This window comes from Tiliqua scincoides, chromosome 14 (assembly GCF_035046505.1).
Source record: "Tiliqua scincoides isolate rTilSci1 chromosome 14, rTilSci1.hap2, whole genome shotgun sequence".
NCBI classification, from domain to species: Eukaryota; Metazoa; Chordata; class Lepidosauria; order Squamata; family Scincidae; genus Tiliqua; species Tiliqua scincoides.
This window is the reverse complement of record NC_089834.1, coordinates 13,754,130-13,877,039: the sequence shown is the minus strand read 5'-3', so window position 1 is coordinate 13,877,039 and position 122,910 is coordinate 13,754,130. Positions and strand designations below refer to the sequence as shown.

At 44.2% G+C, this 122,910-nt stretch overlaps 6 protein-coding genes across 9 annotated transcripts; 2 read left to right on the top strand and 4 right to left on the bottom strand.

Annotated features, from left to right (window-relative positions):
* Positions 1 to 7,767: 7,767 nt before the first annotated feature.
* Positions 7,768 to 21,718, bottom strand: ZCCHC8 (zinc finger CCHC-type containing 8). Of its 2 annotated transcripts, XM_066609830.1 has the most exons (14): positions 21,400 to 21,718; positions 19,841 to 19,883; positions 18,442 to 18,516; positions 17,210 to 17,315; positions 16,324 to 16,401; positions 15,859 to 15,962; positions 15,298 to 15,363; positions 13,761 to 13,821; positions 12,698 to 12,840; positions 12,060 to 12,202; positions 10,665 to 10,789; positions 10,001 to 10,084; positions 9,001 to 9,115; positions 7,768 to 8,744 (listed from the first exon to the last, which is right to left on the bottom strand). In XM_066609830.1, the coding sequence occupies exons 1-14, from the start codon at positions 21,587 to 21,589 to the stop codon at positions 7,927 to 7,929; spliced, it is 2,151 nt and encodes a 716-aa protein (XP_066465927.1). In that variant the 5' UTR covers positions 21,590 to 21,718; the 3' UTR covers positions 7,768 to 7,926. The 2 variants fall into 2 exon arrangements, with proteins under 2 accessions (XP_066465927.1, XP_066465926.1); XM_066609829.1 differs by lacking the exons at positions 15,298 to 15,363; positions 15,859 to 15,962; positions 17,210 to 17,315; ... (1 more) ...; positions 19,841 to 19,883; positions 21,400 to 21,718 and having other exon boundaries at positions 16,324 to 16,405.
* A 1,916-nt stretch (positions 21,719 to 23,634) lies between these two features.
* On the bottom strand, positions 23,635 to 36,038 carry RSRC2 (arginine and serine rich coiled-coil 2). Of its 2 annotated transcripts, none has more exons than XM_066609926.1 (10): positions 35,871 to 36,038; positions 34,267 to 34,423; positions 32,705 to 32,748; positions 30,046 to 30,239; positions 29,376 to 29,519; positions 29,093 to 29,215; positions 27,683 to 27,762; positions 27,132 to 27,364; positions 25,870 to 25,959; positions 23,635 to 25,153 (listed from the first exon to the last, which is right to left on the bottom strand). In XM_066609926.1, the coding sequence occupies exons 1-10, from the start codon at positions 35,874 to 35,876 to the stop codon at positions 24,974 to 24,976; spliced, it is 1,251 nt and encodes a 416-aa protein (XP_066466023.1). In that variant the 5' UTR covers positions 35,877 to 36,038; the 3' UTR covers positions 23,635 to 24,973. The 2 variants fall into 2 exon arrangements, with proteins under 2 accessions (XP_066466023.1, XP_066466024.1); XM_066609927.1 differs by lacking the exon at positions 35,871 to 36,038 and adding an exon at positions 31,882 to 31,959 and having other exon boundaries at positions 30,046 to 30,261; positions 34,267 to 34,300.
* A 1,311-nt stretch (positions 36,039 to 37,349) lies between these two features.
* On the top strand, positions 37,350 to 81,588 carry KNTC1 (kinetochore associated 1). Its single transcript, XM_066609628.1, has 63 exons — positions 37,350 to 37,478; positions 38,124 to 38,244; positions 39,594 to 39,709; positions 40,059 to 40,131; positions 41,284 to 41,361; positions 42,506 to 42,540; positions 42,856 to 42,966; positions 43,664 to 43,757; positions 44,419 to 44,471; positions 44,872 to 44,984; positions 45,662 to 45,719; positions 45,848 to 45,946; positions 46,225 to 46,268; positions 46,368 to 46,433; positions 46,557 to 46,632; positions 47,067 to 47,192; positions 47,287 to 47,376; positions 48,025 to 48,090; positions 48,455 to 48,516; positions 49,379 to 49,490; positions 51,431 to 51,574; positions 52,060 to 52,116; positions 52,215 to 52,316; positions 52,615 to 52,725; positions 52,982 to 53,125; positions 53,207 to 53,305; positions 53,425 to 53,528; positions 53,707 to 53,812; positions 54,002 to 54,136; positions 54,593 to 54,715; positions 55,430 to 55,499; positions 55,605 to 55,672; positions 56,832 to 57,115; positions 57,429 to 57,601; positions 57,826 to 57,923; positions 58,528 to 58,669; positions 59,689 to 59,745; positions 60,171 to 60,339; positions 61,705 to 61,813; positions 62,045 to 62,173; positions 64,890 to 65,006; positions 65,799 to 65,908; positions 66,347 to 66,557; positions 66,717 to 66,806; positions 67,140 to 67,311; positions 67,412 to 67,470; positions 67,845 to 68,061; positions 68,318 to 68,388; positions 69,055 to 69,265; positions 70,644 to 70,753; positions 71,483 to 71,532; positions 72,360 to 72,438; positions 73,362 to 73,480; positions 74,559 to 74,694; positions 75,514 to 75,609; positions 76,609 to 76,665; positions 77,315 to 77,369; positions 77,950 to 78,013; positions 78,423 to 78,552; positions 79,233 to 79,322; positions 79,441 to 79,580; positions 80,999 to 81,089; positions 81,340 to 81,588. Exons 1-63 carry the CDS (start codon positions 37,350 to 37,352, stop codon positions 81,388 to 81,390), a joined length of 6,672 nt encoding a protein of 2,223 aa, XP_066465725.1. The 3' UTR covers positions 81,391 to 81,588.
* VPS29 (VPS29 retromer complex component) lies at positions 80,996 to 86,545 on the bottom strand. 2 transcript variants are annotated; one of them, XM_066609627.1, is made up of 5 exons: positions 86,477 to 86,545; positions 83,525 to 83,716; positions 83,037 to 83,272; positions 81,936 to 82,054; positions 80,996 to 81,184 (listed from the first exon to the last, which is right to left on the bottom strand). In XM_066609627.1, exons 1-4 carry the CDS (start codon positions 86,477 to 86,479, stop codon positions 81,937 to 81,939), a joined length of 549 nt encoding a protein of 182 aa, XP_066465724.1. In that variant the 5' UTR covers positions 86,480 to 86,545; the 3' UTR covers positions 80,996 to 81,184; position 81,936. The 2 variants fall into 2 exon arrangements, with proteins under 2 accessions (XP_066465724.1, XP_066465723.1); XM_066609626.1 differs by lacking the exon at positions 80,996 to 81,184 and having other exon boundaries at positions 81,650 to 82,054.
* Positions 86,546 to 86,894: 349 nt separating this feature from the next.
* Positions 86,895 to 97,266, top strand: RAD9B (RAD9 checkpoint clamp component B). Its single transcript, XM_066609980.1, has 11 exons — positions 86,895 to 86,928; positions 88,788 to 88,858; positions 89,676 to 89,825; positions 90,846 to 90,960; positions 92,194 to 92,293; positions 93,280 to 93,386; positions 93,628 to 93,734; positions 94,388 to 94,452; positions 94,987 to 95,109; positions 96,158 to 96,263; positions 97,138 to 97,266. The coding sequence occupies exons 1-11, from the start codon at positions 86,895 to 86,897 to the stop codon at positions 97,264 to 97,266; spliced, it is 1,107 nt and encodes a 368-aa protein (XP_066466077.1).
* Positions 97,267 to 98,964: 1,698 nt separating this feature from the next.
* PPTC7 (protein phosphatase targeting COQ7) lies at positions 98,965 to 118,554 on the bottom strand. The gene is made up of 6 exons (XM_066609551.1): positions 116,922 to 118,554; positions 107,253 to 107,432; positions 105,788 to 105,986; positions 103,947 to 104,070; positions 102,977 to 103,106; positions 98,965 to 102,256 (listed from the first exon to the last, which is right to left on the bottom strand). Exons 1-6 carry the CDS (start codon positions 117,121 to 117,123, stop codon positions 102,198 to 102,200), a joined length of 894 nt encoding a protein of 297 aa, XP_066465648.1. The 5' UTR covers positions 117,124 to 118,554; the 3' UTR covers positions 98,965 to 102,197.
* Positions 118,555 to 122,910: the final 4,356 nt, after the last annotated feature.

The window sequence follows — 122,910 nt, the reverse complement described above, 5'->3', positions numbered from 1 at the left end:
AAATTCACATGCCCCAAAAGGGTTTGGTTGTGGGGATAAGGAGGGGGTGACACAGACCCCTGACAAAGCACAGAGCAGCCCCCTCCCCATAGAGATACTAACCCCCCCATCATTATAAGCCCCTCATGCCAACTCCCCCCCCAGGAAGGCAGGGGGCCAGTGGGGAGACCCCCACCCACCTGTGAAGAGCCCCCTGCTCCTGCTGCAGCCCCCCCAGAGCTGGCACCCTCCGGGGGGCGCCTGCCCCGCAGCACACGGGCGGGGAAGGGGGCGCCCCCTCCCCACACAGGAGGCAGCCTCGCCCCTCAGCAGACCCCGCGGCCTGCTCGCCCCTCACCGTCTCCGCTCGGCAGCGCCGCCGCCTCCTCGCGCCTCCCTTCCCGGCTTCCAGGAGGCGGGCGGGGAGGCGAGGAAGGCGGAGACTGCGGCACGCCCAGCCCTGCCCGGCCCCCGACCCCCGCCCCACACGCGAGGGATGCACCAGGCCACCCTCGCCTAGGTGGGGCTTCGGCTCGCCCACCGGGCGTCTGTGGAACTCCCTGCCACAGGACAGGGTGGATGGGGGTGCTCTTGTCCCTCTCACACAGCACCAGAGCCAGGGGCAGCCCCTGAAACTGAGTGCCTGTGGAACTCCCTGCCACAGGATAGGGCGGATGGGGGTGCTCTTGTCCCTCTCACACAGCACCAGAGCCAGGGGCAGCCCCTGAAACCGAGTGCCTGTGGAACTCCCTGCCACAGGATAGGGCGGATGGGGGTGCTCTTGTCCCTCTCACACAGCACCAGAGCCAGGGGCAGCCCCTGAAACCGAGTGCCTGCGGAACTCCCTGCCACAGGATAGGGCGGATGGGGGTGCTCTTGTCCCTCTCACACAGCACCAGAGCCAGGGGCAGCCCCTGAAACTGAGTGCCGGTGGAACTCCCTGCCACAGGATAGGGTGGATGGAGGGGTGCTCTTGTCCCTCTCACACAGCACCAGAGCCAGCCCCTGAAACTGAGTGCCGGTGGAACTCCCTGCCACAGGATAGGGTGATGGATAGAGGGATGCTCTTTTTCCTCTCACACAGCACCCGAGTCAGGGACAGCCAGTAAAACCGAATGCCTGTGGAACTCCCTGCCACAGGATAGGGTGGATGGGGGTGCTCTTGTCCCTCTCACACAGCACCAGAGCCAGGGGCAGCCCCTGAAACTGAGTGCCTGTGGAACTCCCTGCCACAGGATAGGGTGATGGATAGAGGGATGCTCTTTTCCCTCTCACACAGCACCCGAGTCAGGGACAGCCAGTAAAACCGAATGCCTGTGGAACTCCCTGCCACAGGATAGGGTAGATAGGGAGTGCGCTTGTTCTTCTCACGCAGCACCAGAGCCAGGGGCAGCCCCTGAAACCGAGTGTCTGTGGAACTCCCTGCCACAGGATAGGGTGGATGGGGAGAGCTCTTGTCCCTCTCACACAGCACCAGAGCCAGGGAGCAGCCCCTGAAACTGAGTGCCTGTGGAACCCCCTGCCACAGGATAGGGTGATGGATAGAGTGAATAGAGGGATGCTCTTTTCCCTCTCGCACAGCACCTGAGTCTGGGGACAGCCACTAAAACGGAATGTCTGTGGGACTCCTTGCCACAGGATGTGGTGAATAAGGGGGTGCTCTGCAGCAGTGTTTCTCAAACTGTGGGTCCCGAGCCCATTTCAGGTGGGTCCCCATTCATTTCAATATCTTATTTGTAATGCATTAGACTTGATGCTACCATGGTGTGTGACTGCATTGGGGGAAATGTTACAGACCTGTACTTTTAAACAAGCTACTATATATATTATTTAGCAATGATAGTCAGTGGGACTTATTCCTGGGTAAGTACCAGTAGGATTGCAGCCTAGGATTGTTAAAAATTTTCCTGCTCAATGATGTTACTTCCGGTCATGACATCTCTTCCGGTGGGTCTTCACAGATTCTCATTCTAAACAGTGGGTCTCGGTGCTAAATGTACGAGAACCAGTGCTCTATAGCAGTGATTTTCTGTCTTTTTCATCTCATGGCACACTGACAAGGTACTAAAATTGTCAAGGCACACCATCAGTGTTTTGACAATTGACAAGGCACACCATGCTGTTGGTGGAGAGCTCACATCCCCATTGGCCCTACTAACAAATGACCCTCCCCTAAACTCTTGAGGCACACCAGTGTGCCACGGCACAGTGGTTGAAAATGGCTGCTCTATAGCATCCTATATCACAGGTCTGTAACATTTCCCCAAATGCAGTCACGTACCATGGTAGCATCTAGTCTAATGCATTAAAAATAAAATACACATTGAAATGAATAAGGACCCACCTGAAATGGGCTCACGACCCAGTTTGAGAAACACTGCACTATATATGCAATACTCTTAACACTGCTTAATGTGAAACAGAAGGTAACTCTGAACCTTAATATGTTCAAAGGGGCTTACTGGGACTGCAGTGTGCCCAGGTCTCCTTTTTCTCACAGCCAACAATAGACACACTTAAAAATAAAAAGGAATTTCAGGAGGGCTTTTCCTTTCTCTCATCCCTGTTGTTTTACCCATGCATTTCTTCTTTCCTCCTAGACACAGCTACTATTGAGCCTGCCCTACGAGATCAAGAGGATCTTATTTTCAGAGGTTGCAATATTTTGCTTTATACTTTTTAATATATTTCTCAATGTCTTCTTCAGTCACCTTCTTTCCAAAGCATGTCCTAGAAATTTTAGTCAGGATTTTCTTTTCTTTGATTTTTATCCCTTTCCCCCCTCAATTTTCTCTTTGTTTCCTCAGACACAACTAATCCTAACCTACCACCTCCAGATTTCAATAGGATTTCTCTCTTTTTAAACATTTCATTCATTCCTTCTTTTGTTTCCTCTGAGAATCCCATCCCCCCCAGTCTTAAGCCTGCCCAATTGCTTTCAATAGGGCTGTCTCTTGTCTTTTCATTCAGTCCTTTACTTTCTTCTTTGTTACCTCAAAATCAGCCCTAGCCTAAAGATATCCTGTTAATTTCAGTAGGGCTTCATTCCTGAATACTGTACATTATTCCTTTTTTTTTTTTTAATTCATTCATTTTCATTCAAGCAATGATGAGAAAAATGAAACACACTCAGTTTGGGCTGTTTCAGAGTACAAGGGCTGGAAATGCCACCACCTAACAATGGAAGGCCCTGATAAGGGGAGCAGCTCTTTATCTGTGGACAGCCATGTGGCCAAGGAATCCCCCCTGCCCACAAAACACACACCCCAACTTCCTCTCATTTGCCCACATCCTTTTAATACCAGTGGGCATTTCCACTAAACCCATGGCAACACAAGTGCTATTATACCACAAAACATCTTCCAGGTGCCACATGACGGTTTTGCTCCTCTTTGCAACTTTTGTTTGAAAAAGTAACCATCAGCAGCAAAAGAATATAGTGAGGAATCCTAGTTTAGGGACCCCTTTTTCTCCTGTCACCACTTTTGTTAATTATGTGCTTTTTGGACAAAGTAACACAAAAAAGAAAAAGGAGACAAATTCAGATCCAGCAAATACATGGATAAAGACATTGACCACTTGCTGCAATAAACTTGTCAGCATTTAAAAGTTCCACAAGCCTCCTTTGTTTTGGGTGTTGCAACAGACTAACAGTGCAGTCCTTGGGAAATCTACTTACAGGTCACATTGGGTTCCACAAGCTTTACATCCAGGTAAGTGTATATAGTTTTGCAGCTTTTCAAAACATCTACATAAGCAAGAACTTCCATACTCTAAATGAGGTTATTCTTGAAGAACTCCAGCCACACAAAGTAATGCAAGAGAAGTCTTTTCACATACTCTACTAGAGCCCTCTTGAATGACCCTTGGCCAATTACAATACAATCCTATTCATGTTTACTGAGAGAAGTAAATGCTATTGAGTTCAATGTGATTCTCTCCCAGGTCAATGCATAGGATTCCAGTCTTAGTTCCCTTCATAGAACTCCCTTTTTTTAGCAGGGGGAGAGTAACTGGCCCACCTCACCCCAGCACTGTCTGTTCTAGTGGCTGTCTGCTGGTATTCCTTGGCATCTTTTTAGATTGTGAGCCCTTTTGGGACAGGGAGCCATTTAGTTATTTGATTTTTCTCTGTAAACCGCTTTGTGAACGTTCAGTTGAAAAGCGGTATATAAATACTGTTAATTAATTAATTAATAGAATACAACTCATTGTGTAATTCTGGGCCAAATCCTATCCAATTTTGCAGTGCCAATGTAGCTGTGCCGATACTGCAGCCTGTGACAGGAGGAGTAGTCATGGAGACCTCCTCAAGGTAAGGGAACAAAATGTGCTGGAAAGTTGGATAGGACTGGGCCCTACCCCCGTAGTTCAAGACTGTTTCCGGGAAGTAAGATCCCCCTACTGTAAAATTCATGTCTACTAGTGCGTACATTTCCAATTTCTTGCTATGATATAATTGGTGTCAGACCAACTTGTTTATAGCATGCTTGGCATCCTCTATACAGAGAATAGCAATTTAACTCACTAGTAAGCAGTTAGATTAAACTGGGCTGGGCAATAACAGCCTTGCAATTAAGTATAGTAATGGTTAAGTAGGCAGGTTCAGTCCTGGAAGAGCTTGTAATGCTTCCAGGCAGTGTGTAAGAATTCTTCACTCCCATTATCTGACCTGTCACATGTTCAACATATTGTTATGGACCTTGCTGTTAACTCAAGCTCTTCCTTCTGCTTGGTGACCAACACTTAATGCTAATGAACGGGTAAATCGAGACCAACTAGGTATTATGGTTACATCTCCCAGGGAGGGTGGTGGCCGAGACCTGCTTGAAAGGGTGTGTTACAAAAGAACTAAGTCTGAAATCATGCGACTTGTTTTCAGGTACACCTGTTTATGTCTGGGTTGCCAGACTCCAGTGGGCAACTCCAGTGTGTTCCTCAGTCAGTTTTGAAATGGTTGTTATTGAAACAAGAAGTGTGTTACAGGCAGCTTGGAACATTGCCATCCTCCCAGAGCATCCCATTTTGCTACTGGTGAGGAGCTAGGAGTCTGTTTCATCAGGCTTGTGCATAAATGAATGGAAGAGATCAGCCTGACTTTGTCTTGTCAGAGACTTCCAGAACTGTCAATTCTACCCACTGCTAGAATGCCATCTTAAAAACTAGGAAGTACTAACTATCTTCACACACAGGCCACTCAAAACATATTAGGCAGGATGAATTTCACCCACTTTGCAATTTTTCTGGAGCTATCAATAACAGCGCTGGCGTTTTGTAAATGGCTTTTGCGATTCCAAACAAACCACATAACATTCAAATGAAACCGGGGAGGCTGAAGTCTGAATCTCTGGAGGTGCTTTAAAAAAACTCAAGCAAACGAAGCCCTTGGCTAAGGCACAGTAAGAAGCAGCAGCACTAAATAGAGCAGGAGGGGAGAAGCTTCAAAGTACTTCAAGAAATTCCTTATTTGCATTATTTATCGTGAGCTGCATTGAGCCTTTATAGGCAAAGTGGGATGTACATCTTCCAAATAAAAACACTGAATAATTTGCTGCTCTCCCAACGATTTACTGCTGTAAAATATTTTTTACTTCCTGAACAAGCACCGGCAGTCCATTCTCCCACAAAGGAAATCTGAGCTCCAGTTGCCTTTAAAAGCACATTGTGACTACAGTCCCAAAGCTCATCGCTCAAGGAAGCGATACACCAGCCTGCCAATATGCTGATCAAAGACTGGTGATTTTCAAGAAGACGTGGCAAGCATCTTTTAATGTGCCTCATTAAATATTGGTTACATCTGGCACTCTGGTGGGCTGGATTTCAGAACTGGGAGCTGAGCGACATTCAGCAACCCTCAGCAGATGTTCTTTTCACTCCTGGATTCAATGCCGTGCTTGTAAGTGCTGCTACACTGACAGCCCCAGATAGCCAAGCTCTTTATTCAGTGACATGCAGCACAGACGACTGCATCCCGATGCTGGCGGCAACAAGACCGCACCATGTTTTCAACCCTGAAGGCGACTTGAGAGTCGCAGGCTGTTGAGCGGGTGAATCAAACACACAGTACAATGGATTACTAGCAAGACTGCAAAAGCTGAAAAATATTTTAGTGAGGATATCACCACACACACAGCCCCTGTAAGCCACTGAGCTTGCAACCCACTTAGAGGTTGCTTGGGAGTAAGCCTCTACTAGAAGTACACCTGCTTAGGATCCAGCTTGAAATGCCTTGGCTTTGGACTTTAAAACCTTACTTGGCATCGGCCCAGGATGCGTCAGGGTTAGAAAGTAGATTGAGACTGACTGGTGTGTCACAGGATAGGTTGCAGTAGATCCACAAGGGATTTAGACTCCCAATACTTTTAACAATAGCAACTAGTACCTGAACTGAAGTTTGCCTGTTCTTAATGAAATAAATACTACTTTTGTAGTTTAACAGTGAAATCCCATGCAAGTCTGCTTGGAAGTGTGTCCACTGGGTTCAAAGGGGTTTACTCCCTATTAAAGTGTTCAAGATTACACCCAAGTTTTTAAAGAACTTGACGTCTATTTAGTTTCTATTATAGTTTCTAAGTGTGACACCATGTTGATGGAATGCTGCCCCCTGGGAGCTTCCCAGCCTGTAGCATTTTTTAAACTTGTAATTTTACTGGCTATTGTTAAACTACTGGGCTTAAGAGGTCCACCGTCTCCTGATCCTGATCCACCTTCTTCCCAACTCTCACGTAAAGGATTCTATTCCTTTCAAGTCCAAGGAAAAATCTGCCCTAATTTTTCTTACTTGGACCGATGCCTAGAAACCAAACAAGCAACTTGCTGAGAACATTTTCAGGTGGTGAATTTGCTCCTCACACAAACCAATCACAGCATGGACAGGTTTAGGCAAATCCTGAGCAGCTCCACCCATTTATGATCTTCTGCAGTGAAGACAATTAACCCTTCAGAGAGGTGAATTTTCCATAAGGCTTACCTCTATTGATTTTTATGTACCTGTGTTGCCTTGCCCCTCCAAATCCGCCAACCACAAATAACCAAGTAGAAGCTGCCTTGTACCAAATCACGGATCCATCCAGTATACCTATGGCCTCTTCTGTATGGAAGCAGTTCTCCCAGATAAAGGGCCCTTCTCAGCCCCACAACCCAACACCCTCTTTTAAACTTGAGCCGTCAGGCTTGAACCTGGGATGTATTGCACACAAACATGTTTTGCTGCCAAGCATCTATACCGCTTATTTGGAATGCTTGCACACAACATTTATGAAAAACAAAATCTTGTTTATTAAACCTCTGTACACAGGGCACTGACATATGTACAGCAAGTTCAAATATCCAATGATGTTACCAAAAAAAAAAAAAAGCAGGAAGTGCCACTAAAAAACCTGACCCACATAAATTATTATAAAACTCTTCAAAAAGCGTAGAGATCATCGCAAAGAACTCCCTGATTATTCCCCTTTGATTGCCAGGATTCTGTTTTAGTTTTTTTTTTATGGGGAGGATGGCAGGTGGGGAGAAACAAAGCATTTTTAAAAATTTAGAACCTTTTAAAAACCATGACGGTAAATGCATCTACAGGACAATCTGCTGAATGTGGAAAACACAGGCATCATGAACAGAGCACAGAAAAACCCCACTACTGCTGTCAAAACTCAAGTCAAAAGAGAGTGCAAAGATTCACCCCTATTTGGAGGAGACTGGAACATTATCTAGGTAGACTGACTCGCTCCTGTGAATGGAAAGGTTCATCTTCAGGCGCTAAAATAAAAATGGAAGCCCTGCACGCTGGACTTTTAAAAATAAAAATACACAATTTTAGGAAGAACAAAGCAGCAGCTCCATCAGGTATCTGCTGCTAATGGTGTTTTTATACAAGTACATACAAAGGAGCACCCCAAGTTATATGGGTATGTTTCTTTAGGGTACAACTGTCCCGTAGCAGCAGGGCAATTAAAAGGAAGGCTTCTTATTCTTCTGCTGGTTTCTGGGAGAGTTCTTTAACACACTCCTTATCCGGAGGTAAACCCCACTCGATTCAGCCATGTTCTCAAATTCAAAAGGCGTTATTCCTACAGCAAACTTGCTCATGTCAGGGACGGGGCTGGCATTTTTAGAAGACGCTTCGGCTCCAGTGACCACAGGAGAGCTGCCTTCCTCGTGGTTTGCCTCGCAAGTTAAGGCCGAGGGGCAGCTCCCGGCTATGTCTTCAGAATTTACATGACTGGGGTCTTCCTCTGTTAAGTCAACCAATTCATCAGCTGAACTCTGCATCTGCTCAGGCTCCTCTGCTTTGGGTACTTGCTCACCGTCATCTGAAGGACCTGCTTCTGATACATCCAACTTCTTGCAGTCTGCTTCTAGAAGAGGATCAGATTCCATTCTAGATGGTGACGACGCCACAGAATTCCCTGCCAAAGAAGTCCCTGCAGCAATATCAGAGTCACTGTTGGTACCATCTGCCTGCTCCAGGGCTGCCCAGATGAGGCGCTGCTGCTCCTCAAGCTCTTCTAAGGTCAAAGTATCTTCATCCATGCCAGGGTCCTCTGCTCTTGATGGAGCGGAATCACTGGAAGGAGTGAAAGGGGGAGTACTCTGGAGAAGTGGTGGTGGGGTACCGGTAGGAGGTCGAGGAGGGGTAAAGTTGGGTGTGCATGGAGGGGTGCCTCGTGGCAATGGCGGAGGAGTTGCATTCAGTGGAGATCCAGGAGGCAACGGAGGTTGAAACTGGAAGCCATCATAACCTGGAGAACCACGTGGAGCTTCCAAGTCTGAAATTGAGAAAAGACACTCTGAAATTCCCTATTTAATTCTTGTTTAGTTCTGATCCACTTCAAATAACATGAGCCTATTTGTGAAGGGCAATTTTTCAATGACTGGGGTTAAACTAGTGTCCAAATAAAATGGACTGGAATGTTTATAACCTGGTCACCCGGAAGAGGCAAGTATTTCAAAATGAGTTATGTGTTTAATGAGTTATGTATTTTATGAATTTTATTTGGGGATGTATAATCAGTACAGGTATACCAGAATCCATCTCCATATCAGTTGATGATACTTCAGCGCTATTTCCTTTCTGTCTTTTTGGATTATGAGAACTCTGGTGAGATGAAGCCCTTTTGCTGCTGGACTTTGGAGATGCCTAAGGAAGTATTGGAAAGAAACAAGAGAAAAGTATTCAGCACTGGTAGGTGGACTGTGCTCACATTTCTTGGGCAGGCGAGGTCCCTCAAAGGTATCCTGAGGGTTTCCAGCTTCCATTTTTAAACAAAGTGACTTCAGAGAAGTTTGCTAGAAAATTGACTACCTGAGGATTGAATAGTGAGAAAGTCAAGGAGCAAGGGAGATGTAATTGATCCAGAAATACAGCATTTTTTTTTACTAGATTGGGTCTTCAGAAGCACACTCTACTTCGCTGGCTCCTTCTTCAAGCCACTGGTTATAACCCACAAAGTCCTCAATGGCCTAGAATCAACACACCTAGGGAGTTCCTCCAAGCCTATATTCCCACATGGCTTTAAAATCAATGGTGTAACAGTCTCAAATTTACCACCTATACAGCAAGTCCAAGACCTCAAGGACATGCACAGAAGTGCTCTCAATGGTTCCCCTCTCAGCTCTGGAATTCTTTACCCTGGAGACTCTTTCTACAAAAGTTCTAGCCTGTGTATCTTGTAGTAACAGTACAAGTATTTTTTATTAAAACTGGATTCTGGTGGCCAGAGATATGGCTAGATTAATTAAACCCACAGTAACTGATGGCTTTGTAATTAACTTACTCATCAAGAGCCCTGGGAAAGGAGAAAACTATTCAGAAGAGTACAGGAAAAAATCAGACAGTATGAAGGATTTGGGAGAATGTACCCAACATGATTAACATTCACAATATCTAATATACGTCTCTCATATTTACATCTTTGACAATCAAAACTGAAGAATTGTAAGGGGGCGGAAGATGAAAAAATACTTTTGTAAACTGGAAACACGGATACACATAACCGTTACAAACACATTTAAATATATTCACCGAATGATAGGTGGAAAGATAATGAGCAAAGATATCCTTCTGCTGAGATGGTTGCAAGGGTATGGAACCAAACAATCTCCATTCCTGCAGCAAAAGAAATGCAGGGCTAATGTTAGGAAAAGGAGGTATCAATTAAGATGCAAGACTAGGGGAACTGTGTGGCTGTACCATACTGCAACAAGAAGACTACTATACCAGTAGATGTGTGCTGGTTTCAATCATCTACCAATAATCAGGAAGGAGCCTTGGGATTGCAAGCCGTCTCTCCTTCATGTGCAAGAGGAAGACTGAAAGCTTCCACTTTCAGTTTCAGACAGTAGTTTCACATTACATACAATCATGGGAAACTTTTTTTTTTTTCTAAATGTGGTTAGCTAATAAACCAGAATCAGGCAATGACTTCAGGTTCTGGTGTGTCTGACTTAATAATCAAAACTTAAAGTGGAATCTTTCAACTTATATAAAGGAGAAGGGAGTGGGAGAACCCTGCCACAGCTTGTTCATGATTTCTAAACTATGATTGTTCACAGTCATTAGGCTTAGATGCCTAATGCACAAAAGGACCGCATACGCAGCACTGAGCTTCTCAGAAGCACTGGGAGGGGGGAGGGTGCAGAGGGAGAAAAAAAAGCAGATCAAACAAATATATGACATTGGCACTTACGTCTGATACTCCAGATGGAGGGGACATATTAAAACCTGGATAGTTTATCAACTTGGAGACATCATAAGTGACACGCTGCGTCTGTTGGTGATATTCTTCCTCCTCCATTTCACCACCAGGAGAAGCTATAACAAAATCACCACAAATGTCACTGGTATCACTGGCACAAGAATATCTGGCAAACTCAACAGCCAGCTTCCCTTGCCTCTGACTGGATGCACAGATTATGCAGCCCTTTGATAAGAAACAAGACCATCCCATAAGACTACCTGATCAAGAAAGGAGAAGCCATGTCTTCATGCATGGCTTAAATACATAAAATAAAAACAACAACCTGTACAGTCAGCCATTTTCTACTGGGGTGGCACACAAAATATAACTAAACAATTATAACAGCAAACACCACAAGTCACAAATTAGAACAGCCTGAGAAAACTAAGACATCTTTGCCTGGCACAAGAAAGACATGGAAGTGGCACCATTCCAGAGCTTGGGTGTCACAATCAAAAAGGCCCCCTTGCTGGTCACCATCTGCTAACTTCAGAAGGTGAGGACACCTGGAGAAGAGGCCTGCAAACATTATCTTGGCATAGAGACAGATCAACATGGAAATAGGCAGGCCTTCCAAGATAGCACCACCTAACTACTGTATCTTTACAATAGTTAACCAGCCATTGCCAAAGGAACTCTCCAGGAACGAAATGCAGCAAGAGTCAAGAACTCCTATCAGCAAATAGGATTTATAAAAATCAACAGACAAGACCATAACAACAACAACAACAACAGAACAGAGTCAAGAAGTCTCACTGAGGCTGTGCTAGCACACACATTCATTGACACTAACAGGTTTCAGTGTGACTAAAGTTCAGAAAACTATGTTAATGGATTTATATAGAAGCTTTGGCTTATGCAGAAGCTTTGGCAACACAACCGATAATGACATCTGTAATACGACTAACAGCTTTGGTATTACAGAAAGTTGGCTATGCTGGAAAACCCTCAACAGGGAAGCCTCCCATAAGATGGACCAGAATGATAAGTAACACTATTGCAATAACTTTTGAGCTTCACTCTCCATCCAGAAATCACAAGGGAGGATTTTTTTCCAAAGTAAAGTGCAATGGACTAATCTCCTGCCTCGGCTATGAAAAAACAGCTGCAAGTATAGTAAACTAATCAGGGTCTTCCTTGTCACTCATTTTATTGATTTATTTTTTTTAAAAAAGCTTATATCCTATCTTTCCCATGGTAAAGCACATGCCTGAGATGGCTCACAAAGCTCCATAAAAAACAAATTATAATAAACAATAACCAAAATAATTAAAAAGAGTGGGGGTGGTCAGCTCCCCAGACCAGAGCAGGGACCAAACCAAACACCACACACAGCCATTTTACCTTTGCCATCATAGAGAGTGAGCCCAGATTTCTCCATTTCTGCCTCCTTGAGCCAACCAGGGGGGTAACCCAGCTGCCGCATGCGATAGATGAAGGGAGGAAGCGTCTTATCGTTTACACCAAGTGCATCTTGAAGCTCCTCACTATGGTAGCAAAGAAAGACAAAGTCTCAGGAGAAATGCCAAGGAGCAGAACGTCCTCCACTGTTTGGACAATTTGTCTGAACCGCCACGTTTTAAGAACACATACATACAAGCCTATGCACAGGTGGAAAACATGGCCACATTGAAATGAGATGGAGATTTGTGCTTGAGGGTTCTCACCCGTGCACAGCAAATTTTCAAGAAGATGGTGGATGTCAAATTGCATGTAGTAGGTACATCATCCTACCTAACCCAATTACGTTATCGTCTTGAACCACTTACTCAAAATCTTTCATGTGCTGAGAATGTAAATGTTTCCCACCATCAGGCTGGTCTTGGGAAATAACTATACACAGTAAGATTTTAAGCTACCTTGAAACAGAAACCCCTAATTAAGGCTCATGGAGAATAGTTTGCTCCATTTCATTAATGAACAAGCTCAGTTGCTCCTTAGCAATGAAAGACACAGTGTCTACCCAGTGGGAGAAAAGATACCTAATTATTCCTGGTTTGAATCTTCCAAACCGTTCTTCAACTTCATCTGCATGATACCGCTGCTGGAAGTTTTGGTTGCCTGCTTCACCACAAGCATCCAAAAACTGTTTCCTCTTTTCATTTATACGGGCAGAATTTCGTGGCTAAAATATAGTTGGGAGAAAAGTTAGGACAAAGCTAATTTCCACACTGCACACACAAATTCACTTCAGATTCATCTGTAGGGTTGCTCTAGAGCAGGGGTGTCCAAAGTTTTTGGCAGGAGGGCCACATCATCTCTCTGACACTGTGTCAGGGGCCGGGGAAATAAAGAATTAATTCTTTACATTTAAAATTTGAATAAGTTTACATAAATGAATATATTAAAGATGAACTTATATGAATGAATGAAGGTCTTGCAATAGCTCAATACCTATAAGAGGCCTTGCAAAAAGCAAGGCTGGCCTTTCCTTTGCTGCCGCTGCTGCATCACAGATGTGAAAGAGCAAGCAGTGGAGGGAGCTCTTATCCCACAGCTCACTCAAGAGGTCAAACAGTCGCCCTCACGCTGAGAGAAGTTGTGTTGAGCCAGTGTGGGCTTCAACAAATCTCTGGAGGGCCAGAGGCTCATTGGAGACTGAGGGCTCCCTGAGGGCCACATTGAGAGGCCTTGAGTGCCGCAAGTGGCCCCCGGGCTGGGGTTTGGGCACCCCTGCTCTAGAGGATCACCACGAAGCATGGCAGAGTGAGCATGCCACCCATGGCACCGTCATGTGCTGGAATCAAATCCACAGCCACGAGAAAGGCTGTCCCACCAGAGTGAATGAACATTGCCCCCTGGGCCCATAACACAGAGGGGAATATTTCCTTGCCGTGGTAGCTCCAGCTGTGATCTTCCTCCTCACCTGACAGCTAGTCTAGCTCAGCTAGACTACTTCAAGTACCCTTCTAGGAAGACAACATGGCCGCTTATTGCCTCTGTCTCCAAAGGGCCAGTATGCTTAAACAGCAAACTACTTTTTTTCCTTCTCCCTCACTGATCTGCAACGGAGATGATCACATGAGAAGGCTGAGGAATATTCACCTGTGGACAGTCTTTCATTTGGTGGTCTTCAGAGCCACAATTGAAACAGTGGGGTTTTGGCCTGCGTTGAAAAAGGAATACACTTTCAATATGACAAAAAATAATGTAATTGCATCATAAATCCTTTTAAGAACCCCATTCTGTATACTTAAAAGCCCAATTATCATGGTATTTGAGAAGTCTGTATTGTAACCATGATGCACCAGGATGACAGGTGCATCACTGTGTTGACAATTTGGATGCTATATACAGAAATGTTTATTTTGGACTAAACTTATGCTAACCAGTAAATGCCAATAATGAAACACCTGGATCTCAGTCTAAGTTCATACAATCTAAGCAACACCTCAACCATCATTTGCTGCAATGTTCAAATTTGAGAAATCACAGCTTGTGCAAACCAGAAGGTGAAGGTGGGAATCAGAGCATGCAAGGGGAGCGTGTAGTCAAACCATAATTTAGTTATTACGTTCGTCAAGCTTCATTAGAACCAATGCCTTTCCAGGAGGATTTCCTGCTACGGGTAGGGGGTTGGACTAGAAGACCTTGTAGGTTGCTTCCATGATTCTTATTTATCCAAAATATCTGGGAAATAACTACATATTACTCTGTGTCAGTGGTGTTCAAAGTCACGACTGCTGTGCACCTGGAATGCGGTCCCCATCTGGACCAGATCTGAACGTTCTGTCTGGGTGCCATGCAAAGTCCTCCTCGTTCAGAGGACAGCGGCACTCTGGGCAGTCGCATCCGCTGCCTGGCATCTCAGGAGGCCATGCAACAGGATGTCCAGGAAGACAAGAATGAGGAGCATGTCACGCAGCACCTGGGCAGAACCAAATGGGCCGCTCACCGGGCAGATGGATCCATCTAAACACTGGATCTGGCCCCAGGGCCAGGGTTTCAGCAGCCCCGCTGTATGTGAAGCCACATCTGTGCCCAAACAACCCATATTAGTTTTTTGGGGGGAGGGGAATTATCCTTATTTTTAAACAATCTAAAGTGTTAGTTCAATCCGATTTCCGCATCTCCCCACCCCGTTCCACCCCAAAGCACTCATCTAGTATACTTTCTTGGCAAGTTAATAATCCTTTCATTCCTGCTGTCATTTCTCTCTAACCCAAGTAAAATTGATTCCTAGGAGAGATACGAGAAGGAAAATGGAGCACTTTGAGCGGTTTGAAGAGCACTTTAGGTGCTCACTGTGCCCAAGGTCCTCCAAATGGTCCACTCGTTCCACCCCCATATCACAAAATGTATTGAGAACGCCCTTCGTTTTTAGCATGGAGGGACAGTCTACATGGCAGGGGCTGCTGCTTGGAAGACAGAGGTCCAAAGCCCACCTGTGCACGTAGAACAAGTTGCACCATTCTCTGGTCATGCTTTTTATTACCCAATTAAAAACACTAAAAGCATTTTTTTAAAGCTATGAATCTAAGGGGTGCTTTACTCCACCACCAGGCACAGCTATTACTAACCAACCACTAGGCATTTCAGGTTTTTAAGCGATAAATCTTTGTAGGTTTAGAGAAATACAAACCTTTTAGGCTTTACTTGTATCTCTTGTCCTTCTAGAGAAAGAATCTGCGTGAACACTTGCTGGTATCTTAAGAGTTCAATAAGGAATTGCCATTGTAGGAAGCAGAACAGAGTTTGTGTGTGTGCGCTCATTATTTCTGACTAGAGCCCAAAAGAGTTAGGACCGTTATTACAGGTATTTTCCCTATGCTTAATAAAGGTAAAGTCAGAATCACCAACAACAATGCAGCAGTGAAATTCTGCTTGAAAGAATGGTTGTCTTCTTTAAAATGTGCCATCTTTCTAGTACGGGTTATGGATGTATCTTACATTTCCTGCCTTATCCTCTTTCCAGAAATGCGACATTAAGACACATCAACATTTAAGAGCAGGAAATCGATCCAGGATAAGATTTTCTTCTTGACTCCAACAAAAGCACTATGTGCCCCATCACTTTAAGACACTAGGGCTTAGGTAGTTGTAGATTCAAAATGTGGAGGCAGAGTCAATCTGTTTTACTACTGGTTGCATTAAGTAGCGATGATAGCAGGAAAAAGGAATTACATTTAACTAAATAGGATACTTGGGTATTTCCCATCCGTCTGTCAGCTGAGGATTTTCATTTAATATAGGTTGCCCCAGTTTATCAAGACAAAAATTGGTAAAATAGAGAACACTTCCTACAACCTGGAGAAAGAGTCAAAAAGTGTCAGTATTTTATCAAAATGAAACATTACAATTCTCTCTTTTTTTAAAAAATGTACTTAAATATTTCACAAGTATCTATTCTGATATAATTAAGTACATTAAAAGAATGGCTCTTGCGTTTTAAGGATTCACAATTCAGACTTTAGATCCTGAATTTCAACGACTATGTCCAATCAATACAAGATACAGTCTTCCAAGAGTTACCTAGTGAACTACAATTATTCAAGGCAATGAGAATTACATGGCTAGTTACAAAACTTGTCAGCCATTTATGGATGATGCAGAAAAATCTAAAACTTACGACTCAAAAACATGCCACTGCAAAACAACTGTAACTTACACTGAACGCTTCTTTGATTTTTTTTGATGTATTGGAGCGTGTCACCTTGTAGTCCTCTTCCAACACAAAACTAGAAGGCTGATAAGAAAAAAGAAACCGTGGTTTGCAGAACTGAAGTCATCTTTAGCAAGCAGGAGTATAACTACACAGCACCAATCCTTCCTCTCCCTGTTCAGACCTCCCAAGAAGTCTTTGGTTTAATCCCTTACAAGTAGCCTTCCTAAAGATTTGGTGGTCAACAGCTCTGTTGACTTGAGTGGAGAAGCCGTTTGTACACAGGAACAGTGTGCACTTTGGCAACAGCTGTGGTGGACTATTCTCCACTCTCTCTGATGGACTGAGGGGGACCAGCTCGCTTGGTGAGATGCTGGAAATGGTCAAAAACTCTTTTTCTGAGGCCTCCCAGAACACTTCTCAGGATCTTGCAGACCACCTGTGCTTCACGGACCAAGGATTGGGAACCAGTGCCTTAGACAGTGCTGTCAACCAACCAGAGAGCCAGTTTCTCAGACTACTCCACTCTATTTGGTTTTAAGGAGACCTGTCAGATTTGAGAGATCTGTGTGAACCTGAGAGGAAGGCTTTCCCATGGTTGTGGCCTCTTTCTGTCTGGTACTTTCTAGCTTTGAATACTGTCAGCAAAGACTACCTTTTCCCAATCCAATTCCAGTTTACCAGTCAAAAAACAAAGTAGGGTGATGGGCAGTAAGTGCCAGGTGCAGCACTCGGTCTGCACTCTTGTCTCCCCCTTACACGTTTCCTGAATGAGAAAGACTAAAGCTCAGGCTACCAACAACAACCACCATACAAAACTGGAAGGGGGGGGGGGGCGGAATGAAAATTATGTTTAAATTAAATTAAATTAAATCCATCAATATGTAAATACCTGAGGCTTAACGTTGAAGCAGGTCTTGTCGAGATCAGCTGTCTGTTGCTCTTCATATCTTTCAGCTAAACTAGATATAAAATCCTCTATTTCTTGATGATATTGCCTACACAAGAGATAAGACTGTCCTGTTCATTTTTAAATTCCACATGAAGTGACAGAGCACCTCTCTCTCTCTCGCCCTAATACTGCTTTTGCAAATTGTTCACACTAAGGATTTCATTGTGTAAACTTCTCATGACCTTAAGGAAGAATTTGTAGATCCGACATCCCAAACAAAGGGGTGTGGATATTGTCCTATGCAATGTTTGGGTGGCATGACTGAAATTCAAAATTATGCTGTGCAGTGCGATTTCCTTTTTCTGACAGCCCCCCCCCCCAAAACCCTTAAGACAAAATGAAATCAAAGCCTAAATTTGAAAGGGAAGTTTGGAGTAAGCTTTTTTCAAAAATACCCCCGGAGCGAGCTTTCAACCTTTTAGGATCTGGGACACCAATGCGCAGCATGAGGCCTGCTTTTGATTTATTTTAATTTACATATGCTTATCTTTCCTTTACTCTCATCCAAGCAGTCCCTCCAATTCTCTTTTTTAAGAACAAACAAAGCTTGAGCAAAATCAAAACATGGAGGTGGCAAGGCCCATGGCAAGAGGGGGGACATGATTAAGACGTACAATATTATGCAGGGGATGGACAGAGTGGATAGGGAGATGCTCTTTACACTCTCACATAATACCAGAACCAGGGGACATCCACTAAAATTGAGTGTTGGGCGAGTTAGGACAGATAAAAGAAAATATTTCTTTACTCAGCGTGTGGTCGGTCTGTGGAACTCCTTGCCGCAGGATGTGGTGCTGGCGTCTAGCCTAGACGCCTTTAAAAGGGAATTGGACAAGTTTCTGGAGGAAAAATCCATTATGGGGTACAAGCCATGCGCAACCTTCTGATTTTAGAAATGGGTTATGTCAGAAGGCCAGATGCAAGAGAGGGCAGCAGGATGAGGTCTCTTGTTATCTGGAGTGCTCCCTGGGGCATTTGGTGGGCCACTGTGAGATACAGGAAGCTGGACTAGATGGGCCTATGGCCTGATCCAGTGGGGCTGTTCTTATGTTCTTATGTTAATGTACAGGCTTGTGAGCCTGGTGGTCCAAAGTTCTAGAACGTGCATCAGTCCCAAGAGTTCTGAAAAATGAAAACTTAGGGCAAAGGAAGAAAAAAAAATATACACTTACTTTGAAATGGTATTGTTCGTAAATAAAATCTGCAACAAAGGCCCATCAAGCTTAGAATCATCCACTTCAAGTCCGCTAAAAAAAGCACAAGACCAGGTTGATAGAAGGTTGCAACACCCCACAAATTGTCTTTGATGTTGTTGGGAAATACTGCACCTTCAAGTACATACTGTTAAAAACTGTTACCTTCAAGGTAACATTTTAACCAGAGCACTGACTCCTCTCTGATGGTCTTCAAAATCCTCCTCAAAAATCCCCTCTTCTATGAAACCTTTGGTACCACCTCCTTAGTCACCATTCCCCACTATAGTACTGTACATATATAAGCTTAAGTACTGTTGCTCCCACTGTGGAAGGGATTGTCACTCCCGAATCGGCCTTTTCAGCCACACTAGACGCTGTTCCAGAACCACCATTCAGAGTGTGATACCATAGTCTTTCGAGACTGAAGGTTACCAACTGGACTGTACATATAACTGTGTACAAAGACATAGTTTTCCCCAGTTTACTCCTGCCTACACTGTTTCCCTTGTGCCAAATGTTATACTGTACTTCACAAGGTAACATCTGCAAGAGGGATCTGAAGGCCTTAGGAATGGACCTCAACAAGTGGGAAACCCTGGCCTCTGAGCGGCCCGCTTGGAGGCAGGCTGTGCAGCATGGCCTTTCCCAGTTTGAAGAGACACTTGGCCAACAGTCTGAGGCTAAGAGGCAAAGAAGGAAGGCCCAGAGCCAGGGAGACAGACCAGGGACAGACTGCACTTGCTCCCGGTGTGGAAGGGATTGTCACTCCCGAATTGGCCTTTTCAGCCATACTAGACGCTGTTCCAGAACCACCTTTCAGAGCGCGATACCAGAGTCTTTCGAGACTGAAGGTTGCCAATATATAATACAAGGTAACTGACTCAAGGAGCTTACAATGTTACATTGGAAGCTCCTTGGGGCAGGTACCTTGTGAAGTGTCATGCATACTTACATAACTACGATTGCAATAATGTTTTACCCCTCCTCCCATTGTTGCTAACAATAGGCCTTCCTTCTCACAGTACAGCATGGTAAGAACAGCTTATAATACCAAAATTCTTCTCTTTCTGAATGCATCGTAAACATTAAAGCATAATATTAGTGAAAAAAATAACTCCTCCAATTACTTAGATATCATCTTCTTTAAATGACCACTTCACAAGCACAAGCAGCAGAACTGGGAAGGCTGCTGTCTGAATCCTGGGAGAGCTACTGTCAATCAGAGCAGACAGCACTCAGCAAGATGTACCCAGACTCTGGTGTTCAAAGAAACCAAACCTTATAGGACACACCCAAACTCGAGCTTAACCGAATTAGCTTCCAGGATCCCAGTAACAATCAACGCATCTCACACAACAGAGCTATTCGCACATACCTTGGTCGAGTTAAGATGTTCAGTTTTCTTCTAAGTTCATGATGTTTATCATGTGTTAAGGAACTTAAAGATCACACTATTGCTTCAGAATAACAAATCCAAAAGTATTAGTGCAACCCCTTCACTGCAGTAATAACTAGAATTGGTGCTCCAGATGTAAACAATCACATTGTCTGCCTCCCCCACCTTGCCACTTAACCCACCTTCATTTCCTGCCCCTTCCTCTTAGTTTCTAGGTGACAGACCCTTGGTGGTCTGCTATTCCATTCTTTACCATGAGTGCAGGTAGTATACTTTAAAAAAAAACAAACACATCTGGAAGATGCTACCTCTCCCACTTCCTTCAAATCTAGGAATGTGTACACTGAAATAACTGTACATTCTTCCCCTGTTTACTTTTCCTTCACACCTTCTGTTGAAACCAACAGCATTTGGGACAGGGGGCCAAATGCTGCCACCTTCTTATCTAGTGATGTACCCCCCCCCCCCGGGTCAGGTTAGAAAAGTTAGGAGGGGACAGAGTGGAGGAGAAAAGCATGGCAGGTTAGAGCAGTGTTTCTCAACCAGTAGCATTTGTACCACCAGTGGTACTTGGTGTCTGGTGTTACTCGTGGGACCCTGCCACCTGCCATTGAGACCAGAAATGCAATGCAATGCAACATGCAGCGGTAGGTGGCTTGGCTCAGTGGGCAGAACTCCAACATGCACTTTTGGCATGCTTGATAAAGCCCTCTGGTCCACCCTGAGCCTCTTACCTGGTTGCGTCTAGGAGACCAGGTGCAATGTGACAACCTGGAGGTAACTGGGGATGGCACTGCTGCCAGCTGTTTCCAGCGGCACTTCCAAGAAGCGAATGATGTGAAGTGGTAAAGCAGGGGACAAATGAGGGGAAACACTGAGTTAGAGCATCATTGCCAGTCACTTCTGGGGTGGGGTGGGAGACCAGATGTGACAAACACCAGTAAGAGGCTCAGGAGTGCGGAAAAGCATGCTTAGGAGCTCTGCCCACTGAGTCAAGCCTCCTACTGCTGTTTGTTGTGTTCTTGGTCTCTTGCAGCAGGTATTCCGCGAGTACCACCAGGCAAGTTCCACTGGCAGTACCCGTACCACTGGTTGAGAGCATCTTCCAAGCACGGAGGAGAGGAAAGCAGTGGGCTGCCTGCCCGCCACTCTCCTCTCCACCCTGTTCTTTTTTTCTCCCAATCCAGGGAGCAGGAGGAGGCCTGGTTGGGCAAAAGCGGTGCCCCCTGCCAATGCACTACCTGAGGCAGCCGCCTCAGTCAGCTTCAAGGGTGGGCCAGCCTTGCCCAGATTGGAAGCTCTTTGGGGCACAGACCTGCGCCTCCCTCAACAAGCCAGAGACACTGAGGCAGGAAGTGACACTGAGGGGGGACTCAGGCTACAGTCCTTACCCGGGAGTAAGCCCCACTGGCTATGGTGGGGCTTACTTCTGAGTAGACCCGCCTGGCGTGGGGTCTCACGGCTGCCCCATCCGGTTTCCCAGGAGTAACCCCACTAGCCCCAATGGGCTTGCTTCTGCTCGGCCTCAGGCAGGATATTCTCGGCCTGCAGCTGCCTGACGGTGTCCTCGCAGTCCCGCAGCCGCCCGCGCAGCTCCTCCGCCTCCTCCTCGGCGCCCTCCCCGTCGAGGCGGGCGCGGGGCGGCTGCGCGGCCGGGGCGGGCTCCAGCTCGTCGGCGTCCAGCTGCTCGAAGAGCTCGCGGTCCCCGAAGTCCACCTCAGCTGCCATCTTGTGAGGCCTCTGCGGGGAGGGCGCGCCAGGGCCGGCCCGGCCCGGCCGTCGGGGAGAGGGGAGCCGCCGCCGCCGCCGCCCGAAGGCCCCGACTCTGCCGAGGGAACGAAACGCGACAAGGTGGGGGGAGCGCTTCGCCCTAGGCCAACAAAGACTTCAGGACTACAACTCCCAGCATGCCACCACCAAGGCATGCTGGTTTGCCCATAGGGTTCAGCGAGCCTAGTGCGCTGGGGAGTGTAGTTCGACTGAGGGGCGGTGAAGCAGTGCATGCCGGGAGGGTGCTTTCTCGAGTAGTTCCGCCGACCTCCGAAATTCCGCTTGCATGCTGGGAGATGTAGTCCGATAAGTAAGCTGTCTGACCTGAAAACAGAGGCTTTGGGCAAAGTCTGGTTGGAACCCCCTCCTAGGGGTGTCTGTCTACTCAGAAGTAAGGCCCGTTATAGTGAGTGGGGCTTACTCCCCCTTTATTGCTTTACTCATTAGGAAAACAAACACCACCCCACAAGTCAAAATATACTTTAAGGTTCTAATCCTATGCAAACCTTCCTGAGTAAGCCCCCGTGAAGAGACTGGAGCTTACTTCTGAATAGAGCAGCACAGGACTGTGCTCTTGGCAAGATCAACTACAGTCCTAATAAAAGGCATTGGGCTCCACTGGCACCTCTGAGCAATGCCCTTCCTTATCCCATTTCTGCCCAGCCCACAGCCACACACATTTGATCCCTGTTGTGTATATGCAACATTGGGCAGAAATGGTTTCAGTTATTTTTGTAACATGAATCTCTCTTACAAGCTTAGGGAGACAACAGGTCAAGGCCACAGGGCTTCTTACCCTGTAAAAGTACCTACTTCTGTTTAGAATACAACAGCCTTTGTTACAACAGAATATATGTCATATACTTAATAAGACAAGGAAGACTTGCTTCCCTACTTCACTATACAAGTTTTAATCCAACAATTACATGTCTATTATATAATAGTGCAGCAATTTTCAACCTTTTTTCATCTCATGGCACACTGCCAAGGCACCAAAATCGTCATGGCACACCACCAGTTTGACAAGACACACTGCACTGATAGCAGGGGCTCACATCCCCTACTGGCCCTACTAACAAATTATCTTCCTCCAAACTCCTGTGGCACACCTGCAGACCATCCATTGCACACCAGTGTGCCATGGCACAGTGGTTGAAAATGGCTGCAATAGTGAAATTTGTGCAGACTCAATTTCTCTATACAAGGAAGAAACTACTGGAGGTATGTTTAAAGCCATTTCTGCCCATCATTGCATATACACAACAGGGATCAAATGTATACACTAGTGGGCTAGGCAGAAATAGTATAATGCCAACAGATTCCAGTTTATGCTAACCCCCCCACCCTAAGCTTAATAAGGTTAAACAATTCTCTAAAAGCAGAATTCTGTTTGTGAATCAAGAGGTCATTCAGTAACATGCTTTTTCAATTACTCTGAATGCCAGAAATACCAAATTTACTAAAACCGATACTATGGTAGGGGAGCAGAGTATGCTGCAGTACTTTAAACACCATGCTAGTTCAAGAGTTGAAAGACAATACATATTGAACTCTAAATTTCCTACCCTTTCATGGAAAACACTGCTAGGAGTTAAACAGCAGCTACAGCTGTTGAAAGTCATCACAATGAATACTGTTCCATAGACTAGGAGGAACATGACTCTCACAGCCAGAAGTTATTTAGGTGGAAGTAATTCTACAGAAGTCTATAGGCCTTGATTTCAGGTGAAACAGCAGTCTTAAATGCTACAGCTTTGCAATGGTACTGGCACTTTCAAATCTTTCCATCCCCAAGAGGAAAAAAATGAGCTTAATACACTATTGGAAATACCCAACTAAAAAGAAGTCAATCCAGCATCTAAACACAATACCTAGTTCTGAATATGAGAGAACGACCCAGGAGGATTTCTTTCCTCAGAGAGCTTATTATGCTTACTCTCTACTAACCTTAGCAAGTTTTTTTTCCCCCTCTACATTTTTCCCCCTAGAAGTAACTCACACACTTTTCACTTTGCTTGTTTTTTATTAATATTTTACAGCAATGTGTGTAGAAAGTTGTCAGTTCAGATCTTTCAACTCAAAATGCTTGTTCTCCTACTCCATTAAGCCCCACTGTGTTTTTTTAGATTGCATTTTGTCTTGGTCCTCACTTATTAATGAGGGATATTTGTTAACATAAAAATTGTTTTATAAAAGTCTTCAAATCAAAGTTTTAAAAAACAAGCCCTGGGGGGGGAGGGAGGAATGCCCCACACTCCAAGAATATCATCATCATCTCAACTTGCAAATTACACCTCAAAAGGCACACACCAGCAGGCACTCTGTGTGTTACAATGGGGATTGACTAACTGAAAGGCTTGTTTAAAAAAAGGACAAATTCAAAAGCATCAGTTTCTCTTTTCTTAAAAAAATTGATACTGCAACTGCTGAGCTACTGGGATGCTAAGGGATCAACATAAAATAATTCAAACACTAAATTTTACTTGAGGTGGCCTGATTTATCATCCAGTTTATACAACACCGATGATGGAAGTCATACAGGTACTACAACTGGTCTTCCATTGTATTAGAACAAGACAGTGTCCCTTTGTCTGAATTCTGGTGCAGGACAAGACAGGTCTCTATCAGCCACAACTCCATACAAAGGGCTAGTGGAGGAAATTTTGGACCCAAACTGAAGGGCATAAGAACTTAACAGAGTAAGCAAGTGAGTATTGGTAGGGTTAGCAAATACTGGCCAAGTATTTTACTCCTTCCAGTCCAAATACTAACAAATTCATGAGCATTTAATTTTACTGTTTGTTCTAGTGTTCTATGATGGTGAAAGCTTCCTCCTACTTAGTGCTGACAGCATAAAATTCTACAAGAACTAGGCTCTGAGCAATCCACCCAGTGAAGTTAACAGTACTATTTGAGAAAAACATTTTTATTAACCAGGTTTTTGCACTGCATTATGTACCCACTGGCCCATTCTGCTAGATAACACCTACACAATGTGTTTTATATTTCAAGAGTTGAAAATAACTGTACAAGGTTAAAGTACAAAAGTACACAAGACAGTGGACACAAAATATCCATGTATGAGTTCACCCTCAACTGTTCCGAAAAGCAGAACTAAAAACGCTGACTTCTGTAGCTCTGTCAAGTATAATGAAGTGAGTGTAACCTGATTACAACATGGAACACCAGTTATCTCTGATCTGATATTTACAAAAATTGTAATGTCAATAAATTAAAGTCAATGCAACACCCATGCAAGCCAGCAAGCTAGCTGTTGGTGAACAAGGACCCAATATTGAACAGGAAACTCTGACAAGTCCCAGGTTTTGCGATCATGTTCTTTCAAACAGCATCCATTCCTCTCATTGAAGATGTAAATCCCAATCCCATTCCTCTTTGCGTGTGCGTCTGCGACCTGGCCATTTCATACTGTGCATCTAGATTTCTGAATACTTCTTCCTGCTGCTTTAAAGTCTTATAACTTTCTTCATCCACTGAACTACCACCAGCTTCCTCCTCACTCTATAATCAAAAGGCAGACAGTAAAGAAAAAAGGATTAACAAATTTGTCCTCTGAACTGTTTATACGCTCAGATATCTTCACAAGTTAATACAGTATGCAAATGTTTGCAAAGACATCAGCTTCAGGAGCATACAGTTTAGATACAGTTGGTTAATTTCATGTAGAAGTCTTTGAGACCTTACTCCCTACACCTCTGTGACAGTCAGGGGTCATCAACCTAGGGTTCCATGGCTTCACTATACTACCCCGGCTCACTGTCCCAACTTCACAGAAGCTCAGGGGGACACATACCCAATTTAGTTTTCAGGTAACCCATGCCCTTAAGGGATCCAATCTCAGCTTAAGAGTGTGGGCTATGGTTCTTAATTTAGGTCAGTAGCTGCCAAACCACAGCTCATGGGCCAGATACGGCATTAAGGAAAAAGTAGCCCAGGTGCAGAGCTTTCACTGCCCATTGCCCCAGCAGGCTCTGCACCCCAATTTCCAGGCAGAGGCAGCTGCCCAGTGCAAGTTTCTGATGCAACTGGCTGGAAAGAAAGGAGGCTGTGGAACAGAAAGCTCCATGTCACACCCAGATGGCTCTTGATTAATGAACTAAGAATTAATGACATCTTAACCTGGTGATGATATCCATAGTCATTTCTTGAGCCCCTTCCACAGATTCACTTAAAAAGCAGTTCATGTATGAGATGGTCTACGTTGTAGAGTTACATACCTTAATACCCATTAGTTTCCTAAATTTGACATTTTGGTCCTTGTTTCCAAAGTTCAATTTCTCCCAGATTTCTGCAGACTGAGATTTATCCTATTAAAAAAACAAGGTTTTATTTATAAACACACACAGAGCTTCAACTGGTTTTGAGTTTATAGGCCATCTGATGCTATGGAGAAGTGAACATTTGAACATACAGCATGAGCACGTAGCAGGTAATAAGTCATACCCCTACATGCAGGTTACACCTGGACTATGTGCAAGTAGTATAATGTGGAAATAACCTTTGCCTCACATGTTCAGCAAGGCTGCTGGTGTTCTGGAGGATTTTTTGCGCTTTGGAATCTGGTTGCATGCCTGAAGCCTCACATTCAGTTTGGCAGGAAATTTGCAAGACTGGAAACTTTACAGAAGGGATGCAACTATTATCCATAGAAGAAATACCCCAGGGTTTGTACAGCATGGCCCTTTTAGTAACAATTCATCCAACTGGGCAATTTACAGGCACTGCAGATCCTCAAGAACATAAGAACAGCCCCATTGGATCAGGCCACAGGCCCATCTAGTCCAGCTTCCTGTACCTCACAGCGGCCCACCAAATGCCCCAGGGAGCACACCAGATAACAAGAGACCTCATCCTGGTGCCCTCCCTTGCATTTGGCATTCCAACATAGCCCATTTCTAAAATCAAGAGGTTGCACATGCACATCATGGCTTGTAACCTGTAATGGATTTTTCCTCCAGAAACTTGTCCAATCCCCCTTTAAAGGCATCCAGGCCAGGCACCATCACCACATCCTGTGGCAAGGAGTTCCACAGGCCAACCACACATTGAGTAAAGAAATATTTTCTTTTGTCTGTTCTAACTCTCCCAACACTCAGTTTTAGTGGATGTCCCCTGGTTTTGGTGTTATGTGAGAGCGTAAAGAGCATCTCTCTATCCACTCTGTCCACCCCCTGCATAATTTTGTATGTCTCAATCATGTCCCCCCTCAGGTGCCTCCTTTCTAGGCTGAAGAGGCCCAAATGCTGTAGCCTTTCCTCATAAGGCTGTTCCATACTAAGTGGAAACCTCTGCCACATTTCTGAGGAAGTGACTCTTTTTTTCCAAGAAAAGGGGAAAAAATAAATTTCTAGCCCTCACAGTTGCACAACTTAGTATGCCAATATAATGAACTTTTCCACTATCAAATAAATGTATCCCCGTATGTACTAGCTGTACATGGTGCGGCTTAGAGAGCAAAATTTGTGGCACTGAGAATTACCCCTTCTTTTTTGCCTTGCCACAGCATTTTCCGCTTCTTCTCCTGCTCAGCAAACTTCATGGGATTCACTGCTGCAGGATTGTAATAGCTTGGTACAGCTATCCCAGTCTCTGCCAAGGCCTTTGCTTGCAGGGCTGCCATTTGAGCTGCCATTGCTATCTGAGGAGTGACTTGTGTCCCAGAAGCCAAAAGAGCTGCAACGTTGATGACAGAACCACTTGTGGCAGCAGCAGCTGAAATTAGAAACAAACGTTGGAGAACATTTAAAAGTTTGTTCTTGTTCATCTTAGGCACGTGAAAGAGCTATAATCCCCGATATAAGTAATACAAACTAGAACAGTGGGCTGTTTCTGCTAGTTCTTCCCATCTGTCTGATAGCACAACTATTTTTAGAGACTGCCTATAAAAGTTTAATAGAAAGCCTTTATTGCTCTGCTTATTTCAAAACTGATGAGTAACATAGTAAAATAGATTTTGATTTTTTTCTTCTTTTAAGCTCCAAAGCTATGTTTCTACTATTGTATCCTAGTAGTTCATAAAAACAGAATTACCAGCAGCTATTTCCTGTTGCTTCTGTTTTTCAACCAGTTCTTTCTCTCTTTGCTCTTGAAGTTTTTTTGCTCTTTCCAATCTAGGAATAATAATGCAGAAGTATTTCAGATAATTTTCACTGTTGCCACATAGACTTTTACACAAAGAATGATCATGTAACCTGTGAAGAATTTGCATGCAACTAAACATATGAACAGTCTTGTTCCTAATTCTCATGATGGCAGTTTTGATAATGTCTTTATTGTTTACAAGAAAGCAAACAGAAGCCTTTGTTCATGATTAAGATCTCACTGCATGAAAGCACTTTTCCTTCCTGATCATTTCAAAAGTTGGAACAGATTTTATCCAAAGTAATTGAATGTTTCCCATGTTTGTGAAAGTGGCACCCTAACTATACACAAATGTGGCCTTATTCTTTACACACGTGCTTACCAGGAAGTAAGCCCCACCAAACACAGTGGGATTTACTTCTGAGTAAACACGGAATTGTGCGGTAATTTATGCAATTTAACTGCAGCTCAAAGTTTCTAAGGCAACTTTTGGAAATACAGCAAAGGTTAGCAATTTAACTTTCGGAAAGGTTAGCTCTCTGATGCAAAGACTGCTATTGCTGTGAGCTGAGGATACTTAATGTGAATATTCTAAGAAATCACAATACTGGATTGCTACCATATTTTGTATCATACTCAGGCGCCTACCTCTGTAAGAATCCCAACTGGCCCTCAGTCTATTATAAATCTTTGGTCTGCTTACAGCTGTAATAGTAAAGCCAAAGGTTCAGAAGATTCCTACAAAAGCTACATATGTTTTACACAGGCTAAAAGTAGCCATACAATCCAGCTTGTCCTCTTAGATAATAGCAGAAGGCCTTTCTACAAGTGCCGCCTAGGGAGGTACGTAGGGCAGCGGCTAGAAATAGGACCTTCTCATTAGTGGCACCAACGCTATGGAATTCCCTTCCCCTTGACTAAAGAATGGCTCCCTCTCTTGAGACTTTTCAGCGAGGCCTGAAGACCCTTCTGTTTAAACAAGCCTTCTGAGTTCTCGGCCTTTTTAACATCTTTTAATTTTTTACAGGCCTGATTCTTTAATGACTTGCTGCTCTATGCTCTTTTTACCTTTTTACTACTTTTTATCTGACTACTGTTTTTATGATATGTGTTAATATGCTTTTATCTGTTTTTAAATTATGTTTTTAATCTGTTTTAACCTGTTGTAAGCCACCTTGAGTCCCTTCAGGGAGAAAGGCGGGGTAAAAATAAAGTTGTTGTTATTATTATTATTATTATTATTATTTTAGTTGAAGAAATAATGCCCCCCCAAGGCTAGCATGCTGCGAGTTTCTGTGGTCATAAAAAATTAAGTTTACAGAAGCCAAGAAAAATTCAAGACAGATTAAAGTCTAGTACCTTCTCGCCAATGCTTCCTGTGCATCCATTGCTGTGTTTCGTCCCCTAAAGGGTGGTGGGCTAGGGCTTCGGCTGTGACTTCTGCTGAACCTCCTGGGTTTCTCAGGTCTCTTCTTTCTCTCTCTGCCAGTGAGAATATTGATGTTGTAGAAGTCACATGTCATTTACCACTTCATAACTGCTTAAGAATTCATTGTTCTCCAAAACCCCTTCTCACCTGAAGTACTTTCACCCACCCACCCTATGATTCTGACTTCTGTGTAAACAGGAAGCATTAGTATACCTGCTTCTACTCCGACTTCTGCTTTTGCTGCGGCTTCTATGCCTGTGTCTAGATCTTGATCTAGAACGTGATCTTACACGACGCTTTTTATCTCTGCTTCGAGATCGTGACTTTTTTCTCTCACGGCTTCTACTACGATGACGCCTGAAATCACATTCCAAAAACCTGGTAATATTTCCTAGCTTTAATATTCGCATCTATTAGCAGCAAAATACATAAGCTCTGTTGAAGTGATTAAAAAAACCATAACAAGGTTATGGGTTCATGTACAGTTAGCTTGTCTTCACCTAAAATTGATGGCTTGAGCATTATTAACTATTTTGGTTCTCTAAAAAACACAAAATTATTGGCATAATCTAAAGGTTTTGGCAAACTGCTACAGCATAGGAATTCTAATCAATGAAGAGAAAGTGCAAAGTTACTCAAAACCTGATGTGCTGAGCAATGATATTTACCAAAAAATTACACCAGCACATACCAGGCAGCACACTCCTAGGATCAAGGTATAGTTGGGCACAGCAATAAGTTCCCAAAATAGTAAGCTAAAGCACTGATGGCTTAAATGTAAATCTCTTGTAATGCATGCTGCTCAGTCAGCACTTCTACAAACATCTAGAACTATTTTCAATGTAAACAATTAAAGTTACTCGAGTACTGTGATGAGAGCTACCTTTCACGAGACCTTGATCTTGAGTGACTCCGCCCTCTGGACGATTTTTTCTCTTTGCGCTTATGCCTCTCCTCACCATTTTCTGAGGTGCTTACGCTGTCTCTTCCTTTTTCAGAAGAGGAGTGTTCTTTGTCATTATGATCTTCAGATTTGTGCTTCTTGGAAGACTTCTCTTTGGACCCATGTCTTCTTGCCTGTTTTAAGAAGAAGTTGGTTCTTTCAGGAAAATAGTGCAACAAAAAGAGTTAGTATGGGCATCAGCAGGTAAAGAATGATATGTTGTGATGCAACATTAGTAACCTTAGGAGTGCGGCCCAGTCAACTTCGATGGCGCTAACACCACTGTCTACCCAATGTTGCAGACGCACACCATCATTCCTATTCCCATCCCACACCCCTTTTATACAACATGGTAAAAGCATCTTGTGCTATGACCACTTTCACAACGTTCTACAGAACAGTGGGTTCACCTGATCAGTTACCCCACAAGGGTGGGGGAGAAGCAACCTTACTTCCTAGACCCATAAGGAAGATGAAGTAATCACTCATTTGTAAAGAGTGTATGCAAGACTTCTCTACAGTTTACACAGAAGAACTACTAGTCTCCTTACTGAGATTTGTATTTGCTATGTCTTTTGCTTGAAGCCTTGATAGAGGATATAAGTATGACTGACTCATGTTTTGCTCCTGCAGTAATGTCTGTATTTTTCTGAGACAGTTCTTACTACCCCAGGCTTGGTTAACCTAAATTTTGAATGGGGATGCTGCAGTTCTCCTCCTTTGTATATGTTTCTACTCTAAAGACCATCAAGGAGCTTAATTTAAAAAAAAGGCAAATCCACAAGAAAGATCAAGGGTAAATTGCAAGTGGTTCAAATATTTGTTTTCTTTCGAGATCAACATAAATGGCATACTACATCCAATCACAGCGTATTAACTGACCACTGTAGTTAGCTGGATATATCAAACGCGGATCACATTCTTACTTCAAGAACGCAATTCTATCCAACTTTACAGCACTGGTGCACCTGCAATGTAGCCCCAAGGTAAGGGAACATTCCCTTAGAAGTCTCTGTGACTGCCCCTCCACTGCAGGATAAAATGAACACCTCACTGTCATGGCTACGTCAGTGCTAGAAAGCTGGATAGGACTGGGGCCCAAGATGAACACCTGTTGAACTACTAAACTTGCTAGCAGACTGGATCAAGAAATTTCTACCATCAGACACATCCATTTGGGCTACTTTTCAGTTACTGGTACAACTCCTGGAAAGAGATTATCTAAACTGTGCTCTGAAATTAAGAGTATGAAGTTCTTCCTTATTACACACATAGCATGAGCCCATAAAGATGGAATGAATCCTATAGGAAGAGGGCATTTGTGCATTTGCTGTTGTGGGCGAGTCTGCATTTGTGTGTTGCCATACCCTCCTGCTCCACTCTTCCCTTTAAGCTTTGTAAATGACCACACTAGAAGAACTATAAAAGACCTGTATATTTTTCAAGAACTATTTAAAACACATTTCAAGAAGCTAAATTAAAATTGTTGGGCCAAACATCCATAGTAGCTGGAAACTAGTACCGTTTATTTCCCACCAAATTTAAAATGTGTATAGGCAAACCTCCTTTATATAACTTATACAGAAACCAGTCTTAAAAACATTTAAAAATTCATCTAGCAATATGATCAAGCATTGACAAAGTTTGGATGAAAGATTCTTAGTTAAGCAAAACAGAACAGTCTTAAACAAACACTTTGTATTAAAAACCACCATTATATCCCAAAAGTTTCTTTTTTTTTAAAGCGAAATATGAGTTTGAATGACTAATAGTTACCTTATCATGAAGTAGGCTTATAATTTTGCTATCTGAGTCTGGAGCGTCTTCAGTTCAGTCTCTTCGCGCATTAGCACGCTGAGTATGATTTATTATAGAAATGTTATCATGTGATCTAAACAATATAGTCAATTCACAAATACTCTCCTAATTTTCTCTTTTTTAAACAGAGCTTCCATTCGGAAGGGGGAAGAGAAGACCCTGGCCCCACCTTAGCAATTCTTATCTTTCTGGTCTAGGGCTATCCCAGCAGAACTTAGCTATCTTCCTGGCTACTGATGATGTTTGTCTCCAGAGAGGCGATGGCAGCAATAGGCTGACCTAGCAAGGATATCACTACTGCTGCCTCGTCTCGTGCCCTTCCCCTTGCCTTAAGACCATTTTCACTCCTACAGACCCTGCTGTATGTATAAGCACTATAAGAATATTTAAGTTACTAACTGCGCACAGCTAAGCTAGTGGGGAGTTGGAGTCAAACATTCTAAAATAAAATGGGCACCACGACTTTGCAAGTTCTGAGTACTGGTCATGTAGGAGAAGGAACAAGAATTCTGAATGGAAGCTCTGTGAGAATCAAATAAACCAATTCTATTTCTCAACAGAAATGTTTATTGTAGCTGCTGCCACAGCTAATCTGAATTTGTCAACTATTACCTTTGTTACGATGGCTTCAGTCATGTTTCTCACTCCAAGAACATTTTTTTGAATTTACAGTTTTTTGTACTTACCATTAAGACAATTACATATTAAAATTTATACATGCTATGGCATACTTTTAAATATGTCTCTTACAATTACCTAAGCACTACAAAGTATTAATTACCTCTTTGCTTCTGCTCCGGCTTCTGTATTTTTTCCCGTCATTATCTAAGGAAGGAAGGATTTATTAATCATCAAGGAAAGGTGCCTAGAACACTAGTCTTAACCTCTAAAGGCACCATCCTCAGTAACACCCAATAAGTGGTAGTGTCATTTATTTGTGTTATCTGTTTAAATTTATATAACAGTTTTATTTACACTTTCCACACCAATACCTCCTCCTTGCTCACACCCACATTCTTAACATAATACAGTTGCCATGGGGTATAGGTTCCTGTTGCCTCCAAGGATAACTGAAACTATCAATAGCATTGAACCCTACACTTACTGTGGTGACACAAGTCTTGAACACAACAGTAACAGAAAGTGGACAGCAGATGAAGCCTTCTGGAAAAGGAAAGTGACAGTGAAAATGCTATACTTGGAGCTGCTAGAGAAGGGGACAGCAAGAACGGTAATAGGAAGCCGAGTCTAGTATCTGTCTGCTTTCTGTTGTCCGCTTCCTATCAGCTTTCGTACTGTCACCTCCTCCAGTAGCTACAAGTCTAGCGTCCTTGCTGTCTGCTTCTGTTTCCAAAAAGCTTTCTCTGCTGTCCATTTACTGCTAAGAGTCATGAGCAAAGCCGATGGGAGGGGAATTTGAGAACTACGGATAAATGAAACTGTGGAAACCACGTCAGCAGATGGGGGATACTGTATCTAAAGTGGTACTTTTGATTCACGTATTTGTTGTGAGGACACCACTAGCTATGCTTTTGGAAAATGTGAGGACTTTTCCGCAATTTAGAGGCTTTCAAACACTTTAGAACAGGGGTGCCCAAACCCTGGTCCTGGGGCCACTTGTGGCCTTCGAGGCCTCTCAATGCAGCCCTCAGGGAGCCCCCAGTTTCCAATGAGCCTCTAGCCCTCCGGAGATTTGTTGGAGCCCACACTGGCCTGATGCAACTGTTCTCAGCATGAGGGCGACTGTTTGACCTCGTGCGTGAGCTGTGGGATGGGGGCTCCCTCCACTGCTTGTTGTTTCACGTCTGTGATGTAGTAGCGGCAGCAAAGGAAAGACCAGCCTTGCTTTGTGCAAGGCCTTTTATAGGCCTTGAGCTATTGCAAGACCTTCATTCATTCATATGTTCATCTTTAATATACTCATTTATGTAAACTTATGTAAACGTATTCAAATTTTAGATGTAAATTAATTCTTTCCCCACCCCCACCCCCGCCCCTGACACAGTGTCAGAGAGACGATGTGGCCCTTCTGCCAAAAACTTTGTGGACATCCCTGCTTTAGAATAATGGGTAAAAAAATGAGACAAGCAGTTGTGGCTAACACCATGTGAGGCAATGTTAGTTGCAGCTATCCAATCAATACCACAAGCCCCAACAAGTCTTGCAAACCAAATACCCAAACTGTACAGTTTTACGTATATTCACTTGAAAGTCCCACTGATTTTAATGGCGCTCATCTCAAAGCAAGCATGCTTAGGCAAGTAGTCCAACACAGCCACCACTAGGATAAGTTTACCCATAACAGGACCTGCTGACGAAGACTGTCATGCAAGGTTTCCATACCTGATTTTCGTTTTCTCTCTCTCGATCGTGAACGTGACCTTGAATAATGATGTTTTGAAGGTCTAGGAGAATTAGTTGCATCTGACTGCTCCCTTTTCTTCTCTCTATCAGGAGATGATTTTTCTGGGGCAGATGCCTCTCGCTCTGTATCGCTAGCCTACATCAAGAGAAAATAGGTTCTTATATTAAGAAACTAGGCTATTAAAAGATCTGTTCAAGCATTTATGACCAAACAGGTTATTCTTGCTATTTATAGAAAGGCTTCCTATCGGTGCATTGACAGCTGCTGTGCTCCAACTATCAACGAACTTTTCTGTCTGCAAGCAGATTTGTGACATCACTCTCTACCACAAAAAGACCTGCCGAGTTATGATCTCTAGATCAGGGGTGCTCACACTTTTTTGGCTCGAGAGCTACTTTGAAACCCAGCAAGGTCCGGAGATCTACCAGGGGGGAAGGAAGCGTCTGACAGACACCCCCTTTAATGTATGGAGCCCCTGCTGGAGTCTAGTCAGTTTCCTCAGTTTTGTTGCTGCATGCCTGAAGAGCAGCTAAAGTGTCAGTTTCAGTGTCAGCTAAATATGTCAGTTTCGTCTAGTCACTAGACGAAACTGACATATTAACAGTTTGGAGAAAAAGGGCTCTGCAATCTACTCATTTTGCCTTGCGATCTACCGGTAGATTGCGATCCACCTATTGAGCACCCCTGCTCTAGATCATCCTAGCCTAGCACACTGGTGCTTCAGACACAACCTTCGTATTACTACAGCATGTGTCTTCACTCCTGTTTCAACCTACAACAGGAAATGGAAACCTAGTGCACTTACTTTCCAGGTGTCAACATACAGAACAGCAATTAAGGCTTGCTTTATTTCCTCTTAAATACTAACTCTCCCTACTGCCACCGTCCCCAACGCGTTAAACACACCACAAACAGCATTCCCCAGAATCAAGGTGTCCTCTCTGACGTCACTCGGCAGCCAGTCATTAAGTGATCTCTACGGCAGCTTAATGAACCAGTTCTCTAGTTTCTATTTTCATAGACTGCACAACAAAGTCTATGCACAACAAGTCTATGCACAACAAATTCAGAGCGCGATACCATAGTCTTTCGAGACCGAAGGTTGCCAACACACACAACAAAGTCCAAGCCAACTTCACTGTATTTTTTCACATTTCTTCTAGGTGTCAAACAAAGAATTTTAATAAGTCTCTGGATGGGCATAAAGCACAAGCCAAGTTCAAAACTTAGAAGCATCTTAAAAGCCTTTCCCAGAAGTGCCTGGGAAAGGCCCTGCCCCCAAGACCCCCCACCCCCCCAGTGGAGGGCAGAGGCTCCCAGAAGTGCCCCCAAGGCCCCTCCCACCCAGTGCAGGGCAGAGGCTCCCAGAAGCCTCTCCCACCCAGGGAGGGGAGGGGGCCCAGAGAAGCTTCCAGAAGGAGCTTGGGGGGCCTCCTCCCCCTCCCCTCGGCCCAAGATGGCGCCCACGGGGGGGAGCGGGAGAAGACGGCGCCATCTTGTCTCGCGCACACAACGGCGCTCCCTCCGCCGCCCACCCGCCCGGCCCGCAGGACTCCTCCCCGCTTCTACGGGGGGTGCTCACCGCCATGTCGGAGCGCCTGCGGAGAGGGGAAGGGGGACGAGCGGGCGCTCTTCGCGCGCCTCCTCAGGAGAGCGAAGCGCCTCCAACGCTCGCTCGCTCGCCAGCCCGCGACTGACAGGCTGAGGCGAGCTACCGCGCGGCCCCGCCCACTCCTCCAGAGTGCCCGGATGGAGCGGGGACGCCCGACCGCCCCGCGCACTCCCTCACGGTGCCCGGATGGAGCTGAGGAGGGGAGGAGCGTCAGCAGCACCGCAGTCAGAACGCGGCTCAGGCTATAAAAAGGAGGAGTGGGCGGGGCACGTTTCCCCGGCAACGGCGGAGAATCCAGCCAATCAGCGGAAAGGGGGCGTGGTGCAGTTTTGACTTTTGCAGTAAGGAATCCTAAGCAGCCCCCCCTCGTTTTCAGTCAGGAAAACCCGGACGGAACAATAGATGTGGTGAGTCTTGACTTTTTCATAGCTGTATGAGCACGCGCGCCTGTGGCTTGCTAAGAGGAATTTTGATCTGTCCCGCCACCCGTAGCCATATAAAAGGAAATGTTCCCGCCAATTTGAACTGTTGTCTGCAGCGGTGATCCAAGGAGAAGGTGATGCTCTCTGCTGGGGGGGGGCGGGCTGAAGGGGCGGGGCCTCAGGTGCCTATCACTGCTGCTGCCTGGCAGGTGGGTGTCCAGCAGCTGAAGCTCCCCCCTACCAGCAGCTCCTCCCCATGGCAGGAAAGGCTTCACCTGTTGAATGCCTGTCTGTTAGGGAAGTCTCAGCTGCTTGCCACAGGATATGGGGGTGGGCAGAAGGATAGAGGGATACTTCCTTCCCTCTAACAGCACCAGAGCCAGGGGGCAGCCACTCAGGTGGAGAGTCTGCGGAACTCCCTGCCACAGGATATGGTGATGGACAGAGGGGTGCAGAACCAGGGGGCAGCCACTCAAATGGTGTCTGCGGAACTCCCTGCCACAGGATATGGTGATGGACAGAGGGGTGCAGAACCAGTGGGCAGCCACTCAAATGGTGTCTGCGGAACTCCCTGCCACAGGATATGGCACAGGATATGGTGATGGACAGCACAATAGCAGAACCAGGGGGCAGGCACTCAAATGGTGTCTGTGGAACTCCTTGCCACAGGATACAGTTATGCCACAGTCTGTGCTTTATGTTGCAGTTGTATGCTCAGTCTGGACCTCTTGCTGTGGTACCTTGAGGCTCTGTTACTCCCTGCAGGTGGGATTGCAGCAATGCACTCCTTACACAGCCAAATGGAATGGCTAGAATATTTCCTGCTCTCTTGGCAAGAAAAGCTTCACCTTATGCTACTTGTCAAATACTTGCTTTCCAAACCCTGCTCTTGCCCTGTGAAGCTGCTGTTTAAAAGCCTAAAGTGGTGGTTCAGTTGTGGTGCAAAGACCCCAGTTGCTGTCCTACCATGTTGTTCATTTACTAGTTTTCTCATTTTTGCTGTAGGGGTCAAAACTGCTTTGAAAATATGTGGGACAATATCGAGCTACTGACATCCGATGATATAGGGAGTGGACTGCTGGGTGCCCACTCCAGACAAGAACGTGGTGTGCTGTATCAAATAGACACGCTAGTCAAAGTTGCATCATCTGCAAAGGTAGAATTTCCTCGTTTGGGGTCATGCTTCACATGCACGCTGTACCCAAAGGCTTGTGTAATAAGGATTCTGCTGGCTCAGATCAGAATTGTGGTGAAGGATGTTTCAGTGGTGCCATCAAAAGACAGCAGAATTTACCTCTACTGTCTTGTCAGTTCTAATGTAGTTAGTATCAAAGTTCAGCTAAGCAACTGTGGGGTTGTGCTTGAGTCATCAGGAACTAGATCTTCCATAAGACTCCTTTGAGAAGGGGGAGCAAGTAGGGTGACAGGTCAAGGTTTTTACCCTGCAGTAACAAATATCTTGCTGTCCAGTCTCATTGCCCCATTTGCCTCTTTTTGTCACAGGTTGGAAATCTGGGGTTGGTGGGGGAGGAAAGTTGTCAATTGCATGACTGTGGATGCCATAGTTTGACTCAAGGGCCAATTGCTATTCATCCCGTTTATGAAATAAAAGAATTTTCTATGTAAGCTGTGAGTGGTTGCTATTACTTAATTTCTTGATTTTTGCTAAAGCTTGGAAACGTACTTATTTAGTACGTTTAGTGAGGAAAATTGTTTAGTGAGGCTCCTTATCTTCTTGTGTTTGCAAAGGAACTTCCTGTTTGTATACACTCAATCCCCTCTTTTCTTTTTAATTTATCAGATTGAGTCTAATCCGCAGCTGCATGGACAAAACTTGAGTGATGGCTGTGTGGTGGTGGTAGAGAGAACAGTGGTAGTGCTTGACCATATTTGTCAGTCTCTTCAGATGTCCATTCAGTATGGTAGGTTTACAGCTATGAACCTAGAAGTAACCATACCATCCAAACGTGTCAGAATTTTCACTTTAGTGACTAGAGTCTAGTTAAATGAATTTCAATTCTTTTTTTTTTAAACTGGAAATCTGCTTTCTACTCAGATTCTGTATGTGCATTGATAATACTTATCAAACTTGTGAATGTAGGAGTGAGAGCTCCTATTTGCTTCAGTTGATTGAGCCAGATTACCTTGGAGTTCCTGTGCCCCCCAGCAAATAGCTAGATCAGGGCAGTGAACCTTATTATTACTATTAAAAATATATCTTCAACAGAGGTTCATAAAGCAGTTCACCTAGCAAAATAAATGAAACAATGGTTCCCTGTCCCCAGACAGCTCGCAACTTTAAAAAGACGCAAAGGAGAGCGCTGTCAAAAGAGCCACTGGAAGGGTTGTTGTGCTGGGGTAAATGGGGACAATGCTTTAATGTCAAAGTTTTGGCAGGAAAAAATAACCTAGAACAAGTTAGTTAATGTTACCTTCTCTCAATGTGTTAAATGTTGTTGGTAAAATAACAAATACCCAGTGGGCATCTGCAGAGGATTCTTGCAGCTTTGTGGGTTAGGGAGGCTATTGATTGCTGTTAATGGTCGACTCCAAATACCTAAATGCGTTACCAAGTAGGATTTATTTTGGTGGAATAGAGTCGTAGAGGGCAGTACATGTTGGCATCTACTTACTGGAAATCAATACTCTAAATAGGCAAGAGTATTTGAAGCCAAACTAGCCTATTGATTCACGGGCTCATTCTTGAATAACCAAAGTCTTTATACCATTAGAGCAGGGGTGCCCAAACCCCGGCCCTGGGGCCACTTGCAGCCCTCGAGGCCTCTCAATGCGGCCCTCAGGGAGTCCCCAGTCTCCAATGAGCCTCTGGCCTTCTGGAGATTTGTTGAAGCCCACACTGGCCCAATGCAACTTCTTTCAGCTTGAGGATGACTGTTTGACCTCTCGTGTGAGCTGTGGGATGAGAGCTCCCTCCACTGCTTGCTCTTTCACATCTATGATGCAGTAGTGGTAGCAAAGGAAAGGCCAGCCCTGCTTTATGCAAGGCCTTTTATAGGGATTGAACTATTGCAAGACCTTCATTCGTTCATATAAGTTCATCTTTAATATATTCATTTATGTAAACTTATGTAAATTTATTCAAATTTTAAATGTAAATTAATTTTTTTTCCCTCCTCCCGACACAGTTTCAGAAAGCTGATGTGGCCCTCCTGCCAAAAACTTTGGACACCCCTGTATTAGAGTCTTGCTTATGCATAAATTCCACATATATTTACAGCATCTGAATATTACCTTTTTTTTAACCTTCCAGAGACTGAGGTGGATGTGGTTGGCTTGTGCCAAAAAGGGAAATTTCTTGTGGTTGGAGAGAGAAGTGGCAACCTTCATCTTCTCCATGTGCCATCGAAGCAAACCTTGTTAACCAAGGTATGTATTTCTTGCTTGTTTCTGTGCATTTTAAATTCCTAATTTTGGAAATGTAGATGTGGCACTGACTGCTTAGAGTTTGTTTCCACCCTGCTATTTCTGGTTGACTTTGCTGGAGATATTGAGGGCTAACTTTGGGGCTGCATGTATTCTGTCATTGATCTTTTGGAAGGATGGTGTGAGTCAATGTTTGATGAATGACTTTCATGCTACAGTAGATGTGAATATATATGCTTTAATATGCTTTGGACATGCTTTAACATGAAACATTTGGTATAAATTCCATGGGGTTTTTCTGTTTTTAAATTTCACATATGTTAGTGTCTTTCTTTGTAAATTTTGTGTTTAGAAATTGGTTCAAGGATCTTCAAATGATAGAACATATTTGAATCTTCTTCTTCAAAAAGAGAGTGATGATGGAGGTAGGATATGAACAATCAAAGTGGGGGTTTTGAGTGTGAATTTTGTCTAGCAAAGGGACAGCCCAATCCTGAGCTGCCCAGGGCGCCCAGGCTCAGCGGCGCCAAGGAGGGCTGCCGCTGGATCCTGCGCCTCCCACACTGCCGCTGGAGGCGCCCCGGGAGAAGGGGACATTTGTCCCCTTCCCTGAGTAAGGTAAGCAGCCCCGCGATGGGGCTACTCACTTTACTGGCGGTAAGGAATAGGCGCTCGTGTAGGGGGCGGAGCCCTTCCTGAGCACCTTGGATCCTGTGGAGCGGAGCTCCGCAGATCCTCCTTCTTCCCTCCCCCCGGCATGCCTCCCACCCGCCCTCTCTCTGCCCCCTGCTGGCTCCCCCAGAACGCCTCCTCCCCGTCCCAACCCCCACCTACTGTGCTGCTGGTCGGCGGTTTGGGAGATCGCCAAACTGCGGGAGCTGGGCGACCGCCCGGTGCTAGCCTAGCACCGCCCCGCGCTGGGCTAGCACGGGCAGGAGCCCGTCAGTGAGCCCCATAAACGTGCCTCACGTCACGTTTGCGACTGTGCTCGGCGACACGGACCCATGCCACCGACCACAGATTTGGGCTCTCAGTTGGTGAACAGGTCAAAGAATTCACACCACCTGTCTTGGAATGTTATTGTGAGGACATCTCTTATCTAATAAAACCATCTCTTTTAATAGCAAGCTTCAGCAGTTACCCAGTGCTTGACATCAGGCACAATTATCGTGTCCCAATGTTGGAGCATCTGCCTTTTAACAACTAGCAAACCTCTCTAGGTTCAAGTTCTTTGGTTGGAGGACAACAGCTTTTTGTTGTGTTGATCATCATTCTGTCATTCTCAATATCACATTTCAGTCTGTGAGCTTTTGAACATTTCTCTTTCCTTGGAAGTAAAAACACAAGTAACAGTGCAATCCTATGCGCGTTTCACCAGAAGTAAGTCCCACTATGAGTAGTGGATCTTATTCTCAGGTATATGTACCTAGGACTACATCTTATATTGGGTTATCTCTTGTTTGACATGGAAGACCCATGATGCTTACACTGACACAGTTTGAAATCTTAAAATTAAAGGTGACACAGTTTGAGAACCCCTCTTTTAACTGACGTGATCTTTGATTTGTTTTCATCAGGTACCTACCATGCATTTATTCTCACTAAGAATGGATTCTTCTGCATTATGCACCTCCCACTTGCCAAAACCCAAGAAGGTAGGGCAATTTTACTTTCATTCAAAATCATTGCATGGAAGCATGCAATAGAGTCTCCCTTGTTTTCAGTAACATTTAAAGAACCAGTCCTGTAAGATGCTGAGCACCAACCATATCACATTGCAGGACCCAAAGATTTTTTTTACACCTTGTGGTTGATCTTCCATTCTTTGTGTTAATTCTTCTGGATTTATACACAACAGCATAACTGACCCATATAAGAACAGAAGAACAGCCCCACTGGATCAGGCCATAGGTTCATCTAGTCCAGCTTCCTGTATCTCACAGCAGCCCACCAAATACCCCAGGGACCACACTAGATAACAAGAGACCTGCATCCTGGTGCCCTCCCTTGCATCTGGCATTCTGACATAGCCCATTTCTAAAATCAGGAGGTTGCACATACACATCATGGCTTGTAACCCATAGTGGATTTTTCCTCCAGAAACGTGTCCAATCCCCTTTTAAAGGCATGCAGGCCAGATGCCATCACCACATCCTGCGGCAAGGAGTTCCACAGACTGACCACACCAAAATATTTTCTTTTGTCTGTCATAACCCTCCCAACACTCAATTTTAGTGGATATATCATGTGCCTTGTAAGCTTGCTTGGCAGGTTGGATTGATCTATAGTGGTTGCAGGTCTCTGTAGGTTGGCCTGCAGGTTGGTCTGTATAGGTTGGCCTGCAGGTTGGCCAGGAGGCTAGTCTCAATAGTCCTTGCTCCCTTCCAGCTCCATGATCGCATTTGCTTTTGACATTTTAACCTATATCTGCCCAGACAGTTTTGTGTTAAGTGTCTGGCCGTGCAGCTTTTAAAAAATATAGAGTATTGGCTATTTTAAATAACAATATCCAGTTAGTTCTAATTCCTGAAAGTTTCTGCCACCATAAAGTTGTAACTTTTTCAGGGCCACAAGGTTCATGTGTATGTGTGTGTGTTTAACTTACTGCAGCAAGTTGTCACCAGCATAAATATTCTTGAACTATATTCTTTAAAAAAGATCATAATGGTATGACCAGTAGAGAGGAATTCATATTTCCCAGAGCTGTTGTTTGATGCTACAGCTTGTCAACAGAAACGTTTGCCTTTGTGAAAATATAAAATTGTATATTTTAAGACATGACTTTTTTCTTTTATGCAGTGATTGAGAAGATGGACCTAAGTACTGCTCAGAAGGTAACCATGAGCATGTACCGGTTTGATATGTTTTGAGTTTAAAATTCTTTGGCTATGATCCAAAGCCCTGTAGGGCTAATCATGTAAAACTGAACCCCCCCCCCCCACACACACACACAAAGGTGGCCATATCACCTTATTTGCAAGCAGGGCTTTTGACCGTGGGAGCCTTCCCATATATTACAAGATTTCTTGTTGAGAAAGTTAAAAAGAAAATTTAATTGCAATGAAACCACTTGGAAAATTCACATTGTTGCAGGTCTCTTGAAAGTACTGTAGTATAACGTTTTAGAAGAAATAACATCTCTCTTTCAGCTTCAGGGCCAGGTGGAAACATGTTTTATTTCTACAGAAGACTATCATACTGCTGGCTGTCTAACATCCGTGATTAGGCACACAGAAAACATGATCACTCTAATAATAGGGGTAAGTAATTTTTGAATGCTGTGGTATTTGGTTGACCAGTGTGTTAGTCTGGAGTCACTGTGTTGTCTTATGATGTAGGGTTTGGCTTACCACCAGAAACTCCCATCTGCTCTATGTTGAGAATATCACATCTGATGATTTGCCCGAAAGAGGTTTTTTTTGCTGCATGTATGTTCAGGCTGGGACTGAACATTGTGGTAAATATAGAAATAAAAAGCAGGCCCATGTCTCTTTTCCCTTTCTCTCCTATAATGTCTAGAGTATGGTTATATATATATACAGAACAATGTCTTGGGCAACAGCAGGGAACATCTAGGTTCCAAGTGCCTTCTGTGAAGTGGAAATTTTATAGTATATGAAATGGGGCACAATCCTATGCATGTCAACTCAGAAGTTAAGTCACATTGTATTCAGTAGGGCTTACTCCCAGGAAAGTGTGCATAGGATTGCAGCCGGAATCTTCAGGGTAGGGCTAGAAAAGTCGCCAGCATGTGGTGTCTGCGGCTATTAAAACTGTGACTCTAGGAATGTGGAAGGACTTTTCCCACCCTTGCACATTGCAAATGTGTTTGCAGTCCTCTGCTACAATCATATTGATTTTTAAAGGGGAGTAAACATCTGGAGGATCACTGTTGAAATCTGTTGTGAATTGTGTGGGTTTCTGATTTTGTTTGTTTATAAATATTTGTGTTTAAAGGGTGTAGGTGACAGTGTGGTGTCTGTGTGGGAGGTGAACACTAAAGATAAGCTGGTATCTATTCAGAATGTTGCCGATTCAGGGCTCATTGAAGGTATGTTCTCGCCCTATATACATCTTGCACATTGCTTTTTCTAGAATTTAGTTTTTCAAAGCATTTGGAAGTCATTAAGATAGCAGAATTCCATGAGGGAGGGGACCTGAGGCAGGCGAAAGGCTTGTATGGGGATTGAGGAGGAATGACACTGGGCACTGCAGAATTCACAATCGCTAACCCCTGGCAGTGTTGCACAACACTCCACCCCCCAAAATACAGTTTCTGGGTTTTTATCCAGCATTGCCCACCTATTTCCTATTGTAAGCAAGCCTGGTGATGGTATGTAAAACTGCCTTTCATTTTAAGTAAAATTGAACACATTTGTCTGGCTTTATTTATCAATCTTTAGACTTTTTTTCCAAACTTTTTCAAATAAACTTTCTGAACAATCTTTCTGACAAGGCTGGTGCTTTGGGGTGAGCCAGGATGGGCATTCTGAGGGCAGGCTAGTCTGAGCCTGAGCAAAAGTTTGATCAGACTCAGGAACTCTGTTGACAGAACAGAAATTGATTCTCTGCGGCTAGGAGAGAATGCTAGCTAGACCCCTGGCACAATCATCAAAAACCCCTGGCACTTTACAGTTCCCATCTCAAATGCTGTTTTTGAAGGGTGAGGACAAAATTAACAGGCTGGTATATCTTGATTTTTTTTTTCATAGCTGCAGAAAAGCTTCAGATTACAGATGGCTTGTTGTTTGTCTTGGATAACGAGGCAAGTGTTCCAGTTATATACATTTTCTGTTTTGATTTGGAAGTATCTTTTTGCGTTCCCTAATTTCAGTGTCTGGCAAGCTGCCATTTAGTAAGCAATAATACTTGTAGAGAGTGCCAATCCTAAATAAAGTCATGTCTTCAATAATGCGCTTCCTTCCGCTCTCTTTGACAACCATTGTAACCAATGTGCATTCTAGGACAGTCACTGCCCATTGATCAACAATGCCTATTCCACAACGGTACTGTTTCACATAGTGCCCAGATTTTGGGGAACGACTGCCTTGAATAAACCAAAGGATTAACGCAATAGCCAGAAAGGCGGTATATAGTTATTATTAACCTGACATCCACGTCTCAATGTGTTTGTAGAATATTCTCTTCCTTGTCCTTTCTTGTAGAATATTTTGACGCAGTGGGATGTTCATTCTCTTACTATGACCTGGGACTGCCACTCGGTTCATGTTGAAGAATTTCTTCTGACTTCCGAATCTGATTTTTCAACAGTTGCAGGGTAAAACTCTGAATGGTTATAGTGTTGCCTTGAAGAATGAAATGAGGTGCTACTAGACAATGGCCCCTCATCTGTCCTTATTCCAAATATGATTTCCCACCTCCTTTCTTAGAAGCCTATACATATTGCTTAGTCTATACACGCTTACTTCAAAATAAGTTCCTTTTAAATACAATGAGAGTGCCTTGGTGTGACGTTATGTTCACCACCCATATAAAGGGCTGGGCTCAGATTAGGTGTGACTTTATATTTACATCTATATGCATAAAAGCCAGTTTCCACTGTAGTGTAACTAACAAGCAGAATGGTCAACAGTTGGGACCAGTTATCAAGGGAAGTGGTGACTTCCTTTTTAGACAGACTTGACAGGCACCTTTTTGGAATTGCTCTAGAAAGGATTTTCCTGCTTCAAGCAAGGGTTGGACTAGATGACCTTGAAGGATATTTCCAGCTCTATGACTAAACCAGGAATGAGCTATGCAGCTGGGCTGGATCAACAGGGACAGGTTTAGCCTTGCCCACTTCTCCCATGTGTCCTTGCAAACACTTCTTTGTTCATCTTACATAAAATGAGAAATACATGCACATACACACCTGCATACATTTTGCTATTACTGAAATAATTTAAAATGTTGTGGCTCATAACTTTATTACTGGTGTAATTTTTTTCTTTCCAGACATGGAATTGCCAGCGTTAAGCTAGTCGCTTTGACCAAACCCAGCAATAACACAGAGGTATAGCATTTATGAGAAAAGAACGAAAGCAAGCAAAGCCTGCCTTGATTTTTGACAGCTTCACGGTTTATTCTAATGAGGCACCATCTGTTTATGATTTGTTCTAAGTGGTCCTGTTTTCTCTCTAGATGAGGAGCATCATGGTTTTTTCATTGCCTGCCATGCACCAGCTCTACTCTCTAGAAGTGACCAGGGTTTCTTCATTGGTTCATTGTGGAATCAATACAGTATGTTACTTCTTCTGTTCCTCAGTCCCAGTAAATTTGGTGTTGGGGAGGTTAATGGTGATGTGCCATGTTTGCATAAATTTTGTTTTAAGCCATTATCACTGATGAGGTTTATGGGAGGGGAAATGCAGAAGCTTGGGTCATGAACGGCAAACTCTGAGGGAGGCATTGGCATGAGGAAGAGTAGAATAAAATTTCTCCCTTAATTCTTAGCAAGTTATCTTGCAGTTAAAGCAATTTTTAAACGAAAGGTCTCCTTAACTTTGTCTCTCCTGCAGGATACAGTATACTTTTTGGAAGGAATCTATGAAAATAATCAAAAGTAAGTTTGCTCTTGATCTTGGGGGTGGGGGGAGGAAGAATCTATTTTGTTGTTTCCAGTTGTTTAAAGCTCTGGCTTTAATAGAGCTTTCTTTTACAGGTCTTCTGACATTTCAGTCTCGTTTGTGGTCCTGAGATGCTTAACGGAAGCCTTGCCTGAGAACAGGTATATTTTGATTGCAACTATTCCTCAGGTGCAAAATTTGGTCCTTGGGTTATGATTTAACAAAGCTAAGTTTTTAGACAGGGGATCACTAGGTAATCGCACTACACCATCTTCTCTCCCTAGACTGAGCCGTTTACTTCACAATCACAGGTTTACGGAGGCTGAGAATTTTGCTATTCAGTTTGGACTGGATATTGAGGTAAAGGATTTCCACTTGCAAATCAAACCCTGTCACTTATTGCTAACTGCAAAACCATAAATGAGTTTCCTCTGTTGCTTTTGTACCTGTTTGTTCCAGTCAGCCCAACATTGCTGTTTGCAGACCACCCACCACCAGGCCTGCCTGCTGCTTTCTGCAGTCATAATGCCTACCTTATGGGAGAAAATTCTCCTCTTTAGTCCATTGTAGGCATGGATGTACATATGATCCCCAGTAATCCCTATTTGCATTATTTCTTATGGGGGGAAATTTCCCTTTATGAGCTATTTCTCTAAGTTCAAGCTTTCTGGTCCCTATCCCCAACCTGTAAAGGGGATCCCCTATACTTCTCCTGTTTTAAAGGAGACGTGTGTGTGTGTTTAGTGTGGAGGGCGATCTTCTTACATGATGACTTTCTGTGTTTAAAAAAACAGCTTGTTTACAAAGTGAAAGTGAGCTGTATTTTGGAAAGACTGGTTTCAGAATCGGTTGGAAGTGATGGACAATCTGTCTGGCTAGAACTTGTAGTTCAAGCAAAAGAAACATTGAATAAAATAGAGGTATTTATCTAACCTGTCTCAACTGTCATTCATTTTTCCAAGCTATTTGAGAAGGATATAAACTAGTAAAAATTACCTTCTTCCTTTTAAATAGGATAATCAGTTTGTGACTGAGTATTGCATAAATACCCCATGGCCAACCTATGAAACGGCTCAGGAAATGCTGAACTATGCTTGTAGCAGGGTAAGTTTTGATATGTACTTCAAACATAAAAGCATACGAAGCTGTTTGGTATGGGGTCAACCCTTCCAGGAGGCAAACTGAGGCACTTGCCTCAGGAAGCATATAGTTGAGGAATACTAACTAGCGTCAACTCCTCCCATTCCTGATTTTTTTTGAAAAGTAAAAGGGGTATGAAGCAGAACAGGAAGTGTGGAGGAGAGTGCTCCTCTATGCTTCCTCTCCATTTCTTTCATCATTTTCAAATTCAGAGAGCTGAAGGGAGGCGGCTAATGTACCATCAGATAAGGGGATGATGTGCATTTGGTACTGGGAGGCATTGAGCTGGCCCTGAGCATTGGTTCGTCTAGCTCAGTATTGGCTACTTTGAATGACAGCTGTTTTCCTTAAGGGTTGAGACAGAGGTATTCCCAGTTCTCCCCACAAGTTCCAGAATCGGAGCTGAAGCATGTGCTCTTCCTCCAAGCTTTGGCCCTTCCTCTATGCATCTCTCTTGCATGCATATGCACCCCTGGAATCAAAGCAATCTTACATCTCCCTGTTTGTTAACCTTTCAGTTATGAACCCTGCATTGCACTGCTTGAAATCTTGTGCACATTGTCACTAATTGGACTGCAAATGACTTCAATAATCTCTCCATACACATTACAGATCAAGAAGAGAGATGACACATCTGTTGCCTCTCTTTCCGCTGGGGACTTGGTGTATGTTACAGAGGTAATAAAAAAACAAAACTTGTGCAGTTTTCTTATCGGGGGGGGGGGAATGAGATTCTAGAGGGAATACCTTCGGGCGCTTATGAGATCAGAGTGTTATCCTGGATGGACTAAGATGGGTCTAGTGGGTTGCAGCGGGTTGTTATTTTAAAAAATGGATCCCAGTGCAACAAAGTTTGGGAAGCACTGGAATAGAGCATTTTGTGTGTATATGAGAGAGGGGGAGTTACTGGATTTCAGAGCCAGAATCTGTGGAGAGGATTAATGATCTAACATTCCAGAATCAAACACCCTTTTCCTGAAACTTTCACTAAACTCAATATCACTTTTTTTTTTTTCTGACACACCTTTTCATCCCTCCCTAGGTGCTGAGAGCACAAACCAGGCTTACTACATTTTTGGGTGCATTTGGGCTGCAGAAGTTCAGGTTGGCTTTTTTGTGCTGATTGAATTGGTTCTTTGTGTGTTAGCGATAACTCTTCTTAGAAGAATAGTAGTTGTATTACTGTCTGGTGTTTGCACCTCTGCAAAACCGTTACTAGGAATACAGAAAATGAAGATTTGATAATAATAATAGTAATAACAGGTATTTATATACCGCCTTTCTTGGTCTTTATTCAAGACTTTATTCAAGGTGGTTTACATAGGCAGGCTTTTATTTAAATCCCTTATTAAATAGGGATTTTTACAATTTCAAAGAAGGTTCTTTCTTTCAAGAACCACTACATTCAGGTGTTTCATTCCGATCTGGCTTCACATTCTGGCCTCCATCCTCCCACGCTCAGAGCAGATGGAATAGCTCGGCTTCAGCTTGTCAGCTGCTTCAAGGTCGCACAGTGCCGGTGGCCTCGAACTGGCGACCTTGTGGATGTTATCTTCAGGCAGACGGAGGCTCTACCCTCTAGACCAGACCTCCTGCCCATACTGATACTGAGAAAGCCGGAACCCTCCTCTGGGCACCGGCATGCTGGAATCCCAAATATTATTTGGGTAAACCTGAGTGTTCTTTGCATATTAACAACAAGCTGTAGCTATTCTTTCATGTATGTTTTGAACCAAATAAGCAAGCCTCGAGGTAAGATGGCTGATTTGCTGTCTCTCTTGTACCACCTAATCTAAATGTTGAGGGCAGTTTCCAGTATTTCACAATCTTATCACATTTCATGAGAATGAAACCTCTGAAGACATGATGACTGCGTAGGTTTACATATTGCCACCTTTTGTTTTCATGCTGGCAATGTGCATTTTGGGGGGGCTACAGTTGAATATGTTAACCTTTTCTCTCCTAGTGGAAATGCTTGGCTTGAATTTCTGAACAATAGATACATCTTCAAGGACATCCTTCTTCAGCTGAAAGAAGAAAATCTCTCAGCTGCTCGGTACCTCTGGTTAAGGCACCAGGTAAACTGCTTCAGGGACTTTTGCAGTTAACCTGAAGTACCACCCCCTGCCATATCTTGCTACATCCTCCAAAAGTTCTTGCTATGCATGAACATACCAATTATCATATACGTATATCGTCTGCCCTGTAGATAATTTGTGTGTCACCTCTGTATAAGGGTTCTGAAGCAGCAAGCTTGGCAAAGTCCTCTGCCTGAGACCTTGAAGTATTGCTATCAGGAGAATGCTGGTCTAGATACCAGCTTGCTTTCATTCTTTTGAATGCCTCTGTGTGTTCTTTTTGTGAAGACTTTGATCCAATCTGTTAGTCCTTGTACTATGATGCTATTAAGACTTGGTAAGCTTACATGAGTGTTTCTCAAACTGCTGGTCAAGACCCATTAGGTGGGTCATGAGCCAATTTCAGGTGCGTCGCTGTCGTAAACTTAAGGGGGTTTGGGATGCTCAGAATTCTTGGTTCTTGAACCCTAAAACCCTCAAGGGCCCCCCGCCCAGTAGTACTGCCACCACCCTGTATGTGCCAGTGCCTCAGTTCAGGGACACTGAGACCCTCTAGGCTTAACTCTATCCCTTGCAGGCACTGAGCGCTTTCTCCAGTTAAAGCTTCAGTCCTCAAGTTACTAGACCTCAGTGAGCACTTGGTAGCTTGCTGAACAGCTAAGCAGGATTCTGAACCTTTATCCCCAACAGACAATGAAACAACTTGGTAAAAGAGATTTTAGTTTATTAAGTACGTCAGGTTACATAAGGCAGCAAATGCTAGAGGCATAAACGTCTAGGAAACATAGCAATAAAATAACAAAGCTAGCTGGCTATCTCTATTAATCCCTATCTCTCATCTGGGTCAGTTACTCTTGTAGATTTAGCTCCAGGCTACCTGTGAGGCCAGGTGCCCATGGTGGACAATTGGAGCTCACAGAGTGCAGGATGTTGCGCCCAAAAACTCTACCCAAGAGGAGCCGGACACACCCCTTGGGGCACTCATTAGTATACTTCTTACGCTAATAGTACTGAGGTGACTTTGTACTTATTTAGACTGTCCGATCAGAAACTTTTGAGGACAGAACCTTCTCAGAGTGGGTCTGGTTGCCAGCCCTCCTAGTTCTTACCTCTCCCAGCGGGAGATCCATAGCTGCGTTCCATTCCGCTTGATCAGGCGCCCCTCAGCCTACTGAGGTGTTAAACATTCCAATGGGTTATAATTCTTGTTGTTTACTCACATTCCTGCAGCTAGGAACTGCTAGCGCTTCTCTGTTACTGACTTTGTTTGGTTCAGGCTTCACATGCTAACCTAGGCCTAAACTCTACATATTCATGACAGTCGCTTAGCACCCAACTCAGTTGCCATTGAAAATACAGGGCGCAGAACTGCTGGGCAGTGCGGGCTCCTAGGGAGAGAGGCAGGGTTACACTGGAAAGGGAGGAGAGCCGTGTGGTCAGAGAAGGTTCTGTGTTCTGCTTTGACTTCTGAGCTGGAATGTTTGAATTCTAAGCTCTGCAAAATAACAGCAGAAGTGTGCTGTGTAATGGAACCTTTGGCTGATCATAGCTTAGATTTGAAGCCTAAATGTACGATGTCACTTCCAGCCATGACATCACTTCCAGGTTAAAGACGTTACTTCTAGCGGGTCCCAACAGATTGTCATTCTAAAAACTGGGTCCCGGTGCTAAAATGTATGAGAACCACTGTGACAGATAACTGTGTATTCTTTGCTTGTCTTTCTCTTCTCCCTTGCTCTTGTATGTCTTTTCTTAGATGGTGAGCTCAGAACTTTTTCACACTGTGTGAAGCAGCGCACACATGAATGGCCCTGTATAAAATAAATGCGTAAATGGCTGGTGCTCAGTATAACTAAACCACTTCTGACATTCACAAGCCTTTTATTCACTGCCACTGTTCTTGAACTTGAGGTTGTGACCTATTTTTGTTTCTTCTTCAGGCAGACTTCAAAGACAACTTTGGGATAGAAATGTTGGATGACCTGCTTGCTGCAATCCCTGTGAATGTCCCCCTCAAAGAATTGTGTCTGTGGTTTAAAAGCGTTATCATTCCTTTTGTAAGGCAGGCTGTACCTCAAGGGCAGGTAAGACCTAATCGTAGTCTTTATGTGGCCTTTGTTAGTGATCCCAAAGGATCTCCTCTATGGAGAACTCGTGCAAGGAAAGCGCCCTACAGGTAGACCACAGCTGCGATACAAGGACATCTGCAAGAGGGATCTGAAGGCCTTAGGAGTGGACCTCAACGGGTGGGGAAACCCTGGCCTCTGAGCGGCCCACTTGGAGGCAGGCTGTGCAGCATGGCCTTTCCCAGTTTGAAGAGACACTTGGCCAACAGTCTGAGGCAAAGAGGCAAAGAAGGAAGGCCCGTAGCCAGGGAGACAGACCAGGGACAGACTGCACTTGCCCCCAGTGTGGAAGGGATTGTCACTCCCGAATTGGCCTTTTCAGCCACACTAGGCGCTGTTCCAGAACCACCATTCAGAGCGCGATACCATAGTCTTTCAAGACTGAAGGTTCCCAACATGTTAGTGACTATCGGTAGACGGTTAACTTTAACCTTATGTTCCAGAAAAGAATAGCGGAGTGGCTTGAACGAGAAGCTCGAAACCTTGAGTTAACTGACAAGGTAAAGCGTAGTAATCTTTCTGGAAAAAAAAAATCTTGCAAATCTTTTTGTTTCCTCATTTTACCAGAATTAACACTCATATTTTGTCTTTCAAACAGGCAAATTGGCCTGAAAATGGACTTGAAATGGCGCAGGTCTTTTTCACTAGCAAAAATCCAGAGCAAATCGGATTAGCCTCTTCCTGGCATCTGGTTCCTTGGGTAAGGGCTCTTCTTCAGTGCAACCACACTTGGAAATGGGATGGGAGGAGTGTTGAATTTATTTATTGAAGTGATTTCTATTTCTCCAAATAATCCAATAACTCAAGGTGGCAAATTCTAGTAGTCTTCATGAAATGTAGTCTTCATTCAGTTCAACGTGGGACCCCATTGAAACTTCTCTGCATAGTTTTTGTTATTCTATTTCACAGCATTTCAAAGTGTACATCTCTTCCAGGTCAAACATATGGAAGGGGAACTGGGAACTAAAAAAAAATTTTCCCTTGTTTTTGTATTTCAGAATGACTGCCAGGAGGTCTGCCTTTTAACAAAATTGGTCAGCACTTTACGAGGTTTGGTAGACCTTTATAGGAAGTACAACTGCAGGCTGGCCCTCTGCGACTTTGAAAAGGTAACAAAAAAATCCCAGGATTCATACTGTGTTTGGGACACCTCCTTGTTACAAATAGCTTTGAGAACTAGTCTGTAGAGCTTGTGTAGCAGTTAAAATGTTGGACCCAGCCTGGGGAAGTCCCAGTTCCAATTTCCATTTGCCATAAAATTCATTTGAGCCAGTCCTGCTCTCCCAGCTTATTGTGGGAATAATCTTTGCTCTGTTTGGCTTATTTTGCTACAGAAACTGTTTTTTGTTTTTTTTAATCCTTCAGAAAAATGCCAATGCAATAGTGTTTCACATGTTCGATAAAGTCCTGGCACCAGAACTCATTCCAACAGTTTTAGAGAAGTATATTGAGCCTTACATGGAACATCATAGCCTACAAAAAGATGAAATTCTCTTGCAGTACATACAGGTACAGTCTCTCCCCCCTCCCCTCCAAAATCTTTACTGTAATTTAAGAACCTTGTTATAACTACTTCTAAAACCTGTTTAGGACTTGCTGGAACGGTACTGCACACGGTCAACCTCTGTCTTTGACACTACGTGGGAAGCTAAGGCTATTGCTATTGTGGGCTGCATGTCCAACATTGATGTGAGTATTATGGTCACAGTGGTCGCTGTGTTCTGAAATGCAGGATACGAAGCTCCTCCAGCACTGGACCAAGAGGCCCACGGCAGGACAGAGTCACAGGAGTTTTCTTTTCTTTGTAGCTGATCTTGGAAGGGGTGCTGGCGATAATGTATGGTGCTGTGGTTCCCTGGAGCCCTGCGGTGGAGCAATTGGTGCAACAATACCTGAACACAGAACATGTCAAGTGAGATAATGAACCACTCTCCCCCCCTCCACAGTATTGGGCTGTTAGGGTTGAAAACCATTGCTGTAGCTGTTTCAGCTCGGTCTTGAGCCGTTACTGCAGTTCAAGCAGCCCCCTAAACTGGGCTGCCAGCATGTCAAAGGGTGTCTTGTAAAAACCAGCAATTCTTCATCTGCAGAGTCAAACAGCTCCAGGAAGGTTACAAGCTGATGGAAATGAAGACACTTTTGCGGAGCTATGGCATAAGAGACATCAATCTTTTAAACGACAAGCAGATGATGCTGGTAGGAAAAAAGTCCCATCCATTTCAAGTGAACAGATATCTCAAGTGCTTGCACAGGGGCTGCAGCCTTCCTTGTATATGACTGCTTGGGTTCTGTGTCTTTAAAACATGTTATACACAAGAAAATATTCCCCTTGATAAATGTTTGTGTTGGATACATACAGGGTACTAATGCATGTCTCTTTTCCAGATGGTGGTAAAGTACATTCTTAAACAAGACACCCTGTCATCTTTGGAAGATGCCTTAAAAATAGTACACGCTTATATGTTGCCCACTGCCGAAGTCTATATTTGGAGGATTGTGAACCTTATTGATAAAAAGAAGGTGTGAACATATTCAAATGTATGTTTCTTAAACATTTTGTACAATGGGAACCACTGAATTAGGGCCTTAAAGGTCAAAATCCAGGGCTTTGAATTGTGCTAGGAAGCATCTTGGCAATTGGGGTCATTGTTACAGCAATGAGGTCACGTGCTCCCCAAGAGCGAATGTCCTTCCTCATGAGACTTCTCAGACCCCCTTTCTTCTTGCATGTAAGCAGACTCTAAAGACATACCTGTTAATGTTTCATGATCTGTTGTTTTTAAGGCTGTTTAGCCTGATACTGCTAACGTACCATTTTACTGCTTAAATGTTTTTAAAAGTAGGTTTACATGTTTGTAACTCAGTGTTTTTTTGCAAGCTCCTTTGCTTTTCTACAAAGTTTTGCTTTCAGAGTATAAACTTATCACACCTCAGAGCTGTACACAGAACTACTTCTATCCTGTGTGTGCCTTGCAGGGGGAAGACATCATGAGTTTATTAAAATCCCTGCCTCCTGAGGAAGCTGTGGAAATTGCAGAGAGAACATTGATATGTGGAAGATATAGGTTGGAGGAAGAAATGGACGACTCCGAAGAAGAGGTACCCACCTAGAAATGAACTGTGAGAGTACAGAGACATATAAGAGCCCCACTGGATCAGGCCCATCTAGTCCAGCTTCCTGGATCTCACAGTGGCCCACCAGTTGCCTTGGGGAACACACAAGGAGAGAGACAACAACTCAGGGAGCACACAGCATCTTGGAGCCACTCCCTTGCATCTGGCATTCTGAGGTTGCCTACTTCTAAAATCAGGAGGGTGCATGTACCCATTGTGGCTTGTAACCTGTGATGGACTTTTCTTCCAGAAATCTGTCTAATCCCCTCTGGCATCTAAGCCAGATGCCATCATCGCATCCTGTGGCAAAACGTTCCACTGACTAATTACACGCCGAGGAAAGAAACATTTTCTTTCTTCTCTCTTTTGCACCTTTTGTTTCCACTATATCCTTTTTGAGATGTGGCGACCAGAACTCTACACACTTCTCCAGGTGTGGCCTTACCATTGATTTGCACAATGGCATTATGATATTGTTTTGTTCTCAATCCTTTTTTAATTGATTGCATAAATTATTACCCAAGAGACAGGTCAAACAGCTGTCTTTTTCTGGTGCCGTAAGGAAGGTTGGCTGAATTATGTTTATAGCCAATAATTTTGAGGGCAACAAAGTTTCATTTTAACATTTAAACTTATTCTTCATATAACTGATACTGAAGTAGTCATTTTTTTCATTCTTCTCCATTCCCACACTGCCAGCTGAAGACAAAGTTGTGTGTGAAAAAGCTCTGTGTGGATATCATTAAATTCCTGCTCGGTATTCAGAAAGGTAAACCTTGCTTTGCTCATGTTTAGTTTTGGGATTGTTGTAAGCAAGTCAATAATTGCTCTTAATGCTCCCTTCTCCACTCCTACCCTTACTCTTTTAAATCAGAAAATCCCTTGAAGATGGAAGAGTATGAGTCAGACTTAAAATTATTCAGAGCTATTGCAGCCTTACAGGTAAGAGTTGTGTGGCTTTGAGAATGTTGGACAGAGATGTATTTATGTGATCTTGGTTGAGGTGAATGTAATTATGGGTGTATTTTACTGTAATATACAGGGCCGCCCTCATTATCCAAGGGGGTTCTATTCCAGGAACCTGTGGATAATAAAAATCCATGAATTTTGGGGCCCTGTAATCCTCCAGAGGCAAAGGGAGCTACCAAAGGTATTAGAAGGTATACTGAGGGCCAGGGAGGCCTCGCGCAGCTCCCCTCGCCTTTGGACGGTCCAAGTGGGTCTGACCCATATATTCAGAGATCTGCAGATACTGGAATATGTAGGTCCTGAATCCTTGGATAACGCAGGCCCACCTGTTTACACAAAACCATGAATGTATGTGTAACTAAAAATAAATCCTTTCACTTCCAAGTATGGGAAGGGCCATTCCTCAGTAATAATAGTACTTTTTATGTTAAATGGTCTGGATTTCTTGATTTTTTCCAGTTAAAGAATCTCTGGTAGTAAGGATGGGAAAAATTTCCTGCCTGATGCTCTAAGAATCAAGTTAAGACAGTGCTGGATTTGACAGGTCAATATTTTGAAGTCCTATGGAAATTATTCATTATATCTTACATGTGGGGTGTGTGTGTGTGTTTTGAAATTTTGAATGAACTATGAACAAACTGAGCTAGCAGATGTCAAAAACTTTTAAGGAATGCACACGGTTTCTATGGAAATAATAATAATAATAATAATAATAATAATAATACAGGTATTTATATACCGCCTTTCTTGGTCTTTATTCAAGACTTTATTCAAGGCGGTTTACATAGGCAGGCTTATTTAAATCCCCGTAGCGATTTTTACAATTGAAAGAAGGCTCTATCTTTCAAGAGCCACAACAATTCAGATGTTTTGTTCTGATCTGGCCTTCATCCTGGCCTCCATCCTCCCACGCTCAGAGCAGATGGAATAGCTTGGCTTCAGCTTGTCAGCTGCTTCAAGGTCGCATGGTGCTGGTGGCCTCGAACTGGCGACCTTGTGGATGTTATCTTCAGGCAAATGGAGGCTCTAGCCTCTAGACCAGACCTCCTGCCCAGATAGATGCTAAGCTATTCGGTTCCTTCATTTCTTATTTTCATTCTTATTTTGTCCATCCTCTTGCTTTCTTCTTCAGGAGAAATTTAATGTCTGCATTTCCATCAGAGACTACGAGGACCCGTCTTTTACGTGTCTTCTCTTAGAAGAGCATATCAAAGCCTACAAGGAAACCAGGAGGTCTAGAAAAACGCAAGATGAAGGCACCAGTTCAGAGGAAAGTGGCATCAAGACGCCATTGACTTACTCAAGACTTCGCCAACTGGCATTGCTTCTGCAGAGGACAGAGCAAGAAATGGGATCTGAGCTGGTGTTGAGAGAATTAGATGCTGGGAGAGTTGAAGAAGCACTAAAGATATGCAGGTTCAAATATTTTGTATTTGGGCTAATGTCATGTCATCCAGCATACAACTTAGTTTACATGCTTTATTATTCCTGTTCCTGATATGTCAAGGTGCAGTATAAAAGTTAAACACAGGTCCTGTACGTGGACTAATAATATAAGAATAAAGAAAATGATGTGTTGGGAAGGAAAGAAAAAGCGAGGCAGCATCAATCGGGATTAGTCAGTGTCCTTAATGTTTAATTATAAAAATTCTTGAATTGTTTAGGCTCCTTTTTAAGGCAGCTGTGTTTCTCTGCTCTCATTAATCCATTCCCTTTTTTTTTTCTTAAGAGATTCTTATGAACTTCACCAAAATGAACAATCAGGTCAACTGCTGTTTTCAGGCTGTCAGAAGCTCTGCTGCATGTTGGGCTCTGATACTCCGATGGTTGCCCCAGAAGGAGTAGATCTTCCAGCTGTGGTCAACAACATGGCATGCCAAACAGCTACTATCTGCAGTCGTGGTAATGGGTAGAAAATACACTCCTCCCTTGTTTGTCTCTTGGGGGGGGGAGGTGGGAAATATGGTCTCCATGGTTTTGCATGAATTGATTTCGGTGTTCTTAAATCGCTACTTTTAAAATGGTCAAACTAGAGAAATGGTAGTGCTCTCTTTTGGCTTTTTTTTTATTTTAAAGGATGTATCTTGTATTAAATAGGACTTAATCCATTACACTTTTTCTCACAGATCTCCTATTAGATGCAGTGGAGCTTTGTAAATACACTTCATTTGCTCATGAAATTTCTAGAAAGTGCCAAATTGAAGACTATGGCGTCATACCTGAGGTAATGCAGGGTTTACGGTGTCTTTACTCCTCCATTTTCAAAGCAAGATATCAAGGCAGTCTTTGTAATAAGACAAAGGGGATGTTGGGTAGGAGAAGTGTAAGTGAGTGTCTCTACATGGCTCTCACAATTCTTCAGCTGTTTCATCTGTTACAAACCCTGCCCGTTTATGGATTGCGAACAACAGCCAAGGGTTAGGATCCTGCTGGGAACTTTCACACCAGACTGCTTCATTGCTCTCTCTCACACCTTTACTGTAGCCATGTTTACAAGTTATATTAAATGTGTGCCTCTAAGGGAGACACCTGATGGTTAATCTTTGTGCGTGGGTAATTATTCACATGCTATATTACGTGTACACAAATGTACACTTCCGTATACGTGATCTGTATTTGCAAGGGGCCCAAGTCCCTGTGTGTGTTCCTAAAATGAATGTATGTACAATTATTCACGTGAAGACATGCTGGCGGACATGCACACAAGTGATTTCTAAGGGAAGCCTGAGTTCATAGTCTGCTGAAGAACCAGCAAGGCGGACCTTCCTTGCCCATTACATTCTTTCTGCTCACCTTCTCGTGACTTCTCCCCCCCCCCCCTTGTTTAGACAACATCTTCTGGAGCTGATGTAGACCCTTACACAGAGTGGACATTTGATGACTTTTTCAGGGAAGATGGGGCAGTTCTGGACTCACCCACTGTGCTGCCTGTTGTATATGAAGTTGCTTCTTCCATCGTGCCTGTTGCAGGTAACCTTTCTGCTTTTCTTGTTTTAATTTGTCGTATTCCATTTCTTGGCAAGCCAGTATTAACTACTTATAGAGATAACTTTGTCTCATTTCCCCTCCCCCATTTTCCCCTGCGTCTCATTAAATGCCATATAACTTCCTTCTGTTCTCGATCCAATATTTAGTGGATTGGATCCAAAGAACCACAAATGGAACAAAAGGATAATTAGCATTCTGAAAATATTATATGAGTAGGAGGCTCCTTCTGTGTGCAGAAAGGCACCTTTTTGGGATCCAGCCCAATCTCTGCACCTGTATTTAACCTGCACTGAACACTGAGTAGATCAGTCTCTTCTCCTGGCCCTTTCCGCTCCTCGTCTCTCTCCTTCTCTTAAAGAATCAAACTGGTGGCTTCAGACAGGGGCTTATGCTCAGCTGAGTATTATGAGATTCGCATGTCCATTTTGCCTCTAGCTAATCAAAGGCAATGTTATATCCTTTCATAAAACACAATAATGCAGGCATATGCAACAACAGTCCTGTTCAGAGCAAGGCAGAAGCTGCATAGGAACCAGAAGTATGGTCTGAAGTTGCATGATGCAGCAATCTTGACATACCTGGAGTTATGCAGATCTCCACTGAGTCAGTGCCTGGGTAAGAATCCTACATGCACTGCTTTCACGGCCATGGTAGAAGGACCATAGCTCAGGCATAGAGCACACCCGTTGGATGCTGAAGGTCCCAGATTTGGACGTAGCAGCATCTCCAGGTATGGCTGGGAAAGACCCTGCCCAAAAATCTGAAGAACTTCTGCCAATCAGAGCAGACAACATTGAGCTGGATGGACCAGGGGCCTGACTTGGTATAAGGCAGCTTCCTACGATGAAAGAAAGGCAGTATACAATCATAATACATACTTAGTTCTAATGACTTGGAAGAAAGGGAGATTTTAATGTTGGCCTTGCTGTCTCTGGGTCACCCTTCCTGGGAACATGCCCAGGAATCTTTGTACCATGTACGTATGTTTGCATCTCTTGCAGAATGGAAGACTTATCCTCTGGATTCGACCAGTTTGGCCTATTGTCCCTTTGTACAAGGTATTTCATGAGCAAATTGTTACAGCAATGGGAATGAAAGTGCATCTTTTAAGCAGGGACTTGAAAATTGACACTGCACTGGTCCAATCCGATGCTGTTTTGGGGGCACCATGTTTTAAGATGGACATTGATAAGCCAGAATGGGTTCAGAGGAGGGCAACTAAGATGGCAAGGGGTCTGCAGCTAAGCGGCTGCATACAATAAGATAATCTGTCTTTATTTGCAACATCATTGCTGGCTTCACTCTGGATCCAACTTAGATCTACCAAAGTTAGCTTTAACCGTTTGATTTGACAGCCTTTCAACTGGTAGCTAGCCAGAAGTTGCTCATAGTTTACCCAAGGCACCCTACAAATCATTCATTGTCTGTATAACACACACCTTAAGTTCTATAATCTGTAACTTAAGAAAAAAATTTATCCTAGGAAAGAATCTCTACGTGCCATGCACGACACCTGTCTCTGCTCTGCTGGACAGCCTACAAGAATGTAGTCAACTTGAGTTGTCCTTAGGGCTGATCAGCAACTCTTTTGGGGCCTTATTTCAGCACATGATGACAAACAACATGGATGTTTCCCTGGGTGAAAAGGTATGGGTCAAATCTGAGACAAGCCTACTGTAGTGAGGGCTGCTCTAGTCCTGTCTTCACAGCTTCACACAGGAGAGTTGGCAATTGTGCGTTTCAGCAATTGGTAGAAAAGAACTCGAATGACATGAGCTGTTGAGGAAAGAAGGGTGGGATCTGGAATTATATGCTCAAAAGTTCACAGTTCTGTAGCCTGAGAATTTGCAATTCTCAGCCTGGCGTTTGCAAACCAGGGGAGGGAGGGAGATATGAGCTGGTTTTGTCCTGCTTTACATGCACACACCACTAAATAATGAACACTTGTTGTTTCTGAGAATGGCTGAAGGTGCATGCTTGAATTAAGAATCTGGGCCACCTTTAGGGGAGGGGCCAGACCTCATATGTTTTAGACCACTAGTAATTATTCCTCAGGAACATCTTCATCTCTGATTATGAGATTTAGACATATAATAATAAGAAGGGCTCTTTGAACACATTGCTGCTTTTGCAGTTTAATGCTGTTTCTATTCATTTAAAGCAGGGGTGCCCAAACCCTGGCCCTGGGGCCACTTGCGGCCCTCAAGGTCTCTCAATGCGGCCCTCAGAGAGCTACCAGTCTCCAATGAGCCTCCGGTGACTTGTTGGAGGCCACATTGGCCGGATGCAACTGCTCTCAGCGTGAGGGCAACTGTTTGACCTCTCACATGAGCTGTGGGATGGGGGCTCCCTCCACTGCTTGCTGTTTCACATCTGTGATGCAGTAGTAGCAGAAAAGGAAAGGCCAGCCTTGCTTTGTGCAAGGCCTTTTATAGGCCTTGAGCTATTGCAAGACCTTCATTCATTCATATTTCATCTTTAATATATTCATTTATGTAAACATATGTAAATTTATTCAAATTTGAAATGTAAATTAATTCTCCCCCCCCCAGCCAAAGATGTGGCCCTCCTGCCAAAAATTTTGGACACCCCTGATTTAAAGTTACATTTTTCTGACACTTCCAACTGTGTGTGTGCGCTTGTGGTGTTCCTCTTGGGCTTTGCCCTAAATACTGTAAAGAGGGAAGCAGTGGTGGGAACACCAGAGGACTGGGAAGAGATGGTGATGATTTTTCCTCACTGCTGCAGCATCTCTTTGGGCTTGCTCACCATGAAGAGACAAGCTATTAATTGCTTTGTCCTGAATTGTTGCAGCTTGTTGGAATTCACCATCATGGTCATAAGATTGAAAGGCAGGGTACAGATCTCTGAAACAACTACAAAAGTGTTAATATTTACAATTATGGTGATTCTTGATAATCAGAACGTGTTACAAAAAAATCAGATGTTTGTGGTACAAATATTTGATTAGGAGTAAGCTGCGTACTGCAATTGTAAAATGTAGTATTCTCTGTCCTTCAGCTGCATGGCCAGGAAGTGTGCCACAATGCGAGAAGGTTTCTCTTGACAGCGATGCAGGGTTCTACTTCAATGATTAAAAGTATGGCGACGGCTCTGCTGCACAAGGTGAGCACTATAATACACCCCGTGACAAGGGGCAAAAGGGTTTTGAAAGCCAGGAAACCTCTCCCCCAAACCCTTGTGTAACTTTCAGTCATTCAGCAATTTTTGTGCTGAAGAACTTGGGGGGATAAAGCTTGATCTCTGACGTGACACCCTGCTTTTTAAAATCTTCTGCAGAAAATGGAAGTTTGAACGATTTGGAATATTTGTTTAAAATTTGGCTTGCTTCTTTAGGTTTTCAATAGTCGCCGGATAGATCACACCCTTGCACTGGGTTACTGCACCTTATTGCCCAAAGAAATTGTATACGAAAAGCTCTGGGACATCATCAATAAAGCATCACAAAATTACAGCAAGATTCTGGTAAGCCTTGGAGCTTTTCTCTCTGGGTCAATCAGAGGGCAGAGCCTTTCAACTGAACAGTTTCCTTTCTCAGCTGAGCTGTTGCTGGGCTCAGGCAGGCACCTCCTTAGTTGCTATAGTCACTTTCCAGGGACATTCCAGCCAAAGTTAACCTTTTATTCTCCTTCCTTCTGCTGCAGCCTGGTTCTGCTTGGCAAATGCTTGCAAAGCTGGTCTGTTTTTGGAAACACCAGGATGGGACCCTCCTTCCCAGGCTACAATTCAGTGCACCATTACTTCAGAATAACACCCATGGAAAGCAGTGGGTCTACTTCTGAGTAAAAAGGGTTGCAAATATCTCATCTCTCTGCTGTGAATTGAATTGCACACTCTCAGTTATGTGTTATAGGTTGTATGTTGTATGTAGAGCTTCTGGCTTAACACACCAGACACCTTAAAGGTGACTTTGATTCATGGTTCTCCTCATGTCCACCTTAAAGGTGGATTTGATTCATGGATCTCCTGCAGTGGTTCCCAACCTTTTTCACTTGCGTATCCCTTGGCAATAATAAATTGTACCCTTCATATTAGCAAAATGTTTGTAATAATACAAGCCCTCATCTCCTCTCTATGAAAACTCAGACTTCACGTATTCATCACAGTGTTTTCTCTTTTTATCTGTTTGAGGAACAGAAGACTCTGCCTTTGCACTGTTTTGCACCAGAAGTGTGCTGAGAAGTTCTGGGTGATTGATCACTTTCCATATTATGTTTCAGCTTTTTTGCTGTGCTGGTTTTCAATCACTGGTTCATAGATGAATTGATGACCAAAAACTAGCTATTGGTGGGGCTTTTACAGCCTGCTAGCTACCTCCCTTCCTGCCTTGCTGGTCCTTGCAAGGCATTCTGGAGCACGGCCTGCCTTTTTCTGCCATTCTTTCTCAAGTACCCCTAAAGGTCCTGTTGAGTGCCCCTGGGAGTACGTGAATACCAGGTTGGGAACCACTGTTCTACTGGTATGTAGTTTACAGTGCACTTACGCTGATAGTGTTTACAAAAAGGTGGTGAAGACCAGAATTTTAAAAAGAATAAAAATGTATCTTATGATCTTTTACTATGTTTTTAATAAATTAGAGACTACAGTTCTTAGGTAACAATTAGTGGTGGGTTATTTTTCAGGATCTGGCCTTGGGTAAAATCAGACAAAACTATAGTCAGACTCCCCCCCCTAACTATAGTCTGACACCCCCCTAAGTTTAACCCCTGACTTATCCAAGGGTCATAGAAAATTCCATGATTGTTGGCTCAAAACCTGCCCTCAACTTATCTGTGGGGTTGATTTATATGCGAGCGTTTGCAGTAGTTTTTTTTTCAGTTTGCAAACACTCCAGTGTTGCTTTTTAAAAAATTTCAGTTTTTAACAGTGAATGCTCTTGTATCTCTTAATTGTAGGAATTCCCAAGATCCAGTATCCCTTCACCAGTTGGTAGACAGCCTCAATTTGCTTTCTTTGCACCATTCATAATCCTTGTTCTTAGGGCTGAAAATATTTCAGTGGGGCTTAACTTTAAGCTCTTCAACCAGTAGTTATTTGAGAAAAGTTATTCAGGCTTCTTATTTTACATTAAAAAGTAGGCCCCCCCCCCAGCAAGTCATAGGAGCCAGAGACATATGGGGGGGGGGCCTCTGTCATGAATAAGTACATGTTAGGCCTAGGTTGGCATGTGAAGCCTGAACCAAACTAAGACAGTGTAACTGAGAAGTTGCTAGCAGTTCCCAGCTGCAGGAATGTGAGTAAATAAACAAAAGGATTTGTTGTCTCTCCTTTGCTGGCCAGGAAGGACAGATAACAAGAATTACAACCAACTGGAATGTTTAGCACCTTAGCAGACAGAGAGGCGCCTTATCAAGAGTGTTTGAGTGCAGCTGTGGATCTTCAGTTGGGAGGGGTAAGAACTATGAGAGGTTAGCAACCTTCAAGAAGGTTCTGTTCCTCAAGGGTTCTGATTGGACAGTCTAATAAGTATGAAGTCACCTCAGTACTATTAGCATAAGAAGTATAATAATGAGTGCCCAGGGGGTGTGAGGGGCCTTCTTGAACAGAGTTTTGGGTGTAACATCCTGCAAGCTGTGAGCTCTGTTGTCCATCATGGGCATCTGGCCCCATAGGTAGCCCTGGAGCTAAGAGATCTACAAGAGTAACTGACCCAGGTGAGAGAGAGGGATTAATAGAGATAGCCAGCTAGCTTTATTATTTTATTGCTGATGTGTTTCCTAGACATTTATGCCTCTAGCATTTGCTGCCTTATGTAACCTGATGTACTTAATAAACTAAAATCTCTTTTATCAAGTTGTTTCATTGTCTGCTGGGGACAAAGGTTCAGAATCCTGCCTAGCCATTCAGCAAGCTACCAAGTGCTCATTGAGGTCTAGTAACTTGAGGACTGAGGCTTTAATTGGAGAAAAAGCTCAGTGCCTGCAAGGGACAGAATTAAGCCTAGAGGGTCTCAGTGTCCCTGGACTGAGACACTGGCACATACAGGGTGGTGGCAGTACTACTGGGCGGGGGGTTTTAGGGTTCGAAAACCCTTGAGGGCTTTAGGGTTCAAAACCAAGAACCCTAAGCACCCAAACCACCACCCCCTTTGTTTACGACAGGCTCCTTCCAAAGAGTTTGGCTGCAATCATGTATCAGCAGTGTGTACTTTTTATACATTCATTTAATTTTCCCACAACAGGCAGTTAGTCTGGTTGGAGCACAATTTGCTAGTCACTATGAAGAGACAGAAAAGAAACAAGCATTTGAAGAATTAATTTCCGATGCTGAATGGGGCATCCAGCTTGGTAAACTTGGTGTATGTATTCCTCTTTTCTTACCTTGGAATTTGGAATATATAGGTAGTTGGCCTATAGAGCTATGTGTTAATGTGCACCTAATTATGATGGAAAGTCCCCACAGACTCTGCTGTCGCACAGTCTCCATTGCCATTAAGCTTCTGTTCTGCAATAAATCGTGGGATGTACTCATTTGTGGTGTTAGTGGGGCTGACCCAAGTCCTCCTGGTACCTGAACTGGCACACCAGATGCCAGCACCTTACTCAATTGTCTGATCTATCATTCCTTTCACTTCTTGGATTTGAAAAGGAACGGAAGCAAAGCGAATTATGAAACACGGAGGAGAAGAGATTTGTGGGCTAGAGTGTCTCTGACCACCTCCTCCACGCTTGTTCCACTTCATTCCCCTCTTCCTTTTTAAGAATTTGATGCATTCATGGAGGACCCAAGGCCTCCTAATGGTGACTAATAGTCATCATGGTTATGTGCTACTTTTTGGGATCAGTGGCAGTGTGCTCTTTGTGCCCAGCTGCCCAGGGAGCAACGGCAGAAGTATAACTTTCACTCAGAGGCTATCTGCTGGGACCACTGTAGGAAATGGGTCCCCTTGGGTCGGAGCCAGCAGGGCTTCTCTTGTGTTTTAATTGAGGGAACAGGAGGGGGAATGAGAGAGGCAATGGGCCAAGGTGGGCAACTGCCTTAGTTGGTCTCTTTTATGGGACCAACCCTGGTCATTAGCTGGCCTAATGGTCAGCAAGTCTGATGAAAGAATCCTTGTTAATTTTAAAATGGGCTCTTTGTTCCTCCATAGATCTCTTTCCAGAATGTATTCAGAATGCCGTCATTAAGGAAGAGAGAACTTCTGAGATCTTTGGTTCAGCACCCAAACGTGGATACGGCTCTCATATCAAAATTCTGCAAGTAAGAAAGCTCCATTTGGTGGCTGCAATAAAAATACAATTTTAGTGCATAATCAGATTTTTTTTTTTAAGTTTGGATTCAGATCGCTGACCCAAGTCTGTATCTTAAAAGTCAGGTGAATATGTCTCACCTGGGTCTTAGTGCTTTCCTTTTCCAAAGCTTCTGAGGAGAAAAAAAGAGGCATCCAAGATGGTATAAATGTGTATTATATTGATCAGTCTGTGAACTTTCCTCTTTATTATTTGTCTATATGCCAGTTAGTCTTGTGCCCGTTTTGCTTGTATCTATTGTATTTAATATATTAATTGATAACTTTTAGATGTACTTTTTTCCCCAAAAAAGAAAGGAATGCAGTCCCAGACAGAGTCATGGGTTATCTAAAGAAGGATTTTTCTAGGCGTGTTGCCTGCTCCTGCTCTTCTTCCTTTCTCTTTGTAGCACTTTCCAACTGGACAAAGACGCAGCGTTGCTGCTTTGCATTGAGACACCCCTTCTACGGAATGCCAGCGCAATCCCTGCCGAAGGGGGCTCTTCAGGGGACACTGGGACCCAACCTCATGCCTCAGTACTGGCCAAAGCAGCAGAAATAATTCCCTTGCTGAACAGTACCTCTAGCTTGGTTACAAACCTCAATGCAATACTGCTGAAGGTAGGACAATGTAAAAGACGCCTGCTGGGTTTTGTGAGCCCCAAACCATTTGTTTGATGGAATGGAACCTTGTTTGATGGAAGGGGTGTGTTTAAACCACGAGATGTCTTGAGACCTCAAATCTGAGTTCCCCCATTTTGTTTGTAATCTCCCCAACAGCTTGATCCGTATGACTATGAAACTATCGAAAGTGTTCTGATTATTATGGAAATGGCTAATGGGGGAACATCAAGCATCTGGGTAAACAGGGTAAGATGATGTTGCTGTACTTAGAGAATGTGGGTTGACTTTAAAAATAGGATCTGTTGGTTGCATCAAATAACCCTAACCCATTGGGGGGAGGGGTCCCAAGAATGGATCCCTCACAGATACCGAGGCCCCACCTGTAGTTCATTCTACAAATGTGAGTTTAATTTCAAAAGTGTGTCATTTAATGTGCTGTAATCCCAGCTAAATTGGTTTGTAGTTTTTTTTCCAGTTTTCCCAAGTATCTTTTTTTTCCTTTTAAAAACCAATTCTGCGTAGGAAAAAATGGATGCTATTCTTTGTTTTACCTAACTGTTTTTGCCTCTTCCCCCCCAGGCCCTGATGCTCATTAAACATCTGAAATCCTATAAAAGAATTTCACCCCCTGGAGATCCAGAACATCAGTATGTGTTTGAACAGGGCATTCCTCTGTCACCAGCTGCTCAAACAAGGCTGCCCTTCCATTTGATCTTCTTCAGAACTGCACAGTGTTTCTGGAAAATTATTTGTAAGTTTGTGTGTGTGCGAGAGAGATGTGATCCTGTAATTTAACTAATTCAGAAAATAATTCCTGGCTCTTTTTTTTCTTCCTTTTTTCTTTTAAACAGCTGCAGAACTTAGCGAGGAATCATTCCCAAAGCTTCTGTTGATCTCCAGACTCATGCAGGTAACAGTAAAGTTGCTAATTATTATTGTTAAAATTTCTATAGTTCTTTCAAGTGTTGTTTCCTGTGAATCAAGCCTTCCCACAACTCTTGTGAGGTGAATCAGTAACTTTATCCCCGTACTGCAGAGGGGAAAAAACTTGGCTGAGCCCAGGGAGGGAGTGGCTTGGCTGAGCCCAGCTCTGGAACTGATGGCAGAGGAGACATTCAAACTGGGGAGGTCAGTTCAGCCAGGCATTCAGCCACTACACTAGAGCTTTTGTACCTTGGTCTTGTTTAGAACTACCTATGGAAGATGCTTATATAACATCCATCAAATTCTTACAGAAGGGAGATCTCGCTCAAACCTGTCTGCTCTTGTGCTTTTTCCCCCAAGGTTTCATCAGATACACTCCACATGAGAGCAGTCCATCACATGTTCCAAGGAATACTGAAGCCACAAATGTTGAAACTGATGAGAGACGGTTATTTATCAGTAGTTAACAAGGAAACTGCTAAAACCATGCGGACCATTCAGTCTTATATGTGTTCTATAGCTAACCCAGAATGGGCTGTAGCGCTTGCTCAAAAGATTGCCCAAGAACTTCCCACAGGTACTGGGGTCTCATGTCTTGTTCTCTCAGGAAGGGGCCATGCTCTGTGATTGAGCCTCTTTTTGCATGCGTAAAGTCCCAAGTTCAATCCCTGGTTGAGCTATCAGCTTCACACTGATAGTTACATTCACACTCCAGAATAAGAGTTTTAAAATTGGAAAGCTTTAAATGTGAACTCTAACTTCAGTGGTTATGAAATACAAGCAAAAAGGAGGAGGGAAAGATTTGCCATAATTTATTTTTTTCCCGTCTCCAGGTCCCATCAAGGTCCAGGCTCTGAAATTCTGCCTTGGTTTAGCTGAAAAGTGGAAGAATACCGCTGTGACGGTATTAACACCTCTGTGACTATTGAGAGAGAGAGAGAGTGTGTGTGATAGATATTGCTGAATGGGCTGCAACAGTTAATGTTCCATGCAGATCAAGGTGTGGGGCACCAGGCTTGTTTCTCAATGACTTGGTTTAACTGGAACAGGAAGCAGGATTTGCTCTCATCCCATCCTGTTCAGACCTGTGGAGGGAGACAGCTGCATTTGGGGATATTATTGTGTTGGAAATTTTCCCTTCCCTGCTGGCATGGAATAACCTACACTCACAGTGATGGGAAGCCTGCAGAGAAGTACCTCATGCATCTATGCACAGAATGTACATAGATGCATGACACACTTGTTCATTGGTGTCTCCACACAAATACTGCAATCACAAGGACAGGTATTTTGCTAATTACGTATAAGGACCTAAAGTAATATAGACCTCTGGAGGCTGCAGACACCATCCCAGTTACACAGGTCTAAGCATGTGTGTGTTCAGCAAATGTGAGTGTGCACTTAAATACATGCATTAATCTCCCTCAATGAGAAATGAGCTTTACACGCACCAGTAGAACTTTCAGCTTGTACTGACAAACTAATCTTGTTGTAGAGTCTGAAGTTTGTTTTAGTGTCAAAGGAGCCTGCAGCTTCCGTTCATTAATAAACATGTTGTCTTCTGGCAAAGGACGAATCTTGTGAAAAAGCTCAAGCACATCTGAAAACACTGCAGTTGCAACACCGGAGGTCAGCCACGGAGGCCGTGCTTGCAGCCCGCAAGCTGAACTCGGAGGTGCATCGGAAGATCATTGGGAAGCCTGCAAGTCTAGTGGTTTTACTTTACCAGCACAGCAGTATCTCTGAAAGGTTTCAGAATCCAGCTGGCAGAGATTACCCAGGTTAGCATGTCTTCCTCTCCTTCCTGTCATGAATATGTACATGTTAGGCCTTGGTTAGCATGTGGAACCTGAACCAAACTAAGTCAGTAACGGAGAAGTTGCTAGCAGTTCCTAGCTGCAAGAATGTGAGTAAACAAACAAAAAGATTGTTGTCTCTCCTTTGCTGGCCAAAAAGGACAGACAACAAGAATTACAATCCATTGGAATGTAGTACCTTTGCTGACAGAAAGGCGCCTTATCAAGCTGATGAAATGCAGCTGTGTATCTCCAGTTGGGAGGGGTAAGAACTAAGAGGGCTAGCATCCAGACCCACTCTGAGAAGGTTCTGTCCTCAAAAGTTTCTGATTGGACAGTCTAAATAAGTATGAAGTCACCGCAGCACTATTAGCATAAGAAGTATAATAATGAGGGCGCAAGGGGTGTATCCGGATCCCTTCTTGGACAGAGTTTCTGGGTGCAACATCCTGCACGCTGTGAGCTCCATTGTCCACCATGGGCATCTGGCCTCACAGGTAGCCTGGAGCTAAGAGATCTACAAGAGTAACTGACCCAGGTGAGAGAGAGGGATTAATAGAGATAGCCAGCTAGCTTTGTTATTTTACTGCTGATATGTTTCCTAGACATTTATGCCTCTAGCATTTGCTGCCTTATGTAACCTGACGTGCTTAAAAAACTAAAATATCTTTTACTGAGCTGTTTCGTTGTCTGTTGGGGACAAAGGTTCAGAATCCTGCCTAGCCATTCAGGAAGCTACCAAGTGCTCATTGAGGTCTAGTAATTTGAGGACTGAAGCCTTAATCGGAGAAAGCGCTCAGTGCCTGCAAGGGATAGAATTAAGCCTAGAGGGTCTCAGTGTCCCTGGACGGAGACACTGGCACGTACAGGGTGGTGGCAGTACTACTGAACAGGGGGCCTTGAGGGCTTTAGGGCTCGAGAACCAAGAACTCTGAGCACCCCAAACCCCCCTAAGTTTGTGACACTTCCCCACCCCAGGAAGGATCCAGTTCCGGAAGGCGGGCCTTAGACTGGTGACAGTGCCACTTCCTGCATTTTTCATGAAACATCCAGAAAGATGAGAGACTTCTTTTGATGTAGAAGGCCCAGGTTCAATCTTTGCATCTCTGGTTAAAGGATGGGCTGGGAAAGCCCTTACCTAAGAACTCTGAGAGTCACTACCTGAAGGGCCTATCAGTCTACATTCCTTGCCTTTTCCAGATTAAGCCAGCCCCCAAAGGATGTCTTGCCTGTGGTCCCCCAATATTCTCTCCTACATTCAAGCCCCCTAAAGAGTGTGGAAATGCCTTTACAAGCTTGTGCTCGAATGAGGGGGAAGGGACCTTTGTTGTGCTCCTTAAGTGCTATCTCTGTGTCTGCGTAGATATCCATGCTGCAGCTAAAGAAATTGCTGAGATAAACAACTTGGATATGAAGAAAATATGGGATACGCTACTAGAAAAATGGCTGTGTCCAGATGTGCAACCTGCAGATGTAAGTGTATCCTCCCTATGATCTTATCATTTGGCTTCCATGTCTTTTCCCACCACTCAGCTAAGGTAACATTTGTATGTAGTAGCCACCAGCGGTGTTACACGGGCACTGGAGATCATTATTATATATCAGAGGTGGCCGAACCCTGGCTCGAGAGCCACAAGTGTCCGTTCCACATATAATGTGCGGCTCTAGGAAATACATTGGCTGAACTCCTTTTTGCATCACAATTAATACAAACAGTAAAAAAAAATTTCAAGCTTTATAATTTACCGGGTGTAAACTGAGAGTCTGCTGGCTTAAAACACAAGTTTAATGTTCACGGTGAGTAAATATATTTAAGAATTGAAATGCTTCTTAAATATTGCAACTCTCAAACATCTGCCTTTTCAGCCACACTAGACGCTGTTCCAGAACCACCTTTCAGAGCGCAATACCATAGTCTTTCGAGACTGAAGGTTGCCAACTAACAAACATCTGAAGTTTATTGTATGTGGCTCTTGCGTTAAGCAAGTTTGGCCACCGCTGAAATATAATTACCTGGCCTGGAAATGATATATTGTAAAACTAAACAGTTGCCAAGGAAGACTTTGTGACCGTCTTTAAACGCCCTGGCACAGCAAAGTACTAGGTGGTAGTTTTGGCCCAGCATCTCAGTCTTGTCCTTGAATGTTTGCTTTCTAAAACTGAGTTATTCACATTTTCTCTCTTGCTTTATTTTTTTAAAAGAAAAATCCAGATGTCTTTGGAAATGTCCAAGAAGATGAAGACTTCAAAAGGTTAGCCTTTATCTTCTGATGCAAGCCCCCACTGCTGCTGTTCTGCCTGTTACTTTCAACAAGTCATGCAAATTGCTAATATTATTATAAAATGTGTAACATAAGGTGGAAAGGTTGTTCTTTCAGGAATTACAGTCTGCCCACCATATCCATGGGTATTCAGTTCAGGTCTCCACAAGGATACGAAAATCATACACGCTCTATTATGCTTGTAAAATTGTGTAACGCTGCATAAAAGTGCTAGAAACAGCTGGTGTGAGGTGAACGAGATGTGAGGGCTTCCGAGAGATTTGATTCTGCTACAGTAGGGGCACAATCCTAACCCACTTTCCAGCACTGACATAAGGGCAATGCAGCTCCAAGGTAAGGGAACACACATTCCCTTATCTTGAGGAGGCCTCCGTGATTGCCACCCAACTGCAGGATGCAGCATTCGTCCTGTTGGCACAGCTATGCCAGTGCTGCAAAGTTGGTTAGGATTTGGGCCTAGGATATGTGGAATTTTTTTTTTAGTGTACGTTGTGATCCACGGTCAGTTCAGACCATGGGTACAGGTCCCACGGATAGGGTGGACCCACCGGTGGCGTAGCTGGACAAGGGGCAGAGCACTTAGCCTGGCAGGGAGGTAGGCGAGCAACCCCTCCCTTTGGAGCCATTCCTCACCTCCCTGTCAGGCTAAGTGCTACAACCCCCTCCAGCTACGCCACCGGACCCACTGTACTAATTTCTGCGTGTGTGGTGGAATAAAAAGGGCAATTCTGCATATGGAATAAATCTGCCTCATTGCAATGAAAAATAATAATAATAATTTTTTTTTCCTGTTGCAGAGTAATATATCTCCTTCAGCCTCGCCCACTGGATTACAGCTTAAGAATCCTTTATGAATTTACAATATCCACAACATCTGTAAGTTTTTAATAGATGCCGTAAAAATTTTTCAACATTTTAAAGGACTTGTTGCTGCACAAATTCAATAACTATCAAAAGTCAGCTGGCAGCATTCTGAATTGGCTCAAGTTTTGGAACTGCCCTCTGGAGCAGCCACAGCGTACTTCACCTTGACTATAACTCCCTGATTGAATATCCAGGCTTCTGTAGACTGGGATAACAATGGTTCCTACTCAGTAGTTGCCTTTGAATGAATGGAACCTTTCAGGTCCAGGTTAACATCTTTATCGTTCTGTGCCACTGGATCTTAAACTGAACAAACCTGGGTAAACAAGACTGTCCTTTTATTAATGGGTCAGCTTTTTCATAAATAAATAAAAGCAACAAAGGGCGCAATCCTAACCCCTTATGTCAGTGCTTTCGAGCACTGGCATCGGAGTGCCAATGGGACATGTGCTGCATCCTGCAGCTGGGTGACACTCACAGAGGCCTCCTCAAAGTAATGGGATGTTTGTTCCCTTACCGCAGAGCTTCATTGCCCTTAAGTCAGTGCTGGAAAGCACTGGCATAAGGGGTTAGGATTGCGCCCAAAGTGACTTATATCACCATAAAGCCTAATCAGTTTATTTCAGCCTCAGCTTTTGTGAACTACAGTCCACATGAAAAATTCATTACTCTTTAAGGTGCTACAAAGCTCTTTAAGGTGCATTTGCAATAGACTAAGGAGCCAGTTCTATCCAATTTTCCAGTGCCAATACAGCCCTGAGGTAGGGGAACAAATGTTCCCTTTCATTGAGGAGCTCTCCATAACTGCCACCCCCCACAGCAAGATGCAGCGTGTATCTTGTTGGCACAGCTGCATTAGCACTGGAAAGTTGGGTAGGATTGGGCCATAAGACACCTAGTGTATTGTGCATCTTTTGTTTTCCTCTCCCTTCCAGCCTATTGGAATAAACCAGCTGACTTTTGCTCACAGAAGAAGAGCTCTCAGGTGTCTGATCCACTTGGCAGACCCTTGTGCGGTTGAATCACTTTTCAAAAAACCCATTGAGGAAGTTATGTAAGTGAAAACTTTCTTTTTGGCACAGAAAATGTCCTCTCTGAGGCCTGGTTGCACTTCCTTATAATTTGTCCCCTACTGGTTAGTCAACTAAGCCAATGGTTCCCAAACTTTTTCAACTGGTGGCTCTTTGACTAACTGGGCCATTGGTCATAGGGCTACAACTCTATACATTTGTATAGGGTGTGGATTTTTTGTGAAGATTCTGCTGCTCCCCTGACTGGTTCCCGCAGCTTCCTGGAAAACCATGGCTCACCGTTTGGGGACCACTGAACTAAGGCATTGTTATTTCATTTGTATACAATGAAAAAATGTTGTTTTGAAGATGCTGTAGAGAGGGTTTTCCTACTTTAAGCAATTTCTGCATATATGCAACAGGGTGTGCACCTGTGCGCGGGGCAGGAATGAGTTAAGCAAAGGGTGATCTTGAAGGCTCTTTTCAGTTTTAGGGTTCTGTGATTCTATATTCATGTGCATAGCCCTTTACATTGGGATTCCTTTCCCCAAGGAAATTGGATTGCTTTTTGCAGCCCAAAAAAACAGACAAGGAAGCAACAGAGAAAGGAAAGTGGAAGTAGGAAGGGTCTGGGGAAGAATATATGATTATTTCGTGTACACTACTGATGCTGCTTCAGTATGGTATGGGAACTAGGGGATTGGGTTGAAGGGAGAAGTTGTAGCTCCGTAGAAGAGCATCTGAACCTGCGTTCAGAAGGTCACAGGTTCAGTCCCTGGCAGAGACAAATCCTGCCTGAAACCTTGGAGAGCCACTACCAGTCAGTGTTGACAACATTGAGGAGCTTGGAGTAATGGCCTGACTATGTAGACAATTTCCTGTTTCTAAAAGGTGCGTTTAGTGGGCTGATCTGTCCATTTTAAAAACCATGACCCTAACTCATCCACACATAGTGAGAGTGCTTCCAGCTTGTTGCCTTCCTCATGATAGAGAGATTATCTGGGTCAAAGATAACTCCAAATGCTGTTTTTTCCCTACTGCAGACATGTAGTCAGCCTGTTTATATCGGCCTACAAGTTGAATCAGTAAATGTAAATTTTTTTCTTTTGTGCTTTTAAACAGGAATTTCCTGAAATGCTTAATTTTCCTTGCTGAGTTTGAAACTCTGAATATTCCATACACTGACAAATTATTTCAAAGGACTCCCAAGGAAGGAATGATTAAAGGACTGTGGAAAAACCATAACCATGAACCCAAGGTAATGCTTGCCAGGGGTGGAATGTGGGCAGAGATTCACCGGAAATATTGCAGGCTGTTCTAAAAGTTCCTTTCTCAGCCTTGCAACAAACCTGCAAGGTGGTGGGAATCTAAGGGAGATTTTAATCTGTGTTGCTTCTGTGGGATTCCTTCTGCCACTTTGATGTATCTTTCTCTAAGGCCTTTATTTTAAAAACAAAAACCACACAACAGTGTATAAAAGGTGTAGATAAGGTGCATAGAAAATTTATTATTCCAGCAAGTCTTCCTCAAACAGGCTCTAATCCTTACTCTAGATTTCCGAATATTGACAAACATCCAAAAGTGTTTTCAGTGGGTCAGCACCATTTGGGAGCAGTTTTGGGGCAGGAGGTCTGGTCTAGAGCCTCCATTTGCCTGAAGATAACATCCGAAGGTCGCCAGTTCGAGGCCACCGGCACCGTGAATGGCGAGACCTTGAAGCTGCTGACAAGCCTAGCCGAGTTATTCCACCTGCTCTTTGGCCGCCCTTCAAGTGAAATATGAAGGAGCTGCTTGTCAGCCTGCGTGGGAGGAAACTGGGGGCCAGAATGTGATACCAGATCATAAAAGATCCATCTGAAATGTTGTGGTTCTTGAAAGACAGAACCTTCTTCAATTGTAAAATCCCTATAGGGATTTAGTACAGCCTGCCTATGTAAACTGCCTGGAATTAAAGTCTGAGGAGAAATCTGATGACCAAGAAAGGCGGTATATAAATACCTGTATTATTATTATTATTTTCAGGTGCCTTTCAGAATAAATATGTTAAAATCTCATTTTTATTCCTCATCATTCTCAGGCAGTGAAGCTGGTGACAGAGCTTAGTTTGGAATACAGAGTGTTTGATCCTGTACTCTGGAACGGTTTGCTGCAGAAGCTGATTGCCTTCAAAATGGTACGTCTTTGGGGGTGGCCTGGGGGAATTATACATACTCTGCTGTGACAAGATACACAGATCTTGACAAGATAAAGGGCGGGTGGGGGGGGATGAGACCAGTCGGTTCTAGCATCTAACAGGAGAATCTGGATGCACACTTTAGTCTATAGCTGCAAATGGATAAGATGCACACTTTAGTCTGGATGCGCACTTTATAGCTGCAAATGGGTAAGAGAGAAACGCAGGCATCTTTGTCGCATCAGGGACATTGTCGAGGATTGTGAATCTTATCTACTCGATCCTACTGTGATTTTTGACTTGATGGGGAGACTAAGAATGCATATGTTCTTGGGCAGCCAGGAGGAAGAAGTTCCCCGATACCATCCGAAGGATGCTGGTAGAAGAGCACAGGTTTGACCTGTGAGTAGGTTTAGATCAGGAGTGGCCAGCCCATGCCACTAGTGGTATATGGACACTTTGCAAGTGGCACACACAGCAGAACCAATTCCCCTCCCCCATCAGCGACATGAACAAAATCTCCGCGCCCGAATGCGCTAACTAGTTTGGCACAGCGGCTGCCACCGAGCCAGGGCTAGTGCAGGCTGGTCGGCCACCGGTTGCCCATACACAAGGCATGCTGCGGTGCTATTTCTCCAGCCTGGCGTTTGGCGTGGCAGGGCAGGACAAAATACAGTGGATCTGACCACCACCACCAAAGTTAAGCAGCATGGGCTGTGCCCCCTCCTGACAACATGGGGTATACCAGCTGAGCCTCATCCAGCAGGGATGCTGCGCAGAGGCAAGCGACGCAAAGGGATGGGGTGTGGGAGTGGGGGTGGTGCCCTTGTCGGTGGGGGAGGGAGAGGGGAGCATTATGGAGCGGCTTGCGCAAGATTATCTATGTAAAAAGTGGCACATGGCATGCTGTGGGTTGGCCATAACCGGTCCAGATGCACCTGTAACTGTTTCCTGCTGCTACACGTATCAAATCCTTAAAAACCTTCTTGCTTATTTCAGATTCATTATCTGAAGAACGTTTTAGTAGCCATCACTGGGATCTCTTCATTATGGCAGGTGTGTGACTTTTTCTCTCTCCCGGAAAACTTGGCCTAAATTTTTTTGTTTAAATTTAATGAAATAAGACTTTTTAAAAAATTAGCATTAACTGACTAAGGTCATTGCTAAATACAACCTGGCAACTATGCCTTACACAGAATTGAATGCTTTTTAGTTTTAACAGAGCTAATTGTAGGAATTAACATCAGCTGCAAGGCACAAGCAGCTGATTGGCACTGCTGAACTAAAGCCAGCTCCTGTTCCCTGGAGAATGTAATGGGGCAGTAGGGAATCGTGATTATTCTTTGGGAAGAATTCTAGATGGGATGCTGGAAAGGAGGGAGGGCTGTGTAGATGGAGAAGGATCCAAGTCTGCTTTGACATCCAAGCCGGAATGTTTGAATTTCAAGCTATGCAAAGTAACAGCACAAGTGCACTGTGTAATGGAACCTTTGGGTGATCACCGCTTACGAGGTTTGAAGCCTAAATTCATGGTGTCACTTCCAGCCATAGCATCACTTCCAGGTTAATGCTATCACTTCCGGTGAGTCCTGAAGGATTGTTGTTCTAAAAAATGGGTTCTGGTGCAAAAATGCTTGAGAACTGCACTACCTGATGGAAGTGCAATTGAAATGACGTTTCAAGAGGCATGTTTGACTCTTTCCAGATTCCAAACTACGGGAGAGCTTGGAGGAGTGTTGTTCTGGCACCGCTGCTTTCAGGTTAGCTTCCTTCTTTTGCTCTTGTTAGTGCCATGAAAATCATCACTCACTCACTCACTCACACAGACAGACACACACACTTCTAAGGTATCTGTAGAATTCAGCAATCATGAGAATTGTGACTTTTGTTTTAAATCAGTCAGCGTTTTTGTCTATGAAGGTTTTAAAGCCTGTGAGAGTAACATCTGCTTCAAAACTCAAAATCCAGGAAAGGACTCAGCGGCATTCCCAATTCCAGCATCTATGGGATCACACCTCACTCCCCCTGCCTCTCTCCACAACCAACCAAAGCAAAATAGGTCTGCTAGCCCATATATGCTTGCCTCTGGGTAATCCCACTGAAATCGGTTTTGAGTTCTGAAATAAAACATGCACTGTAAACCATGCAAGTTTTCACAACTTGTACAGGGTTTTCGTGGAGCAGAGCTTGAAATGAAATTGTCTGGTGGTAGATTCTGGGCAGGCAAAAGAAAGGACTTCCTTCATCACTGGGCTGTATGAAATTTGAACCATAAATCAAAATGCAACTTGTGAAGAAAACGCTTGACCTGTGGTTTTTTTGTGTTTTTTTTGGGTAAAGTTTCATGTCCACTAAGTTCTAGTCAGCTGGAAGCATGCTATGAGTCTTTCAAAACTCTGTTGAGGTAAGTAAAGAATGCATCTTGCATGGGGAGAAATAGATGTAAAGTGTCATTAATCAAGGAGGAATTCTGGGTGAGTCCCCACAGGCAGTAGAAGGGGACTATCCTATCACAGGTGGAAGGCGGTGGTAATAATATTGGTATAGCACTTTGATCAGCCAGCAAGCGTCATGTATCTTCTGTTGATGTAGCCCAGTAGTTTTCAACCTGTTTTTGTGCCATGACCCAATAAACAAAGTATGAGGCTGAGGATCCACTGCTGATCTCACCCCTGCCCACCCCCACAGACTTCAATGGGGAAGGCTCTTTTTGAACTAAGCACAACCAGTTTTTTTAAGGCAAGCACTTACTCTGTTAGCTTATAGAAGAATTGTAGTTTTTCCCCCTCCCTTTTAATGTAAACTTCCCAAAGGTGCCCTGTTCTGGATGATCTTGATGTGACTGGGATTGCCAAGCAGTGTGTACTGTTAGACCTGCCAGCTCTAGCATTGGGGTGCCTATTGCTGATTCCTCAGCTGGAGAAAAGAGCTCAACAGATTCAGGTGAGTGAATTTAAATTTACGTGATGTATTAAGCCATTGCTGGTTCTTTTTGTAACCACTTGATGGCGCCACCGAGTCACTACAGTTTTGATACTGTAAATCTTGGGCATCTCATTAGAGTGTTTATATACTCTTTCTTGCAATACTGTACTTTATGGCCTCTATGGCTGAATTTTTTATATATCTGTGCTCATGCAACACCTCCTGCTCTGTTTTGCATTGGCTGTTTGTTGGCTTCAGTGCTGGTGTGAAACTGCTGAAGACCTTGAGGCAAAGCTCTGTGCTGAGCCCCCTATCATGCCCCCGCATGCCACTTCACAGCACATTCAGTGCTCCCACTGCCACCAGTACTGGGGGTTCAGGCATCAGCCTGACTGTGTGGACCCTCAACCCATTCTATAAAACATTATTTTCCATCTCCCCGGCCTTGGGAATCCCACACTATGCTGAAGAGTCTCAACCCACAAAAGCTTCTTGCACATTGAATTCTAATCTTTAATGTGCCACAGGACACTCGGTCATGTTTGCAGCAACACAGAACCACAGCTTGCCTCTGGAATTTGGAACCTTGGGTATTATATATGATCCTTTGAGCATTAAGGGAATGAGGCCAAAGACTGTCCATATGACTGGTTTTGTTCTCAGTTGATAAAAGATCTACTCTTATTTCCTATCCCCAGGCCATCCTAGCTTCATGTCAGCTGGAGACCATACTGCAACAAGTTGAGGAGCACATGAGCCAGGGTGACATGGCTGTCTATGCTCCACAGGTATGCTGATTTCCACCTCCTTTTAACACCAATCCCTGTGCAATAAAAGAACTGTGAGAGCTCATTGTTTCTTACTGCCGGTAGATACAACCTAAATAACTCTCCTACTACTCTGCAGATTAGGTGTTTAATTCTGGACTACATCATAACCAAGAAATACAAAGGGTTGGTTCTTGCAACATACTCTCTATTGAAGTTGCAAGAAATGGATCGTGGCAAATTCAAAGCCCTGGTGGAGAATCTTATAGATGAGAACAGGTAAGGCTGAGTTCCCAAATGTTTCTTTCTTTCAATTGGCAGGGTTGTTGTTGGCAACCTTCAGTCTCGAAAGACTATGGTATCGCGCACTGAAAGGTGGTTCTGGAACAGCGTCTAGTGTGGCTGAAAAGGCCAATTCGGGAGTGACAATCCCTTCCACACTGGGAGCAAGTGCAGTCTGTCCCTGGTCTGTCTCCCTGGCTATGGGCCTTCCTTCTTTGCCTCTTTGCCTCAGACTGTTGGCCAAGTGTCTCTTCAAACTGGGAAAGGCCATGCTGCACAGCTTGCCTCCAAGCGGGCCGCTCAGAGGCCAGGGTTTCCCACTTGTTGAGGTCCACTCCTAAGGCCTTCAGATCCCTCTTGCAGATGTCCTTGTATCACAGGGTAGGCTGCACCTATAGACTGAACTTCCCTGTTCTGTTCTCTCTACTTTCTAAACACTAGTCAACTTCATGGATTTTTGGCTCCTTTGCTATAGCCTGACCCATGCTGCATTGTAATATTGTGGGACCCTATGCAGACAGAACCATGATGGGACAAGTAGCTTCTGTGAATGTAGTTACTCATTGGAGCTGGATGCAGCCATTAAATCACCCAGGATTTCATGCCTGTGTAGGGAAGCAACAGCAAGCTCTGCTGTGTGCAAACACTGTGTGCAGGGGCTAAATATGCACAGATACGGATAAGCCACAGCTTGAATTAACATTGCAACACTTAAATGCTTCTTTAGCTGCTGCCTCAAGTATCTAATGGTTTGAGAAATTATCTAAGTCAGAGATAAAATTTAAATCCACTAAGAATTCTTCTGAGCTTTAGCTGTAGGTTGCAGTTATTTGACTAAGCGTGGAATGGTTTTGTTACTTCGAAGAAGCATCAGCTACAATTGGCTCTTCCTTAAGCAATGGTCATCCTTCCTGAAGAGTGTGTAATGGTTTGCTGTTAGTATATGTGCAGTCCATAAACCAGATTTGCATGTAATGGGTTGCATCAGAGGGAGGCAGTCATGTGTAGAAGAGATAACTAATACAGTCTAAAAGGCCTGCTGTAACCAGCTACTTTGACTAGACACAAAACCTGCGTCCATTCAGTACAGGAATGGGAGCAAGACTGGCTCTAGTGAAGAAGTAGGCAAGGTCTCCTATCCCAGCCCTAGTAATGCTTATCTCCAAATGAGTCTCTGTCCTAGTGAATCGCCTGGAGAAAATTTCCAGGGTCTGAGACCAGTGCAAAGCAAAAAGTAGAAAGAGAGAGGAACATTTGAGCCTCGGTTCAATATCTGACATAATTCACCTTCCCCCCCTGCAAGATTCGGCTGTTATTCATCTAAAAAAGCAAATGGATCTCCTCTGCCCACACACTGCAGAATGAAATACAAGGTTTAAAAACTCCTCACTTTGTGTGTTTTTTAAACTTTATAGGATGGATGATGCAGCGACCCTAATAACAGAATACCTCAAACAATCCGGAAATCCCATTCCATCAGACAGGTCACCTTCAGCCATTGTGAAGGTAAGTAGGCTTTAAAAAAAACAACACACCTGCCCACTTGAACTGTTGTAAAATCAGTTCTGGAAACAGATGGGGTTGGGTCAAGAGCTGTTAAGCTGAAACAAACATGAATAACCAGTAATTAAAATTGATGATCTAAAAGCTAATCAGGTCTCAGTACTGTAATTTTGACCTCTCATGCATACTGTTTACTCTTTGTTTAGAAAAAAAACTGAATCTGATAACTGGTTTCATTTTCCCTCCCCCTCAGATATATCTCAGTGAGCCGGTGAAAACAGAAAAAGGAACATCTTCCTTTTGATATTGTTTGATATAGAAAATCCTAAAAATCTTGTCCTGCATAGTTACAACCAAGAGACTTTTCAGCTGTTGACTTTTGGATCCAACTTGTACATACTCTAACTCAAACACCTGCCTTCCTTATTACTATTTATAGTCCACTGACTTTAGCAAATGCTGTTTTGACAGTTTTCTGTAAGTTGGTACTTTAAAAATAAAAATATGCATATTATAGTTGTCTCCTGATTATTACAGATGTTTTAAGATAAAGGTAGACCAAATTAAACTTTAAACAAGTGTTTATTACAAGACTGAGAATAGTTTGGGTGAATTAAACAGAGGGAGTTCCACTGTGCAGTTTGAACAGTATATATACACCTGGACCACTTTTAGGCAAAATAAGAGTTGGCCCTTCTGTAAGAAGCTGCATACTGAGTATGTCTACAACAAGGTTAAGAGTCATTTTATAAGCTAACAATCCAGCAAACACTGTGGACCTTTAGTGCGTATTGCAAAAAATAAAAATAAAAGGGAAAAAGGAGATGAAAACCAGGCAGAGGGTCTTACTTTAAGATTTCTTGTACTCAATTCTTTCTACTTTCACATCATCACCAATCAGCTGATACACATAAGTAACAACAGTGGAAGCCTGGATGTCCATCAGCACAAATGAAGGAATGATATTGCTGGAAGGGAAGGGAGTTAAGAGTTATTTTGCTGACAACATCAGAACTGAGGTTATTTAAGACCTAAGTGTATATTTGATTGCAGTCTTATTTGTAAATATGTCATTCAAGTCACTGAGGCTTGCTTCTAAGCAAACATGCGTAAGACTGGGTTACAGAACTGCTACAGCAAAGCTATTAACTGAATCCCACTTTCTCTAAGTCGGGTGCTCAATAGGTGGATCGCGATCTACCGGTAGATCGCGAGGCAAAATGAGTAGATCGCGGAGACCTGTCTCTCCAAACTATTAATATGTCAGTTTCGTCTAGTGACTAGACGAAACTGACATATTTAGCTGACACTGAAACTGACACTTTAGCTGCTCTTCAGGCATGCAGCAACAAAACTGACTAGACTCCAGCAGGGGTTCCATACATTAAAGGGGGTGTCTGTCAGACGCTTCCTTCCCCCCTGGTAGATCTCCGGGCCTTGCTGGGTTTCAAAGTAGCTCTCGAGCCAAAAAAGTGTGAGCACCCCTGCTCTAAGTGATACAATATACATCTGACTTTCTACTGCTATAGAAATCTGTATGGCAAGAAGTAAATTCACATTTTGATTCTAGTGACACTTGCCCCACCTACTGGAATCAATCACCTAAAAATTGCATCAAGTCATGCAGAAGCTCCCCAGCTTGACATTCCTGCTGGGAACAGTTACACAAATATTCTACACTAATATTTTTCTATAACTTGATAGTCTGAACTACAAGCACTCTCTCTTATGGGAAAGGTCTTTGAGCCATATAGATTTTCAGCTAAAAGAGAGCCATGGGGCACAAGTGTTCAGTCACTGGAGTCAGCAGTGTTTAGGCACTGAAGCTATATAAGGACTTCACAGCCAAGAACAAGAGGCCATGTGTGTCTTGGTGTGCTCAAACTAGTAGACAAAATACTGTGTCCCACACCCCCACCTAAATTGTTTCTCATAGTGGGTTTAACTCACTTTTCCAAAGCACTGTAGGCTCCTGTTGCCGATCCAGGGTTGATGTAGAACTTGTTTTCATGTTCAAAGGCCTCAAATTTGTGTGTGTGCCCTGAAATGAGGATGTCCACATCAAACTGCCTTTGCAGTAACGCCAGGCTGGCGACGTCTCCCCAAGGGATAACTTGATGGCCGTGGATCAGCCCAATCTTGAACTGCCCAACGGTTACAACTTTCTGTTCTGGGTAGTTCAAGTTCTAGAGTTAAAGACATAACATGGAAATTAGAAGACTGCCAGAATCTGCCAAGAATACTCATCTTGTGTTTAGTCTGCCTTGAGAATCCAGTGCAGATGCCCTGCATGTCATGGACAGGCCTTGTGTCTGATGTGGCAAGCAGCTGCCCACATTATATCTGCAGTCTATTTTTGTAGGATGTGCAACCAGCCAGGGAAAGAGAACAGCGTGACCAAAATTCACATCTGAAAAAGCCTCAAAAGCTGTCCTTACCTCATCAAAATCTCCTCTAACGACATGCACATCACCAGCCAGGGTCTTGAGGTAGTCATAGCTCTCCTTTGTGCAGAGGTTTCCGGTACAGAGGATGTGCTGAATCTTTCCTGGCACCAGCAATTTCTTGAACTTGGCTGGAAGGCTGTTGCAGCGGTGCGGGATGTGAAGGTCTCCTAACACTAGCACCAACTTAAGAGGAGGGAGAAGAGATGAGATATCACCATGCCCCAACCGGCAAGACACATTCATAGTTCCCAATCTTTTTCATGCTTCCTTTATGAAAATATATAGCATAATGCTAGGACGAAATGAAACATATCTTGAACCAGGGCATTAACAACTAATTTCAAACAAATTATTAAAACACAATAAATCTTAAAAGAGAGTCACTAATTAAAGGAGCGGAGAGGATAAAGTTATTTATGGTATGGAATGCCTTCATTTAAAAGTGAAAGAGAGCCAGTCTGATCCCCTTAAGGAAAATGTTCAATGGATGAATTTCTGTTTGGAGGCCAGAAAGAAGGGTCTCCAGTGACCGCTCTTAAAAGCCAGGAAAGTTCCTATGAGAGCAGGTGCTCTTTACAGTAACCAGTTCCCAAACTGTTTAGGGCTTCTCTTCTCATTGTGAAATCACTGATGTGCCCATGAAGCTTCCTGAAACATAAGAAGTATGTTTCCTCCTAACCGATGCCTTAAAGTGTTTTTTTGAGCCATATCGTATTAATTGAACATCAATAGTAGCCAGCCGGAGAGTTGCCACCTATAACCACCAATGTTAGCAAGAGGCCAAGATGAACAAACTTACTTTGTGCCCAGCCTTATTGGATGAAGAAGTTGATTGCAGACAGGGGAAGGGGGTGGAAAAAAACAGGGTGAGACATGAACAATGTTAAATAAAAGGAGGCAACAGAAAAGGAAACATCTCAAGCTGAATTAATAGCCATGTAATCAATGGAATTTGAATGTTAGGAACAGAAATGTTAAATTTTAAAAAAAATTGATTTGTGCAATTGATTATCCTAAAGGTGTCATGAAAGAGCTTTGCCAGCATTCACTGAACAGCATAACTGTTGTCACTTCCAAATTAGGCCCTGAGGTACTCATGTACATACATGTACCACAAAAAGTACATACATGTACCACAAAGGCTATCAGCTCTTTGTAGGGATGGAAGCTTTCCGGTGAATCTGAAGCCTTCTGTACCCACCATGGCTTCCCCATTCACTTCAAAAAAGGCCACAGCTCCATGGACCCCGACACTGAACAAACTGCTGCAGCAGCTATCCGTGTTAGACAAAAGTCACAGTGGGACAGTTAGGACCAACTAAAATATCACAAAGAACCATCAGGCTTCTGCGTTCTCCAGAACTCTGCTTAACACCAGCCTGAACAAATGTTCTGGAGAACCAGAAAGCTTTTGACTGTGATAATTAGCAGGTCCTCATAAAGGCATCATCTTACAGTGCCTTCTGAATTATGAAGGAATCTGCATGCACACAGACAACCCAGTTTCCATGCTGCAAGAGCTGTCCAAAACTGCTCACCTTGCATCAAGTGCTACCATGGCTGCTGCAGCACACGTCTCTGCTCACACAAAGCTAAGTCAAGAAAACAGACAGCAAGCTGCCCATGTGACATCGCGCAAATACAACCAGGGACCTAACTCTCATCCCTTCTGCCCCCAACTATACCCACCAGAGCTTTGTACCCACCAAGAGTCCACTTGGAATGCACCCCCTGCACAGCTGCTCATTTCAGGAATCTGTACTGCTCCAAGAGGGTTAAGCCAAGCATAACTCTGAGAGGGAACTACAGCCATAAATCCCACGAATGAGTTGCTTATCGCCAAAGATCATTAAAATAATCTCTCAAGTGATCATTAATGTTGTTAATGTGAAGCAGGGCAAAGGCAAAGGAAACAGGTGCACCTGCAGGTCCCTCCCTGGTGGCAAAAGCCTTGAGGAACCCAGCCGGCAAGTCAAGGCTACTGAGGAACTACCACACGCAGCTGATGATGACGATGGAAAAATAAAATGCAGGGAAGGAGGAGGCGGGAAGGAGGATTTGGGGGTGCGGCTGGGAGTCCTGTCTCTGCTCGCACGTGTTGTCTCAGTAATGCCCACAGCATGTTCAGAAGGGAAAACAGGATTTTCCCCACAGCGCAGACTGGGGCACGAGGGCTGAGAGAAGGACGGACAGCTTGGATCTCCCTCTGCCAGGGACTCACCAGACCAGAGGTGTCAGACAGAAGGCCTGTGATCCGAATGTGCCCCCAGGAGCCGTTCATCAGCCCGTTAAAACTGGGTGCTCCCAGCATGATAATTGGGGGATCTTGATGTTATGAACAAGGTTTGCACATTTTCTCTTCTGCCATTTGCAGCTGATGAGTTTCTGTGCAAGAACCAAGTGCTCATTTCTGGCCATCAGCTGCTTAACAACGTCACTCTCAGCTTAATGACGTCACCTTCTGCTTAATGATGTCAATTCTTTTCTCATGACATCACTTGCTGCCTAATGATGTCATTTCCTGCTTAGCAGCACCACTTCTGCTTGATGACGTCACTTCCAGCTTAACGAATTCCATTTCTGCTGAACGACACAACTTCTGCTTGACAATGTCAATTCCTGTCTCATGATCTCACCACTTGCCTAATTACGTCATTTTCCGCTCTGCTTGGCATCACTTAATTATGTCAATTAATTATGCTTAATTATGTCACCTCTGCTCAATGACGTCACTTATTGCTTAACGACATCACTTTCTGCCCAGTGACGTCACCTCCCGATCACTGACGTCACCCTCTCCTCAGTGACGTCACCTCCTGCCCTCTGTGTGAAAGGAGCTGGCCCCCCAAGCCCCTCCCCCTCTGCCCCGATTTTCCCGCAGCGCGGGGCCCGGGGGCAGCCGGAGAAGTCTGGGGGGCTCTCTCCCCGCCCCGGAGCGCTCACCATCCTGGACCCCGCTCCGCAGCGCTCGCTCTCCGCCTCGGCCGGAAGCAGGAGCGACGGAAAGCGGCTTGGGGTCAAAACGGCGCAGAGCGCGCGCGCGGAGGCGCCTGTCAGTCACGGGAGCGCACCGCCTCCATCCGGGTACCTCGGAGGCTTCCTCGCGGGCCAAAGGGTGGGGGCTCGATGGGGACGCGCAGAGACTTCCGGACCCCGTCAGACGTGCCCACCCCGGGGGAGGCTGCGCTCTGATAGGCTGTCGGGGCGCCTCTGCCGGCCGCCGTCGCCACGCAAATGGCGGGCCGCGCGAATGGGAGCCGGAAGTGGAGGCGCCGCACTCGCCCCGCCTCTGCAGACAGCGGAGCGCGCGCCTCCCTCAGGCCTTCCCGCCTTTTCTGCAGGCCCCTCCCCCTCCCTCAGCATGAGGGGCGTCGTGGGGGGCGCCCGCCTGGCAGGTAGCCCAGGCCAGGGGGCAGGGGAGGAAGGCGCTGCTCACGTGTAGACATACATGCATTACATACATACATACATACATACACACACACGCAGTGTATTTGTGTCTATATCACGTGTGCCATCATCAGTGCCACACAACGTCGTCATCATCATCTTCATCACCATCCTCAGTTCCACAATGCACCACTCATACATATGCGTGTGTAGAAAATATATTACTATATATAAAATAATGCCACCATCATCAGTTCCACACTACACAAAACATCATCATCATCTTCACCTCCATCATCATCATCAATTCCACACTACACAAAACAGATTATCATCTTCATCTTCACCTCCATCATCATCATCAATTCCACACTACACAAAACAGATTATCATCATCATCTTCACCTCCATCATCATCATCAATTCCACACTACACAAAACAGATAATCATCATCATCTTCATCTTCTTCACCTCCATCATCATCATCAATTCCACACTACACAAAACAGATTATCATCATCATCATCATCTTCATCTTCTTCACCTCCATCATCATCATCAATTCCACACTACACAAAACAGATTATCATCATCTTCATCTTCTTCACCTCCATCATCATCAGTTCCACACTACACAAAACAGATTATCATCCTCACCATCATCATCATCAATTACACAAAACAGATTATCATCATCTTTTTCACCTCCATCATCATCATCATCAATTCCACACTACACAAAGCACAATTATTATCATCTTCATCACCATTATTTCCACACTACACGAAACACAGTTGTTATCATCATCATCATCATCATCATCACCATCACTATTATTTATTCCTGGATACACAAAACACAGTTGTTGCTGACACTGGTTTTACACATGCACACACACTCACTGTAAGCAGGGCAGGCCTACCACCTCCGGTGCCAGAAGGTCTTGGGCCCACCTTAGGCCAACTACTGCTAGCATCATCTATAGTTTTAAAAATACATAACAAATATTCATGAATATAGCAGCCTTGTGGTGATTCTGGTCCTTGGACCATCTGCACAAAGCTGTCAATGGTGGCAGCAGCTTTCCATTGTTTTCTCCTCTGCTCTTCCTGGTGATTGTGCCAGGGAATGAACCCGGAACCGCCTGCAGCCTTGGCAGCTGCTCTACCACTGAACTGCAGGCCCGATATATGTGAACTCTTTGATTGCTATATTTTTAAAGGTGAAATTGATCCAAGCTTCATTTACACTGGTGTTTCTCAACCAGTGGTACTTGAGGTGGCTTCTGGTGGTACACATGAGACCCCAGACCCCTTCCACCTGGCAGCCAGACCAGCAATGCAACCTGACAGGAAGCAATAGGAGGCTTGGCTTGGCAGGCAGAGCTGCAGCGTGTGCTTGAAAAACCCCTCCCGTTTGTCGGGAATCTCTTACTGGTGTTTGTTGCATTGCAACTGACCTTCCAATCCAGAAGTAACTGGTGTTGACATCATCACCTGTCACTTCCAGTAGTACTTAGGTGGGACCATGCAAAGGAACAAAACATTGAAAAACACTGATTTACACCTAAATTAAACCTAAGAGTGAACCTATCCTTGGACTGGGATTATGGTGGCAAGTCAGAAAATAGACAGAATTGTAGAGACTTGTGATTTTAATATGAGTTCTAACTGAAAAGTGTGTACAGAATGTGGTCTTCCTCTCATCACCCCACCCTCTAAACTAACATAAATCAGGTTTAAATCTTTGCCTTTACGTTTTTTTTCTGGGCACAAGAAAATTCATGTTAATATCATACACTATGAGTTTGCTGTATAACCAAATGTGACCTGTATCTTTTTTATGCTGTATCTTTACTACAGTATTTGGAAGGGCCATTCATGCCATAGCACGAATCAGTGATGAACTCTGGTTTGATCCTGTTGAAAAAGGAGTAAGTACATTTTGAAGTCAGAAAAAAACAAGTCTGCAATTAAATTGCAGGGGGGGGGGGATAGGCCACAGAACTGGGTTGGTTTGGACACAGCTGGTGTTAAGAGAGATGTCAGAAGTAGACCAGGCAGGGCACTGGCTGAGGCGGGCAACCATAACCAATGGGGGTCCATGAGGCCAGGCCAACCTCAAACCAACAATAGCAGTAACACAATTAGCACCCAATGTACCAGCAGGGGACAGATGGGGGTTGCCAAGATGTGTCCAGTGAAGGGCTTTGCTCCAGAGTCCCCAGCCAGCCAGCCACCTGATTCCAGCAAAACAAGGTCCCTGCCCAGAGGGGCATACAATCTATCAGTTAACACAGGGGAGGAGAACAGAGGCAGAGGAAATGGGAAGAATATGTGATTATTTCCATTATCCATAGTTAGACTGGGTTACAGTGGGATGGGGAATTTTGAGATTGTGCCAAAGATTTAATGGAAAAGGTGGATTCTGAGGAAATTTGAAGAAAGTAAGAGAGAAAACCTCGTGCAGATGTTGTGGGAGAGGGTAGCAGGCATAAAGGTCTGCAAGAGAGAATGTGTGGAATTTATTTAGTGATATTAATTTATATTATCCACTTCCTAAAATAATTTAGATTTCTTGCTATATAGCCTATGTTTATGTAGGCACACAGCTGCAAAGATCCACAAAGATATCCTGCGTATATCCAGCCAGCCTGAAGCAATTCTGCAACCCCAAGTACTACCACATTATGCCTTTTCGCTTGGTATAGATGTTGTTCATGCTGACAAAATATATAATCCTGTCCACAGCTTTCCCTGAGGTCCGTGAATGCTTCGAGGTCAGCGTACGCCTGTGTCTTCTTTTCATCTATGTTCTTTCAACGCTATTCCTGTAGAAATGCTCCTGAAATTTATCCGAATAAAAATGGCATACATTTTGCATATAAATTAGTCATAAAGGTAAGTCTCAGTGGATAAGACAACATGACTGTTGTCCTATTGACAATAGTGTTGTCACTAGACAATAGTGTTGCGGGACTGGCCCATCCATAAAAGTGAGTGAGAGGAATGTCTCAGGTGGCAGGGTTGGGGTTGGGGGGGGTACCTTCTAGCCTCTACCACTCCTCCTAGATTTGAAACAGAAGACAGGAAGAATGAAACAGAGGAGAGTAGTGGGCTAGAGTTTTGGAGACGTTCTGGCCCACCATTCCGCTTCACTCTTCTGCTCCCACCATTCTACTCATTATGAATCCAGCGGAGGAGCTGCAGTGGCTTGTTGGCAGTGGGTAGGTGGGGGGGAGCACATTTGATGCATCATCTCAAAGGCTGGTCCTGCTGTTTCAAAGGAAATAATATTGTTATTGTCGCTTCTAGGTCTTTTAAACAATATATTAATAATAATAATAATAATACAGGTATTTCTATACTGCCTTTCTTGGTCCTCAGATTTCTCCTTAGACTTTATTCAAGGCCGTTTACATAGGCAGGCAAATTTAAATCCCCGTAGGGTTCTATCTTTCAAGAAACCACAACATTCAGATGTTTCTTTCTTGATCTGGTCGCACATTCTGGCCTCCATCCTCCCACGCTCAGAGCAGATGGAGCTCGGCTCAGCTTGTCAGCTGCTTCAAGGTCGCACGGTGCCGGTGGCCTCGAACTGGCAACCTTCGGATGTTATCTTCAGGCAAATGGAGGTTCAACCCTCTAGACCAGACCTCCTGCCCTAACTTCCCTAACATTATTAATTTCTATCCATTATGTATTATTAGTGCAAGAAAAAAGAAATAATAATTAATAGTTTAGCCCAAAATAACACACTGATTTAGGTTTCTATGCTTTGGTAATGTACATTTTACCTGCATGTTTATGTTGCAGATACTGCATTTATATCCAAACCATTGTCATGTTTAATTTTGTGATTTTAAGGACTCTGCTCTAGTCAGTGGGAAATCTCTGTATTAATAATCTTTTTCTTTTCAGGCTGTGCTACCTGTGTTTAGGTGCTTAAACACGCTGGAAAAGAATGTAGAGAAGTGCAACATTTATGTAAATGTTATTGACAGCTACGTTGTTTTTCAGCTTTTCTGCAAACATGGTAGGTCATTCATTAGCACATGATTTTGTAAACCCCATTAAGGACAGAAAGGCAGGGTTAAACCATCCAGGCAAAGATTCCCCAAAACTCACAACTGCTTTAGATTTATTTTTGACAGGGGGGTGTGTGTGTGTGTGAGTGTGAGAGAGCGCCTTAAGTGTCCAGATCAAATAAATACATAAAGAAATAAAATTGTATGCATGTATTATATACGTACTCTACATTTTCTACACTGGGGGAAAAAACCCAGCTTTAATTTCTGTATTATGATCTTTTGAAAAAGGTAGGCACCAAAATGGACTAGTCAACCTATTTCTTATTCAGATTTACTGTACGTGATTAGAAAGAGACATTACACAAGCTGTTTTAATAAACAAACTTACCTAAGTGCTTGGTATCCGCCAGGGGGCACTAAATGTCACCTTTTACGTATTTCAACTAGCTGTGCAACACAGCTGGGCATTCAGTATTATGAATGAACACGTGGGGTTTGATATAGCAATAAATATCAGTCTAAAAGCCAGTGAATGCAAAAATGGCCACCACATAAAGACCACATCAAAGGACTTCTCATAGTGTCTGTCCCCAAGGCACAGCAAACGTTTAAGAAGCAGTGATTTCTCCAGGCTACTGCAAACTGTTGTATTTGGGAGATTTGTGGATGGCTGGAGGAATCTCCCAACCCATGGAGAATCGTTTAAGCCAGGAGACCTGCCTGTAGGCACTACATTTGGAGAGTTAGGGCGTAATCCTAACACACTTTCCAGCACAGACATAAGGGCAATGCAGCTCTGAGGAAAGGAAACAAACATTCCCTAACTTTTAGGACACCTCTGTGAGTGCCCCACAACTGCAGGATGCAGCACACTCCCATTGACACAGCTATGCCAGTGCTCAAAAATGGGTTAGGATTTGGGCCTTATATTGTCACCTTGCACCTTCTGAGAGCAGAGTCTTTGGATTGTACATATTGCAAATAATATCATTGCCACAGCCCAACCAACATCAAAGCAAGTTAAGTGATCATCACGCAAACAGGCTCCAAGTATGTTGCCTACTTCATACATTAGTTAATGCTCAAATAAGCAAATAACACTGATGATGTAATTTTGTACCAACATTAGAACGAGTGACTGTAAAGATACGACTGCCATCAGATGAGAAGTTCTGTATCATTTGTTCAAGGAAGTGAGCAAACGCATGCTAATTCCACTCCATATCCTCTCTCTTCAGGTGTTGTGAAAACTCATAACTTAACTTTTCAAGAAAGCGAACCTTTGCAAGCTGTGTTTGCAAAGCATTTGTGCCCCAACGTGCTGAAGTTCCAGTCAAGGTAACATCACACTAACAGCTAACAAGATTCTTGTCATGGATTATCGGATGTGAATGCCTTTCACTGTCAAAACATCCAGCTCATGTGAGTGCAGGCAGGGACACAACACTTGCAGGGTTTCCTTCCCCCTCCCACAAGATAAAATAGGCATCAGGCAGAGAAAGTTCTCATTCTCCTGGGCACCCTACAAGACAGTTCCTCAGGCCTGGTCCTTCAGGGGCCAGCTAGATAGATCACTGGCCAAGGCCCCACCCTCATCAGAGGGCCCACCTAGCCAAGCAGATCTCTGAACCCTCATTGGCAGAGCCCTATGCGCCATCAGAAGGCAGATGGGGGGAGGCTCAGTGCAAAGCTTTGCCTTGGGCCCTTGACAAAATGGCTGAGGCATTGGGGGTGGTGTTAAAGGTGTGCCAGCTGGTGCACTGAGGGCCGAGCTGGCTGGGATAACCCTCTGTGCCAATTGCACCGTCATGTGCCATGTGGAAACTCAGTGCAGGTCTTTGGTTCAGGGCCCAAGCAACCTCTTACTGCTCTGCTCTCTCTTCTGTGTTTGTCAGCAGAAGAAATCAGGAGAGACCTGTTTGGTTCGGTCTCCATCACCACTTATGGAGAAAGTGGGTGGGGGAAGGGAAGTTGGTGTCCAAGCCCCCAGCAGGATACTACACTCTGGCTTCTGTTCATTTACTCCAGGCCTTCCCCGTGTCTGGGCAGGGCTTGCAGTCCATTAAGAACAGTCAGAAAATTTTAAGGAGGAGCCTTGGTAGAGCTTGTTTAACATTTCTAGCACTCATTATCTTGTTCAACCTTTGTACTCAAGAGGCTGTGGTGGTACTTTGATCTGAAATTTTAAAGATTGAACTAGCAAATAAAAAATCAAGGTGGAGATCATTCATGTTATATAAGCTAGTCTACCTGTTTTCATCACTTATGTAACAGACAGAGAGCAATTGGTTTCTTTAATATTATTGCTTTCTCAAACTTCTCAGGCAGCTATCTGATATACTGATGCATTTTCCAACCAGTCAAGATGAAATAACTTTAGCTGTAACACCAATGAAAGTTTGTTTCAAGACTTACATGGAGGATGAAATGGGTAAGGCTTAAATTTACCTTGTATCCTTTGAAAAAACTTGAATGCACCTCATTTCATGCTTAACATCATGTATACAGTGTCAGGCCCACATTCCACCAGGCCTGCAGTATTCAATTGCTTGTGTTATACCAGAGTATGAATTTTGCAAAACATTTTCAATTATTCTCAGTAAAGCTCTTAGGAGTTTTTATTATTGGACTACTTTGTTTTTAATCTCTGCAACTGTCGTGATTTTGAACAGATTTTGCAAAGGCAATGCATACTGAGATACACCTCACTCCAGAAGAATTTGAATACTTGCAAGTTGGAGTAAACTCTGAAGTCACATTTTGCCTTAAAGAGCTAAGGGTAAAGTTGTTTCTTATGTTTGCTCAATTGTACAGTAAATTTCAGGATTACACAGCTGTCTTCACTCATGAACACCCACCAAGTTCTTTGGTTTAGGCAGGCAGCTGGTTGAAGGGCACTGGGCTGGAGTGGGAGAGGAAAGTGACCTTAAACTCAGACAAGAAGGACCCTGTTCAATCAGACCAAAGGACCGTGTAGCCCAGTATCCTGTTCCCAGTGGTGGCCAACCAGAAGCTTCCAGGGAGACCAAAGCATATAAAAAAATATTAGCCAGTTGTCCCATCTGTAAGAGCTTAAAATATATATCTAATGCTCCATAGTATTAGCTTATAGTTGAGGCTAAAACGACAGGCAGCTTAAAAATGAAAGACTAACAGCCCAGTCCTAACCAACTTTCCAGTGCTGATGCAGCCATGCCAATGGGGTGATGGTACAATCGGAGGCTTCCTCGGGGCTGCATTGTGGCTGAAATGTTAGCTAGGATTGGACCCCAACTAATTTATTTCAACATAAGCTTTCATGAACAACAGTCCACTTTATCGGTGAAATAGGACTATGGTCCACAAAAGGTCATGTGTTTGTTTTCACTGCAGCAAATTAACAGGGCTAGCCCTTAAGATATCGGAAGTTAATTCACATCTTTCATTCTTTAGGGACTTCTGGTTTCTGCAGAGGCTCTCTGTGCTCCAATCTCTGTTCATTTTGACATTTCAGGAAAGTAGGTTGATGTATTTTTTTATTTGGTGGGGGGGATAAGTGTAATATTTTATTAACAGGCTTACATAAAGTTTGCAAAAGATAGCATAATTTGAACAACTTGCTTTCTGAAAGGAGTTGTATTTCTAGGGATCATTTTGCATGCACTTCCTCCTCAAAAAGTATTTCCATAGTAGGAAATTTGCACATGTAAGCCACAAATACAGAGCGCTGTGTTCACCTGATCATGTGGCAGTGTACTCATGGGCAGGTTGGACTGTGGCCCATTTGAACGTGGTCATTTGTTTGCACAAACACATGGGTCACGCGCAGTTAAGTGTGCTTATGGACCTTGATGATTTTTTTTAACATTTATTAATTCAATTGTGTAATGCTATATGAGATGCCAAGTGTTATTTTAGTAGTGTTTTAGTAGCCGTCTTTAGATGACAGAAGCCTAGTCTTTTTTGTATACTGTTAGAGGACATGCAGACTTACCATCAAGGGGGATCTCTGCTTGTGCCTATCAGCTCAGACTCTTATTTTCCACTTACAGGCCCATTGCTTTCAGCATTGAGGACACAGTGGTAGAAGCCAGTTTTGTTCTTGCGACCTTAGCAGATACTGAAAACAGGACATCCTCACACCATTCTCCACATCTTTCACACATCCACAAAAGGTGACCCTGAATTTAAAGTCAGTTATTTCTTGAGAAATACCAAATTAAGATGCAGGGAGATCTGTTCAAGTACAGTAGATGATATAATTAACATTGGTGCATTTACTCCCCCCCCCTTCCAGTAACAATTTGCTGAGCCACTTGGAAAGGGGTACCAGTTAGGAAAAAATGCATGACCATGTCATGGTCCAAGTACAAAACTATATTAGAGGGATTTGTGCCTTACCTGGCAGCTGCTTCTAGTGGTCAAGGAACTACTGTAATTGCACATCAGAATAATACCCAAGCAGCACTTTTTATTCAGTATTGCGCAGGCAGGTGATTCATGACTTCGCAGGCTCTGTTCACATGCTGGAGTCCAAGGCATTGATGTCAAATCCTGGAATCTCCCACCATACGGCCCAAAGGAGGAAATTGCTCAGGAAGCCCAGTACTACATATGTTTACTGGAAAGTAAAGGCTAGTTTGTTTAAGAGAGTTTACTTCCTCAAAGTGTTCATAGGATTGGAACCTCAGTTAATTTCTGAGCATTTTTGATACCTGGAAATGGTCAGATTTATAGCAGAGAGGTATCTGCCTAGCAAAGTTCCCAGTTTCTTTCATGCCTTTGACTCATATTTCATCAATGCATCTTTGACTCATATTTCATCCTTACCACAAAACAGTTCACACCTGTGATCATCTTCAGGCTGGTTCCCTACACACATTGGTTGGCAAATACTTGCTTCCTTGCCAAGAGCACAATGAGTGTGGGATTCTGAATGGTTTCCCTTCTTCAGAAACTGAGGGGGAATTCTTCAAATCATATCTGCAACGATGGTGCGTAGTGCACACATGAAGACTACCCATTGCAACAGAAAGACAGCAACACTGGAAGAGACCTGAAGCAGACAGCTGGATCTTCTGTCCACTTTTATAAGAAGCCTAAACCAAGATAGCTAAAAAAAACCACATGCTGCAGAGAACAACAGTACCAAAACAAGAGCTTTTACCATTATTTGCTAGAATGGAAAAGGAATTTAACACTTCATATTGTGTGACATTTTAGGAGTCCTGCACTGAAGAGAAGCAAGAAAGACATAGAGACAGCCACAAATACAGCTGATAACCTCATCCCAACAGAGGAAGTGGTCCCACCAGCTCCTTATGAGGAGGTAAGGAGGAAAGCCAAAGGTATTGGAGTGGTTTCCTTGAAAAACTCAGAGAGAAGTGAATTCCACATCCCAAAACGAAAGCAATTTTGGCTTGTACTATAGTGTAATGGTCTCAACAACACTGATTACAATTTATTTAAATATGAACTTGTTTCCTCCATCTCAGGACCAATAGTAGATTATCACTGAAGCTATCTATTCCATAAGCCTTGACATTTTTGTTTGTGCTGAAGAAATGACATGGGGTCTCCTTGGAATTCAGTGGACCCTCCCTATGCTATTTTGCTAGCAGAGGTGATAAAATGAGATTTTTGACATCCGATGCAACTTTTCTTTTGAACTGCCTACATCATGTACCAAATTGCTCTTACAGCTCCCATCTGTTTTCAGAAGCAGTGCGTCATTGGATCTGAAGGGCTGTTTTCCAAGAAAGGCCAATCCAAGGCCCCTTTGGCCTGTGGAAATACTTGTAAAAGCTACTTGGATCTGGGTCAGAATTTGTACTTATGAGCTAAATTAAAAGTGACAGTGGTCCAGCCCAACCCAACAGGGACTGTACTGTGTCAGGGGAGACGGACAGAATTAAGACTGAACAGAGGAGCTTGACCTCCCCCCTCTGCATTTCTCCCCAAAACTGTTGCTTCTTTACTGCTGATGACAGAAACCCACTATGATAAAAATGGCCAGGAAAGGGGGGAGCAACCAAGGCCGTTGAGGGGTTCAGCTACCCCCCTCCCTACCCTATTTTAAACTACAATCCAGTCCCAACACAAGGCTCTGTCACATCTACTTTAGCTTCCAACATGCAGCATTAAAGGATTTGGACTGAGACTGTGCTTGTCCAATAGTTAACTTCCTTTATTGTCTTTTTTAGTTTCACTCCTTGTTCTTTGGAGCTGTTTTGTCAAAGGCCCAAGACGTCGGCCACGTGTTCCACAGCTTGGCCACAGCAAGTGACACAGAAGAAGAGCTTAGCAATGGACAAATCTCTCAAGCATTTTAGCAATCAAGTATCTGTCTGCAACAATGGTTTATATTACTAAGAAGCAGATGGACGCCTGGCATGCAGTGAAGTTGAACTTTTGTTTGTCTTAGAGTTTTGTATGTGGTTTTTTTAAAATGGTAGATCCCACTGTTCAGTGTTCGAAGTATTTAGCTAGCATTAAGACAAATATTTATCCTCTGCTTACTACCACTGTAACTTTTTCAGCTGCTTTTGAATTAAAGTCAGCCATATCTGATGAGATTCAGTTCAGTTAGCATACACTTGAAGCAACACTTGCATTGTTTGACCCAAGAGAATTTAGGGAACACATGGTTAAATGCACAGAACTAGTTCCCTTCTTTGTCCCCCTATAAATCGTGTGTGTATATGTACACTGGTTGTGGTTAAAGGATATTAAAAAATCTTGAAGTGTTGCAGCATAGATCGTGCAATATTATGACAATGAAACAGAGAGGATTAGAAGCCTCCCTCCTCCTTTTGGAGGCATGTTCAGTCTCACGCAGAAGCTCTTCTGATTCTGCTGTTCTGGGAGAATGCATGTGGCCGTTTCAGCCCTGGTAACAGGCTGTTACCCACAGCAACCTAACAAAGAGCAACTAGTCTCACGCTGCTCCAGGAGCTATGCCTTTCTTTAAGATCCACTTCCCTTCAACCCCCACAGTGAAGGAGAATGAGTACTGAACGGCCATTGTAATTACAGTGAAGTAGAACAAACAGACCAGCTAATACAGAGCCAAGAGTTTCTCTAGTGCGGTGTTTCTCAAACTGTGGATCGGGACCCACTAGGTGGGTCGTGAGCCAATTTCAGGATTGTCACTCCCGAATTGGCCTTTACAGCCACACTAGACGCTGTTCCAGAACCACCATTCAGAGTGCAATACCATAGCCTTTTGAGACTGAAGGTTGCCAACATGCCCCATCCATTTCAATATTTTATTTTTAATATATTAGATTTGATGCTGCCATGATATGTGACTGCATTTGGGGAAATGTTACAGAAATATACTTTTAACAAGCTACTATGTATATTCTTTTAACAATGATAGTAAATGGTACTGACTCCTGGGTAAGTGTGGGTAGGATTGCAGCCTAGGATTGCTAAAGTTTTCCTGCTTGATGATGTCACTTCCAGTCATGATATCACTTCCAGTGGGTCCTGACAGATTCTCATTCTAAAAAAGTAGGTCTCAGTGCTAAATGTGTGAGAACCACTGCTCTAGTGGATCTGTGTTTTTTACATCCCCCACACCTTGAACTACCTTTATTTTGCAAGACAGATACTAAGTACATTTTCAGTTGAATTCCCCACAAGCCTTTGCTATTGGTTTTCCCAGTTTAACGCCTCCCTTTCCTCCTCATTCCAAGCATTTCTATGTACACGAGCCACTGGGAACCTCTCCTGCACAAACCTCTGAAACAAAGAACTTGTGCAAGATCATAAAGCTAATATATTTCCATTTCATTTTGATGGGGTTTGTACAGGAGTTCCTTATGGATCATGGACAGCCTTTAGAAGAGATGCAACATCTGCATAGGCCAGTGTGCTAGGCTTCATCTAACTTCTGCATCAGGACACTACTATTGAATCTGAGAGAATTTGGTAGGCAAAGGTAGTTCAGAGCTCACACGCTGCATGGTATAGAAAATATTCAAATCTAAACTGTGCAAATCCCAGTAAAAGTAGCCACACACACATTGTATAAATACTATATTTATTAAATATCTTTACATTTCATTTAAATGTATTTACAGATACTATGTTTGCACAAATTATACTTCAGACATCCAATTCACATAATTGCCTTTTAGGTAAGCACAGGTAATGATAGTCTTATTTAACAAGAAATGAAAGCATCCTCATTAGATCAGCTATCTTTGTCAGATAATTTTTTGAAAGTCTACTTCTGCATTGAGTGGTTTCCCCAAGGAGAAGCAACCCACCACCTCAGCAGCAATTCCAATCATACTATTTTCATTTTGCTTTCACTGTGGGCAGTTTTGTCCATATCCAATCTGGTCCCCAATCCCAGGCTGCTTTTCTTATTTATTGTTCCTGAAATAGCAGATCTGAGGGGGACACCAGATTGTTTCAGTTCTCTCAAAGATAACTAAAGGGACAAGGAACCATGGACTTAAACTCCTTCATTTTTATATTTCACATTAACCTAGCCCTTCATACTTGCTTAGTAACAATTACAGGCACCCCCAAAGGCAGAACCTGCAGCTGCTATTGCATGACCTCATAAAAGCAGGCCAATGCTATGAAAAGCAGCTTCGTTCCGATGCTCTCTCAAGCAACCCTGCAGTTTAAGCTCTCCACCTGTGTGTTTCCAATGTAAGAAAACACAAAATGGAATGTCTTATCTGTGCCAAATCATAACACCAGCCTAATTTCTAGGAAACACACTAGTTGTGTTTCACCTATAGCTTTAAGGGTTATTTTAACACAAGGCCTGCCTTTTCCTTTTGTGAAAAGTACTTGTGCGCAGACAGCTTAAGTTCATAGGAAGAAGTTCGGTTCCAATACATTTGAGTGGACATCTTAAGAGGAAAAACAAATTCAAGCGTGCAATAAAAGTTTAGATCTTTATAATACAGTATTGCTTTAAAAACAGATGGCAAAAGGCTATAAACTGTACTGGTCTTTGGTGTCCAGTGGAGGCAGGAAGGGGGGACGGTATCTGCAACTTTTAAAATTTGTTCATCACAAGAAAACGCGGTAAGAGAAATGGCTTTTTACACACAGCTCAACTAGAAACCGCTCTAAGGGAAGCTAGGCTGACCATCAAACCTCACTATGCGTTACAGTTCAGCCTGTCAGGATATGATCCAAGACTCCCAACCCTGAATGGTGGCAAAGGACACCAGGCCATATGTCCACCTCAGCAGCTTTTTTAAACTGATGGGAATTCACCCATCTTCTGGTCACAGAAAGGTTGGATGTGTGACTCTGTAGCAGGGACTGATCCTGCTCCAAGGAGGTGGTGTTTGGGGAATCAGTGATCAGTGCTTGTTCTAATGAAGAATTGTAACAGTGAATGCGAAAGATTTAAATGCAGAGAAAATGTTTTAGGGAAACTGCTCCTCTGGCACAGCAGAAAAGAAGCCGAGGACTGCAGCATTAATACATTCCTTCTAACTGAAGATACATAGGAACATCTTGTTCAGCTTAAGGAGAACAGGGAATTTAAATGGTTTGTGCAAAGTCATCTATCATTTTGCCACATTTTATAGTTCTAGCACGATGATTTTCTTCATTACTTTTGATTCCACCCTGTATCCGCGCATGTATGTGTGTGTTTAAATCCCATTTTGTCAAGTTAGGGTGGTTAAGGCATTCTGACACAGAATTAAAGGTGGTTTAAGAAAAATGATCATGCCAAGTTTTAGGAAAGGTAGATTAAACAGCTTCCAAACGATTCCACCCATTCTCATGGTAAATGAAATGCCTGGTAGAAGCAGAACGCATTGAAATAGTGACATGTACATGGTACATGTTACATAATTATAAATAAAAGCTTGACACAATTATGCAAATATACAGTACAACCACAAAAAAATATTTAAAACAAACTGAGGTAACCTCAAACTTACAGTTTTAATACAATAAATCTGGCAGTAAAACCCCTTTTTCATATTAAAAAAAGGTTAAGATTGCTTTACTGCCCAAGATCTAAACAAACATCAACATTACCCAACTGCTATATAAAACATGGCTTTTCATTTCTAAGTTCTACCAGCAAAAAAGTTATGAAAAACTGACCAAAATATATATATTTTTACAGCTATCTTTTTCACATGAGCTTTAAAAAAAGAAAAGGGGGGAAGCTTGCAGCTCCTGAAGAAACTGGATTGTTAGCAAGTGTAAAATGAGAGGCTAAATGGCTATTAGATACCTGTAAACATCATTAAAGTTCTTTCTGAAGACCCTACATACCAGCGACTGAAATGTAAAATGATGCTCATTCAGCATTTTGCAGGTGTGTAATCAGTACTGTTGCCAGAGCACACACAGAGTTGCGTATCCTGAAACACAGCAAAGTCCCTCAGACGCAAGGGGGAAGATTGAGAGCCAAGGGCTGTCTGCTTGAATGCACCTCATCTTTCCAGTTGCCGCACCACATAGAAGCAAGAGCAGATGCTACTGGCAGAGGTGCAGTGCCACCCCACCTCTCAACACCCTGGCTTCTGCAGACTGAGAAGAGGTTTAGAAAATCATCTGAGGAGAACCCAGCTAGCAGGGGACCCTGTGTGAACAACTGATATGCAAAACTTCCATCCGTACATTAAATGATGCACCTTTGCACTCACTCATTCTCCCTCTCACTCGCACAGAACACATGTTGTCACAAACAAACTTCGTGTTTCAAATTTAGTAACAAAGCTCCTGGCTAACACTATGTATGTATGTCCCAAGATGTTCACAGCAGGTGAGAGCCTCTGGAGAGTTCACGTAAACATGAATCTCAACTATCATTTTAGCATGCTATACTTATTACAGGATGCTCTATGACCTGGGCTTTCCCCCAGCATGTAGTCATTGTGTCCTGATCAAGGATCTCTGTTAATTCTAGACAGCACATGGAACTTGGAATTACGACCAACCAATTCTACTTCTGCTCACTTTCTTCAGTGCCATAATTATTCCCTCCCCTTCCTGCAACTATGCAATAATTACTACTAAATCTTGAAAACAAAAAGGGACAAACTTCAAGTATTGAAATTTTTCATTCCGTGCTGGCAGGTGTCCTCCGCTGGGGTTCCACAGAAACCTCGACTGCCTCTGAAGATGGGCAATGGACGCAACACAGAACAGCCACTGAGATCAGCTGCAAAGACAGGTATCCTGCCAGCAGGAAACAGTATGTGTGAAGAAGCTGGGAACGGGAGGAGACCGCAAGGCATCCGGGACCAACATCCTCGGCAAGTCAGTCTGTATATTCCGCAACTATTGAAAGGAGGACGGTGATGTCGTCGGGTTTCCCACCTGCAAAACAAGGCACTTGGCAGTTTTTATCTGAAGAGCTGATTGAAAAGCTGTCTGCAATTGCCCCTTCCAAGCAATCCCCAGGGAGATATCTACTACCATCTGTCAGGAACACCGAGCATGCATTCTGCACCATAAATTGTTATTAAAAATATTATATACTGCTTTCAACAAAGCAAGTTTACAGAGAAAAATCAAGTAACTAAATGGCTCCCTGTCCCAGAAGGGCTCACAATCTAAAAAAGAAGCAAAACACCAGCAAACAGCCACTAGAAAAGATGCTGTGCTTATCCTTAGCCAAGAGTGCCAACAGAAGCATTTAAACAATAACTGGGGAAAAGGCTGGGGAGAAGGGAGTTAAGTGAAAACAAAACTTTTAACCTTCCATTAATTCTACCACAGCAATTTCACAGCCACCTCTTAACACTGTAGTAAGTCAACACGCAACTGACAAGAGAGTCTAAAATAAATTCTAAACTGCTCTTAGATGCACTGGGCTGCAGTTATAAAAAATTTACAGGCTCCCTGAGGCCCAGGGTGGGGCAGCAAGAAAAAGGACCACAGGCCCCACTTATGCAGCATGTCCCAGGAAGCAGGTGCCCTCACTCCCTGTGCACCTCCCCAAACACAGCCCAGGACACTGGCTTTTGCAGAATTCTGGAACATCAACCACCAGCATGATCTGTGGGGTTTTGCTCCCCAGCAATGTGCCAATCTTACCTCGTACATTCAGTCCGTTATCACAAGCAAACTGTGCAAAGGGAGACATGTAATTTGGGTCATATGCTAGTTCATGAGCTTGCTCAGCAATGCTTCTGGCCGTCTGCTGTATGCTTTCATAATTTGAATTCTGGATTGAGAAGGAGAGAACAAAGGCACGTTAATATTGGAGGCTTCTTGTTTCACACACACAACTGAAGGACTGATTGAGCTCAGTGCTCCTTCCTTTCCACTGCAAATATCAACCAGAGAGCCGGCTTTGGTGGGAAACAGAAAAATAGGCCGAAGGGCGGCAAGTTAGGAAGTGCAAACCTCCTCCTCCCAGTGCAGCACCTACTGGCACCACTTTGGGGAAGCTGTCTTGGCATCAAAGGGCATCTTCTAAGCCCTCTGCTAACAGGCTATAAGCTGGGAAGCCTAGCTCGCCCTTCGCCTTCTTCCACCTTGCCTTCTCTCTGCCTTTAGGGGACTGCCTACTTACTGTAGAGGCTGACACCAAGAACATGCCAAGCCGAGGAATATTTAGGGAACCATGCTCACATGCAATACAGGACTAAAAAGTCATGCTCACACTCTCTCTGCAAAAATCTTGCTTTAATTATTATTGGATCTTAACCTACCCCTCCCCATCTGAACTATGAAAATACGGAGTTTAATAAGGGCACCAACACACCAACTCTAACTGAACTGCCTCCAAAAATGAGAGTGGCACTGCCAAGTTTAAGTACACCTGTGAGTGACCACCTATACCACAGGCATTGACAATCGTATGTTCTGTCTGGTGCAAGCTTCCTTCCTCACGCACCTAACTCTCCCCCAATCCACCATCAGCACCAGCATGGCTGGAACGACAGGACCCAGCACACTGCAAGTCCAGGGAAGTGGCTGCTACTGCAGCTGGGGTGGGAGACAGGCCTTTGTGCACACTACTGAAGGCCAAGGCAACTGTTCCTGCAACTGCTCTGGTTACCTTTAACTTCTTTAGCTCCTGCAGGATCATGTAGTCAGGCATATTGTCAAAGAGACCATCAGTGGCCGTCAGAATGATGTCTCCCAACTGGACGTCGAAGGTCGTGCTGTCTGCAGCATCTGGGCTGTGGAAACAAGGACACGTGAGCAGCTGCCCGTCTGAATGGGGCTTGGGTCAAAGGCCTTCCTGCAACATGGGGAATAAAATTACTGGCTTGCTTTGCAAGACTACTGAGGTGACATTTAGAGGGCTGGCCGCTAGTGGACTGCTCAATTTGGTTGCTTCAGAAAAAAAAAATACAATCCTTGCAAGGTTTGTATTTCTTGAGCAGAGGAACATAGGCATCTTTATGCTGCTCGGTCCAGCAGACCAGAGGTGTTCCCAGGTGCTCCAGGCCAAACTCTGCCAGGACCCTCCCACTGCCAGGCAACTCCCTTGCAGCCACCCTGCAACAGCACCTCTCCTGTGGTGGAAACTGCCTTGAGCTACAAGGCCCTGCTCCAAAGGGGAAGGCTGGGAGCGAGCTAGAGCTGACGTCTTTTGAGCTGCTGGGTCTCACTGGACAGAACATGCTTTTCCAACACTCCCACCTCAGAGCTTGGTGTTCCGCCAGTTCAGAGTTTTGCTCACTTAGACTGGACACAGCTCGGAAGCCTTTAACTGCACTGAAATACAAGCTGCAGTCACATGTTCCCCTCTCTGTTCAAGTGTTGGCCTCCTCATGGCCTCTCCATGCAAAGTTAGTAGATTCCCAAACTGAGTTGAACAGGAGGCCCCTGACACAAGCAGGGCACTCCTACAGCAAGACAACCCCCCTCCCATGTGGTAAATGACCCATTTACCACATTAGGTAATGCTGGACACCCTAATGGCCACACATGGCTACTTGGGCTTACAGATGAAAGCCCTCGGTGCTACCATCACAGATGCACAGGGACACAAGCTGCAGCACTTGCCCTTGGTAATTCAGACATGTGAAAAGTAGAAGCGACTTGTTGTGTGTTTAAGCCAAGAAAGCCCCCTATAGCCAAGTAAATATTTTTGCATTGCACTTCCCAAGGGCAACAAAACAAAAAACAAAACATCACAGCCTTTCACTTGGCAAGACAGCCACTAAGTCGGTAGGAGAGAAGTCACTACATTTGTATCTGAGGGCCTGACAATGCAAGTCCAGCTGAAGCAGAGAACAATTTGGAAGCATGAAAAGAACAGAGGCCACCACAAAGGTGCTACATACTGGCCAGGAGATGTGGCTCCCTGTGTCAGTCCAAGTGGAGCTTCGGAACATGCAGGAATTGCAGGCATGAAGAATTCTCAGTCAATGCAACCTCAAAGTTCCCTCTGAAGTTACAAAAGGAAGGAACTGGGCCTGCTTTCACAGACAGGTCACAACTAGCACACTCAACACACTCTGACATCCCTGATCCGGTATTTGCTGCCAGGCCATGTTGCAAGCCTTAGCTGGGACCAGCACTAGACTGATATACTCAGTTAGCCTTGCTCCCTCTCCCTCCGGCCCATTCATGCGTTCCCCAGCCTCTCTGGGTACTACTGGCCAGATAAAACTAAAAGCAAATTGCTCTTTCAGCAGACACAACCAGGCAGATTTGTTTAATCAAGAACAAAGAAAAAGTTTACAGGAATAAAACTGGGAACACAGAAGACACGGTCAAATTCTACACTTGAGATCGGAGGCACTGTTAAAAACAACAAACCATGTGGAAATCCACCAGAAAACAGAGATAAGAGCAGATCTTCCTGACGATTTGCTTTGATGCACCCAGTGCAGCTTCTCTGGTTCTGGCAAACCCTGGCCAAGCATCCGCACCGAAGCCACTCACCTATCACTGAAGACGACCCCTTCAGCTTCAGGAGGTGCTATCGACAACTGGAACGGAGTGTTGAAGTAGTGCTGCTGCTCATCCGATCGATGCACTACTTCTCCACCTCTGACTACCAAGAAACCTGAATCCCCCAAGTTTGCTGTGTGTAAACGGTGACTTGTCCGATCCAGAACCACAATGCAAGCTGTGCTGCTTCCTGGAAAAGATTCAAAATAGTTTCCTTTGGGCAGTGAGAGGCACAAACAGTCACACGCATATTACAGAGGACCTTCTGGCTCCTCCAAGCACTGCATACAGAACCCAGTAATGGAGGTGCCTGCCCTTAAGAATCACCAAAGTACAAATACTTGAGCACGCAAGAGGGAAATGCACAAAGTGGAGAGTTTCTGTTAGCCAGCTACAGACCGCTTGTTCAGAAACCCTGGCAAGATGCCACTTCTGAACAGCACAGAAATCCCTTCCAGGGCTCTCTTCATTGAGAGGCAACCCTGCTGTTGCCTTTTTTTCTTCTTCTTCAAGGCTGGCATATTAAGCCACTTCTAATATGATGTCACAATTAGCCTGTAAATGAATAAGCTGCTGATTTAAATCCCCACGCTGAACACTTTCCTCAGCTAAGGATTTATGCAGGTAGACAGATGGACTCCGCTGAAATGAACGGAGGCTGCGAATGTAACAGGAGCTACTGAAGCAGAGAAGGCTGCATAACAGCGGTAAGCCCTTGACAAAAAAAGCCAGCTGTTGGTCCACAAAGTGCTGGGCACTATGAACACTGCCACACTGGCTCATCATTGTTCCTGACAAGGAATATTCCTCAGGTGAGCACTCCAGGTGAGAAGAAAGCAGAGCCATTTTAAGGGAAGGAAAAACTGGAGGAGTGGGGCACTCATGCACCATAACCAGAGATTCCTGTGCAAAAAGCAGACTATATCCTTCTCCTGAAAACGGCTACAGGGGATCAGGCAGGTTCAACAAGGACGCATCCAGCCAGCTCCTGCCTTAGTTGATGCTTCTGTGCAAATGTAGTCACGGTGTAATAAATACATCCCAGGACCCACGCAAGCATCTCCTGCAAGGCCTGAACGGACGGGGAAGGAGAGCTCTGCAGCCGATGCCCATTCTTTAGGTGGGTCACGAGAAAGGACCGGCTCTGTCCAAGTTCAGCAGAGGCAAGCTAAATATAGCTTCTGTACTTAGAGAGCTCCTGGCAGACAAGCTAAGGTCAGGTGAGAAGCACGAGGGCCAGGCAGAGGAACTTATGCTCAGTGTGTGAAAGGTTACTGGTTTCCATTAACACTGCTGGTTCTCCACATTACCCAGATACAGCTGAATTCCATCCGTGGATACTCTTCTTCAGGGCACAGAAGGAGCTAAGAAGCCTTCTGTATTATCTCAGACTAATGGCCAAGCATACACACCCAACAACAGATGGAAGAAAAGGGAAGGGGCGCATTGCTCTTACCAAGCAAAGGGACTTTGTTCTGCAGCAGCTCACAGTAGCTCGTGGTGAGAATCCCGACAGGATTACTTGGTACAAACCGTCCTTCCTTTACTAAGCGTTCACAAGTGCGCATTAGAGTCCCTGAGAACTGAGACGGGTCAACTCCATAGTCTCGCCAGCCTCCTACACCATCTGCTACCCCTAGAAAAACAGATAAAAGGAGATTTTGAAATATACAAAATACGACACACAAAAATCAAAGCTGGCGTGACTTTTTTCCTGAATGTTCCAGTTTGCTATTCATGTTACTAGAAGAGGCTTTCTAAACTAATCACTTAACTAATTCAACATGCCATGCAAGGAGCAAAGAGGTATGTAATCACTTCCGATGGCTGAAGTCCCTAACAGGTTATTATGAAACTAGATTAAGACTGCAGAACTGAAAAAATACACACCAAGGTTTAAGGCTTCTTTTATTTTAAGCAAGACTACAAACAAAGTTACTTCTCTAGAATTACTTCTAGAATATTTTCCTTGTACTAGCACTGCCACCACATTCTAAAGATATACGTAGTTGCTGACAGAGACAGGCTACCTACATCTAAACAGAGGCAGTTGGGAGTTAAAGGTCACGCAGACTGCTTTAAGATGCATCACCTCAAGTAACCTTGGGGAGCTTCAGCATTGAACAGTAGGCAAAAGCAAAGAGACCAGCTTAACAGCCTGACTTTAAGAGCTATTCACCAAGTTTTTGGATATTCAGCTAAAGCCAACCCTTGAGCATTAGATGTTCCCAAGTGAATTTAAGGTATACAACATGCCATATCCACATAACCTGTAAAAAAAGGTACAGTTTTACCAATTGACATTGGAATGTATCCTAAGACTTCCATCTTCCTGAGAAAAGATTCCACAAGGATGCCTTTCACAAGCAGAAGGAGACTCTAAGATACAATCCATTAACTGCTGGTTGATTAAGTAGTATAGCTGGAAAATTCTGTAATGGTTGGATAATGTCCCTGGACGTAAAATATGGAGTCATTTTCCCCCATGGTTCTCATACCACCACCAAGAGTACAGAACAGGCTGTTGCCGTTTCCTCTCTGAAAAGTATCAGCAATTCTGGTACAGATACAGCGTTTCGCTATTTGTTTGTGTGAATAAAACAAGGTGGTTTGGAAAGGTTGTGGAACTGAAGGACAAGCTATTTAGGAAAGACACACTGGGATTTTTTTTTTCCTGGGAAATGTTAGCACAAGACAGCAGCATCAAAAATCCTTTGAAACTTTACCAAATATCTCCCATCTATCTCCAGATGCATCTCCAATATCCAGTTCCCTGAAATTTCGTTCAGAAATTGTTCAGCCTGCAAGAGTCACAACTTGGCATTTTATTGAACGAGGAAAGATAATGTTAATTATTCACGACGCAGCATGAGTCACATAGATCAGAAATTCTGCTTAAGGAAGACAGACATCCTGTGGAAGAGAAGGCTGCTACCCTCTGTCCAGGAAGTGAAAATTAATTTAGTGCAGAGTGAAATTTGCTAGTAAAATGCCCTTCACCGAGGATGCCAGCTGAAAGGAGACAGAGGGTGAGAGCTGACCTCCATGTGAACTGTGTAATCCGCCAACAAGTACAGTCAGACTCCGCACCAGCCATCCGCATTAATCAGATTTCCCCCAAAATAGTGCATAACCTTTTAGACATCCAATTTGTATCACTTCTTGAAAAAGAAAGAACTGAGGCAACTTTGGACAGCAGGAGCTTTGCAGGCAGAAATGTCACAGGCACCTCCCATTTTAAACAAGTCAGGGAGCAGGTCATGGGAAAGGCCATTGCATCAGACCCCAGAAAGCCACTACAGCTGGAGCAGATAATTCCGGGTTACATGGACCGCTGGCCTGATACAGGGTAGAGAAACTTAACTGCCCATCACCAACTGTGTCGTCATCTAAAAAGGAGCCCTTTGGATCGCCAGAAAAAGTTGTTCCTTGCATAATTTTGGATTTTATAAGGCTGCAGTGTTTAATCCAATTAATGGGGGCACCTTTATAGATAAGTAGATGGTGCAAGCCACAATACACATGTGCAGCACCTAAAATCAAAGAACCAAAAACCCAAGTAACTGCGCATAGGATTGCACCTAAGTTCTCTTTAGCTGGGTGTCATTCATATGGTTTTCCCTGTGGGCGTTAAAGCCATAGATCTGTTTCGCCATTTAACTAGAACCCTTAAGCCATTTCTGCCCAACACTGCATATATGAAACAGGGATGAAAGTGAATGCCTGTGGGCTGGGCAGAAATAGGTTAGGGAAGCCTCTAATGGCTGGATTCCTAAGTACAGTTACCTCTGAGTAAGATCCATTAAACCTTTGAGTAAATATGCGCAGCATTGTTCTGTGAGCCACCCAAGCCCAGAGGGAATGAGTACTGCACTGAACATTGCTTTAACATAAGATGCCAAAATACTTTTCCTCTGAAAACAGAAAACCAAACAAGTTTAATAAAAGGGAACATAGAATCACAAAGTTTTAAAATTATAGAATCCCAGTTTTAAAATTAAAACTCAACACAAATGCACAAGCTAACCTGCTTAGTTTATCTGCCCATAACTGACCCTCATCTCAATCTGGATTGGCAAAAGCCAGCTCTCACCCATACTTTCCAGCCCCACCTAAGAAGCATTATAGGGGCTTCCTGGGTGACTCAAGCATTGCTAGGAACAATTATTCTTCTCCTTTATGACACACAACACCTACATGAGTGTATATATCCCACTTGAAAACCTTCTAGAGAAAAGATTGATGTTTCAAAGCATTCATTCTCAAGGGCAGAACCGCTGCTGCCTTCAGCATCAGTAAGTGGCATTTACTGCTTTAAGAGTTTTTCCTTCTACAGGGAAGATCACACACAGCTCCCAGAGTCACTGACTGGTTACATGCTGCATGTGCGTCAATTGTGATGACAAGGGCTCCTTGCAATTGCTTAAGTTTGCCTACATCCAGTGAGGCAGCTGATGAGGTAACAGTGCTGAGCTGAAGACTGTGGGTTGAGGGGAGGGGCTATGTGGGGGTGGCGGCAGCCAGGAAAGCTGCAGAACATCTTTGAAACAACCACATATTCAAATTCCAAGGGTAGCGGATCCAGGCAGCACATCTGCAGTCCCATGCACCATTTTCAAAGGAAGCAGAAGACTGATGCTAACCTTTTCTCTAGCCAGGCAACTTAGGTAAACAGCAGTGGTTCAGCTAGAGTCCCCCTCTATTCCTGCACTTGCTAGTAATCAGACTCCAGAACACCCCCCTTTAAATACAACAAGGGTGGTTAATTTGAAGCGCTTGGCCTATTTCAGGTCCTGCATCATCCAAAGTGCTTTTATAAGACAGTGCAGCTACCAGTGCAAGGTTGGTACTGCTTCCATTTACCGAGCTTCTAGGCACTTCCTATATAAGACCGAGGGCACAATCCTAACCAATTTTCTGGCACCAAGGTAAGGGCAATGTAGCTCCAAGGTAAGAGAACAAAGATTCCCTTACCTTGACAAGGCCTCTGTGACTGCCCCCCCCCCACTGCAGGATGTAGCACAAGCCCCATTAGCGCAGCTGTGTCAGTGCTAGAAAGTTAGTTAGGATTTGGCTCTGTTACCATCATTCAAACCAGCATTTCCAAGGTCAGTATCATTATGCAACTGAACAGTTCAAAGCAGATCCCTCTGTACTAGCCCTCTGTAAAAGAATAATCATTTGGATGATCAGTGTCAAACTTCACCACTTTCAGAGATTGTCCTTCAGCCTGTACAAAATTTTCCAACCTGGTCATGACTTGCAAAGCTTGCATTAAAGAGGTTTTACATAAGCAAGGATATGCTGATTATATCTACAATTTGGGGGAGCTGTCTGCATGGAGAGAAGGCAATACGGACAGAAGGTATACTTTTCGACTACTAGAAATGGGATGGAATTCAACTGTAAAAAGCGTCACTCAGTATAATTGCCGTACAGTCATATTGATTTTTTTTAATCAAAAGACAGCCTCACTGTGCTCAATGGAAAGTGTACCTTACCTGCAGGAAAGTGTGCATCTGATCACAGCCTGGGAAGAGTAAACACTTCTTAGTTTAAGCCTGTGGTTTCCCAAACTGTGAGCCATGGCTACCTGGGGAACTGCGGAAACCAACCGGAGGAGCCATGAAATCCCTGCAAAAAATTTGCCAATCTATACAATATGTATAGGATTGAAGCCCTAATGGGGGTTTGCAACCAATGGCCCAGTAGGTCAGGTTGAAAAGCGCCCAGTTGAAAAAGTCTGAGAACCACTGATTTAAGCCAAGATGAGGCAGAAGGCAACTGAGCATTCATTGCAGGGTGAAAGCCATCTCACTGCTTCCCCATGTCTAGAATACATCTGCTCTCAAGAAAAGTGCAATCAAGTGAAAAGGAATTACAGTTTGAAGCAAACTGTCACCAAAACCCCAAGCAATCCTAGGTAGTGGGTAGAACAGCTGATGATGAAAGATGCTCTGAACTTCTGAGGCAGGACACACATGTATAAATATCTAGTTTTACACACATCTGTTGACAACAACCTCCTCTTTGGCAGCCATATGTAAGACTTGGCTATACAAGGAATTTACCAATGGGAGACAATTCTAAAAGAGGCACACAAGAGGAACTGAAGGCACTGAAAGGAATAAAATCCTTGCAGATTGAATAAGCATATTTTCAAAGAGCTATGCTCCAATTCAACATTAATTATTTCTGCAGCACTTCTGCAGGAAAGAAAAACATTAATGTTTAGCAAATGTTTCCTAACGAGTCATTCTGTTCTTGCATGCCTGCGTTGTCTGTTTTATATTAAAGTGGCAATACTAGCCTCATGCTATTAGTAAGTCTTGGAGGATTTCATGTTTTGCATAGCACAAGTTATTTTAAACAGAGAAAATGTTGGCTTTTTAAAATAAAAAAATACGACTGACACTTAAGTTGGGTATTAAATAATTAATGTCTTGCAGGCACTGCACACGCTACTCCCTCATCTTTCACCATAAATTTGAAATTTCCTGATCTCGTTTTCCCGTAATGTAATGGGCTAGAAAATGGCAATGATTAAAAGGTTTAGAATGTCGTCTCTCTTAAAAATCCCAACTATAGGATTTAACACTACAATTGTAACATGGGGCTAAGGTGAAAAACCTAAGCAGTGCATGTTTATATAGACAGTACATACACTTTCAAAGAGACCTGGCATCTGGTATGCAAACTAGAGAATAGATGCATTACTTCAGAACATTCTTCCCATGGCTACAGATAGCCGTTTGAAAATACACAGCAACAAGCATCTAAGGAAAGCTATGGAGACAACTTGCATGCCCTGATCAGCTTCCTGTGCCTCTGTTTCTATCCCCCAGTTTCCTTCTTCTCCTAGCAACTTCATCCTTGTTAAGTGCTTGCGACAGCCTAAATATTAGAACAAGAATAAATGACCCAAATTATTTACATCTATGCAAATATGCTCCACTTATTCTCAGCACAAGTTTTGTTGCACTACTTTGAGTATGTTGACTGTAACCTGCTGTTTGTTAATTTCCCAAACAGAGTGCTAAAGGAACTGAAAAGATCGTCTGCCTTTTGCATCAAACTCAAGATCTTTGTTCACCATCAAAGGTCCAAATCCCTCTCAACTTAGCAGACTTACAACCGATGGCATTGCCCCCAGGTGCAGCGGCGCCATAGTGGTTACCGCGCATCCTGTGGCCTTGCAGCAGCTGCCAAAAATCTCCTAGAAGTAAGGGAATGAAAGTCCCCTTCCCCCAGGGAAAGCCCCACAATGGGGCTTCTCAAGGATCTGGTGGAGCATGGTGCTCTTATCTAGCTTCTGGTGGCATCCAGCCGGCACTGGGCTCAGAGTCGGTGCCGACTCAGTGCAGGGTGTCGCGGGCATGCCTTACAGCAAGTTTGCGACAACCAGCGCTGGTGGTATGCTCAAACTGCCAGCACTAAAGAGTTCAGGATTGGGCTCTTAGTGCACAGCGACACATGGGAAGCAAGGAAATGTGAAAGGATAAACAATGCACACACACTGTTGCATTCCTCAGTCTTTTTAATAGCAAGATTTACTGACCAATTGGGATATGGCTCACTGTGAGAATCCACCAGCATGTGAAAACACTCACATAATGGACCAAGGGGTTATGACACTTAAGCTGCAATACTATGCACTCTTTCCAGGAACTAAGTTCCAAAGAAGGCAGTGGGAGTCAAGTTCCTTGTGCTAGGGATGCTTTGAAGAAATTAGGCCTCTTGTTCCCACAAGCCAAAATTTGCAACTGCATTCACAAAGCCACCTGACTTCAGATTAGATCCAGGATTAAGACACAAAACACCTTCCAGAGAAAGATGTTTAACATTTACAATGAATGCATTTCAACTGTTCAAAGTACTTCAAACATACTCATCCTGTCAACATAAAGGTTGGAATTTCAGCAGGATGTGGGGCAAAAATCTCACCACATCCCAACAGCCCTGTAAGGTGGGCCCTTGCGATTCTTCCCTCATTGCAGGTGGGAAGGCTGAGACTGGGAGAATTATGTCTTGCCTAAGGCCACTTGCTAAGTTAGCAGGTAAAGTGGGTAGGAGACTGAGGACAAATGAGAGAAAGTACTTCCTCATAAAACAAGTAATTTACTCATGGAACTCACTGCGAGGAGGATCACTAAAGTGGGATCAAGACAGATTCATGCAGCAGGAGATATCATCAGTGGCCATTAGTCATGACAACCAACTATGCCACTAATGGGGGGGGGTAACTGCCCCTAAGTACTGATCATAAGTTTCCTGAAGGCACCTGAGTGACCACAATGGCAAGAAAGATGGCTCCAACAGGCTACCTATGCTCTTCTTCTTTAGAACCAGGTCCTTCCTAGTTCACAGCTCATGTTTCCAAAGACTAGTTTTGCAAAGGGCATCCTGCCAATCCACTATAAGGTTCTCCTTTTTCTGCAACACAAGGTGCATTTCTCAGATTTTAGTTATTACGAAATAAAGGTCATGTGGCTTGTTTTTTCTACTTTTAAACCACTGGTCAAACAGGGACTGACTCTGAACTTGGGCTGATTCCAAGTGCCCATGCAAAATTTTTCCACTGGATGGGAGCAGCTCATGTGGCCGCTCCACACCCACACAAGACTCTCAAGCCAAGGGCTTGACAATTTGATACTGAATTGTTTGGCATACTCATTTCACTGAATGATAAAAAAGCAAATCAAGACTGAAGGGAAAATGAAAAACACTTAAAGCACATTCTTTGACCAAATATATTCTAAATCTTTATTTACAAAACTCTCAATTATGCCAAACTCTGCTGTGAGTCATCCTTTTAAAATTTTTTTGGGATGGCTCATAAACACGGGAGGGCAGAACAAGTTACAATTAGCCAGAAAAGGGCAGCAGCAGAGCTAGGTTTGGAGAGATGGGAACGTTTACAAGAAAACAGGCAAAAAGAGAGGGCAGATAGGGAAAGCACGAGGTTCTAAGCAGAGAAAGGATGACCAAACACACAAGAGGCACAATGATGGGTAAGCGGTGCAGTCATGAGTACTACCAAAGTATCAATTAAATGCAGCACGATTTAATACGGAAGATAGAGCAGCAAGATAATTGTATGGTCTCTGTTGTGGGTGAGACTGAGGAACCAAGAGAAAGACAGCCCAAGTCCACCTGCAGCTTCTTCCACAGAAACTTAGGCTGCATCACCAATTGCGGGGGGGGGGGGGGAGGGAGACGGGACTGGGACGGGGACTCTGCAATTTAAATGAAGAGGCAGAGCTCCTGGGGGTTGCTGCCTATACCATCCTTCAGCCCCAAGCCAACTTGCAGGTCCTTCTGCCCCCTCTGCCTGCAGCAAAGAGCCTAGAACCTGACCAATGGCTACCAGGGTCTAGAAGAGACCACCCACGCACATGAGCAGAATCATAATTATATTGAACCTTTCTGTGGATTTTAACTGTAAGGTACCCTGGGAGGTAATCAGCTGAAAAGTGGCATACAAATTTTAAAAATATGAAGGGAATACTGCTAGCAAAATAGATAACCAAACCACAAGGACTGCATTCCAAATCATCCAAAATAATTCCTTCACCCTGAATTTATCATCAAGTCCTTAGTTAATGAGCCATAAGATGATCAAGTCTGTCCAAAAAGCCATCTGCTCACCCATTAATAAGGGAGTAAGTACAGCATTAAGCTAAAAAATTTGCTGTTTATCAATTCCGCAGTGATGCTATCGCAGTCCGATATCAAGTCCTGCATTACAACTCACTGCATAGTCAGGGAGAAGTCCCATCCCTCCCTTACACTCTAGGCTAGGGCATCAGACTAGAAAAAAGCAACCCTATAGGACTTAAGGGACCATGAAAAGGGAAACCAGATCAGCCAATAAGATCATGCAAGACACTGGTCTCTTCCCATCATTATTTTGGGCTATCTGCAAATCTGTTGCAGCTCTCAAATTGTCTTAACATGTGATCAAAGGTGGCCTCTTACAGTCAATGTCAGCGCAGAACGGAAGAATCTATGAAGCTGATTTAAAGAGCAGCTTGCATGGACCACATGCTAAATAAGACCTCAGAAACAGCAATTAATTTGGGGGTTAGGGCTTAAAAATAAAATGAAAAGAGATCAACTTTACTGCACAAGCAATTTGGACTAACCAAGTTTCTCTTTCCCCCTGTGACTATCATACCATAGAGAATTCCCCTAAACATGTGTCAATGCTACTTTAAGCAAATGATGTATTCTCCACCTCTCCCCCCCACTCTCCCGCCCAGAAATGTTCACTCATTACAACAGGCATGAAGTTCCCATGGCAACATGAAGTTTTCAATTACCACGAACATAAGACATTTTAGATATGAAAGCAGAACCCCAGTGTTAACCTTCAAGTCTAAACAGCACACAAAAAGAGTGTTTAGCAATGTGCATTTGTGGTGTACGTCAATTACTGTTGCAAGAGACAGGTCTGCTATCTCAAGCTCAACCTTGAAAAGAACTAAAAAACCCACAAGGACATACTCCCCTCTGGCTTCCAGGACATCTGACACAACATAGCTTTACTGCACTATAGATCTGCAGCAAGGCCTGTAATCACAGTGAACCAAGTGTGGGAAATGAAATTTGACATCTGAAACCGGTCTCAATGTCACTTTGTTTTTCACCTGGCAAGGACACAAGGTGCACTGAATGCAGGAAGTGCCTGCCTGCTCATTTCATCTGCAGTAAGGAAAAAACAACAATACAGTAGCCCAAACAGCTGAAGTTTAAACTACTGAACAGGGGGAAACTGCACAAAATGCTGCTTTTTAAAAAAATGAACCTAACAACTGCTAGGGTTTGATGAGCTGCAAAACAAAGGCCCAGTCATAAACAGAGCTTATGAACAAGAGATGCTGCCCACATAAGAACCTTTACTGGGCAAGATTAATTGGTGCAGCATCAAGAAAAATCACATGGAATCTGTATTTTGCTGGTTGCATGGTACATTTAGCCCCAAGACAAAAACCTCCATTTCTAAATCTGTAATTACAGGGCCTTTGCATTCACAACCTGGGGCTGCTATTTCACAATACCCAAGCAGAGAAGGAACAGAAAGGGGGGGGGGAAGAGGAACATTAACCCATTCAGAAGCACTCACCTAGTACATCTGCAGATCGGTGTCTGGCCACAAAGCAGGCATCATCCCCGTAGCACATGCCCTTCTTCAAGATGCCCTTGCGAAAGTCCTTGCCGAAGCCACAGCTGGCAGTCACCAGGCTGTAATCTCGAGAGTCTGTCTGCGAAAGACCACCCAGGACTGCCCGGGCTACCAGTCTGCCATAAGAGAGGACTGAGAACATGGCGTGTGGTGCCCAGCAGCTGACCGCCTGCAATGAGGGGAACTGTGGGCAGATGTGCCACCGGAGCCAATGCAGCCCACTCTGAACCACAGGGGTCACCCCAAGACCCAGGGTTCACAGTGAGGGGGCCCTCCAAAGGTGGAGGCCCCCTGTTCTTAAGATTTGTCAGGAAAGATTCAAAGCAAAGGTTCTTCAATATGACCCTGTGTGGGACTGACCTTGAACCACACCTCTTCCCTTTAAAAAAAATATATTAAAATCACTTCCCCGCCTATCTTTACCTCTTGGGACACAGAATCCTGCTTGGCCAAGGCTTTTACTTCCACTTCAAAAGAAAAACCACCACACCTCAGCACTGGGGTCTCAATACTACTTAAAAGTTGAAGCCTTTATACCTTCCCCACCACAGAAAAAGGAGGAGGATTGCTTAAGTCTCCAGACTTTCCAGGTCAAGGGCTGGTGTTAGGCGTGTGTGTCTTCTTTCCGTTCACACGCTCAAGTCCAAGAATGTCCTGTCCTAAATCGGGACTCTCCCCCTGGCCCACATCTCCCCAAGGCTCCCTACTGACTTCCAACAGTCAAAAATAAAATCTCTCCTCCTCAAGGCTGAGATCCAAGGAAGGCCAGCCCCACTGCTCAGCACACTCCAAGGGCTGGGGCGGGGGGGGTGCCGAAGACTTGCACCCCTTGACACACACACCCTTCAGAAAGAGGACGAAAAAAGGGCTCCTCTTTGGAAATGGGGATTAAGCCCCCCCAAATAAGGCTCTCTTCAGGGTAGGGGCTCAAGCCCCCCAATTCCAAATGCAACCCCCCTAAAAAAGCAGGTTCAAGCCCTCCTTAAGGGTGGGTTTAAACCCCCCTCAGGAGGGGCCCTGCAAGGGTTTAGCCCCCCTCAAAGAAGGTTTAACTCCCCTCAGGAGGATCCCTGCAAGGCTGAGGCTGAGCCCCCCAAGTGGGGAGGAGGGTTCAAGCCCCCTCAGGAGAGGGTCGAGCCCCCCGAGAGGCCCCCTGCGAGGCTGAGGCTCAGCCCCCCCAAGTGGGGAGGAGGGTTCAAGCCCCCTCAGGGAGAGGGTCGAGCCCCCCAAAAGGCCCCCTGCAGGGCTGGGGCTCAGCCCCCCCAAGTGGGAAGGAGGGTTCAAGCCCCCTCAGGAGAGGGTCGAGCCCCCCAAGAGGCCCCCTGCAGGGCTGGGGCTCAGCCCCCCAAGTGGGGAGAAGGGTTCAGCCCCCCAGGAGTCCCAGGCAGCGCTCAGGCCTGCTCCCCTCAGGCGCTGGGCCTCAGCCGGCGCCCCGTCCGCGCCACCATCTTCACCTCCTCGCGTGTCGTGACCGGGCGGCGGCGGCGGCTCCGCGAAGAGCAGAGCTGAGGAGAAAGAGCGCCGGGTCAGCCCCGCCCCGCTCCGCCTCGCGCCGGCTGAGGGCACCGCCACACGCACATCCGGGGCCTTCCGACAGCAGCCACGCCGCTCGCCCATTGGCCGCGCCGCCTCCTCCTCATTTGCATAGCGGGCGGGGAGGCCGCAGGGTGCATCCCGGCATGCAGCGCGCCGGAAAAGCGCGGCCATGTTCCTGGAGGCGTGGCATGCTGGGAAGTGTAGTTTGTGACGCAAGAGACCACGTGCTGCCTTGTCCAAGCCCTGGTCAGCCTGGAGTAGGCGCTGGTTGCAAGGTCTCTCTGGAGGCGCTTCTGTCCCCTCGTGGAGTCCCTTTTCAGGGCTGTCCTCTCTGTGGAGGCTCCTCCTCTTCCAGGGTGCATCAGCCAATCGCTTCAAAGGAGACGGTGCCTTCTGCTTCAAGGTCACTCACCAAGGACCTGCATGAGTCATCCCAGGGCTGGGCTCTGCAAGCCTGTCCTCACTTACCTGGGAGTAAGCCCCACCTATCAGAATGGGGCTTACTTCTGATTAGACATGCTTAGGCTCGGAGAGCTCACTCCTAGGCTTGTCTACTCAGAAGTAAGTTCCATTATAGTCAATGGAGCTTACTCCCAGGCAAGTGATTGCAGCCTCAGTTTCTTCCCCAGAACAGGATGGCCATTTCTGAGTAAGGTTCAGGGCACAATCCTAACCCCTTATGTCAGTGCTTTCCAGCACTGACGTAAGGGTAAGGCAGCTCTCAGGTAAGGGAACAAACATTGCTTACTTTGAGGAGGCCTCTGTGAGTGACACCCAACTGCAGGATGCAGCACACATCCCACTGGCACTACTATGCCAGTGCTGGAAAGCACCAACATAAGGGGTTAGGATTGCGCCCTTAGTCCAGCATTCCCTCTGTTGAACTGCTTATCATTTCGTTTCCAGTCTCTTTCTCCCTCACTGCCCCTGTGCAGCATCTGAGGTCTGTCCAGAAAAGAAATCTGGGGTCCAAATGTCATCAATCAGCAATAATTTACAGTGATTGCAGAATGATTGGAAAGATGAAAAAATGAGTAAATCTTTTCTTATGGTTGTAATTTTTTAAAAACCCTCAGACACCCAGGCTGAGTTCCACTTGTTATACCAGTTCTAAATTCATTAATTTGCAGATAATATTCTATTTTGTTTAAATATATTTTAGTTTAAAGGTTGGCAGAGCTTTTAGCCCAGCCAAGTGCAATGGAGCAATAATATATTTTAAACCCTCATATATTATTTTTCTGTCTTCATCATTCTTCTATACGAAAATTACATTTAGCCACCTGGTTTTCCTATTATCCTCCTTCATGTGAATTTTCTCTTTCAAGGTTTATGGAAGATGCTATTGGATCCTTGACATTTGCTGTTGCCAGATACCTGGCTCTTGTTCTATCAAAAACTCCTGCTTTTAGACAAGTCAATTTGTCTTTGCAAAATGTGTGACCTGTTTTTTGTTGTTGTTGTTGTTGTTGTTGTTTGTTTTTCACTTGCTTTGGGAATTTCCAGAACGCTTTATAGTTGATCCTAAGCCATGATTCCAGAGTCATAGTATTGGTTGGTTGAACAGTTTACTCTTTGTGGATAGATTTTTCCTTGTTGTGTGTCGCTTGTGTTGCATGCTTTTTGGTGTTATTGTTTTGCAGAATTTGTTATAGATGTATTTATGCCATTAAAGGTCTACTACTACTACTACTACTACTATATTTTAAACCCAACCCTCAAGGAGAAGAAAAAGTGGGGAGAGGTTGACCCGGTAGTGATGCAACCCTCTCTTCAGGCTTCTCTTGAGCTGCTTTGTAGCTGCTGGGAATCTTTCTCAATCAGGCATCACTTTCTACTCTAAATCTCTGCAGGACTTTGTTTGGTTTGGCAATTTGAATCAATTGGGGAGAAGCCCATGGACTTTGAGTGGGGAGGATTCAATTCACGCACCGTCACCAAGGAGATGTTCTTTGATCCTGTTTGGGTGCCAATCTGAGGGCTTTTTGGAACATTTCAGACCAAGTTGTGTTGTAAGGTTTCTCACTTGTTTGCTGCTACATTATTGTCACTGGAAATGGCCTTTGCAATGTAATCCCCCCGAAATGGAGCTGTGCCCAAAAGCCTCTTGATGTTTCAATTGATGTTCTTTTATTTTTATACTGGGTAAAAATCAATGACTTACAGATCACGCTTACCCTGTACTGGAACAGGCAGGCTGGCAGGCCTTGTGCGGTATCCAGCGCGGAATTTGAGGTGGATCCCACGGAACTTGGAGTAAGAGGATTTATTCCCCCTTACCCCATGTCATGCAGCAGCTACCACAATGGGGCTGGTGCAGATCTGAGCAGCCCAGTGTAATGCCGGACTGGCCAGGAGGAGGTTAGGATATGACCTAAGTGCCAGAGGCCGGTCTCACCCCCCTCTCAGTCTTGCCCACTGGCTCAGCTTTCATGGACTACGACTTATGTACAATAAATGGGTTGGCCCCGGCCTGAAGAGAGGGTGGGGCGGGGGAGGGGAAATTGCTGGGGCCCAGGCTTTGAGGGGGCAGACCAAGGGCCCAATCCTATCCAACTTTCCAGCACCGGTGCAGCCACAATGCAGCCCCAGGTAAGGGAACAAATGTTCCCATACCTTGAGGAGGTCTCTGTGACTGTCTCCCCACTACAGGATGCAGTGCACGCCCTATTGGCACAGCTACACCTGCACTAGAAAATTGGATAGAATTTGGCTCCAACACAAAACCAACTATATAATATGAAACAAATTTATTACAAACTTAGGAAGGGGGGCAATTAGGCATCTTGCCCTGGGCCCAATGCCAGATCTCAGTGCCCCTGGGTTGGCCTTTAAGACGCAATAAGGCAGTGTGCTTGTGTGCATACACCTGAACTGACCCATGCAATTGCTGTTTCCAGGCACGCGATGCAGGGTGTGGTGTCAGAAAGGGGCAAACAGATTCAACAGGGAAGTTGTAGTTGGGTCCAAAACAACAGCATTGAAAAGTGATCCTCCTTGGTCAGGTGAAAATCACACTGAGCATCGGGCAATGTGAGTAATCGGCTCACACAGCAGCTGCCGGCCTGCCAAAGTTGGGGCTTCTGGAAAATATTACATTTGCAGGCAAGCAGAATTAACCACTAGGGGAAGTTTTTGCTATGTTTTTGAGATGTTGGCTTGGGTAGAATTTTTCTGCATGCTCCAAAACATGCAGCAGCGCGCCCTCTGCTGGTCAGAAGGTGCCACAGTTCAGCCATGGAGTAAAGAATGGGGTGCAAGATGCAAATATTCACAGTTCTGTTCTCTGTCTCACTCTCCTGCCAGTCAATTTTAGTGGATGCCCCCAAGTTCTGGGGTTGTGCAGCAGAGAGAGAAACTTCCCTCTACCCACTTCATCCATCCCATGCATGATTTTATAGGTGTCAATCATGTCCTGAGTACACTTCTGTACTGCAGCGAGTCATGGACTCTTCGCTCACAACAGGAGAGGAAACTGAATGCTTTCCACATGTGCTGCCTCCGATGCATTCTCGGCATCACCCGGCAGGACAAAGTTCCAAACAACACAGTCCTGGAACGTGCGGGAATCCCTAGCATGTATGCACTGCTGAAACAGAGACACCTGCGTTGGCTCGGTCATGTCGTGAGAATGGATGATGGCCGGATCCCAAAGGATCTCCTCTATGGAGAACTCGTGCAAGGAAAGCGCCCTACAGGTAGACCACAGCTGCGATACAAGGACATCTGCAAGAGGGATCTGAAGGCCTTAGGAGTGGACCTCAACAAGTGGGAAACCCTGGCCTCTGAGCAGCCCGCTTGGAGGCAGGCTGTGCAGCATGGCCTTTCCCAGTTTGAAGAGACACTTGGCCAACAGACTGAGGCTAAGAGGCAAAGACAGGAAGGCCTGTCTTTCCTGGCCCAAAGAAGGAAGCCAGGGAGACAGACCGGGGACAGAATGCACTTGCTCCCAGTGTGGAAGGGATTGTCACTCCCGAATCGGCCTTTTCAGCCACACTAGACGCTGTTCCAGAACCACCATTCAGAGCGCGACACCAGAGTCTTTCGAGACTGAAGGCTGCCAACATCAATCATGTCCCCCAGGCACCTTTTTTTCTAGACCAGTGATTCTCAAACTGTGGGTTGCCAGCCAATTTCAGGTGGGTCCCCCATTCATCTCAATATTTTATTTGTAATGTATTAGACTTGATGCTGCCATGGATGTGACAACAGCTCTATGCGTTTAAAAGGCTACTATGTATATCCTTTTGACAATGATAGTCAACGGGACTGACATCTGGGTAAGAGTGGGCAGGGCTGCAGCCTAGGATGGTTACAAATTTCCTGCCCAGGCAGAGAATCTCCCACCCTGGACTCCTCCATTGATTTCTATGAGCAGCAGCAGCAGCATCTC

Excerpts from the sequence above, each read along its gene's own strand:
- ZCCHC8 (XM_066609830.1), bottom strand. The coding sequence starts at position 21,589 with ATGGCAGCTGAGGTGGACTTCGGGGACCGCGAGCTCTTCGAGCAGCTG. Across the intron at positions 16,402-17,209 it reads GCTTCAACGTTAAGCCTCAG|CCTTCTAGTTTTGTGTTGGA; the intron begins GTATTTACATAT and ends TTTTCTTATCAG. Across the intron at positions 9,116-10,000 it reads ATCTTTCCACCTATCATTCG|GCATCTCCAAAGTCCAGCAG; the intron begins GTGAATATATTT and ends ATACTTCCTTAG.
- RSRC2 (XM_066609926.1), bottom strand. Across the intron at positions 30,240-32,704 it reads GCCGGAGCAGAAGCAAAGAG|GCAAGAAGACATGGGTCCAA; the intron begins GTAATTAATACT and ends TTCTTAAAACAG. Across the intron at positions 29,216-29,375 it reads AGAAGTCGGAGTAGAAGCAG|AGAGAGAAAGAAGAGACCTG; the intron begins GTATACTAATGC and ends TCTCACTGGCAG.
- KNTC1 (XM_066609628.1), top strand. The coding sequence starts at position 37,350 with ATGTGGGACAATATCGAGCTACTGACATCCGATGATATAGGGAGTGGA. Across the intron at positions 57,116-57,428 it reads GAAGCACTAAAGATATGCAG|AGATTCTTATGAACTTCACC; the intron begins GTTCAAATATTT and ends TTTTTTCTTAAG. Across the intron at positions 78,014-78,422 it reads TCTTTCAAAACTCTGTTGAG|GTGCCCTGTTCTGGATGATC; the intron begins GTAAGTAAAGAA and ends AACTTCCCAAAG.
- VPS29 (XM_066609627.1), bottom strand. Across the intron at positions 83,273-83,524 it reads TTAGAGGAGATTTTGATGAG|AACTTGAACTACCCAGAACA; the intron begins GTAAGGACAGCT and ends CTTTAACTCTAG. Across the intron at positions 82,055-83,036 it reads GCCTACAGTGCTTTGGAAAA|CAATATCATTCCTTCATTTG; the intron begins GTGAGTTAAACC and ends CTTCCCTTCCAG.
- RAD9B (XM_066609980.1), top strand. The coding sequence starts at position 86,895 with ATGAGGGGCGTCGTGGGGGGCGCCCGCCTGGCAG. Across the intron at positions 94,453-94,986 it reads CATTTTGACATTTCAGGAAA|GCCCATTGCTTTCAGCATTG; the intron begins GTAGGTTGATGT and ends TTCCACTTACAG. Across the intron at positions 95,110-96,157 it reads CTTTCACACATCCACAAAAG|GAGTCCTGCACTGAAGAGAA; the intron begins GTGACCCTGAAT and ends GTGACATTTTAG.
- PPTC7 (XM_066609551.1), bottom strand. The coding sequence starts at position 117,123 with ATGTTCTCAGTCCTCTCTTATGGCAGACTGGTAGCCCGGGCAGTCCTG. Across the intron at positions 107,433-116,921 it reads CCGATCTGCAGATGTACTAG|GGGTAGCAGATGGTGTAGGA; the intron begins GTGAGTGCTTCT and ends CTGTTTTTCTAG. Across the intron at positions 105,987-107,252 it reads GAACAAAGTCCCTTTGCTTG|GAAGCAGCACAGCTTGCATT; the intron begins GTAAGAGCAATG and ends AATCTTTTCCAG.